General features: G+C 53.2%; 3 protein-coding genes and 1 pseudogene across 8 annotated transcripts; 2 read left to right on the top strand and 2 right to left on the bottom strand.

Annotated features, from left to right (window-relative positions):
• Window positions 1-856: 856 nt before the first annotated feature.
• Window positions 857-1,772, top strand: LOC100413963 (uncharacterized; annotated as a pseudogene).
• Window positions 1,773-10,430: 8,658 nt separating this feature from the next.
• GRK1 (G protein-coupled receptor kinase 1) lies at window positions 10,431-30,263 on the bottom strand. Its single transcript, XM_035294823.3, has 7 exons — window positions 29,393-30,263; window positions 27,358-27,485; window positions 25,614-25,771; window positions 23,790-23,873; window positions 17,158-17,282; window positions 15,514-15,715; window positions 10,431-14,091 (listed from the first exon to the last, which is right to left on the bottom strand). The coding sequence occupies exons 1-7, from the start codon at window positions 30,089-30,091 to the stop codon at window positions 13,796-13,798; spliced, it is 1,692 nt and encodes a 563-aa protein (XP_035150714.1). The 5' UTR covers window positions 30,092-30,263; the 3' UTR covers window positions 10,431-13,795.
• Window positions 30,264-39,299: 9,036 nt separating this feature from the next.
• ATP4B (ATPase H+/K+ transporting subunit beta) lies at window positions 39,300-48,611 on the top strand. The gene is made up of 7 exons (XM_035294819.3): window positions 39,300-39,442; window positions 42,592-42,720; window positions 43,998-44,111; window positions 44,204-44,403; window positions 45,695-45,751; window positions 46,714-46,815; window positions 47,926-48,611. The coding sequence occupies exons 1-7, from the start codon at window positions 39,331-39,333 to the stop codon at window positions 48,085-48,087; spliced, it is 876 nt and encodes a 291-aa protein (XP_035150710.1). The 5' UTR covers window positions 39,300-39,330; the 3' UTR covers window positions 48,088-48,611.
• Window positions 48,612-56,875: 8,264 nt separating this feature from the next.
• Window positions 56,876-119,612, bottom strand: TFDP1 (transcription factor Dp-1). Of its 6 annotated transcripts, none has more exons than XM_035294795.3 (12): window positions 119,580-119,612; window positions 118,469-118,544; window positions 85,138-85,204; window positions 73,815-73,921; window positions 66,060-66,181; window positions 64,788-64,953; window positions 64,168-64,311; window positions 63,621-63,689; window positions 62,149-62,300; window positions 61,587-61,753; window positions 60,382-60,460; window positions 56,876-58,203 (listed from the first exon to the last, which is right to left on the bottom strand). In XM_035294795.3, the coding sequence occupies exons 2-12, from the start codon at window positions 118,478-118,480 to the stop codon at window positions 58,056-58,058; spliced, it is 1,233 nt and encodes a 410-aa protein (XP_035150686.1). In that variant the 5' UTR covers window positions 118,481-118,544; window positions 119,580-119,612; the 3' UTR covers window positions 56,876-58,055. The 6 variants fall into 6 exon arrangements, with proteins under 6 accessions (XP_035150686.1, XP_035150679.1, XP_035150696.1 ...); XM_035294788.3 differs by having other exon boundaries at window positions 119,160-119,598; XM_035294805.3 differs by having other exon boundaries at window positions 119,422-119,598.
• Between the last annotated feature and the right edge of the window lie 3,622 nt (window positions 119,613-123,234).

Here is a 123,234-nt window from a genome sequence, read left to right as displayed (position 1 = left end):
CCTACACATAGAAAGCATCTCCACAGGGAGCTGTCTCAACAGCATGACCATAGAAATCAGTCCTCAGGACCCTGGAACCAGCACCAGGAATGCCAGCCCTGGTTCTCTGAGACGGCAGCATCCCTCCCACATCTGCAACAAGGGGCCACGCAAGGGAGCAGAGACAGGGGAGTTACAGAGCACTCGGCTTCCCCACAAGGACCCGCTCAGGTAAGAGCAGCCGGCATCAAGTTGGAGGATTCACGTGTGTAGTCACCACACAAAGACACAGACATATGCACGCACAGACACACACACATACACACGTGCACACATATGCACACACACTACACAGAGATGCAGATATATGCACACAGACACACGTACAGACATATGCACACATCACAGACACAGACATATGCACACACAGACACATGCACACATAGGCACACAGCACACAGAGATACAGACATATGCACAGACACATATGCACATACACACACGCACACATGCACACAAACCACAGACACAGAAATACACACATACAGACACACATGCATACATATGCACACACACCACACAGACACAAACACACATCACACATACGCACACACACCAGACATATGCACACACGTGCACACGTGCACATACACCACACAGACAGACATATAGACACATGCACACACATGCACACACACCAGAGACACAGACATATGTACACATGCACGCACCCACATACACACACATGCACACACACCACACAGAGACACAGATGCACACACACAGGTGCACACACACACAGACACACACATTCACAAACACAAAAACGCATGTGTGCAGAGACACTTTCTGCACTCATTGAATGTGGGTTTTGTTCATGAAGATCCGCTGGCCCTCCTCGCACTTTGAACGAGTCTTTCACTCATGCGCGATTTTGAGCCATCACACGCTGGTCATTTGGAGAATTATTGGGAAGCTGTCAAGCTCACAGTGAGAGAAATGAGTTTTCCAAAATTCCTCTAGTCACTTGCAAGCTCAATGTTCTGTCATTGGTGCGGGATGCTGCCAGCTGCTTTCCTTGGAGGGTGGGCGGACCCGTTTGCTTCCAGGAAAACATCCGCCGAGCATCCAAGCCTGGGTAAGCCGTGCCAGCAGCTGTTGGTTTCATGGAAACTGGTGTTGCGTGAACAAAGAAGCTCCGCTCAGCTTGGCCGCCAGATGCCCACATGGCATGCACAAAGCATGTGTGCAAATCTCCAGCTCCATCGCAAGGAACATCACTGCCAAATGCTGCGGGCGATGGTGGCAAGAGGCCTCACGAGCCCAAAGCCACCTTGATCCGGGCCCAGCACTCACAGGCACCCCACCATCAGTTCATGCCATCACCGCAAATGTCAACACAGAGAAAAAGGCAAGGGGCTCAACATGACCATGCTGGTCTTGGGGACCCCCTGAAAATACCCCAAGGACCACACGTGGAGAACTGCTGTCCTGTGGAAGAAATGATGCCAGAGTTTCAACAAATGCACGGCCCGAAGAGTCTGGGCAGATAAACAAGATGCCGGATGCGGCCCTGCTGGGTCCTGGTTCAAACAAGTCAACCAATAATAGATGGGTGGAGGCCCCAAGAAAACCCCGGGAACACCTGGGAGCTGGAGGGAGGCACACGGGCCTGCGCCTCAGGGCATGCTCTGCCCGCTCCACCCCACAACACTCAGGAAGCGCCTTAGCGGCCCCCCAAGGGTGCAGGGAGTCAGCCGCCCTGTTCCTGGGTGATGAGGTCCCTGGTGCACAGACCTGCACAGATCTGGTTGGGAGAGGCCGCTCCAGCCTCTGGGCGATCTCGGGGTAAGGCCAGGAAGTGGCGCTTCCCACAATCTCAGCAAGGGCCCAGTCCCACCAGCAGCTACACAGCCCAGGGCATGGAAGCTGTCGATGGCAAACACGGGGCTCGACTCCCCCAGATCCCCTCTGTCATGTGGACAGCGCAGCTGCAGAGTCTACCCACACTGATGGCGGCAGCTAACCCCGAGGAGCGCAGTGCTGGGGACAGTGGGCCAGGTGGGCAGAGAGCCCCATGTGTGTCGGCCTGTGAGGGGCGCCCGAGGCTGGCATGGGGGCAGGCGAGGCGGCCGTGCCTTGTGGGTGCTTGGTCTGCAGGACTGGGCCCAGGGTAGGCTCAGCCTCCCAGCCCCGCACCAAACACTGGTGGTGCCCCGGCCCTGTGGCAAGACCCTGACCCCACATACGTCCTCAGAAACCTCCCCAGGCAACAGTGTGGCCAATAAGACCCCTGAGATGGCACCAGCTCCACTGAGGCTTGTGAAGTTCCCACTGCCCACCCCCACGCCCTTCCTCCTCCACCTGCCCTGTGCTCTGGAGTGGCCCAGAGCCTGCCCCGTGGGCACCTGCAGAGTCAGGCATCAGCAGGAGATGAAGAGGTATAGGAAGGTGAGGTGTGCTCATCCCAGACCTCCCTATGAGGTCCCTGCGGCCTGGCTGAGCTCCCCCCAGTGACAGCCCCCTCCACTGCTCCCCAGGAAGCTGCTTTCCTCAGACGGATGTGGGGACAGCCCTGTCCCTGGGTTCTCAAGCCTGGGACAGCACAGGGCCCAAATGCAAACCAACACCCGCCCTTTCTCAAGTCTCTCCCCACAAGTCTAAGGACGGGGATGGCTGAGCGAGGTGTCTTCAGGTGCTCCTGTGGCCGTGCGAGCATCGCAGCCACTCACACACCTGGAGGGCAGGGCCCGCTGCCTGCCCAGGCCTCACGGTGTGGCCCCTGGAGGAGCTGGAGTGAGCATTTTCGCATCTAAACACATCCAGACTCCAAGATGGCACAGTAAAAGTACAGCACCAGGATCTTACCAGGGAAACACGGTTAGCGCTAAAGGGTGGCCTTTACTCATCGTTCCTCAGTCCCTTGCTTGAGGGGTGCTTGGCTGAGTGCAGACTCCCCCACACTCAGGATCTCGCCCCGGACCCCAGCACTGGGCCTGCAACGAAGACAGTGACTTTGCAGATGGGAGTAGGGTCAGGGCCTTGAGGTGGGGGCTGATCTGGGACTGTCTGAGTGGCAAAGGGATGTGATCATGGGGTCCCCAAGGGGAGGGAGGCAGAGGGAAGTTTGACCCCAGGCAACACTAAAGCCACGTGGTGGCAGGGTGGTGGTGGGGCAGTGTCTGGACAGCGTTGGGGAGGCGGGGGTGACAGTGGCGGGGAGGCCACAGGAAAGCATTGGGGAGGTGGCAGGGTCGTAAGCCAGGGGTGTCGGCTGGCTCTTGTCTGAGCCAGGAGAGGCAGGAAGGCTTCCCAGGACCTCCAGAGGGAGTGTGGGCCTGCTCACAGCTCCATCTTAGCCCATGAGCCCCGTCTTTGACTCACACCCCGGAGCTGTAAGAGGACAATCGTGTGTGTTAGGCTTCCATGCACAACAGTACCCTGAGGGTTCCAGCGTCCTGGACACCTCCATGCTGGGTGTGCAAGGATCTTCCAGTGGCTGCTGTGCTACAATTGCTTAAGGGAATCACGTCCAGATCCCTGATTTCCAGATGCAATCTCTCCCACAGTAGATCTGGCTGTGGACAGGGCCCTGGCTCCACTGCGTCCCCTTCCCACCTGACTGTCACCAAGAGGGGCCAACCCCACCCCAGCCTAGCCTTCCTGGGGCACAGCTCTCCCTGTGTGACCCTCAGACCCCAAACACAGAAGCAGCCACAGAGCACAGGGCAAGGCCGGGCTCCAGGTGAGAATCATGGCCTCTGTGCCTGCCCCAGAGATTCATGCAGGGCCCAGCCTTCTCCTCATCCATGCCCAGTGGCCAGGGCAGGTGGACCCAGAGGGAGGGTCGACAATGGACGCCTCCCCACGTTGTAACAGTTCTGACAGAAGCCCGACCCATTCCACCAGCTGCTTTGAAAATAAGGACTGGCTCCCAGCCAGGTCACCCCCATCTGTTTGGTGAACTCCAGCCAGGCCTTGCCCAGGCACCATGTTCAAACTCACCACAGCCTTGTGTCGGGGGCCATCACCACTGCCGTGCCAGATGAGGACACCAATGCTCCAGGCAGCAGCGTGAGCAGCCCAGGGTCACACAGCTAGCAGCGGCAGAGACGGGGCCAGACCCAGCACCCACCAAGCTCACACACAGCCTGTGCACCTGAGACCTAGATGGAAGGACCTCATCTGCAGATCCTCCGTCCCATGGTAAATGCACTAAAGGGCACATGTTGTGCTGCTGCATCTCCAGAAGGGATACTCTTCCCAGCCACACCAAAAGCATTTCAGATGCAAACCTGACATGGTCACATTTTTGAAAAACTCTTTGAGGGCTACACGAGCAAAACGTGTTGAGAGCAGGGACCTCAGGCCTTCGCGTCAGAAATGGAAACCGAAGCCCTCCCTGAGCAATCTCAGCACTGTTGTGGCCCAGAGCAGACCCCCAAAGCCCGTGTGCTTAACGGCAGGGCAGGGACGCTGGCCAGGGTCTGGCGCCACTGGAACCCCTCCCGTGCCAGGGCCCAAGCCGGTGGCCCGCGGCGCCTCTCCTGCCACCAGATCAGCTCCGCAGGGGTAATCACCGGGGATCAGTATATTTTTTAAATGTAACTGACTTTAGCTCTTCAAAAGGCAGTGAGGAGGTGAGGAACTCTGTCTTCCGCCAGACTGAAGGTAATTAGAGAGATGGGATAAATGGTTACTGACTGTGGGGAGAATTCCTCAAAACCACTAGAAGAAATGCCTGCCGTCCTTCCTCATTCCAAACTCCTTCCTGCTTAGAGGAGAACGTTTAAAGTGCCCATGTGCCCTGAGGCTTCCTACCGTGACTTCCTTTTCATGAACACGGGTCCTGTACACCAGAGGGCATCGGAGTAAGACAGGCCTCAGTCCATTGAGAAGTTCATTTGCCAAGGTTAAGGGCACGCCTGGGAGGCAGGTCTGGGCCTTTCTCCAAGAAGATTTTGAAGATTTCAAGATTTTAAAGGGGATACGCTGGCTTGAAGGGAAAGAGGGAAGGTTTGGTTGTGTGACTGAGCCCCCATGTTGCAGGAGAGAGGAACAGGCAGGACAACAGTGGCTGATGCTTTCGTCTTGGGCTCAGAAAGTCGGACTTGCATGAGGCGGGGGGAGACACTGAACCTCCGCTGGGAACACAAGGAAAGGCGCTCGCTGCAGGCGGGGCTTCCGGCTTTACCTGTTTCCTTTGGCATGAATTCAGGCCCCCAGATTTTATTTCCCTTTCACACCTCCACTGTTGCCCAAGAAACCACAGAGATTCCTACAAGTTTCCCACACCCTTCACAAGCTTCGAGCAAATCAGGGTCTGGGAGACTGGACGGACGTGGATGGAGTGCGTGCTGTACACCTCACACTGTGGCCGCCACGTTCACGTCCTGCCTCACCCCACCCTTGCACACTGTGGCTGCCATGTTCATGTCTGCCTCACCCCACCCTTGCCATATGGTGTCCATTTCCCAGATGACCAAACTGAGGCGTGCAGAATTCAGTAACTTTTTTCAGTGTCAAGTAGCTGGCTCATGGGAGAAACAAGATGTAGCCCAGCTGAGTCTGATTCTAACCCTAACCACATCTTCCAGAGGGAGAGCATACTCCTACCTGCACCTACGCTTTCAGGTTAATCTTTCACTCAGTCTACACACATGTGCTGAGTTTCCTCATCTCAGGAATGGATTGAGATTAGTCAGGCCGTTCCGCCCTTTAACAACCTACAGTTGAAGTAGGAAGCAAGAGACACAGAACCATCAGTGATGACACAAAGCAGGCAGCAGTGACTGCCCCGCTGGAGAGTTAACGGGAAGCCCAGGATGTGTCCAGCCCACATGCAGACCAGGAGCTCACTGACCCATCAGCACTTCAGGCAGGTGGGTCTCATGTGAGGGGCCCCAGGGGCTGCTAAGGACCGGATACTCAGGATTCTGGCCTGAGCCCACACACACAACAGTCTCTGGAAAGGTGGATATTGGGAACTCCCCAGGTGGTTCTCTTAGCAGCCAGGCCTGGGGTGGGGAGAGGAGCAATGGGTGAGCTGCTCCCTGTGGGGTCCACAGTGGTTCCAGGCAGAGGCTGCGTTGTTAGGCCTTGGAGGGTGGCACTGAGCGGGCAGGATTCCAGGAGGCTTTGGGGTAAACCCTAGCCCAGCCCTAAACCTGGCCCTGGCAACACCTCAGCACAGCCCCTCTTCCTCCTGCAGCCCACAGTAGATTCTACAGCACAAGCACCAGGGAGATGCCCCGTCCTAGAACCCATCCAGCACCCACCACGAGCGACAGGAGGGGCAGGCCCAGCCCCAGACACCAGGGCACGGGGCCTCTCCTCCCACCCCACCCCCGTCTGCCTGCCAACCTCATGGGCCTCTCCCACAGACACAGGCTCCCACACACAGGTATACACATGCTCACCCATGCGCCAAACGGGGACACACGTGCACACACACACAGGAACCGGCCTGGGCCCAGGCTGTGCAGTGTCGTGGTGGCTGGAGTGGGTGGGGCTAAGACATGGGCCATTGGTCCACACTTGCCCCTGTGTCCACTGCAGGGCTCTGGCAGCCTTTCACGGCCACAGAGAGGGTGGGCATCCTGTGTGGCCAGGTGCTCGTACCCCTGGGTCTGCGGCGAGGCCTGGCCGGGGAGCCACCGAGATCACCTGCCCCGGCTCTGCTGCCACCTCTCAATCCCATCCTCCCCAGGGAAGCCATTCCTGTTTTTCCATCTGGGCCTGTGAATCCCCTTCTTTCCCTCCAGGTTTAGGCTTTGGAGAAACCAAGAATAAAGACCTGCCAGGAGCTCCCACACGGGCCCCTCCCTGGAGCCCCAGATTCCACCGGCCCCCACTTGAATGGGGGAGAAAGTAGAGGAAGAACTTACAAGCAGTGTCCAGAACAACAGCAGGATGATTCCAGACTCACGGGATTAGGTCCCCCAGGGTGGGCAATTAACCCTGATTCCACCAGGGGAGAGGTGCCTGCCCCACCACGCAGCCCTGGGCGGGGAAGGAGCTGCTGGGCCTGCGAGGGAATGGGCCTCCCCGGTGCTCTATGAGTCAAAAGCTGTGACTTTTTTGCATGAAAGGGGGACAGCAGGAACTGGGGGTGGAGGTGGCCCTAGCACTACTGAGTTCAAAAGAAGCTCCTTGAGATCAGGGACCTTCGCCCCAGTTCTTCCTTCCTCGGATGGAGTCAGCTCACGGGAGGCACCCCCTGAACAAAAGCTGCGGGAAGACCCTACCTGCCAAACTCCCAAACCCTGACCAGCAGCTGCCAGGCTAGGGCCATGGGGATGCCTGGTCCTCTCCTGCCTGTGCCCACCACGGCCCCTGCCTGGGGGATAGGACACAGGACACCCACTGGACCCACAGGGGCCCGACTGCTGGGAATAACTGTCGGCCTGAGCAGCTGTGCGTCAACAAGACTCAGACAATGACGTGGCTCTATGAAGGTGGCAATTCCATGAACTGGGGAGCCTAGTCCCTCCGTCTGTTCAGAGCCGTGGCATCCTGGCCCCAGCACGGATGGGAGTCACCTTGGAGGCACCTGTGTGTGTGTGTGTCCTGGCTCTCAGCTCTCAGGGATCAGTAGCGCTGGCAGCAAAACATGACCCTTCCTGTAACCAAATATCCCACGAAACAGAGCAGGGGATGAATAATGTAAGTCAGGCCCCAAGAGAGCAGGAGGGGCCGCCCCGCCTGTCTGCAGGCTGTGGGGTGACGGCAGGAAGGAGACAGGAGGTGCCCTCAGGGACATGAATTTTTTAAAACTGAAAACACTCCTTGGGCTTTGCCAGAAGGCCTCTGTCACCGTGTGACCTGGGACCGCTCCAGGGCTCTCAGCAGGAAAGACAGAATTACACCCCACGGGAAACCTGAAGCCCCCCCCCACCCCGCCCAGCCTTGGACTGGGCAACGGTGGCTCATCCAGTGCCTCCTGACCAAGGTGAAATTTCTCTCAAGTGCAGAGCGAAGCAGCCTCGGCATCGCCCCACTGAAGGGAGGGAGCCGCGCCTTTGCTGCTGTGAAACCAGACCGGCTGGACGGTTCGCCTCCAGCACACAATGCTTATTGGATACCCACAGCCTGGCCCCGGTGGCCACGGGACTCCCAGGAACCACAGGACGGGACAAGAGCTGAGGCTCAGCCAGTCACCCCTGCAAGGCCAGCGGGAGAACCCCAGGGCCCAGAGCTGAGGCTCCCCGAGCCATCCCACCCAGGCCAGCAGGAGAACCCCAGGTTCATCGCCCCTCACACTGTCGTCCTCAAACCCCTGCACGCTGCCGCGCCCTTGGTAACATTCAGCCTTCAGCCCATTTGCCTCGGAAATGAAAAGGTTGAACTTGGAAGAACATTTCACTACTGTAATTGGAGGACTGGGGTTTGGTTCTTTAAAAATCAAATCAAGCCTTCCCATCTTCATTTTAAATTGCCTGACAGAACCCAAAGTCAGTCTCATATTTATTTTTAATTTCATGTTATGAAATTGAGGCTTTCTCTCCCAACTGCTCTTCCATTGACTGGCATAATGCCTGTAATCTGTACGTTTTATTTGCAATCGAGGCCTGTTTAGGTGCCTAAACATTCACAGAGGGGCCAACACCCATTCTAAAACAAAACCCAACGGACCCCAGAGACAGCACAGCGTTTCCAGGACTCAGTGTGGCGGAGCTCATGCCAAGGTAATCACACACTCAGCAAACCCGTGACTGCAGACAGGAAAAAAGAAAGAGCCGCCCTGTGACGATGTAATAATAATTGAGTGAAGGAATGAATAAGTGCTGACCTGCAGCCCACGTCCGACGATCAGACCTGGCCCTGAATGTCCCGCAAGACGTCTCAGGCACGGCCCCCCAGACGCCAGCTGGCCCCATAGAGCATCCACACTGAGCCCCATGGCCTCTCCTGGGAAGCCCTGGCCCTCCTGGGAGGGGCCGTGGCAAGAGTTTGCCCCTGCTTTTCTCCAGATTGCTTTCATCTGAAGAACGCCCTCTCCCCAGCCACCCTGTCGACTGGTTCTGGAGAGACTTGGGCTGGCGTCACAGCTTCTCCAGGCCTCACTACCACATCCCATCCGAGGGGCTTCTGCCCAGAGCGTCCGGCTGCCCTGAAGTGCAAAGTCAGGGTGGTGAGAAGGCAGGGTGCTGGGGCTACTGCAGCCCCAAATCTCTAACCTCAGGTTTGCCTGGCATTTAGCAGAGCTGCCCCTGAATCATATCTCAGCTGCTGCCATGACAGCTCTGCCTCTGTAAGTGACAATTCATCACAGTTTTGAAATAGCCTCACAAAATCACATTTTTTTTGTAATTCTGAAGCTTTTCCCTCGAATTCCAAAAGCATAAACTGCATGAATGTGATATAGAAGTGTTACTAGAGAAAGCAGATGATCAGAATAAATAGGTAAATAATCCCAGTGCTGCCGAGAAAATTGTTTTCTAAATTCTAAGAGGTCTTAAAGCCTAGGAATTAGCCCTGAAAACTAGATGGGTAGTTAAAATGTGGAAGGAAAGGAAGATTAAATTGAGGTCATTAATTAGCTCATGCTGGTTAAATTTACAATGTCGGCAAAGAGAAAGCTTTAAAATAACACATTATTTAAAAAATGCCAGTATAGCAGTATAGTCATTAGAGAAAAATGTCAACTATGTGGAGAATGTTAAGATTCTATTTCAAAGAATGATTTATTTTAATGTATATGATTGTATCTAGACTATGGACATGATTTTTTTTTTTTTTGCTGCTTTTAAAAGTAAAAGATTTTTGGAGTGGGAAAAAAAGAAACAGTCGCAATGAAAATTATAATTGGTTTTCATTATCAGCAGATATTCTAATCCCAAGTAGGATAAAGTAGATCCACACCTAGGCACATTGCATCAAACAGTGAAGGCTGAAGATGGAGGAAAAAATCTGGAAAATAGCAAGAGAAACCCACTCATTCAGCTGAGGAGTGGGAGCATGACTGATGGCCAACTTGCCCTCAGAAACAAACGGCATCCCAGGCGGGGAGCCACAGGTTCAGTGCTGAGATCTCTCTGAGCTGCCAAGTAAGCATACAATACCCAGCTGAACTATCCTTCAGAACCGAAGGCAAATGAAGAAATTCCAAAATAGACAACAACTGAGATCATCTATTTCCAGTAGACAAGAAACACTAAAGGGAAATCCCCCAGGCTAGAATCCCGCAGCTGGAATGAAACGAGCAGGTGCCCAGGGAGGGACATGGAGGGTGCTAACACAGGGGCTTAGAAGGCTGAGGGCTGGTGTTCTCAGGACCTGGGACTGGGGCCCTCTTGCTCAGCTTGCCCTGGCCCCACAGAGGGTAACTGGAATCCACAGGAAGAAATAAAAGACACTGGAAATGGTGAATGTGTGGGTGAACGCCAGACAGATAGATGGAATTGTTTCTCTTTTCTTCTCTTAATTTACTTACAAGACGGAAGACTGTATTCAGGCAGCAGCTTCGTGGGCTTGGGGTGCATTTCAAGGCCCATCAGAAAATTTTATTGTTTTCTGTAATTACAAGAACATCATCAAGATGAATATGAACACAGGGCTGCAAAGTATCCACACAACAGCCCCAGTTCTTCAGAGGCCTCCACGCGCCTCACGCTAGGGCTTCACATTGACCCTGACACCTCTGTGTCTTATGCAAGGCCCTCTTTATCCGACGATTTGTACAAGGCCTTGCACGTGGATGAACAGCTTTGTGGGGAAGAATGGAAAACATTATAAATTGGATTTATGACAAATATCAGGTCATATGAGGACACAGCCTGTGAGGAAATGTTTGCCCCCTGAATCGAGCAGGTGTGGACTGAGTGCCCAGCACTACCAGAGTGCACATGGGACATGAGAGGTGCATGCAGGTCTAGCCGTTTCTCCTCCAGTGGAAGCAACCAGAAGCAGAGAGAAAGCAGGCAGTTCCTGTGGGACAGCCCTGAGCCAGTGTGAGCAGCGGGTGAAGCTGCCGCATGTTCACTATAACAAGGACACGTGAGCCAGTGCAGACACCTGGGACTCAGCCCTGGACAACAGTGCTTACCTCTGCCAGCCGTGTGGAGATGAAAATGAAGGCATGCCGCATGTGTGTCTGTGTGCATCAGTGTGTGTGTGCACGTGTGCATGTGTGTGCATCGCTGTGTGTGTGCATAGGTGTATGTGTGCATGTGTGTGCATTGGTGTGTGTGTGCGTGTGCATTGGCGTGTGTATGCATTGCTCTGTGTATGTGTGCATGTGTGTACATCAGTGTGTGTGCATTGCTGTGTGTGCATCAGTGTGTGTGCATTGCTGTGTGTGCATGTGTGTGCACATGTGCACATTGGCATGTGTGTGCATTGCTCTGTGTATGTGCACGTGTGTGCATCAGTGCACGTGTGCATTGCTGTGTGTATCTGTGCACATGTGTGCATCATGATGTGCATCAGTGTGTGTGCACCAGTGTGCATGTGTGCATCAGTGTGTGTGTACTTCTGTGTGTACATGTGCATATGTGTGCCTCACTGTGTGTGTGCATTGGTGTGTGTGTGCATGGAGGCTGAGGCTGGCCACGGAGAGCATGGCTGCCCTGCAGGCAGGTGGGCATGAGACACGTGCACCGCCACCATCAGACACTGCAGCCCCGCAGGAAGGAGGCACTGAAGCTCATCGCATGTGGAATTGTGAAAGTCATGAGGCCCCACACACTGAGCCCCGTGGGAGGCTGGTGCTGCTCACAGGGCAGGCGTGCAGCTGCCTGGGTGGGGAGCATCAGGCAGGGGCCCCGGGCAGGGCCGGCAGTTTCCTAGCTCTGGAACCAGGCGGGCCCCCCCCCACCCGTGTCTCCGCAAGATCATTTACTCAGCATTCGTGATGTGTTTTCTCCATGGGACATGAAGCTTTAGAAGTTTTTCAAAATAAAGTGACAGTAGGGCTTTCGAATGCCTTGTATGAATACATGGGGCCAGTGCGAGTTTCATCAAGGGGTGAAAACACCACTCAACTGACCCAAGAGGCAGCAGAAGCCAAAAACGAAGCTGCTTTCGTGGTTTCATCCCAACAGGTGCCTGTGCAGTGGAGCCACTGCTGATGCTACAGGTAAATATACCAGCTGAACAGGCCGGCCAGAGTTCACAAACAGAAAATGGTGGAACATCCCATTAAACCCGAATTTCAGAAAAATGAATATTTTCTAGGACAATATGTCCCAAACACTGCATGGGATAGACTTATGCTAAAAAGTGATTCCTCATTTATCTGAAAATCAAATTTCTCGGGATGTCCTGCATCGTGTCTGGCAACCAGCCCTAAGACAGGCAGAGGGTCTTGCTGAGGACCGGGGGGGCCGCGGGGCTCGTCTCGGGCACTGGGATCAGGCTCCCCTACACTGCTGTGACTGTTCACAGCCCCTCCAAGTCCTCTGATCCCAGTAACGGCGGACGAGATTGCTCACCCATCCAGGGTCATAGGAATGCAATGCAGGTTAAGTGGGTTTAAAAAATCAGAAACGGAGTCCTTCATGTTCCAGAGTGTAGTGAAGTGAGATTTATAACCATTACCTAATCAATGTATAACCTTCTAGAAAACGAAACAGGAGGACTGGGCATAGTGGCTCATGCCTGTAATTCTAGCACTTTGGGAGGCTGAGGCAGATGGATCACCTGAGGTCAGGAGTTCAAGACCAGCCTGGCCAACATGGTGAAACCCTGTCTCTACTAAAAATACAAAAATTAGCAGGGCATGGTGGCGTGCACCTGTAATCCCAGCTACTTGGGAGGCTGAGGCAGGAGAATCGCTTGAATCTAGAAGGCAGAGGTTGCAGTGAGCTGAGATCACATCACTGCCTTCCAGCCTGGGTGACAGAGCAAGACTCCATCTCAAAATAAAAAAGGAAAACAAAACAGGAAGGGGAAAGAGCAGGCACAGAAACCCATTCCCACGGGCCTCCCACGGGCCTCCCCCGGGCCTGCTCAGGTGCACCTGGATGGACAGATTTAGGTCAAGAAGCACCAGTCACGCCACCGCTCCTCCCGAACACCCAGGTCTCAGAAACATCAGACGCTCAGAGGCCAGGTTTATCGTGCAGTCGAGGTTTGCTTCCCAAGGACAGTCTCCAGGCGCAGGAGGCGCCTCCACAGGACACATCAAAGTCTCCACAAAACCAGCCCACTTGGAGCTCTGCTGGCATCTGTGGGAGATGTCCTCCTAACCCTGGGGTGCGGCTGACCTGGTATCTGTGGGAAGACACGCTCCTCACCCAACAGCATGGCCGACTTGGGATCTGTGGGAAGTTGTACTTCTCACCCTGAGGGCAGGAGCCTGCACAGAGAGACCCGGCGGAGGCTGCGGTCTGCCCCTCCCCAGTGGGGCTCGGGGCTGCAGCCAGGGGTCACCAACCCCTGACCTGGCCACAGCACACCTCCTGCTGAGGAACATGGCTCCCTCTGGGAAGCCGATGGCAAAGGTCTTGGGAGGCCCAAGCCAAGTCTCCGTCCTGACCGCACGGTCGTTCGCTCACTGGTGCTGGAGGCTCCCTGAGAGTTTGCAGATTTTTGGCTTATTTATTCTGGAGAGCAGCTTAGGTCTTGTTAGTAAAATGGAGCAGAATGAGTGGACTATTCATTCCGGGGCTCACAGCACCAGGGTGGGCGTCGGGTGGCTTTGCAAGCTGATTCACACTTTCTCCTCCTTGGGCGGCAAGGAGCCAGCATGATGGGGACCTGGGTGGAGCTGCGTGTCCCCTCGCTGGCAGACCCCAGGCTGGCACCACGGAGGCAGGCAGCCCCCACCGAGCCCTGCGGGTCCTTTTCCTCCACGTGGGCTCTGGAGCGTCGCCTAGGAAACCAGACACATCCCTGACTTGGAGGAGGAGCTGGAGTCCCTGGAGATGCCCTTCATGTCATCTGGCATCTGACCGTCCGAGCGCCACACGTTCAGCTCACCGAAGATGCCCGTCTCAATCATCTCCTCCTGCCAAGGGATGGGGCAGTTGCCAGTGGCAAATTCCTGAAAGAACTCTGTGTCTGTTTTGTCAAAGGCCACACCTTTGACGGTGGAAAAGGCACCCACGTCCTGAATGTCCTTTGCGTAGACGGTTTTGGAGTCTGGGATGAAAGGGGGTATCAGCATCCCTGTGGGAGACAAAAAACACAGGCGAAAGGCACGTCGCGCAGGGTAGGAAGTGCCGTTTCGCCAAAAAGCCTCCCCCAGCAGCTCCGAGATGCACAGAGGCCTGGGGCCACTCTTCCCTGGGGAAGTGTCTCAGCAGCTGACAGAGAAAACCCAGTGTGCCTGGAAGGCCTTGGGTTCCCCTGAGACCACGCAGTTGGGGCGTGAGTAGCTGGAAGAGGCCCCAGGTCCCACGGCCCATTTTGGAGGCTTCTTGTGAAAGGAGCCAGCACACCCGTCTGCCTCCTCGGGAGCCTCCGGTAAAGCCTTGTCACAAAGCGGTCTCCTCCCCCAGTACCCCTTCCCTGGGACCCCGTCCCCACCGGGGCTTCCCCTGCCCACTCTGAAGACCCTGGACACCAGGCACTCGAGCACACGCTCCAGTGAACTTGGCAGCTCCCTCCCAAACCAGCATCCCTCCCTGACGCACCCCGGCCCCCGATGGGCAGACACAGAGTGGGCCATAGACATCCCCAGCGGGCGGGTGGACCTCTCCTCTCAGTGCACTGACCCTGACCCGGCCGGCCCATGCTGGCCACCAGACGGCCTCTGCGGCAGCCTCAGGACCATCTGCCAACGCTGGTGAACACAGCCGCCACGTGCTTCCTCCTCTCAGTTCCTCCTCAGCCTCACCACTCTGGGCTCAAACCCTTCTGTGGCTTAGACTTCCTTATGGGGCAGGCCTGGCCCCTCCTTGCCCTGTAACCCTTGGAGCCCCTTGGGTTCCCTGGCCACAGCCATCCTTGCCTCGCTGGGCCTGCCTAGGGCACTGTCTGGCAGTCACTGCTGCAGCCCTTGATTCACGGAAGCAACTTCTCCTTCAGAGCATCTGCTCCCTACTCACCCATGGCCCTGTCCTCACCTGAGTCAGCTACACTGTGCACGTGGCCTACCCCTTCCACCTGATCACAGGGTCCTAGAGGGCACAGCTGTGTCTCAGACACACTAGTGCATGAACAGAGGCACACATGCACACGCACACACACACATGCACACACATACAAAATATCTTGCACATCAACTAAGCATGTGCTGCTGGGTGGGGACTTTCTCCTCGGTCGCCAGCCTGAGCCACCAGACTCCATGTGATCTCGGGCTCCCTTCAGTACTGGGGCACATGGCAGAAGGTTTGGGTCTTGAGGCCACAGTGCAGCCAGTGTGTTTCCTGCCTCCCATCGCCCTCCAGCCTGATGCCAGCTCCATCGGCTTGTCCTGGGGCTAGGAGGATGAGTGGAGGACTGGGGGCCTTGCTGGGGGCAGAGGTAAAGCCTCAGGGGTCTCAGGCACTCCTCCCTGACGACTCTCGCACTCTGGACCGGGCAGACCCCCGAGGGCCATGCAACACAGACCCCTGCCCTCCCCGGGGCTGACGCGTCCAGCAGTACCGGCCTCCAGCTGCCTCCAGTTAATGTCCTTAAAGAGGGGGTGGGCACGGAGCCTGTCGCAGGTCTCGTCTTGGAACCCCAGGCGCTTCTCCGGGTCCTTCTCTAGCAACGCCTGGCAGAAGTCCTTGCTGGCCTGGCTGAACTTGTCAGGGTACTTCACAGGTTCCTCGAGGATCCGCTGTTTCAGCTCCTTGTTCTCCACCTGCAGGGACACGCGTCACCTCAGGCCTGCTGGACCCCCTCCTCTTGGGTGGTCAGACCAGACCACAGCTCCTCCCATGCAGGTGGGGGACCTGGGAGGCCTTGTGTCCTTCCCCAGCACAGCAGCGCTTGAGGCTCCAGTCTCAGGAATGGAATCCAAAATGCGAAGCTCCCAGGAGCCACATGTGAGTGCCGTGCATTTTGGGAACTCTGGCTGACCCACCCCTGGCACAGCCACACCCACAGAGGGAAGCAGCATCGACAGGAAACCGAAGGCTGGCATGGGCCCAGCCAAGAAGCAGCCTCCGTTTTCACTCCGCTCTGGTGGACAGAAGGCCGCAGTGCCTCTGTCGTCTTCAGGAGCTCCGCTGAGGTCTCCCTTCCACACCACAGAGGCCCTGCCAGCGGGCACAGTGTGAAAGGCACTGCTCAGCCCCCAAGGCCCCCGGGTCAGGCCATCGATGCCCCTCCCACACACGTCCCCTTGCCCTGGCAGCCCACCCCTGCACCACGTCCCACAGACACAGAGTGACCACTGGCATGTGAGTGTCCTGAAACCACTCTGCTCTAAAAGGGGCCACACGTCCAGGGAGATCAGGAGAGAGAGGGGTGGGCAGGGCCCAGGTGGTGTGGAGGTGGGCAGGGAAGGGCCGCACCTCAAGGCAGGCCAATGGGACTCTGAGACGGCGCCTCCTGGCTCTGTTGGCCACTCCCTTGGTCAAATGAAAGGCAGCCGCAGCCCTGAGCTCTGAGTCCCTCTCCCAGAGAAAAAGCCAGCTTTGCTCCACTTGTCTCGAATAGGGGACTGGCACCTCCCAATGTTTGCGATTCTGGTGGCCTGGGAGCCGGGGGCACCCCGGGAGGCACTCAGAGGAGACCTGGCTGCCCCCTAGGTGTCCACACTCCCGGACATTCAGAGCAGTTGGCCCCATAGTGGGCAGCGGGTTCTTGGCATCTGAGGAGAAGGGGAGCCAGTTCTTCTGCAACCGCGAGGGATGAGACCTACCACCATGTTCCCAAGAGCCCGGGCCTCAGCAGTGTCTAGAGAGTCAGGCCCCACCCCATGAAGGTTTGCCCCCTCCCCAGGGTCCAGGGCCACGGTGCGATAAGTCACCCTCCCTCCTCTGGCCCGCAAGGAGGCACCAACCCCAGCAGGGCCCTCAGAGGCTGAGTGGTGGCGTGCTCTGCAGTGGGAGGGTCTGCTCGCTCTGGGGCACAGGGTGACTTGGAGTCCCGCAGCCCCTCCCCCTGCAGGCCTTGGGAGCATCACCCATCAAGACAGAACAGCATCACCCAGGAGTGAGACCCCAGGATGTGAGTCTGTGCCCCCTCCCAGGCCCCACAGAACAACTCCCAGGCCAACCCCAGTAACAGACCCCATCGCTGCCCCATCCCCAATGAGAGCCAGGGCAGCTGCAGAGACACCTGCGGGCCACCTCCTACCTTCTCTCCACGCGCTCGGAAGGGTCCTCTGGCTGCAATCATCTCATACAAGGTGACCCCCAGGGCAAAGTAGTCCACGGAGAAGTCGTACTCCTCACCCCGCAGGAGCTCGGGGGCCATGAAACCTGCCAGTAAGGGACATTGAGGGTTCAGAGGCGGCCAGGTCCCTGGCGGGTGCTTGTCCCGGCCATCTCAGAACTGATGCTCCCAGGATACGTCCCCCAGGACCCCAGCACTCTCCATATTTGGGGCCAGAAAGTCTTCTGTTGCTGGGCTGCCCTGAGCGTTACCAGCACCCCAGGTTCTGCCCACTGGGTGACAGCAGCACCCACCCCAGGCTGTAACAACCAAAAATGCTTCATGCCCACTACAGGTGCGGTGCACAGGGTGAGGCTTGTGGGTTGTGGCCACACGGAGGCAGCCTTCCTGGACTCTTACTCAGGAGAGTCCAACATCACTATCTTCTGAATTTTCCTCTCTAGCTGGTCAGATTATGCAAAGGCAGGTCCTCCATATTCTCAGAACCAAGTTGGAGAAAAGGTCTGGGGGAACCAGCCACTGGTTTCTCCCTTCCTGAGCTGCTGGCCTATTCCCCAGTTGTCCAGTGTCCCAGGAGAGCTCTGGGTGTGTCCTCTCCAGAGAGGCAGCCCTAGTCTGCTGCCAGGAAGGCTCTTAGCTGAAGGGACTGTTGGGATGGAGGGACGGCTCTGGGTGCAGCTGTGAGGACCATCTCAGAATGGAAGGACAGCTCTGGGTGCAGCTATGTGGACCATCTCAGGATGGAGGGATGGCTCTGGGAGTAGCTGTGAGGACCATCTCGGGATGGAGGGACGGCTCTGGGAGCAGCTGTGAGGACCCTCTCAGGATGGAGGGACGGCTCTGGGTGCAGCTGTGAGGACCCTCTCAGGATGGAGGGACGGCTCTGGGTGCAGCTGTGAGGACCCTCTCAGGATGGAGGGACGGCTCTGGGTGCAGCTGTGAGGATCCTCTCAGGATGGAGGGACGGTTCTTGGTGCAGCTATGGGGACCATCTCAGGATGGAGGGACGGCTCTGGGTGCAGCTGTGAGGACCATCTCAGGATGGAGGGACGGCTCTGGGTGCAGCTGTGAGGACCATCTCGGGATGGAGGGATGGCTCTGGGAGCAGCTGTGAGGACCATCTCAGCATGAAGGGATGGCTCTGGGTGCAGCTGTGAGGACCATCTCAGGATGGAGGGATAGCTCTGGGTGCAGCTGTGAGGACCATCTCGGGATGGAGGGATGGCTCTGGGTGCAGCTGTGAGGACCATCTCGGGATGGAGGGATGGCTCTGGGTGCAGCTGTGAGGACCATCTCGGGATGGAGGGACGGCTCTGGGAGCAGCTGTAAGGACCATCTCAGGATGGAGGGACAGCTCTGGGAGCAGCTGTGAGGACCATCTCGGGATGGAGGGACGACTCTGGGCGCAGCTATGGGGACCATCTCAGGATGGAGGGACGGCTCTGGGTGCAGCTGTGAGGACCATCTCAGGATGGAGGGATAGCTCTGAGTGCAGCTGTGAGGACCATCTCGGGATGGAGGGATGGCTCTGAGAGCAGCTGTGAGGACCATCTCGGGATGGAGGGATGGCTCTGGGTGCAGCTATGGGGACCATCTCAGGATGGAGGGACGGCTCTGGGTGCAGCTGTGAGGACCATCTCGGGATGGAGGGACAACTCTGGGTGCAGCTATGGGGACCATCTCAGGATGGAGGGACAGCTCTGGGTGCAGCTGTGAGGACCATCTCAGGATGGAGGGACGGCTCTGGGCGCGGCTCTGGGGACCATCTCAGGATGGAGGGACAGCTCTGGGTGCAGCTATGGGGACCATCTCGGGACGGAGGGATGGCTCTGGGTGCAGGAGGACCATCTTGGGATGGAGGGATGGCTCTGGGCGCAGCTTCTCTCACTCAGTCATTCATCTACCAAGACGACCTTTGCACAGACACCAGGGTGCCAGGCACTGTCAGTTCCGTGCCACTGAGGGCTCCGGCAGAAGCATAGCCTTCTGCTTCCTGTGTGGCCGCTGGCTCCCCTCACCCGTCGGTCCTCCAGCAGTTGTGACACTGCTGCTCATGCTCTCCCTTCACTGCCCCATCCCAGGACTTCAGGAGGGAAAGCAAATGTCATGTGTGTTCAGCCACCAACTTTGTTCACAGAGTCTCTGAGTTCCCAACACTTACTCAATTCCAGACACTTTCCACTCCCCGCCCTGTGCTCTGGTTCCACCAGCTGCTCAGGGACCGAAGGGGCCTCAGCCTTGCTCATGCACCTGTTGGGGTCTTATTAACATTGAGGCAGTTCTTGGGGGTCAGGACTTCCACACCCACAAGCATCCCTGCTCTAGGTTCGTGCCTGGAAGCCAGGTCAGGCTCACACGCATCTAGTTTGCTGAAGCCAAGTTCTCTCCCTAGTCCCACAGTCTCACCATGAGTCCTCTGCACCCTAAAAGGCGCCTCCCATCACCGCGGCCTAAGCCACGCACCTCCCGAGCCCTTCCCCAGCTGCTCCTCACAGAGAAGATGGAATCCAGTGTGGGCTGCAGCCTCCAGGACCCCGCAGTGCTCAGGCTGGCACGGGGTCCTCTCCTCTCCTCACCACCTCTGCATGAGGCTTGCACACCTGCTTGGCCTTGTCCACCTCTTATGGCTCCCTGCAGACCCTGCCAGCCAGGCTGTGACCTCCCCGACCCTTTCACTGCCTCCAGAGCATCCCTCCTTCATAGGGATGAGGTTCAAGACCATAGCCACATGCTGAGGCTTCCCTCTCCTTGTAAGCAAGTTTCCCCTCCAGAGCAGAAACCACGGATCCTGCCTACCTCAGCTCAGCGGCTTCCCTGGTCCAGCCCTGGGCCTGCTCCACTGAGCTGGGGCATCTCTGAGCGATGGCCACAGACTCTCCGGGCCCTGCCACGATGCTGCCATGGTGATGAGCACAGCACTTGTTCTAGCCTGCCCTGAGTGCTGGGCACAGCGGCTCACCATGGGTACTCATGCCCAGCCCACGGACAGGGATGTGCAGAAACTTGTCCAAGGCCACAGCCCAGAGCTCAGTCCACAGTCCACAGCTCATAGCCCAGGCCACAGTCCACAGTCCACAGCCCACAACCCAGGCCACAGGCCACAGCCCACTGCCCATAGTCAACAACCCAAAGCCATGGCCCATAGCCTACAGCCCATAGCCCACAGCCCACAGGCCACTGCCCATAGGCTACAGCCCACAGCCCACTGCCCATAGGCCACAACCCACAGTCCCCAGGCCACAGCCCAGAGACCACTGACTACAGGCCACAGCCCACAGCCCACTGCCCACAGCGCACAACCCACAGCCCACAACTCACAGGCCATGGGCCTTCTCCCTGAGCACTCTGCCCTCATCTCCAGTGGCCACAGCCACGAGCTCCAGGCCCTCACTCCAGATGCAGCTACATGCTCACCAGACAGGGTCCTTGGCAGATGTCTACTCTGGTGAGTCAGACTCCAGGAGAAGTTCAGGCGCCTGCCTGCCGCCCCCGTGAGCCAGCTCCGTGTGGCACATAGGGCATACATGAGCCATGTCAGTTCCCCAGCTGCCACCAAAGTGAGGCCAGCCAGGCACACAGTGGTGGGCAGGCCAGTCCGACAGCCCATGACTGACGTCCTTGCACTGGGCAGGGGCCGCAGGCTGGGGCATGGGGGCTTCTGGGGCTGGTCAGTTTCAACATTTCTGAGTCAAGGTCCAGCACACAGTCCAATGACCTGACTGACATCCAGAAACCAGGCACGGGCTGCAGGCTGGGGTTTGGGGGCTCCTGGGGATGGTCAGTTTTGACACTTCTGAGTCAAGGTCCTTCCTGGCCCTTCATTGTGCCCCAGGGCCAGGCTGATGTGGCCACAGAATCCTTTTTCCCCAGAAATGTCGTAGGAACCATCTTCCACACACAGCTGCAGACCCTGACTATGCCCAGCTAGTCCGGGACATCGGAATTCTGCCCAGACTTCAGGGAGGAACTGCTGACACGATCACAGCCTCCAGACAACCCAGAGCTGCTCACACGATCAAAACATCCAGACAACCCAGAGCTCCTTACACGATCACAACAACCAGACAACCCAGAGCTGCTCACACAATCACAACAACCAGACAACCTAGAGCTGCTCAGACGATCACAACATCCAGACAACCCAGAGCTGCTCACACGATCTCGGCCTCCAGACCAACCCAGAGCCTTTCCAGCTCCAAAGTGCATGAGCAGGGCCCACCAGACCACAGGGCTCCCTCGGCTCCTGGGCCAAGCAGCCCCCAGCCCTCCTGGCCTGACCCCCACCATGCAGCCAGACGGCGTCTGCTTGTGCCCCAGGTCTCCCGAGGGACCTGCAGCCACGAAGCAGCCAATAAATATTACAGCAAGCATGAGGGAGCCAGCTCCATCTGCTCTGTTCACAAATTCTCCTGCCCCTCAGCACTTCCTGCCCCGGGTGGAGACTGAGGACTGTGCAGTGACGGCCTTGCCCTGCTTCTGCCCTGGGCTGCACAGCACTGGCAAGGGGGACTGGTCACAGCCTGAGCCCTGAGCCCGGCCTGGCAGCACTGGGTGACAGAGACATGCTGGGAGGTCCTTTGTGCACCTGGCACTCCGAGGAACATGCACCAGTGAAGGCGTGGAGCCCCCTGGTGGTCAGCTGGGCCCTCACACTCACATTCAAAGCTAGGACCTTTGCATCTGTGACGTTAACCCTTCACGTCCTGACCTCAGGGGCCACCTGGATCTCCCCAAAATGTGTGAGGGGGCTTCCACCCACGCACTCAAACCCAGGCTTGGCAAGGGTCCCAAAGACCCCAGGGGCACAGTGCCCACCCAGAGAGGCTTGGATCATCTCATGAAAAGCAGGTGCCACCCAAGGCTTCCAGCCGTGGGATCCCCAGGATGAGCCACCTTCCAGAAAGCTCTCAGACCTTCCACCACTGGGTGACTTGCACAGAGCCCTAATACAAACAGGTACACAGGTACACACAGGCACACACGGGCACACTAGCACACACAGACATGTGCACTCAGTGGCTACTGAACCCTACTTCCAGACTGCCACACAGCTGTGCCGGGTGGATGTGGCACTGCCCTTCCTCAGAACTTTAGGAAAACAGTCCTTAGCCCTCATCCCTTCAGGGAAGAGATGCACCTTCCCCTGAGTCCAGCTGCGGCGAGGATGGCCCTGCCATGGCCACGGCACAAACACGCCCCGTGCCTAAGCACCAGCATGGAAGGACCGAATCACCACCGCACACAAACCCCATCAGGTGACAGCACCGCCTCCCCAAAGCCAGAGCAATCATGGGGAAGGGACACTTTCTAGAAATCCCAGCAGAAGTGAGCCCCAACACGCGGACCCTCAAGACTGCGGAGGAGAGAGGAGGCACTGAGATTCAGAGTGCGGCTGCTGTACGCAGGTGCTGGGCACGTGGCGCGCGAGGTCTCCTCAGCAAGGCTGTCCGCCCAGTGCCAGCAGGAGGCCCAGAGGTCAAGTAAAGCACACAGGCCACATGCCAGCAGGTGCTAGGCCCGGGACACAGACCCCACTCTGCTTGGCTGTGGGGTCCCCTCACCTCTGCAGCTGCTGCGAGCCTCCCTGCCTGGGGGGAGGTGAGAGGAGATGAGTGAGATGGGATGGGGGAGGCAGCAGGATGCACCGTGCATGTGCACTCACACATAGGCACATGGACACACGTGTGCAAAGAGACCCAGGCATGCACACACAGGTGCACAGGCACACACACACATGCACACAGACACGTGTATGCACAGAGACGCAGGCATGCATACACAGGCACATAGACACACACACATGCACATAGGCACACAGACACACATGCACACAAACACACACGTGTGCACAGAGACACAGGCACACACGTGTGCACAGAGACACACACACATGTGCACAGATGCAGTTATGCACACACATGTGTGCACAGGACACGGGAATGCACACACAGCACACATGCACGCTGTAAATGGAAAATATCTTGGTGCCCAAAATCACTAAACAAAAGGGAAAAGTCCAGCAGGGAACTGCTTATGGCAAACCTGCCTCCCATTCTGCTCACAGGCTCTGCTCACTGAGATAAACGCTTATTTGATTGCCTCCTTTGGAGAGACTAATCGGAAACTCAGAAGAATGCAAACATTCGTCTCTTATCTACCTGGGACCTGGAAGCCCACCCCACTCCCCGGTTTTGAGTTGTCCCGACTTTGCCTCGAGTTGGGCTTCCTTGCTAGACGGAGCCAATGGTCATCTTACGTATGCTGATTGACATCTCATGTCTCCGTAAAATGTACGAAACCAAACTGTGCTGTGAGCACCCTGGGCACACGGGCGTGCATCCTCAACCTTGGCAAAATACACTTTCCAAATTAACTGAGACCTGTCTCTGATTTTCAGGGTCCACAACGCTCACATACACATAATGCACAACCACAGACACATGCATACAGACACCCTCAGGCACAGGCACACACAGATGCCACGTGCACACACAAATATATGCACAAACTCACATGCGTGCGCGGTGTACACCGGCACACACGTACATGGGGATGCATGCACCGAGCCTCGCCAGCGGAGCTCAGACCCTTACCTGGGGTCCCTGCATAGCCCTTGGTCTTGCTCTGCCCCTCCAGCAGCTCCACGGCCAGCCCAAGGTCAGAGATCCGGACATTGCCTGAGAGGCAGACACAGCAGAGTCACCCCTGGCTGCACAGGACAGGTGCCGGCGGGCCCAGAGCCACCCTTGCACAAACACGCACATGCACACATGACACACACCACACAGACACACACACCATACAGATCACACAGACCACACCACACAAACCACACACCACACCACACATATCACACACCATACACCACACAGATCATACCACACACAAACCACAGACACCACATAGACACACACACCACACACACCACACACACCACACACATCACAACACACACACCACAGACACCACACACCACACAGATCACACCACACACAAACCACAGACACCACACAGACCACATCACACACACCACAGACGCCACACACACCACACTCCACGGACACCATACACCATACAGACCACACCACACACTACACACACATCACACACCACACAGACCACACACATCACACCACACACACCACAGACACCACACACCATGCAGATCACACCACACACAAACCACAGACACCACACACCACACAGATCACAACACACACACCACAGACACCACACAGACCACACCACACTCCATGGACACCATACACCACACAGACCACAACACACACACCACAGACACTATACACCACACAGACCACAACACACACACCACAGACACCACACACCACACAGATCACACCACACACACCACACACCACACAGACCACACCACACAAACCACAGACATCACACAGACACACAAACCACGCAGATCATACCATACACAAACCACATACACCACACACCACACACACCACACAGACCACACCACATACACATCACACAGACCACACACCATACAGATCATACCACACACAAACCACAGACACCACACAGACATGTACACCACACACACCACACACAAACCACAGACACTACACACCACGGACACCACACAAACACACATACCACATACTACACACACCACACAGATCACACCACACACCCCACACCCCACATACCACACATATTACACCACACACAAAACACAGATACCACACAGACCCCACCACACACCACACACATCCACACACACCACACACACACACACACCACACACAAACCACGGACACCACACAGACCACACCACAGATACCACACACACACACAAACCACGGACACCACACAGACCACATCACACATACCACAGACACCACACACACACAACACACACGCAGACACGCCCCACAAGCCACATACACATACACATACACAGCACATGTCGCGCCCACGACAGCAGCTCCCTGGCTGACGGCAGCGGGCGCAGGGTATAGGGAAGGGGCTGGCCAAGCTGCAGCTGGGCTGCTGGGTACAGGTGTTGCCCACTGAGTTCCTCTCGTCGCCCTCTGCTCCCCGCGCTCTCTCAGGCCCCTCGCGTGCGTCTGGCGCTTGCCTGACCTGCCAGTGTCGGGAGCCTAAACCCTCGTGTTTATTTCTGAGATGTGTCCCTCTGTGACGCTCATCCCAGCAGAAGGCACAGGGTGGCACAGTGAGGACAGGGCATAACAGACGCCATTTCCGGCAGGTTCTGCACTGCAGGCCCCTGTGCTCACCCCTGTGACTTGGTGTCCATGACATCCCCCACCCTAGCCATGCAACCGCTGCCCTCGTGAGGTTCATGCAGAGCCCTCCAGGGAAGCCGCGCCCGCCCTTCCTCAGAGCCCATCCCCCCCAGCCACAGGCACGGTGGCACCTACCGTCGTTGTCCAGCAGGACGTTCTCGGGCTTGAGGTCACGGTAGACGATCCTCCGCTGGTGCAGATGCTCCAGGCCACAGATGATCTGTCCCGTGTAGAAGATGGCGCGCGGCTCGGGGAAGCCAGGGTTCTCCTCGTTCACATTGTAGATGTGGTACCTGGGGGCAGACAGGCGGGCGCCGTGCGCCCAGGGTTTAATGGGGAGTGACATCAGGGAAAGACAGAGTGGGAGCCTCAGAACCACGGCTCGGCCAGCATTCTGGTCGTTTTGAGGCCTGGCCCCCGCACACCGGGGCCACGGTGGCTGGCGGCCTTAGCACCTCAGGACCCTGAACTACAACTGCTAATGGGGAGAAAGGGCTGTCCCTGTGTGTCTCCGGTCCCCGGCTGCCCAGCCCTGGACGCAGGTGCTGGGAAACAGCCCAAGCCATCTCAGGAAGGGGCTGGGACGAGGTGGGACGCAGCTCCACAGGCCCGAGCTCCTCGGACGTATGAAGGATTTGCAGGAAGATTTTTCTTCTCAGCCTCTTCCTTACCCCGAAACACATCAGTTTTATGTTTTCCACTGACAGGTTCTGCAGAGAAGCAAAACCTAACAAGCAAAACCCTGGGCACCCCTGTGACTCCCCTTCCCAGCGTCCCCTCCCCTCTGCCTGGGCACCCCTGTGTCTGCTTCACAGTGCCCTCTCCCCTCCGCCTGAGCACCCCTGTGACTCCCCTTCCCAGGGCCCTCTCCCCTCCCCTCCACCTGGGCACACCTGTGCCTGCTTTGCAGTGCCACCTCTCCTCCCCTCCACCTGGGCACCCCTGTGACTCCCCTTCCCAGGGCCCTCTCCCCTCCCCTCCACCTGGGCACCCCTGTGACTCCCCTTCCCAGGGCCCTCTCCCCTCCCCTCCTCTCTCTAGGTGCCTTGTGTGGTGACTTAGTCTGGACTCACATTCCTCATCTGAACAATGGGGCTGCCAGCCTCACCTGGAGTAGTTTCCTTGGAAATTAAAAGCAGGTGAGAATGGGGCACAGTGCTGCCAACCACAGCCATGGCCCAGCCCCCCCTTACAGGTACCAGACACTCTGGGTATTTCACACACGTTGTCTGAATCTTCCAACAATCTTTGAACATAAGTATTATCTCTCCCCACCGTACAGACCAGAAAACAGAGCAAGCAGTGGCCAAGGGCCAGGTACCAAGCAGGTCTCTGCCCCACTGCGAGCCTGAGATCTGATCTCCCACCCGGGCCTGGGGCCTGCCTCAGAGGCAGATCTGGGGCCAGGACTTTGTGGAGGCAGTGGCACCTCCTCTCTGCCAGGGCACAGCAAAGCCACGGCCCCCAATTGGTCTTGTCTCCAGCTCCGGCGTCAGCCCTACGAGTGGGTGCTGGTGAAGTCCATCTTCATTTACCCTCCTGGTGCAAGGCCCCCAGCCCTGCAGAGGCCCCCCCACTGCATCATTTGTCCCCTGAGGCACCACCTGCCCCCCACACACCAGGGTGCACACAGGATGTGCCCTGACTGGCAGGTTGGGCACCTCCCGGGCTCCTGCACTGACGTGGGTCCGAGGTGCATTGTTTCAGGGACCAGCGCCTGCAGACAGTGAGAAGGGGACTGTGATGGGGGCAAGGCTTTCCCTTGAGGGCAGGGCTTGGCTGCCATGGCTCTGCACATGGGAAGCAGCCCCATCAGACCCTGGAAACCCTGACACAGTGGGAAAGCAGGTCCCCTGGCACCTTCCTGACCAGCCCTTACCTGAGGTCGCCTCCGTTCATGATGGTCATCACTAGACAGAGGTCGGCTTTGGTTTCAAATGCGTATGCCAGAGACACGATGAACCTGTTGTGCACCTTCATCAGAATCTTCTTCTCCACCATAGCACCCTGAAAAGTGAGATGTTGCATCAGTGCTGGCTTTGAACAGGAAAGGGGCCAGGGCATCGCAGAGACCGTGTGCACACGGCCATGCCCACTGCACCCACAGCCACTAAACAGAGTTGCAAACACACTTTAAATGCAGCTTTCACAAAGCAATTGCAAAGGACTTCAAAACATGCCCGCACCCCTATATCAGAAAATCACACATGTGAAATCCTTCACATACAGGGGCTTCTGGCCTTCTGGGCCAGCCTCCGGCAAGGTGAGGCTCGAGCCCAAGGCTGAGCAACACGGATGAGGACGCCAGCAGCCTGGCCTGCCCAGCAGTCCTGCAGCCACAGCCCCCTCTCGTCCTGGCCCCGGGGGCTGGGCTCACAGCCCAGCGCCTCCCAAACCTCCTCACGACTCTGCTTTATTTTGTCTGTGAGACCTCACGATGCTCCAACTTACAGGTTGATGCTCAACCTATAAGTGTGTGGGTCAGGACAGCACACCCCTCTTTGAAGAAGGAATTGCGGCTAGAGGAGGAGGCCCCTCTGTCTGCACTTCATGGGGAGGTGTTCAGTTGGTCTCAGTATGAAGTTCAGTCAGGTGACCGAAGTCAGGAGAAGAGGCTAATTGTTGGGTTAAACTGACAGGTAGATGTGAATGGCATGGTGTGAGAATCAGATGTCAAGAAAGCTCATTTTTAGAATCACTGCTACAAGCACACGGCACGGCTACTCCCCCTGAGTTCCACGGTGAGAACACCCAGGTGTTCCGGGGCCTCTGCCCAGCGCCACGAGCACCTGATATTTTGCCTTCACTCAGGGCTGAGGGCCTGCAGAGCCAGGGTGCACAGCAGCTGCTGCTTTGCCCTGAGAGCTTCCCGTGCCCTCAACATGGCTGCGCGGTAGGAGAGAGGCCAGGAGCCTCGTGGAGCCGAAGTGCAGGGGGCTGGCTCAGGAGATCACATCCACGCCCGGCACGGCCACTGCATCTTGCCCTTAAGACCTGTAAGCAGCTTCTGCTGATCCTGGCCCAGATGCACAGTCTGACGCCAGCGGGGCAGAGCGGATGAAACTCAGCACCACCGGCATGCCTGTCACTCACTCCCACCCCAGAGAACAGCCACACTCGGGGAAACAGTCCCTGCACCTGGCATCACACCAGGCTCCGTCCGTCTCACACAAACGAGTCATCAGAGCGAGGCTGCCTCCGCCTCCATCCTGCCTCAGTTCCTCCTGCATTCTCTGCTATGATCAGAGCCAGGGACAGAAAGTCTTCCGCAGTCAGGACAAAGAATCCGGAGACCCCCGCCGTCCACAGCCTCCTCTGCGAGGCCCTCTTTCCATCTATTCTGTGACTGGTGAAAAACTGACAACTGAACGTGACACATCCCCACCCAAAAACGTGGAAGCCACTCTCCAAGGGAGACGGATGCTAACTGCCTGTGAGCGCATGGTCACAGGGATCCCAGTGTCGAGGCTGGCGTGCCTTAGGCACCAGCTGCTGAGGGCGACCTGGGGGCCCTCTCCACCCTGCTCCCACCCCTGCCAGCTGGGCCGTGCGGCTCACCTGGTAGCCCTTCCTCCTCCGGCCGCTGAGGGCGACCTGGGCCCTCTCCACCCTGCGCCCACCCCTGCCAGCTAGGCCATGCGGCTCACCCGGTAGCCCTTCCTCCTCCGGCCGCTGAGGGCGACCTGGGCCCTCTCCACCCTGCTCCCACCCCTGCCAGCTGGGCCGTGCGTCTCACCTGGTAGCCCTTCCTCCTCGGGCCGCTGAGGACGACCTGGGCCCTCTCCACCCTGCTCCCACCCCTGCCAGCTGGGCCGTGCGGCTCACCTGGTAGCCCTTCCTCCTCCGGTCGCTGAGGGCGACCTGGGCCCTCTCCACCCTGCTCCCACCCATGCCAGCTGGGCCGTGCGGCTCACCTGGTAGCCCTTCCTCTTCTTCAGCCGCTTTTTGTTCAGCTTCTTGCAGGCGTACAGCTTGCCGGTGGCCTTCATCTGGCAGGCCGACACCTCCCCGAAGCCGCCTTTCCCCAGGACCCTGAAGTCCAGGAACCAGTCCTCCCCCATGGGCTGGGCTTCCAGCCACTTCCACTGCAGGAACCTCAGGAAGTGCAGGCTGTCCAGGTACTCCTGGAAGGGGGCTTGGCTCAGGTGTGCCAGGGTGGCCTGTAGCACAGGCTGGAAGAGCCTGTCTTGGCTCTCCACAGACCCTTCCTTACACTTGGTCACCGACCCCTCATCCAGGAAGCTGCAGAAGAGCTTGGCCTGAGGGTCCAGGTACTGGGCCAGTATGGTCTTGGCCTTCTGCGGCCGGAGGTCGTTGTCCACTGTGTCGTAGTCCTCGATGTCTTTCCAGAGCTCCAGGGCCGGCAGGTGCTTCTCCCCCGACTGCAGGAACTGCCAGAAGAGCTTCTTGCCGATGGGCTGCTGCACGCACACGCTCTCGAACTCCAGGCTGAGGCTGCTGCGGAGGGACTCACACTTGGACAGCGGGGGCAGCTTGAGCTTGGCCAGGTACTTCTTGTCCCGGGAGGACTGGGAGCTGCTCCCGTCAAAGCTGCCTCGGGCGGCGATGAACGCAGAGTTGGCCACCACAGTCTCCAGGGACCCGAAATCCATCCCGGAGCTGGCTTCCTGCCCGCCTCAGGCGTGAGGGCCCATTGGCCGAGGCCAAGCCTGCGGCACTCACAGCCAGAGCAGGCCTGACTGCTCCCCTTGGCCTGTGGCCCGCCCCTGCCCTTGCTGGACGAGGGAGATGCCCTGGCCGTGCCAAGGGTGCCTGGGGACCACTGGGGAGCCCCTGGGAGCCCAGAGCTGACACTGCACCAGGCTAAATCCCAGTTGGGGTCACTGAGGACGCTTAGGAGAGGCAAGAAGGTGCTAGAAAAAGACAATCCCCTGAGCCGCTTGGAATCCGATTAGACATTCTGCCCAGCCCCTTCCTCCGAGGGGCCGCGTGGCTTTTCCCCTGAGAACAAACAACCCCCAGGCTTCTGGGGCCCCGGGCTGGAGAGGCACTCAAAGCTGTGTTCTGAACTGCCGCAGCCACTCCCAAGGGGCCGGACAGGAGAGTGTGGTACGAGAAGAAACCTTAATTTATGAAGGCTGTTTTCCCTGCTCTATTTCATTTTTATTTTTAAGAAAATAGCAAGTGAGAAGAAAACCACCTGATAATAGGAATTTAGAGAGGAAACAAGCCCACAGTGAAAAGCTTCCTGGGGGGAACAGCTTTCTGTGGGGACACCAGCTCTTATGGAGGGTTCAACTCCCGTCACTTTTCTTCTACTCACCTGGCATTTGCAGGCAAGGCAGTATTGCCCAGAGATAGTTGCAGGTGACACCAGCACCAGGGAGCAGAAGATCCCCAGAGCTACACCAAACCAAGGCTCCACTCAGAAGGGCACATGTGGAATACAGCTGGGGCACACCCGGGACACAGCTGGGGTACAGCTGGAATCCACCCAAGACACACCTGGGACACAGCTGGGGAAACACCTGGGCACACCTGAGACAGCTGGAGCACACCTGGGGCACACCTGGGACACACCTGGAGTACATCTGAGGAACACCTGAAATACCTAAAATGCAGCTGGAGCACACTTGGGACCCACCCAGGACACACCTGGGGCAGCTGGGGCACACCTGGGACATACCTGGGGCACACCTGGGGCATACCTGGGCACACCTGAGATAGCTGAGACTGCTGGGGCACACCTGGGGCACATCTGGGGACAGCTGGGACACACTTGAGACACCTGGGCACACCTGGGACACACCTGTGACACACCTGAGAGCTGGGGCACACCTGGAATCCACCTGGGACACACCTGGAACACAGCTGGGGAACACCTGGGGCACACTTGAGACAGCTGGAGCACACCTGGGCCATGCCTGAAACACCTAAAATGCAGCTGAGGCACAGTTGGAATCCACCTAGGACACACCTGGGGCAGCTGGGGCACACCTGAAACACATCTGAGGCATACCTAGGACACACCTGGGGCACATCTGGGGCACATCTGGGGGACAGCTGGAACACACCTGAGACATCTGGGAGACAACTGGGACCCACCTGGGGCACATCTGGGACAGACAGGGACAGCTGGGACACACCTGAGACACCCCTGGGACATACCTGGGGGACAGCTGGGACACACCTGGGATGCACCTGGGGGACAGGTAGGACATACCCGAGACACTTGTGGCACACCTGGGACACACCTGTGACACACCTGCAGATGGTCGCACCAATAGGAGTGTCAGCTTCATGAGGGCATGGCCCTGCCTGTCTTATTCCAGCACACAGTAGGTACTACATAAGGTTTGGAGAAGAATGAGGAGATGTGAGCAGGGTGTTGGGTCCAACTCACACAGAGAAAAAGCAAAGGATCCCAGAAAGGAAGAATGGCAGAGCGAGCAGAAGTTGAGACCGCCAGCCCACCATGTTCGACAAAGGAGAAAAGGCACCTGTGGGAGGGCACCAGGGCTGCACCTGGGTGCAGGGTCCTCTGTAGCAACCAAAGAGGCTGAGGCGAGGTCCCTATGGCCTCCAGAGAGCTTTGGCAGGTGGATCATGAGTAAATATTTGAGCTGAGTGATATCCCAGGAGCCCTGCAGGGGCCCAGCCCTGCCCTTCACAGCGGTGACCTTGGTGACCTTGGGCTGATCACTTTAACTCCTTCCTGCCTGCTCACCCATCAGGGCAACTGCAGAGCTTTGTGAAGTGAAGTCGCCTCTGCTGATGTCTCCCTGCCTGTCCTGGGCCACACCTCAAACATCTACGGACACAGATTGCCCAGAGACTTTGCTAGAATAAAGACTCTGCTTCAAGAGGCCAAGATCGTGCACCTGTAAAGAAGTCCGCAGGTGATGCGGATGCTGCGGAGATGCAGGGTCTGAGGAGGACAGTTTCCCATTGGATTGGAGGCTGTTCCACGTGTGGTCATGTTGAGAAGCATTTGGTTAAACCAGGTTAAATATGTTAAACAAGCAAAGTTAAAAATATGTTAAATATGCCCATCACAGAGCTTACTTAGTGATTTCAGGGTGAACGTGGCTCTCAAAAAAGAAGTACACAGTTTCCCAAATTCATTTGGCTCTGGAAATCCCTTTCTAATTAAACTATTTTGTGATAATTATAGATTTACATGCAGTGTTAAAAAACAATCCAGAGAGGTCCTTCACTCCGTTTCCCGTAGTGATGGCATCTTGCCAAGTAACGAGGATACTGACATCCATACGGTCTAGACGAAGGCTGCCTCCATCCATGAGACCCTCCTGGGCCCCTCACAAATGGCACCCATGTTCCTCCAGCCTGTCCTTCTCAACACCCGGCAACCACCCCTTCTCCAGGAACGCTGTATGAATGGAGTCAGACAGGATGTGGCCTTTTAGGGTCCGAATCTTTCACTCAGCACAGTCGTCCACGGGAACACCCACACCTGGGTGTGTCAGCCACTCCCTCCTCACCTCCGAGTTGTGCTCCGCGGAAGAGGCGCCGCAGCCTGTTTCCGTTCACCGGCTGCAGGACGCCTGGGTCTTTTCCCGTGTTTAGCTATCGTGAATGAAGCTGCTGTGGACATCGGTGTAGCCTCTGTGTGGACACACGTTTCTATTTCTCTGGGATAAATGCTGGGTCACACAGTAATTGCACATTTAGTTTTGAAGACACCTGCAAGCTCTTTTCTGGAGTGGCCAAGCCATTTCCCGTTCCCACCAGCGAGGGCGAGCAGCTCCCTCCTCAGGGTCCTCCCCAGGGTTTAGCGCTGCCACCCTCCCGGCAGGTGTGGGGTATTTCCATAAGGTTTTAATTCACATTTCCCTAACGGTAGACGAACGCCTTTGCTCGTGCTGACGGCCATCTGTGCGTGCTCTTGGGTGACAGGTCTCTTCATGTCTTCTGACTGTGTCACAACTGGATTCTTTGCTTTCCTGTCACGAGACTTGAGATTCTGTCGATACCACATACGACTCCTTTGTCAGACACACGGCTTTCGAATATCCTCTCCCAGTGATAGCTTGTCTCTGCCTCCTTTCTATATGGGCTTTCACAGGGCAGAAGTTTTAAATTTTGTGGAATATAAATATTATGGATCGTGTTTTTGATGTTGTCTAGCCCTGGAACTTGAAGATTTTCTCCCATCTTTTTCCTAAAAGCTTTATAGTTTTACAATTTACATTTACGTTCATATCCACGCTGAGTTAATTTTTGTATAAGGTTTAAGAGGTCGAGACTCCTTTTCCTCCCCCTTTGGCCAATGGACATCCAATTGCTTCAGCACCATTTGTTGAAACGGCCATTTTTCCTTCATCGAATTCCTTTTGCGCTTTTCTCAGAAGTCAGTTGCTCATATCGTGCGGGTCCCACCTCTGAGTTCTCTCTTCTGTCCCATTGATCTGTGTGTCTCCCTCTGACCACACAATCTTGATTACTGTAGATACATAATAAGCTTTGAGATTGGGTAGACTGAGTCCTCCCACTTTATTCTTGTTTTTCAAAAAACCCTATGTTCAAAATATGCAAGAAAATATTTACTTATTTCAGTTCCTTTGCTTTTCTATATAAACTTTAAAATAATCTTGTATATATCTACCAAAAACACCATGCTTGGATTTTGATAGAAATCATGTTACACCCATACATCAACTCGGTGAGATTCATCTCTCCGCTGTCTTCCTAGCTATAAACATGGTGTGCGTCTCTGTTTATTCAATCTCTAATTTCTTTCATCAATACTACATGGGTTTCAGCATGCAAATCCTGTACATGCTTTGTTAGATTAACACCTAAATATTCCTCTTGGTTTTGAGCAATCATAAATGGCATTGTGGTTTTTGTGTGTGTGTTTTTGAGATGGAGTTTTGCTCTTTTTGCCCAGGCTGGAGTGCAGTGGTGCAATCTTGGCTCACTGCAACCTCTGCCCTCCAGGTTCAAGCGATTCTCCTGCCTCGGCCTCCTGAGTAACTGGGATTACAGGCATGTGCCACCATGCCCCAGCTGATTTTGTATTTTTAGTAGATATGGGGTTTCTCCATGTTGGTCAGGTTGGTCTCAAACTCCTGACCTCAAGTGATTCTCCCACCTCAGCCTCCCAAAGTGCTGGGATTACAGGCATGAGCCACTGTGCCCAGCCTGGCATTGTGTTTTTAATTTTCATATCCATATGCCTATTGCTAGTATATAGATGTACAGTGAATTTTCACACCTTCATGTCATATCCCGAGACCTTGTTAAACTCACTTATGAACTGTAGTTTTGTTATGGATTCTTTGAGATTTCCTACATATGCACTCATGTTATCTGCAGATAAAGACAGTTTTATTTCTTCCTTTCTGACATTCATGCTTTTTATTTCCTCTTCTTGTTCATTGCTCTAGCTAGAACTTCCAGTGCAATGTTGGATAAGAATGAGAGAGCCCTCTTCCCAGTCTTGGGGTAAAACAGTTCCATCTTTCACCATCAGGCTTACTGTTAGCCGTGGGTGTTTTCCAACGTTTTTAATCAAGTTGAGTAGGCTTCCTTCTACTCCCGGTTTGCTGAGAGCTTTTGACACATGGAAGTTAAATTTCATCAAAATCCCTTTTCTTCATTGATTAATATGATTGTGTGTTGTTTTTTTTTCTTTCAGCCTGTTAATGTGGTGGATCACACTGATGGAGTTTCAAATACTGAGCCAGCCTTGCATTCCTGGAATACATCCCACTTGGTCAAGGCATTTGCTTTTTTTTTGAGACAGAGTTTCACTCTTGTTACCCAGGCTGGAGTGCAATGGCGTGATCTCGGCTCACCGCAACCTCCCCCTCCTGGGTTCAGGCAATTCTGCCTCAGCCTCCTGAGTAGCTGGGAGTACAGGAACGCACCACCATGCCCAGCTAATTTTTTGTATTTTTGGTAGAGACAGGGTTTCACCATGTTGACCAGGACGGTCTCGATCTCTTAACCTCGTGATCCACCCGCCTCGGCCTCCCAAAGTGCTGGGATTACAGGCATAAGGCACCGCACCCGGCTGGCATTTGCTTTTTATACTTTGTTGGATTCAATTTACCAATATTTTGTTTGTAGTTTTTGCATCTATATTTATGAGGGATATTGATCTGTAGTTTTCTTTTTTGTACTATCCTTGTCTAATTTTGGTATAAAGGTAACACTAGTCTTATGAGTTGGGAAACAGTTCCTCTTCTATTTTCCAAAAGATGGTGAGAAATTAGTGTTAATTCTTTATTAAACATTTGGTATAATCATCCCTTGAAATCATCCAGGCCTAGAGATTTCTTTATTGAAGATTTAAAATTATGAACTCAGTTTTCTTAATAGTTACAGGCTATTTACATTACCTATTTGAAATTGGGTGAATTGTGATTTTTGACGAAGTAGCCCATTATCTAAGTTGTAAGGTTTACGCATGTAGAATTGCATGTAGTATTTCCTTCCTTATCTTTTTGATGTTTGCAGGGTCTGTAGTGACAGCCCCTATTTTATTCCTGCTGTCAGTCATCTCAGACGCCTCTCTAGCTACAAGCTTATTAATTTTATTGATCTTTTCAAAGAACCAGTCCTCTCGATTGCTTTTCCGTTTTCGAGTTCACCGGTTTTGGTTCTTATCTGTTGATTTCTTTCTTCTGCTTGTTTTCGTTGTTTGCTCACCTTTGCTTTGTTTCATTTGCTTTTCTTTTTTTTTTTTTTCCTAGGTTTGTGAGATGAGAGCTTAGGTTTTTTGAGACTTTTCCTCTTTTCCAAAATATGCATTTTTAGTGCTATAAATTTTCCTCTTAATACTGTTTTAGCTATGTCCCATGAGTTTTGATATATTTTTTAAATTTCCCTTGAAACTTCCTTTTTGATTCATGAGTTATTAGAAGTATGTTTTTCAGCTTTCCTATTTGGAGGAGGTTTTCCTGTTATCTTCGTTAAATATCTAATTTGATTCAGTTGTGACTGGAGAACACACTCTGTATGATTTAAATTATTTAAATTTGCCAAGACTTCCTTTATGGCTCAAGATATGGCCTGTCTTGATATGTATTTCATGGGGACTTAAAGAGAAAGTGTATTCTCTGTTGAGGAGTCTAGAATGTCAACGACATCCTGTTGGTTGATGATGCCGAGTTCCTCTATATCCATGTTAATTTTGTTTAGTTGTTCTATCAATTGTTAAGAGAGAAGTGTCGAGATCTCCAACTACGATTGTGGATTTGTTTATTGCTACTTTTGGTTTGCAGCTTTCTAATTTTTGTTTCAGGATTGTTTGTAATTGCTATTCAAGCATTTTTATCATGGCTGCTTTAAGATTTTTCTCAGCTAATTCTAACATCTCTGTTGCCTTGGTGTTGCATATATTGTCTTCTTTAATTCATTTTTTAGAATTTTTCTTTTTTTAAAGTAGAGATGCCCAGGCTGGTCTGGAACTCTGTTCTGAAAGGATCTCGCCTCAGCCTCCCAAAGCTCAGAGACAAGGCATAAGCCATCATACCCAGCCTGTGCTGTCATTTAAAAATCTTCCTTGTTCTTTGTGTGATGAGTGGTTATCTACTGAAACCTGAATGTTTTCTTATTATTTAATCCTTCTCTGTTTACTGGCTTTCTCTGACCCCACTTCAGCAGCAAAAGGGAGAGGCTTCTCCTTGTCACCATCATGTAGGGTTAGAAGTCTAGGTTTCCCACTGGGAACCTTCGGGTGGGCTCCTGAGGACTGCTGGATGGGTGGGTAGGAGTCCTGGCTCTCCACTTGGTCTTCACTGACACCACAGTTGGGAATGGCCTTGTCACGGTGTGGTGGTCACAGTCCTGACTATCCACTAGGCTGTGTCTGACATCACTCAGGTGGGGGAAGAGAGGGTGACAAGTGACCACCAGAAGGGGGTGCGATTCAGGGCTCCCCTCATTGTCTGGCACCTAATTTTTATGGAGCACCTAGTTCTATGTTCTCATAGCATGCTGTGGGAAAACTGCCCTCTACCAAGGTCTCTGGCCCTCCTCCCCACACGTATGTGTCCAGAAGAAGGTCATTCTGATAACATGTGTACAGTTCAGCACATGCACCTGCTTCTGGAGATTCAGAGACTACATTAGGAAGACTAAATGCAAAGATGTTTAGAAGGAATTCACACCGTGTTCATTTCAGGAGCAACTGTACGCTTCACAGACAGCAGGTGCTGCATACAGGTGTCGTCTGACCCCTGGCGCTCTGGGGTCCCAGGGCCACGGGCTGTGAACAATTAGAGTGGGGTCTACTGCCAGATCCTGTGTTTTCATTGCCCTAAAATTCCAAAGTCAAAATGGGTCAGATGTTAAAGAAAACGTGTAGGGTGAGCCCATTGAGAAACTGTGGCCGGGCACAGTGGCTCATGCCTGTAATCCTAGCCCTTTGAGAGGCCGAGGTGGGAGGATCACTTGAACTCAGGAGTTCTAAACCAGTCTGGGCAACATAGGGACACCCCCATCTCTACGAAAAAAATTAATAAAAATAAGAAATTAGAAAAAGGAAAAAAGTTATAGAAATGCAGGCTAAAATGATGTCATTCCACTGGAATTTTAGGGTGATTACTTTGCAAACTCTAAATTATCTTAAAAAATTAAAGCAGCATAATGCCTAGAGGGCTTTTCTTTCTTCTAAGAAACGAATTTGGTTACATAGGTCCCTGAGAAGAACGGCCTAGAGGTGACAGTGTGGGAAACCCTGCGTGTCATTCTGGACGCACAAGCCTCCTCATTTCAGTTGACTTCGATTCATATTTGTCAAAACACCCCTGTCATGTTCCATTCACCCCTGCGTTCCCGTCAACCGCCTGCAGAGGTGCTTGGGGCAGCCAGCGGGCGGCCATGGCATTCACCACCCAAGACCCCTGTCTGCAACAGCAAAGCCTCTGAGCCGGGATTCTGCAGGACCACCTGCCAGTGCTCCACATCCTGTGCTCCGCCCCCAGGGCGAGGGGCTCAGGCAGAATCTCTGGGCAGAAGTGGGCAGTGATGACTTCACGGCCCCTGCCCTGGTCCTGTGACCCCGATACACTGCCCAGACCCCCAGTGACCCCAATGTGCTGCCCAGGCTGAGCACCCCCCACCTGGACCCCTGCCTTACTTCCTCCCACCAGGATTGTTAGAAATGAGGTCTGCCCACCTGCACCTTCACCCAGGGCTCACGGAGCTGAATCTGCATTCAACAGATGCTCAGGGCTCCTGGGAACTTCATTTCAGGGACCTCTAGATTTAGGAGTTTATGTTTATGAATTCCTCCATAGACAAAAAAATATCCTAAAGGGCCCTCAGTACCCGAGCCCTCTGGGGATCTCAGAGGACATTGCTGCTCTGGGTGAATCTGGGGGGCCGAGGAGCCCCCAGGACCCCTGCATTTCCTGCCAACTCAGCTCTAGCTGCCAGGCTCACCCTTCCACTGGGTGACCCAGAATCGGGGCGGCCACGGCTGGGAGCCTACAAAGCCGGTGGCCCCTCACTCTCCTGCCTCACACCCTCCCAGGCCAGGGAGGCAGCCCCAGCTGGCTCAGCCCAAGGTCGAGGACACAGTGGGTCCAGGCCGCCCTGCTCCAACCTTGATCTCCCTCCTCAAGGAGAGGAGGGAAGGGGCAGGGCCTGTGAGTGCTGCCCACTGGGAATGCACCCTTGCCACTATCAGAGCAGGCAAAGCCGTAGCCAAGGGCACCCCAAGAGCAGCAGGGTGTGGAACGCAGTCCTGGCAACCCCTGGTGTTTGGGGGGGCGATGGCCAGCGCTGATAACTCGGCTCCGGAGCTCCCCCTGGGATCAGTTGCCCACGATGCCTTTGACCTCCAGCAGGGGAAACTATAAAGCCCAGAGGAGGGCGTCTGGCCTCAGTCTGGACGTAGGGGGTGCAGGGAGGCACGATGGCAGCGCTGCAGGAGAAGAAGACGTGCAGCCAGCGCATGCAGGAGTTCCAGCACTACTGCTGGAACCCGGACACAGGGCAGATGCTGGGCCGCACGCTGTCCCGGTGGGGTAGGTGCTGGGGGCGGCAGGTGGGCTGGGTGCACGGAGGGGCTGCTCTGAGAACGCCGCCTCCAGGTGAGCTCAGGAGGAGGGGAGCAGAGGGCCCCTGACAGTGAGACCCAGACGCTCCTGCCCAGACAGCATGGACGGGCTTCGGGCAGGGCCTCACTTGCCTCCCCGGGAAAGTGAGGGTCCCCAGAGCATGTCGAAGGCTGAGTTGACCTGGCACCTGACTGCAGAACGCCACCCGTGAAGGATGTCCACAGACTGGCCCCACATTTCAGCCATATGTCTGAGAACAGCATTTTAAAAGTGTATTTTCTAAACTGAATCATTTTTAAAAGAACGTAAAGGTGGCAACGGCAACTCCTTGGTCTCACAGATTCACCCACTGACCTGAATCAGGGGCTTTCCCAAGACGCAGCGGCAGCCCCTTTCTGGGACACCGCTGGCGTCCAGACGCGGAGGGGAGGTGCGACCCGGCCTGGCTCAGCCTGCAGCACCTGTGCCTTGGGCGAGGTCCACCCTGCAGGGTCCTGTCCCCGTGACTGTGCAGAGGCAATGGCAACCTGGCCCTCTTGGGAGGAAAGCAGATGCCTGGGCCTCTAAGGCCGCACAAGCGGTGGAGGCGTCCGCACCTACATCAGGGCTGCCAAACCCATTCCAGGAAACGCCCTCACCCCTCACGGGAGAGTCTGAGGGAAGCACATCCCCACCTCCCTGAGGACCCCGAGCCTCAGGACACAGCTGCACTGGCCAGCCAGGCATCACTCCCAGCTCTCAGAGAAGGCTGGGCCCTCCTCTGTCCCCATGGTGCCCATCTCTGGGGGTCCTGGCACTGAGGTGTGAATGCAGAGCTCCAGGCCCGCCCCACCTGTGTGCGCAGCTGTGTGTGCAGCTGAGATGTGCTGGGAACACACTTGACACATTGCCAAGCCTCCCACACACACTGCAGCCCTGGTGGGTCCTCGGTCTCAAAGGGCACCAGAGCCAGCTGGAGCCATGGCACATTTAAAGTCGAACAAATACCCCGTTCCTGGAGAGGAAGGGATCAGAGGCGGAGGGGCCTCCTGGAGAGGAAGGGACCTGGGGAGGGGCCTCCTGGGCCAGGGGCAGGGCTGGGGGCTGTTGGCCATGCCACAGAAGACTCATCTTTCGGGCCTTTCTAGATGCTGAGATTCCCCCGTGCCGCCTCCTGGCTGCAGGGCCACAGAGAACCTTCCAGAATGGTCTTACTGCCCAGCTGGTGGACGTGGCCTCCATTCGGGGATGAGAAAGTCTTAGGCCCCCAGGAAAACATAATTCAAGGGAAATGACAAAAGCGAAAGGAATAGGACACATTATTCTTACAGAAGCGGGATGTGGTAGAGGCAAAGTGAGCTGGCGGGAATGAGGCTCCCACTCACCTCCCAACCGTTGCCCTGTGCACTGCCGCGCGCCCTGAACACCACAGTGCAAGCGGGGGCCCAGGAAGAGCAGGAGGCACAGCCCACCCAAGCCTGGGCCCAGCCTGGCCAACCTCGGCTCCTACCTGGGAGGCAGGGGCGAGCCGCCTGGTGGGTCTGAGACTCGCCATGGAGTGGGTCAGCAGCCGCCGGGGAGACGTGCACTGCCCACGTCACCACCGTGCACCATGGGCCCCAAGGTAGACCCACAGGACCCGCAGTGGGGGACAGAGACTCCTTCTTTCACAAGCATAGGTCCCTGGGGGCAGGTGGCCACGTCAAATAAAAGGCATGTCAGGAGTGACCTGGGGACACTGAGGCACACACCTGCAGGGTCGGTGCCAGGCATGATCCAGCAAGAGAATGGAACCCTCCACTACTACCACAGCTGGCCCCGTGCTGCTGAGCCAGAAACCCAAAACCGGAACCTGAAGCCAAGGTGCTGGTGGCCACACGCCCACGCCACACGAGAACGCCGTCGCCAGGGACGGCCGCAGGAAAAGGAAGGACTTGGAGTGGATGCCACACGAGAACGTTGTGGCCAGGGACGCCCACGGGGAAAGGAGGGACTCGGAGTGGACACCACACGAGAACACCGTAGCCAGAGATGGCTGCGGGGAAAGGAGGGACTCGGAGTGAATACTGGGTGAGCAAGACCCAGGCCTGAGCCAAGTGCTGGACCCTGGCTTAGGGAGAAGAGACCCGGCTCAGAGACCTGCACTGTCCCAACTCACAGGAGAGACCCGGCCAGAAGAGGACACCCCGTCCACAGGCCACAGCCTCCCGTCACGGCTCAGGGCTCCGGCCTCTTGGTCCCAGGCTCCCTTGCTTCTCTCTGAGTTGGCCCTGGCCTTTGGCTGTTTTGGGTCACTGGAGAATGACTCACTAACATCACCAGAGAGGAGGAGGAGACCCAGTTCATCACACCTTCCCGGAAGAGAAAAGCTGCAGCGAGCACAAAGCCATCTTCCTCCCAGTGGTGTCTCCCTGAAAACGCCCTAAAAACACCTGCTGTGATCCACACAAGCTAATTTCCAGAGATGGAGACAGCATCCAGGCAGCCACCCATGTCCAGGAGCTGGCAGTGGCTTCCATTTGTTCTGACTCTGAGGGAGACACTCACACAGGACAGTCTTAGAAGCAGAGGAGATGAAGCCACACTCTGAGCGGCCAGTGCCCACGGACACCCCTGCTGCTGAGCGGAGCCATCTCCCAGGGCCTCCCTTCCGCCCTTTCTCCTCCTGATGTCCTTGTGGAAACAGGGCTGGCCCTGCACTTCGAAGCTACACTACCGGTCACCATGGGCAGGACGGCACCTCTGCCTCAGTTTCCCTTCCTGTGATGGGGAAACCATAACTTCCCCCTCAGAGGGTCCTCAGTTCCTGCTGGAGCTGGGATGGGGGCACATCCTCAGCCACATCTCAAACAGCAGCTGGAGCGAAGGCAGCCGGGTGCAAGGGCCCTGGGTGGCAGGATTCTGCATGTGCGGACGTCCAGACGGGCAAAGCCAGAGGCAGAACGCAGCCAGTGGTGCAGGCCTGGGAGGGGAACACAGTGATTGTTCGTGGGGGCAGGGTTTCTGTTTTGGGGGCTGAGAATGTTCTGGAATTAGGTAGGGGAGATGGTTGCGCCTCATCACGGATGTGCTGAAGGCCACTGAACTGTGCTCGTTAAAATGGCTGACGTGAATTTTGCACCCACCTTGTGTCACAGTGTGGATCAGCCTGTACTACGTGGCGTTCTACGTTGTGATGACCGGGCTCTTCGCCCTGTGCCTCTACGTGCTGATGCAGACGGTTGACCCGTACACACCGGACTACCAAGACCAGCTACAGTCACCAGGTAAGCTCGGGGGATGCCACATCCCGAAGACCCAGATGCCCCCATGCTGTGTCAGGCTGGGCTGCCCCCTCTGGGGCTCTCAAGATGCTCAGGGGGACCTGTGCTCCCCCAGAAATGAAGCCCAGAGAAGCCAGCCCGGCAGCCCCAGGGTGGGCCACATCCCCCAACAGGTGCCCCTGAGGGTGGCCTCCCGGCCCACGAAGTGGCCCCTCAGCTTCTTTCCATGAGAAAAATGAACCCAAATTACACCCGACTTTGGCTTTAGTTTTAATTATGAAACAGAGGGTTTGGTTATAGAGACAAAGTTTCCCATCCACTTCCTGTGCTTGTATACGCACATGGAACGTTTCTGCAAGGACGCACGGGAAAGGAGCACGCCCAGCAGGAAAAGAGGCCTGCCGGTCAGCGACACATCAGCAGGGCGCGAGGACAGAGGAACAGGCGCCTCAGTCAGTGGCGGCCGCAGGGCAGACATGCCGGTCCATGTGCAGAGCAAGTGCAGACCCGCCTTTTCCCTTAGGCCCCGAGGAGGGTTTTCATTTTAAACTGTGTCTAGATGTTACTCTACGACATCCATAGAAACAGCCGCACCTAGCCTCAAATGCAAAGCCCGCTGCATCCACAGGGTACCTGCTAAGCAAACTGCAGGCTTCACACAAAGAAACCTTGTTTATGGAAAGAATGAGGTGAGTTGACATGAAAGAGGCTCCCAGTCGCACGGGAAACAGAAAGGCAAGTGGCGTGTGGGAGGCAGGCGGGTCCTGAGGACCTGCAGCAGACGCACGTTTTTGCATAAACGGGAAGGTGTTCGAGGATGTGCCCTTGACGGTTTGGTGCATCCTGGTGTTCAGTTTGACAATTAACATGTTGTTAGACCGCTTATGCTCTTAACCAGAACCACTGAAGATTGTTTTAATGCGTGTTCAATCTTACGTAGAAACCCAGCTGCAGCCTCCCAATTAGTCGTCAGCTGTCAGAGCAGGCACCCGGTGAGACCCGGCCACTCCCTGACAGTAGCCGGCCAGGTTCCATATCCCAGGCGGAGCCTGGGCAATATCCAGCAGGACACCTGGGCCACATGCTGACCGTGTTGTCCTGGGGGTCCTGCTTTCCTGTGCTGCAGACAAGCGTACTCCACTGAGGCTCCTCAGCAGCCGGAAAGACCTGGATCCCAGCCCTGGGCCACAGCCTCTGGCATATCCTCAGCCACTTCAGAGCCAATGGCTTGGGTGTGGTGAGCATTCGGAGACACTACACCCAGAGTTCTCTCTCTCCAGGGGTAACCTTAAGGCCAGATGTTTATGGGGAGAAAGGCCTGGAAATCGTCTACAACGTCTCTGATAACAGAACCTGGGCAGACCTCACACACATTCTCCACACCTTCCTAGCAGGTAAGGTGTGAAATGGCTCGAGGCCTTCCCGGGGGGCAGCCGGGCGTTGGGGCCAGGGCAGGGCAGCGCTGACAGGTGCATCTGTCCCGCAGGCTACTCTCCAGCAGCCCAGGAGGACAGCATCAACTGCACCTCCGACCAGTACTTCTTCCAGGAGCGTTTCCTTGCTCCAAACCACACCAAGTTCTCCTGCAAGTTCACGGCAGACATGCTACAGAACTGCTCGGGCCTGGCAGACCCCGACTTCGGCTTTGAAGAAGGAAAGCCATGTTTTATTATTAAAATTAACAGGGTGAGTACTGAGGGCCTCCGTGCACCCCTCCAACAGTGCGGTCACAGTCTCTCACTCACACCCACCACGAGGAGCACACGTGTCCCGTCCGGGGCTGGTCCAAGCAGGGACGAGGACTCCGGCCTCACCACCCTGTACCTTGGTTTGGCACACACCCATCCTGTTTGACTCTTAGATACAAATTTAAAACCACTTATCAGACACCAGCACATAGCCAGCCCTCTGGAACATGTGGAACAGCTCGATTGGGGGTCTCTGCAAGGCCAGGGCCCCTTCAGAGTGGCCAGAGACACCAGGGCCGGGTAAAGGGGCCTCAGGTTCTAGAGCCAGGGCTGAGAGGGGTTTGGCACCTTCTAAAGCAGTCTTCCAACATGGAACCAGGAGACTCTTGGGGTGTGGGGAGGTGACCCCTGGCAGAGGGCTTAGGGCCACCACTCCATAGACTAACCAGCAGCTCTGCACTGGGCCTCTGGGCAGCTGCGCTGTTCCTTTTCCAATGAAGAGGCTGTACACTTGTGCCCACCACACCTCACAGGCCCCTTTGTCAGCTGGGGTCTCAGCATGGCCGGCATGGAGGGGCTATGACGGGGGTCCCAGCTCATGCAGCTGCCCTCCTCAGAGCATGGGAAGGGATGGCTGGAGCTGGAGAAGCCCAGGGATGAGGTATGGGGAAGGGGGCTGGAGACCCGAGTGGGCCAGAGAGGTTTCCAGAAGAGCTGCGCAGAGCAGGAGGTGGACCCAGTCCTGCAGTGAGGCAGGCCGGCCTGGACACAGTTCAAGGGCTAAGACCACCCCCCCCAGATCTGCCACCTGCCAGCTGCCACCTGCAGTCTGGGCCAAGTGGCCTGGTGATGGGTGGGTGGGGGGAGGCTTGTGGCTCCAAATGATGAGTTAGTGACACCCATGGAGATTCCTCCAAGGGAAGCCACAAACCAGACAAAGGCCCTTCTCAGCCCCAGCTCCATAGGCAGGCACCGCGACACCTCACATGGGAAGCCCTTCTCAGCCGCAGCTCCACAGGCAGGCACCGCTGTACCTCACATGGGAAGCCCTTCTCAGCCGCAGCTCCATAGGCAGGCACCGCTGCACCCCACATGGGAAGCCCTTCTCAGCCGCAGCTCCATAGGCAGGCACCGCTGCACCTCACATGGGAAGCCCTTCTCAGCCGCAGCTCCATAGGCTGGCACCGCTGCACCTCACATGGGAAGCCCTTCTCAGCCGCAGCTCCATAGGCAGGCACCGCTGCACCTCACATGGGAAGGGGGGACACACTCACGCTTTTCCCTTCTAGATCGTCAAGTTCCTCCCAAGCAATGGCTCGGCCCCCAGAGTGGACTGCGCCTTCCTGGTGAGTACAGCTGCTCAGCGGGCAGGGGTACCCCAGGAAAGGAGCTTGTCAGGGTCATGCTGGTCCACACTGGGCACAGCCCGCCTGGAGAGATCCAGGAGTGTCGGCTATCGGCCCAGTTAACCAGGTGCAAACATCACCACGGTAAGTTCCACCACGGGGGGGTAAAAGCCAGCAAGGAAAACGTTGCTTTTTCCTTACTGCTTCGCTTCCAGAAGCATCTGGGCAGCACATCAGCAGCCTGGCCGTGTGTACTTCTCCCAGTTCTGTTCTTTTTATTTGCTTTACAAAAAGATGCCATCTTGCCAGCAGCTCCAGCTGTTTAACCGTGTTTAGTATTCAGACTGCTAAGAGTTGGCACTGATCTCAGGCTAATTCCAGGCGTTTTTCAAAACTGCTTTTTAAGTCAACATTTTTTTTTAACTAAATTTTTTAAATTAAATGTTTTCTAAGGTTTGCTTCCACCATCACACCCAAAGGCAAAGGTTTCACGGCGTGGTCCCATCACTGCATGGAGCCTCCCACCGGGCTTCCGCGGGAACCTCACTCCCTCCAAGCCTCCACTCGTGGTCTGGGCGGCAGGGGTGTGCTTGTCCCACTCACACCAACTCGCAACCCAGTTTGGCAAACCAGCACTTGCCACTTCACAGTGGCCATTCCCGAGTGTAGACAAGCCAGCAAATTCCCAGCTTCACCCACCTAGGTCATCCTTCCAAGACTTCAAGTTGCTAGAAGCACAAGCTGGAGGGGTCACCGGGCATTCTGTGTGCTAACAAATTGCATCCTTGCTGAGATCGCAGCACTGATTATGAAGATTGCATCAAATTTACGCTCATTATGCCATAAAGTGCTAATGCCAGCACTTACATGGCACACGTGTGCACACACGCACACACACGCAGGCACACAGACACGGGCACACGCCAGCTCCCCTGACTCAGGCAGTGGCCTCTCCTCCCCAGGACCAGCCCCAGGAGCTCGGCCAGCCGCTGCAGGTCGCGTACTACCCTCCCAACGGCACCTTCAGTCTGCACTACTTCCCTTACTACGGGAAGAAAGCCCAGGTAGGCTCCTTCCTCCCACGCTTCCCTCACCACACTTAGTGAAAGGAAAGCAATAGCGCCTTCGCATACAAAGATGAAACAGGTGTGATTTAGCCAGTCCTGACTGCGGAACGGTCTGTGTGTTTCCCAAGCCCTGGTTCTTGCATCTACCTGGAAACATTCCTCTCAAGCAACATGAAAATAGCAACTCTCACTCTTCTACTTTTTTGTTTTTTTGAGACAGGGTCTCCCTCTGTCACCCAGGGTGCAGTGTAGCGGTGCAATCTTAGCTCACTACAGCCTCAACCTCCTGGGCTCAAGCAATCCTCCCACCTCAGCCTCCTGAGAAGCTGGGACCACAGGCACACATCACCGTGCCCAGCTAATTTTTGTATTTTTTGTAGAGAAAGGGTTTCAGTATTTCCCCAGGCTGGTCTCAAACTCATGGGCTCAAGCAATCACCCTGCCTCAGCCTCCCAAGTGCTGGGATTACAGGCGTGAGCCACTGCAGCTAGACTAATTTTTCTACGTTCCAGATCCTTTTTTTTTTTTTTTTTTTTTTTTTTTGAGATGGAGTTTCGCTCTTGTTACCCAGGCTGGAGTGCAATGGCGCGATCTCAGCTCACCGCAACTTCTGCCTCCTGGGTTCAGGCAATTCTCCCACCTCAGCCTCCCAAGTAGCTGGGATTACAGGCACGCACCACCATGCCCAGCTAATTTTTTGTATTTTTAGTAGAGACGGGGTTTCACCATGTTGACCAGGATGGTCTCGATCTCTTGACCTCGTGATCCACCCGCCTTGGCCTTCCAATCCCAGATCCTTTTAAACAACTGCATATCCACTTCAAAGCTTTTCCTCCATGCCAAATGCTTTTCCTATTTCATTTTTATGTTAATCATCATAATAGATTGAAGCTGAACTTACTCTTGGTATTGTCTGTGCCCTCCAGACCGTTCCTCTCCATTTTCAAGCAGGGAGGTGTTATCTCAGCACATTCCAGGGCATGACCAGTCTCACCCGAAGGAGCTGCTCTCTGTACCAGCCTGACTGTTGGCACTTTCCTTGCTTAGTTTCTCTCCTTAACCTCAGAGATTTCTGAGACACCTCTCCTTTCCGCACTCCCACTTCAGCCCCACTACAGCAACCCTCTGGTGGCAGCAAAGCTCCTCAACATCCCCAGGAACGCTCAGGTGGCCATCGTGTGCAAGGTCATGGCGGAGCACGTGACCTTTGACAACCCCCATGACCCGTATGAAGGGAAAGTGGAGTTCAAACTCAAGATTGAGAAGTGAACAGGGCGCAGGGGTCCTGGGCCCAGCCTGCGGGGTCGCTCACGGATGGCCTCCCTGCTGAACCATCCCAAAAGCGGGGTCGCTCACAGATGCCCTCCCTGCCGAACCATCCCAAAAACGATGTAGAGCAGCGACGGTGTTGTCAGTGTGGGAACTCCAGACAAGCACCTACATGCGAAGGGCCTGCCTGCGAGTATCCGTTCTTCCTCACTGAATTCTTACCGTTTTTAGATGGAATTTGCTGCTCTAAGAATGTCCAGCTAACACGGGAACGCCAAGGCAGCAACCAGCTGATTAAGCAGATCGTAAATCAGTTCGCCTTTTCCTATGTAGACGTTCACTTTCTTACTATAATTTATTTTCTATACTTCAATATGAACCGCCCCCACATTAATATAAAAACCACTGATACACTGATGTGAAACACGGCTTCCACTAGTGACATTCTGAGTTCTTGCTTTTAAAATTGCAATTCCTACGTTGTAAAATAAAACATATTAAAGTTAATGTATGTAAAAGAAAAATGTGTTTCCTGATAATGGGAGAAAAATTAACTAAAAAACAAATCCTTCCTTAAAAATCTCCTTCTGAAAGTCTCAGTTCCACGTCAGGGAAATTACAAAAACCGTGTTGGAGTGGAGCTGTCACCTGAGGGCACTCGTAGCTCCAGGAGGCAGACAGTGGGGAGCGAGGGCGCCATCAGCCTGACGGAGTTTAAAACCCAACTAGTTACAAACACTTCTCATTCACCAAGGACAAGTCTCTCCTCCAAATATAAATATAAATGTTAAGTTAGCAACTCTAATCCTCTTAAAAAACTGAAATGAGAACACTCTCCCAAAGAAGCCAACGTGCCCTTGCTGAGGGCCACGGGCTTCCCACCCAGACAGCTGTGTGAGGGCCGGGTCCCAATTTCATCACCAAAGGCCACGGGCTTCCCACCCAGACGGCAGTGTGAGGGCCGGGTCCCAATTTCACACGCACAGTAGTGTGGCTATTAGTGCCCAAAGGGCCCAAGCACAAGCGACTGGCACATCGAAATCCAACACTCCAACAGACACAGAAAGTCCATGAAAAATGGCCTCTGAGGAAAGACTAAAAGCCTTGCAGATGTGTTGTCAGGTTAACTAAATCAATGCTGATGGAAGACGCTGTACCAAACATCTTCCATCGCCTACTCCATCAATAAAAACTGTCCACAAATGTCTTGGTGCAGATTGAGTTTACGTCACGGACGCGTGGCCACACGCACGGTCTGTGCTTCCAGAACAGAGGGCAGCTTGTGCGCTGGTGATGCCGCTGGCTGGCACTCAAGCTGGAGACGAGGCGGAAGCATGGCTGCAACGGGACGTCTGAGATGGGGAGGTGGCCAGGGGTCGCGACACCAGCCCGGAAGACACAGTGCACTTCGGTTCACTCCCCGGTGCCTGCGGGAGGGGCAGGAGCCTGTGGAATCGGCTCCTGAGCCCAGGCCCATCCATCACGCTGGGCAGTGAAGATTCACAGAAAAAGAAGGAAATCTGGGGCTATGCACCAACGACTGAAGCCTGAGTTGTATTTTGCCTTTGAGAAGTCAGTGCAGAGTTCTTTCAGAAACCCGGGAAGAAGTGCTTGACTCGCCCGAGGGCAGCTTGGGAAAGGACAGCTGTGCCAGCCAGGTTGGCTGCAAGCCCAGGGTCCTCGAGGGCAGTGGCTCAACTCACCAGGGACACGGGAGGAAGCTGAACGGGAGGTGGCCATGCTCCCAACCAGGAGTAAAACAGTGCTGCCAGGCACAGAAATGAAGTGGGCAGTGACACCAGAACATTCCAATGAATGCAGCCCTCCACTGTATTAAGAACAGGCAGGCTGACGTGTGGGAGACCTGGGTCACCTCGGAAAGGTCATGCCATGCTGACGGTCAGAGGTCATAGTGAGGCTACCTCAAAGTGATGGTGGAGCCAGAGGGTTCATCCCACCAGACCCTCAAAGTCAACCCAGCTGGAACCCAACACGCCCGCCGCATTCTCACGGCCACCCAGAGCCACCATCTCCAGGCCCTCACAGAACCCTGGCCTCTGCCTCCCTCCCCAGGCTCTCCATGGACACTGGGCCCCATTCTTTCTTTAGGGGCAGGGTCTCTCTACGCTGCCCAGGCTGGCCTTGAACTGGACTCCAGCAATCCTGCCCACAGGGGCGCCCCCGTGCCTGGTCAGAGCCCCTTCCTCATGAAGCCAGGGGCTGCTCCCACCCCTACTCCTTCCGAATCAGCATCCCCGAGTTTCAACCCCTTCCAAGGCTGGGAAGGAACACAGGCACAGGAAGCTCGCCACGGAAGCCACCACACACATGCAGGTGCTGGCTGCACATGCGCCCACACGAAGCACTCTGAGGCACGGCTGCCCGCTGTGCTATGTAAGCTCCACAACTCTCACGATGCTTATGGTAATTCAAGATTAGGAAAAAAGAACTCATTTCCACCTCCCGCAAAAACGACTCTTCTAAAACTAGTCTTGTATGGGAACTTTCAGTGATTTATTTAGCCAACTCGAAGCACTTAGCTCTCTTCCATACTCTGCGTGTCCTTCCAATTTTTCACTGTGGCAAAATACACATAAAATTTACCGTCTGAACCATTTTTAAGTGCGTGGTTCGGTGGTGCTGGGCACGTTCACAGGGTGCTGTAGGCGCCACCACTCCAGACCACTGAATCCTTCCAAAGGGAAGGGCCCTCCCCACTCAACATTCACTCCCCACCCCTCTCCCTCAGCTCCTGGCAACATTCAACTTCCTGTCTCCATGATTCGACGACTCTAAGTACCTCACATAAGCAAGTATTTGTCTTTTCATTTCTGGTATATTTCACTTAGTATAAAGTCCTCAAGGGCATCCATGTTGTGGTGTGACAGGATTTCCTTTCAACGAATAAGATTCTGCTGTCCGTACACACCATACTTTGCTTGCCCACGCAGCCACAGATGGACACTTCAGGTGCCTCACTTGCGTAGCTATCCTGCAGTGGTGCATGTGGATGTGGGTGTACAAACGTCTCTGGATAAACACACTGAGCAGAACTGCCGTCCATGGGGCAATTCTCTTTTCTGTGAAGAACAGCCATTTGGTTTTCCATAGCAGCTGCACCTCTTCACATCCCACCAACAGGGTCCAGGGCTCTGATTTCTCCATATCCCCATCAGTGCTTATTTTCTATTTCATAGTTTAATCTATGTTGCCTTCATGACAGTGATATTGAGCCCCTTTTCACCTTTTTATAAGCCAGTCATAGATTTTTCTTTGGAGAAATGCCTATCAGATTGTCATTGAGTTTTAACAGTTCTCCATATATTCTGGATATTAATCCCCTACCAGATACAGGGGTTGCTTCTCCCATTCTGTGGGCTGTCTTTCTACTCTGCTGACATTGTCTTCTGACGCAAGAAAGGTTTAGATTTTCATAAAGTCCACATTGTTGATTTTTGCCTGTGCCTTTGGCGTCACTTCCAAAAAAATCACCGCCCAATCTAATGCCTTCCTGAAGCTTCTGCTGTTTTCTTCTTCTGTTTTTTCAGACAGTCTCACTCTGTCACCCAGGCTGGAGCGCAATGGTGCCATCTCAGCTCACTGCAACCTTCACTTTCTGGGTTAAGCAATTCTCCTGCCTCAGCCTCCCAAGTAGCTGGGACTACAGGTGCATGCAATCTTGTCAGCTCGTTTTTTGTATTTTTGGCAGAGACAGGGTTTCCCCTTTTACAATTGCCCACATATTTATCTTTCCTAAGACCTTGATTTCTTCATTTGGCTTCAAGCATGTTGGCCAGGCTGGTCTCAAACGCCTGACCTCAAGTGATCCACCCACCTTGGCCCCCACAAAGTGCTGGGACTACAGGAGTGAGCCACCACACCAGGCCGCTCCATATCTTCTTGTAAGAGTTTGACAGTCTTAAGCTTTATATTCTGAAAAGACTGCCCTTTCCCTGTTGCATGGTCTTGGCTCCCTTGTCAAAAATCACTCGACCAAATATGTGAGGATCTTTGTGGCTGGGCTCTCTATTCTATTCCTTTAGTCTGTAGGTCTTTCATTAGAGATCTGTGGTTTTGAAACCAGAAGTATGAGTCCTCTGGCTTTGTTCTTCAAGATTGTAGGGGCTATTTGAGGTCACTTGCGATTCCGTATGAATTTTAGGATTTTTTTATTTCTAAAAAACTAATCACTGGGACTTTGACAGGGATTGCATTTAATCTACAGATTAAGCTGGGTAGTGTTAACATCTCAACAATATCGTGTTCTAATACATAACCGTGGGGTGCATTTCCATTTGTTCATTTCTCTTAACAATGTCTTGTCATTTTCATTGTATAAGTCTTTCACCTCCTTGACCAAGTTAATTCCTAAGTATTTTGTTATTTTGATGCTATTGTAAATGGAATTATTTTCTTAATTTCCTTTTCAGATTTTCATTGTTAGTGTACAGAAACACAAGTGATTTTCCTGTTTACTTTACATCCAGTAACTTTTGTTAGTTCTAATACCTTTTTAGTGGATTCTTTCAGATTTCCTGCATACAATTTCACATCATCAACAAATGGACATGGTTTCACTTCTTCCCTTCAAATATGAATGCCTTGTATTTCTTTTTCTCACATAACTGCTTCGCTAGTAACTTCCAGTACTATGTTGAATAGAAAAGGCCAGGGTGTGCGTCTCCGCCTTGTTCCTGACCTTAGAGGAAAAGCTTTCAGTCTTTCACCTTGATGATCTTTCTCTTTGAGGTTTTCATATATGGCATTAACTATATTGAAGTAGTTTCCTTCTATTTCTAGTTTGTTCTTTTTGTCATAAAAGGATGCTGAATTTTATGAAATACTTTTTCTACATCAATTGAGATGACTACACCTGAACACAGTGGCTCACACCTGTAATCCAAGCACTTTGGGGGGCCAAAGTGGGACGATCACTTGAGCCAGGAGTTCAAAACCAGCCTGGGCAACACAGAGACCCTGTCTGTGCAAAAATGAATAAATTAATTAATTAATTAATTAACCTGGCACCTGTCATTCCAGCTACTTGAGGGCATAAGGTAGAAGCTGGAGCCCAGCAAGTTCCAGGCTGCAGTGAGGCATGATCACGCCACTGTACTCCACCCTGGGTGAAAAAGCAAGATCCCATCCCTAATAAAAAAAAGCTTTTAATAAAATATTGAGATGTTCATTTTTTTCATTGTTTATTTACTATGATTAACTTTCTTATGTCAAAACATATTTGCATTCCAAAAATAAATTCCATGAGGTCATGGTGTATAATCTTCTAAATACGCTGCTCGTATTTACATTGTATGATCTTGTAAAAATGCTGCCAGTATTTTGTTGAGGATTTCTACATCAGTGCTCCTCAGGCATGTAGGTATTCTGTACTTGTGGTGCCTTTGGCTTCCATATCGGGGTATTAATGGTGGCCTCACAGAATTAATCAGAACATGTTCTCATCTCTTCAGTTTTCTGGAAAAACTTGAGGACTGGTAGTTATTCTTCAAATGTTTGTTAGGGTTCACCAGGGAAGCCACTAGGTCCAGAGTGAGATTTTAAAGGACTGATTAAATCTCCTTACTAGTCAAAGGTCTATTCAGACTTTTACTTATTTTGATTAAATCTGGGTAGGTTTTGTTTCTAGGAATTTGTCCATTTCATCTAGGTTTTTTAATTTGACATACAATTGTTCCTATTATTCTCTCATAATCCTTATTTCTGTAGGGCCAATAGAAATGTTCCCATTTTCATTTCTGATTTTAGTAATGTAAATCTTTCTTAGTAGACCTAACTAGAAGTTTGCCGCTTTTATTCATCTAAGCACTTTTTGGTTTCTTGATCTCCTCCATTGCTTTTCTGTTCTCTAATCTTGGCTCTGGTCTAATTTTTATTAAGTTTTCTTCCTTCTACTCACTCAGTTTAGTTTGATTTTTCTAGTGCCTGAACTTGTAAAGTTAGGCCGTTGATTCTGAGATCTTTCTTGCTTCTTAATGTGAGTGTTTATAGCTATAAATCTGTTATCACTGCTTTCCCCGCATCTCCTAAGTGGGTTTCCTCCAAGTATTTTGTAATCTTCCCTTTGGTTTCTTCTTTCATTGTTTAGGAGTGCATTGGTTAATTTCCATAGTTTTGTCAATTTTCCAGTTTTGTTATTGATTTCTAACTTCATCTCCTGTGGTCTGAAAAGATACTTGTCATGTTATCTATCTTGTTAAATCTATTGAGACTGAATTTGTGTCTAGGAAAATGTCCCAGGGAAATCTGAGAAGGGAGTGTATGCCGTTGTTGGGGGGTGTTCTGTATATTCACGTCTGAGATCCAGTTGACTTGTTGTATACTCGATTTCCTGACTCTTCTGTCTGGTTGAGAGTGCTGCAGTGAAATCTCCAACTATGATTAAAGAGCTATTTCTCACTTGAATTCTGTGTTTTTGCTTCATGTGTCTTGATGGTCTGTCACTAGGGTGTCTAAATGTTTTTATGTTCTCACTGTATTGAAGCTTAATTTATTAAGATATAATGTCCTTTGTCTTTTGTAATTTTTAAAATTCAGTCTATTTTGTCTGGTATTACTGCTCTCTTCTCAAGACTATATATATAGAACATCTTTTTCCCATGCTTTCACTTCAACCTATTTGATCTCTGCACCTAAACTGAGTACTTGGAAGACAAAATGTAGGTTGATCACATGCTTTTATCCACTCTGTCTTTTGACTGGAGAATTTAATCCATTTACATTTAAAACAATTACTGATAAGGACTTGTTATTTTGCATATAATATGTGCAAAATATTTGGCATATATTTTTCCATATGCCCTATAGCTTTTTAGCTCTTTTTGCCTCTCATTTCTTGCATCACTGTCTTAAGTTTGCTTCTTGTAGCTAATGTTTACATTCATTTCCCATTTCCTTTTCTGTAAATTCTATGGTGATCTTCTCTGTGATGGTTGCATTTACCATCCTAAAGTTGTAACACTTTAATCTGAATTTGTACCAGCTTACCTTCAATTGCACAAACAATTCTCCTTTAAAGCTGGGTTCCCAACTCTTTAGGTTGCTGATATCACAAAATTACCTCTTAGTATATTCTGTGTTCAAAAACAAATACTTCTTTTAAATGCATTAGTATCCTAAATCATGTAAAAAAAACAAAAAGTGGAGTTACAACCTATTCTTACAACACTAGCTTTTACATTGCCCACACATTTACCTTTACTGAGATCTGCATTTCTTCATTTGGCTTCAAGCTGCTGTCTACTGTCCTTTCATTTCACTCCGCAGGACCCCCTTAAGCATTTTTGCAGGGTTAAGTCTAGTGGCAGCACACTTCCTCAGCTTTTATTTATCCGGGTATGTCTTAATTTTTCCCTCACTTTTGAAGGACAGTTTTGTCAGCTGTAGGATTCTTGGTACACAGTTTATTTTTTTCGTTTAGCAGTTTGAATATACTGGCCCACTGCTTTGTAGTCTCCAGTTTTTGATGAAAACTCTGTCGATAATTTTATTGGGAGCCCCTTGTATGTGATGAGTTGCTCCTCCCCTGCTGCGTTCAACATCCTCTCTGTCTTTCAAAAGCTTAATAATAACATGTCTCGATGTGGATCTCTGAGTTCATCTTACTTGGAGTTCATGGGACATCTTGGATGTTTATATTCATGTCTTTTATTAAACTTGGTGTATTTTCAACCATTATTATCTTCAAATATTCTCTCTGCACCTTTCTTTCTCTTCTCCTTCACAGACCCCACAACACGTGCACTGGTCAGCCTGATGGTGTCCCGCAGGCCTCTTAGGCTCTTATCATCCTCTTGACTTTCTGGACATGTTCATTGACTTCCTTGAGCATCTTTAAAACAGTTGGTAAAAAGTATTTGTCTAGTGTATCTGCCAACAGATCCTTTTCAAGGACAGTCTGCTTTTATTTTTTCCCCTCTAAATGGGCCATACTTTGCTATTTCTTGGTATGCCTTGTCACATTTTTGGTGACAACCAGACATCTAAATCTACCACTGTAGTAAAACTCTGAAAAGAGGTCTCCTGTTCCCCTGGATTTGCCATTTTTGTTATTGCTTTGTTTATTGTGTTTTTAATAGCTCTAGGCTGTACCTGTGCCATGGTTCAGCCTGAGATGTAAACATAAGGTCTTCTCAGGCCGTTTCTGAGCCTCTCCCTGGGCAGCCCCATAGGCACAGCTATTTTTGTACGTCCTAGTCTTCAATGTCTGGCTCCCAGAAGGAGAAGGAGAAAAATGAAGGAACAGGGGTAGGGTAGAAAGCTGAAATTGACCAAAATTAACTGCCATATGCTCCCTTGTAAGCTTTAAGCCTTTGGTAGATTCCGTAGTTACAGAACAGCTGCATCCAGCAGATCCTGCCTGGGAGTAGACGTCAGATTCCTGGCTTCCTTATTCCACCATCTTCCCAGAAGCCTCCCAATCTTATTCTTGTTCTGGAAGTCAAACTTTTACATTTTTAAGTCTCAATTTTCATCGTGAAAAAAAGCCAAGGAACTTGGCTTATCTTTCTCTGCACCACAGGCACCAAAAAAGGTGCCTCCTCCTTTCCTTATATCCAAGACCTCCACCCTTGGCCACTCTCCATCTTCAGGGTGGGCTCCCGGAAGATGTGCTTCTGACCAAAATTTGGTCGGGGGGTGTGCCCACAGGGACCACCAGGACGCACTGTGTCTGGGCCTAATAACAACCTACTTTCTCACTCAAGTATAAAGTAAGACCAACAAGACAGACAAATTTCTAGACAATAATCCTGAATTAGAGAAACACAGCTTGTTCAAAATGCCCATGCGCGTTTTATTAATAAAAACTAACAGTGCCAAGTTAAACAAGTCAAACAATTAAAGTCTCTTTATATTCCATAAAATATTACAGAAAAGTTTATTTGTGTTTCAATAAAAAGACTATCATTTCAGAACAGGCAGCTAACAGCAACTGTGCAGTTAATGGGTTTTGTGAATAAACTTTAAAAGAGACTACTGCCTGTCCTTAAATTCCTTTTCCTTTTTATAAAAAAAGAACTATTAAAAATGATTGACAAATTTTGAGTTAAAAAATTGTTAAAACATTCTCTATATTTAATTTCAATTTTATAATAGATTACAGGAAGATGCTTATGAAACAAATACAACATTTGTTTCAGTACATGTTTTTAAATGATAGACTTATAAGTATGTAAACAACTATATAATAAAAGGTTTCCAAATGCTGCCTGTAAGAAATCAGGCAAATTTTACCATAAGCAATAAACCATTCCAAGCCTTCCAGACAGTCTCCATAGCCGCACCAGCGTGGCAATAAGCCCTAACCAAACAAACAAAAGCACTTTGCAATTTGTTGCTGCAAATAGGGAGAGAAAAGAGTTGATAAGCTTGATGGAATCACAACAGTCAATATAATTTAAGGGAAAATAAAGTCAATAAGGTTGATGAAGTTTATTGTTTAGAAAGTCGAATTCTGCTGTTTGCTTGGGGCTCTGGACACAGTACCACTGACCAAATGGAACAATCCACAGAGTCCTGCTATCCACCAGCGGGGGTGCCGTCCAGACTCACGGCAAATAAATGGCACCAGGTGCTCACCATCCACCACAGGAGGGTGTTTTATTTTCATGGATGTGGATGAAATATAATTTCTTCAGCAGACTCAGCAAAAACTGTTCAGGGGCGAAACTGAACTCTGCACTTAGAGAAAACCAGAAAAATGAAAACACAAAATCCTAAAAAGTAAATAAACGCTCTGCATCAGCACACTGGTATCAAAACACACATCCACAGCACGTCCTAATCCTACGGTAAACAACCCTTGCTTATCAGAGGTGCATATCTAAATTCAATAGCTTACCAATATCTTCTTGGGAGTAGGCCAAAAGGAAACAGAAAACCCACATTAAAAAAAAAAGTTTCTTTTCCCTAAACGTTTTCCTGAAGCTGAATTTGAAGTGGGGAGGACGTCAGTCATCCTCGTCATTCTCATTGAAGTCATCGTCATCCTCGTCATCCTCCCCGACGTAGGACACTGGGGTCTCCACCCTGGAGCCACTGTACTGAGACCCGTTGGAGCTTGTGGCCAGCATCCCATCTGCACCGTTGGTCAGGTCACTGCAAGGCAGGAGGCGGATGAGGCAGTCAGTGCAGAGCAGTCCACTCGGCCTCCCCTCACCTCAGGGCCTGCGGCTGAAGGACAGGCTGCGCCGAACAGGTGTCAGTTTTGTCAGTCACACACACAGAACTGGGAGGTCATGAGTGTCTGCACTACAGCACGCCAGCACTCTGGCACTCACTCCATCCCCGTCTGGTTCTCCTCGGACCCTGTCTCCTGGAATCCACAATGCCAGAAATAGGAGGCTGAGCAGAGCCACAAGCTCCCTCTCCCTCACTCATCATTCCATCAGGAGCAGTGCCCAGAGGCAATGAACTGAAAAACTGTTAGATCCCTCCCTCCAGGACTTTCACTCATAACCAGCAACAGGAAAAAAAGAGAGCCTGGGGCAGGACAGGATGTAGTCCAGAGCACGGCTAGAATCTAGCAGCATGGACTGGGAACCCAGAGGGTTTGCAGCACCACAAAAACCTACCACTAATCACAGCTCACAATGTTCCAAGATTTAAAAATGTTTTCCAACTGCATAAAAATATATGCATATATTTTAATATATTTTAATAGTATTTATTAACTACAATGAAAATGAGTCAATATGCCTTTGATGAAGTGATTCTGTATCTTAGAAACACGTCAGAAATGGTGAGAAATTCAGCCGCAAAGCTGCTCACTGTAGTTTTCCTGATAACTGGGAACTGCCTAGATGTCCTTTCATGAGGTACTTTCATAAAATGTCCCATCATGCCACTTTGAAAATTGGTATTTCATAAGAAATGGTAGTAGCTTTGTTTCCATTGTTATGAAAAACTGACAAGTCTGAGAATCACATCCATGAAAAGGATTATCTGATGATGAAAGTCCTAAAAACACCCACATTTCACCTCATGGAAGAACCAGTGTTAAACATGTTTACAGACTGACCCCTACACATTCACACACAGCTGAAGAGAAAGAGAACCGGCCTCGGTCAAAACCTTGTTACCAGGCACTGTGACAAGTCCCTTCTTCTATCACCACTTCACTGATCCTTGCCACAGATCAACGACTCATCACCAGTCTCACCTTACAGGTGAGGCCAAGACTGGAAGAGACTGGCTTTGTAACCCCAGAGCTGGCCAGGAAGCTACATGCACCCCTGACACACTTGTCACATCTCACGGCCACAGCACATTCCAACACAGGCTCATGCGCACTGCAACTCACTACGTCGTGCCCTGTTATCTGGACCCACAGGTTACTAAGTTCTTAGATTTCCAATTAAAGATTTTATGAACACTTAGGATTAATATAAAGTAATACTACATATTGTATCACAATGCAATATAAAAGTCAATAAAATCTTTGTTTTGTTAATATCTGTTGTAAAAGCTATATTTCTCTTTGAAGCACCAAGATAAATACCTAGGGACATCATTCTACCCTATGGGATGGCAGGTCAAAGATTAAATACGAATTTATTTAAATAAAGGCCCTTTAATAGCACAGAAATAATATATATAAATACAATAAAATGTAAGGTGAAAATGCATGGAAGAAAACATGTGCGTTCTGACCACAGATGTGTTCTGAAAAGAAAGTGCACTGTGACCACAAACGTATTCTGAAAAATACATGCACTGTGACCACAAACATGTTCGGAAAATACGTGCGCTGTGACCACAGATGCATTCTGAAAAATATGTGCACTGTGACTGCTCTGAAAAATACGTGGACTGTAACTGCAGATGCGTTCTGAAAAATATGTGTGCTGTGATTACAGATGCGTTCTGAAAAATACATGCGCCATGACTACAAATGCGTTCTGAAATACAAATGCACTGTGACCGCAGACGTGTTCTGAAAAATAGGAGAAAAAAACTAGAAATACTTGCTGTTATTTGGGCTGCCCGGGACAGAAGGATTTGGGTGGTTTTCATTCCTACTTACTTTTTAGGTGATACTTTAACAAAAAAAAAAACAACCACCACGTATTACTTTTAGTTTTTAGTGAGGAGAAACCAACTAGGAAAAGCAGCTCTCCACACAGGGAAAGCCGGTGGGGCCACTGCCTGGGAAGACAAGCACGTCGGAGCAGCCTCAGACCTGATGGCCACATCTGAGACGTCCACCCTGCCTTGGCCCCTGGGCCCCACAGGAGGCCCAGACAATGCTTCTCCCACACCCTCAACCGCTGTCACCTGGCGGAGAACCTCGTGCCGTTAGATGTGGAACCTGCTGTCGTGATGAACACACCTCCAACAGTTCCCTGAGCCATTTCTGAAAAAGGAAAGAAAATGAAGCAAATGGTCACGAAACAGAAACAACACAAGACACACAGACAACCCGCAGTGCCGCAGGATGGACAGCTGGGGAAGCTTCCAGACATCCTTCACTTGTCCAGGATTTTCTGCACTGTGCCACAGAGGACATCCCGCTGTGCAGTCACATAGCCTGTCTTCCCTAAAAAGGCATGAACAGCCTTGCAATACCTGCACACACTGACTTACAAACAGCACATGTGTGCTGCTGTGTCAGTATCATACCCATCATGAAAGAGAATGATCAAGGAACAAGCTGAAACCCTCTTCCTACAGCCCATCCTGGCAGCTCCATGAAGCACACGACAGAGGGCGGGTCAGGGCCCAGCCCACATGGGCAGCCAGACCCCACTCTCAGCTGATGATATGGACCAGCCAGATTTTCACAAGATCTGGGATGGTTTAGGAGCTCAGGGAGGAATCTCTGACCCTCTCAGGGAGTAAGTCCACACCCAAAGTTTAGGCTGACAAGAAAAGGATTGGCAGATACAGCACCTTCACAATTTCTCACCTTAAAGCCACCCTATCTAGGCTGGGACCCTACGGCCCCACGGAAAGAATTCACCAGAATCAGAAAAAAGTCCCTTCAACAAAAGCTCCTGTGCTCCCGGCCCTCCAGAGCAGGCTGCCAATGATGCTGAAATGCTTTTTCTTGGTCACTTTGCCCTAGTGACCAATCAGCTACTGTCAGTGGGGGGAGGGAGGATCAGCAATCCAACTGCACTCCTCAAAGAATCTCAGCTTCTCCTATTTCTGGGCCTACTTGAAGGGTAAAATCCTGACTTAGCACCTCCTCACACAAGCCATATGGGAAATCCACATAAGCCTCCTGCAGACTCAAGGCCCTGTATCCAGCAAGTGAGGGCATTGGCTGGACCCCGCCCCAGCCGCAACCCCACACCCATGCCCCTCACAGCCCCTCTGTCATTGCTCCTGGCCCTCCGTACTTGGGCCCAATCTCGGCAAGACACACCCCGAGCCAGGAGGGGAGGGAGCTATCCAAGGCTGGGCCCATTCCTCACACCGGGTTATCTAGGAATGGAGTTATCTGGTTAGCCACATCGGGTTATCTGGGAACCGCTGACCTGTCACGTATGGCTCCAGAGCCTTTGGGACCAGACTTCTGGCCATTTTAAGGTCTTCGGCAGAGCAGCTCCCGGACTCCAGCCCGCACGCCATGCCCATCCGCTTTAGCACTTCTATGTCATCGTGGATTTCAAATGTGTTATCAAAATTAAACAGATATTCGAATCTGAAGGGGAAAGGCACAGTCAGAAAGACAGGGTCTCCCCGCAGAGGCAGTGCATGCTGGGGTAGAGCCAGGACAGCTGACCTGCTGCCCGCCACACACAGCCTTCAGGATCCCAGTCCTCGGCATCTCCTCACAGAATTTATAAACTCAGAAGTAAATGAGATAAGAAGCAAATCAAGGCCCATTCTCTCCAGGAGGACACGCCCTAAGGCACGCGCTCCTGGGACACAGACTTTCCACCAGCTGCCCGGCAGCTGCCTCCCGCCACCCCATGATGGACAGCTACCCCAGCAATTTGTGCAACATTTAAACTTGTCCTAGGGACAATCCCAACAGGGTCAGCTCCCTCAAAAAGACACGCACAGTCTGGAAACGTCTGCCTACCCACAACCTACTTGTCGTTGGAGATGCTACAGTCAATGACAGTCTTCTTGCTGGTGTTGACGATGATGAAGGGCAGGTGGATGACCGAGTTGGGTGGCGGCGGCCGGCTGGCCTGCTGCTCTGCATGCCGGTTTCTCTGCACCAGGTTCTTGAAGGCAATTTGCTAAATAAAGAGGAGCCAGGTGGCACATGGCGGCACAAGAACGCAGACCCTGTGCTCAAGGGGTCCTCACAGCCCTCCCTGTGCCCACACAACAGCGATGAGTTGCCTTGGACATTTGAAAGGCCAGCACCGGCCGCTAGGTGCTGACCCCTGCAACCCCTGGAGAAATGCAGTCAGGAAATGGCATCCTGAGGGGAGAACTGAGCGAGAGCAGGTGCACAGCCATCTGTGCCTGGGATAAAAGCATCCTCTGTGACAAGGGTGCTCAACTGAACACCAGTCTTGGAAGTCGATTCCCTGCTGTCCGTGAACTCTGAGACCACCCACACAGTGGCACCAATGGGGTGACAGCCTTGGAAGGGGTGCTGTGCTGAGGACTTTGCCCACTCCGGAAGGTGGAACACGAAAGGGCCCGTGTGCTGCAGAGGTGCTTCTCGGGGAGAATGGGCCCTGCAAGGCTGAACCTAGGGCCAGGCCGTCAGGGCCCCAAACCAAGTGTTCCACTTGGAAAGAGCTTCCCTGCTTTAATGTAGAGCCAGGAGAATCCCTTCCACTCCCGGCCACCTTGGATCTCACCCCGCTTGGCAGGCACTAGGACACTGGCAGGCAGAACCGTCCCTCCTGACAGTCCCCACAGCCCCCAAGGAGCTCCCACCCACGAGCCTCCATCACCACGGCCGCCACACCGTCCCCTCTGGGAGGGCTTAAGCATACCTCTGTTAGGGCAGCAGCCAGCTCTACAACGAGCACCTTGCATCCAACCCCCTCCACGCCAGACACGGAGCCCCCAGGGGTACCCCCTACCCTCAGCAATCAATGGGAGGTAGGGGAGGCCAGCTCCAGAGCCCTGACCAGCACTGTCAAGACCCAGGTGCGCAGTGCCCACCACAGTTTTGGAGGCCTCGCCTGGGCCTGGGCCTTGGGTTAAGCACCTCTGAGGGGATTTTCCAAATGTTGCTTTTGCATGAAGTCATCCCTCCAACTGTGTTTTGCCTGTTTAGACACTGTGACACGGGATACGCACATATACACACATGCATACATGCACATATGCACACACACGTACAGGCACATGTACACAGGCACACACGCAGGCAGACACAGGCACAGACGCATGCATATGCACAACCTCGCTCTGGGAACCAGGCCCACGTTGCCACACCCATGAGATGAACTCAAGGATGTTCATGAAATTTACATTCAGAATCTTAAAGCAGTCATTTGATTTACCACACAGGAGTGTAACCCAAGCTGGTACACTGCTGTTATAAAACTAAGTGAGTAAAATAAAAATTACCCACCTCCAAAGTATTCTCTTACCTGTAGAATAAGTTCTTGAAGTTGAGACTGTTTCTGTTTTATTCTTTCAAGTCTCCTCTGTCTTTCCACCTTCAAAAACAAACCACCCAAGCAGAGAATCATCACAATTGTTCCCTACAGCGTTTAAAATAAAACCCATATCCTCGCAGTGTTACCTATGTTTACCTTGAATTTAATCGAAGGGATATGGACAAATCTAGACATAGCAGGTGCTACGAGATACAGGTGAGTTTTTCTTTGATTGTAAACTATACCTTCTCCCCTCTCATTTCTTGGATTTAACTATGTTATCTAAAAGGAAAAAAAAAATCCTCCAAACAAGGATTCAGAATTAACCTACAGTCGAGTTTAACACACTCTAGTGGGCCTGGGCCAGCCACGCTCCCTCCCAACAGCCGAGACTGAGAAACGCAGGGAGACATCTGTCTACATGACCGTCTGCCAGCCAGACACAAAGAGCACAAGCACACGGAGCCCAGACCCGACTGAGTGACCAATGACAAAAACATCTACACAGACCAGAAGGGAAATGAAGGCTGAAGGGCACCTCTAAGTTCTGACATTCCTGAGCCGAGTTGGTGGGCAGACCAATCCACTTGATCTCCTTCTTCTCCTTGGAGATGATGTTCATAGCCATCAGCACGTTTAAGGCATCGTAGACGCGCCGTCTTATGTTCTTCTGGTCATAAGCCTGGGGATGACAGGGAGTGGTTTCCAAATGATCCAAAAGAGCCTGTGGATCCCACCTGAAACTGTAGGCCATGTGCACTGGCTCAAAGGGGCACCCCGCTCATGGAGCTGTCACCGCAACATGTCCTCGGGGAGTGCTCCCACCCTACAGATGATGCAGGCCGAGACAGGGCTGTGCGAAGCCCGAGTGTGTGCCAGGACGGGAGCTGGGGTCTGTCGAGGGTGGAACCCAGCGGGTGAGGAAGGCGTTACTGCATTTCTGGGCAGGGGAAGCTGGTGGAAGAGCAGAATCAGCCCACCTGCTCACTCACTGGAGATGACACAGCATCCTGCCAGCAAATGGGGTGGGAAAAATTCTTTCATGTTGTACTTGGAATTTTCTGCATGTTTTTAACTGTTCCCAATTTTAAAAGGGTGAAACATGCCACACTGTCGGGTTCGGCTACTCAGCCTCTCGAGCCCCCAGCACACACTTACTGACTCGTTTGGTAAGATGTGGTTGTCAGCAGCGCTGAACTCTGCAACCAGCTCGTCCGCCACTTCGTTGTAGGATGTGGTCCCTTTCCTCTGCACCTTCTCGCAGACCTTCATGGAGAAATGCCGCAGGCCCTTGCCATTCTTCTCTCCTTTCCTGTTGCGCTTCCTTCAAAATACAAAGGAAAAAAGAAGCGACCGTCAGCACTCTTGAGCATCAGCAGAATCGAGGAATGCTTGTACCTGAGAGCTCCAATGAGCTGCACAAAAGGGGGCCACGTCCCACAGGTGCAGCAGATCCAACACGTGAGCAGGCCAGGACCCCCAGCCGAGCCCCCAGGCCCAGTGCTTCTGCAGGTCAGAAGGTGAGTGTCTCCCCGGCAGGCTGCACCTCCATCCTTCGAAGTGTCGGGAAAAACAGGAGGCGTTCCCAGGGCCTGAATCAGTGTGTGGGAGGCATGTCAGTACACCAAGCACCACTTTTCTAAAGAGGGCAACTGGCAACAGGAACGATGGGACGTCTCGGTGTAAATTGGGGAATTTTTAGGACAAATTTCAGCAGGCTATAATCTCATACAGCTGTGATGGCCGCCTGACAACAGGTGCAAACTACTAAGTGTGCTTCAGGTCAGGGGACAACCCAACTGCGTACACTCTGGTCAGTCCCCACATCGAAGGAAAGGCCTCTCAAGGTTTGGTTCCTAACTGGTGAAGCTTTAGGCGCTGAGACAGGCATACTTTTGTAGCCGCGTGTGTTTGTGTGTGTGTGTGTGTGTGTGTGTGTGTGTTGTGTGTTTTAAGGAAAGACAGAGCTCGTCAGATTTTGCTTTAGTGGAAGGAGCAGCTCTGGTGGGACCACCCGCGGGGGCCATAACTCCCGGGGCCGTAGAGGCTGAATTCAGAGTCAGAGGCTGAAATCCGTCCCATGTGCTCCCAGCGCAGACGAGGAAAAGTCTCAAGTCCTGCAGCGAGAACAAGGCCAGCTTCTACCTGTCTTGGTCAAGAGCTGCCAGCCCCTCAAAGAGCACCCACTCACTATACCAGACACCAAGTGGGGTGGGCGGTGCCCAGCCTGACTTCTCTATGACCAAGGCAGTGCGCCTTGGCCGCACACCTGTGCAGGGCAGGATGATGGGTGGGTATGATTCGGAGGCTGACATCAATGCGCGTGGGAGCCCCATCGCACAACTATGTGACACGCGTGGCCCAGGAGAACGTGGAGCTGCGAACCGCAAGCAATCCTACAACTCTAAGGGTCCAGAGGGAAGTGCTCACCCGGCAGACCAAGGTGAGGAGTCGGAAGGCTGGTTCTGAGAGGCAAAGTGAGTGCTGGGGGTGTGTGGGCTTCCTACCACGAGGGTGTTTGATGCTGCTGGTCTCTGAGGCGTACCAATTACCTACAGTCAAAAAAGACAATTCAGTCAGTCAGTCCCCTCCCACACGGCGAGGGTGCCACGCCCACCATCTGCTCGCCATCCGCAGCCACTGCTGAATTCCATTAACCGCAGTGAGCAGGAAAGACGCCCGGGGGTGGGCGCATCCTACACAGTGACGGCACCACCACGCCTGTTCTGAACATGGCTCACCTTCCTCTCATCAGCCACAGGCATCTTCTCCAATTAGACACAAGCAACAAGTAACTTTGGATGACCCAAGCAAGCCAAGAACAGGACAGGGCAGAGCGTGACCCCCAAACCACACACAAAGGGCTAACGGTGGAGGTGAACAAGGGGGCGGATCAGATTTCCATACAGGGCCCCTCGGCACGTTTCTATTTTTCCCTTCACCCTCTTTTACTTCTTTTTAATGATATGGATGAGGATGAAACTGTACCCTTCCACGGTACTAAAAAGAGGCCTGAAACCAAAAACTGCTCTCAAAAGACAAAAGCACAGACAAAGTGACAGCAGCTGCTCCCCCAGCCAGCAGGGTGACAGCCACATGGTGAAAACCATCGTATGGTCACGACCAGGTAGCCAGGGTTACCTGGTAACCCTGCGCCCTGGAGCCCTGTCAGGGGGAGCCCACACCCACAACAGCATGAGGCAAGAAGGGAGGGTGACCAGCACTGAGAGCAGGAGGCGAGGGAGTCCATGCGCCCATGGGGCTCACACACCTGGGCCCCTCTGGGGGGAACCAGAGGCAACGCCAGTGTGGACGCTGACCCACCCACCCCACCCCACAGCACACCTGAGATGGCAACAACTGTCTCTTCCTTAAGGAAATTGCTGGCTGGTTTGACTTTTAGCAAAGTCTTATCACTTTAGTTCCATCATGGATGTTCAAGTGTTCATACCTGGGGACACGCAGACATTCCCTCGTGGGGGCAAATAAAACTGACTTTTCAGAGATCTTGTTGCATGACTTTATCTAAACTGGAAACACTATTTCTCAGGAAATGTTAAGTCATTCAATCCACAACAAATCAAAGTGCCTCAGCAATTAAACTGCTTGTGTGGACATGCAGTTTCTGTTACAGGGATTGGAGCTGGACACCTGTATGCTGGGGGAGGCCTCATGTGGCCAACATCCTGAGCTGCTCTAAGCTGGTGCCCTCCCCAGCTCCCCTTCTTAGAGGGATAAATGCATCACCCGCGGGGGCCCTGGCAGCAGCTGATGGGGACACTTTCCAATTATCCCTAGGCCAGATCACCTGTCAGCTTGTGAGAAGAAAAACATTTCAACAGGACTGATCTTTTCATCGACACTCATGTCTCTGATGATGAGAGACTCATCAGAGTGTGACCTTCTGTGGATCACCCCATCAGCAAGCCGTGAAATCAAGCTAGTGAATTTTCTGCAAAATGAAACAACAGAAAAGACCAGTCTCCTGGTGCGGGTGGATGTCCTGGGAAACTTGTTTGTTCAGTACGTGTGTGCGTGCTGCTGGGGCACTGGGCTACACAGGAGATTTAAACAGCCGACAACATGACCCTGCAGCCCGTGTTGCTAGCTGAGCGCACTGGCCCTGCACAGCTTCCTGCGCTGAGTTCAGGGGATGCCATTCTCCGAGAGTTGATGTGAGACTGAGAACCTGCCAGCTCCACGCTGGGCAGCTCTGGCTGGCTCTGTGCATACCACACGCACAGGCAGAGGGGCTGGAGAAGTCTGCACACAATTCTAACCCACCTCATGGGTTCAACTCCCTTTCCTGGCAATCCCAGGACCACAAGAGGCTCTGGATCTTGGCCCCAAGACAGATGCAATCACCGTGGCGCTGTCCTCCACTCGGGAGCAAACCGACTCACAAACAGCAGCTCTGACTTACAATGGGGAACATCCCAATAAACCCATGTGAGCCGAAAATACCCTAAGTCAGCTGGGCACGGTGGCTCACCCCTGTAATCCAGCACTTTGGGAGGCCAAGGCAGGCGGATCATGAGATCAAGAGATCGAGACTATTGTGGTCAACATGGTGAAACCCTGTCTCTACTGAAATATAAAAATTAGCTGGGCGTGGTGGTGCATCCTGTAGTCCCAGCTACTCAGGAGGCTGAGGCAGGAGAATCACTTGAACCCAGAAGGCGGAGGTTGCAGTGCAGTGAACCCAGAAGGCAGAGGTTGCAGTGAGCCGAGATTGTACCACTGCACTCCAGCCTGGCAACAGTTTTTTGTCTCAAAACATAAAAAAAAAAAAAAAAAAGAAAAGAAAAGAAAAAAATAAGAAAATACCCTAAGTTGAAATGTATGACCATCCACCTCTGCTACCGAACTGACGGCTTAGCCAGCCTACCTTACACATGCTCAGATCACGCACGTTAGCCCAGTCAGGCAGAAGCATCTTGCACAAAGCCCACTCTAGTCAAGTGTGGGTATCTCATGATACTCACTGAATACTGCACTCAAAGTGAAAAACAGGATGGTCACATGTGCACTGGAAGCAGTTTCCACCAAATGTGAGTTGCTTTCGGACCATCTTAGAGTCAAAAAATTGCAGGTCAAACCCACTGTAAGTAGGGAAGAAGAAAAAGCCAGAGGGCAGGCACACACCAGGCATCCAAGGATGTTCACCAACAACCTTTCCTGAAGACAGGACTCCACCTGGAGCACCCCGAGACTGCACTGCCGGTGCACTGGGAACGTGTCGCTACAGAGGCGAGGCCTTGCAGGAAGCTCTCCACACTCTCCTGCTTTAACTGCTCCCTGTGGAAGGCGCCGTGGCATCAGACCCGCACAGGGCTGGGCAAGGGTGCCTGCGCCTTCCCCTGCGTGCCCCATGTGGCAGGTCCCCTCTCTGCCTCTCCGCAGCACTGTCCCTACTCCTCATCCATCACCTGCTGCTCACCAGCCCTGTGAGCCAAGTCAACATCGCCGGGGCGGCCTGGAGCCAGCCCTCCCAGGAATGGGACGCAGTGGCTTCACTCCCGGACCTGGTGCAGGTATATTCGTTTCCTACCTGGTGCACGGGAAGCTGGCTGAACTTGGGCCAGCCGCCTGTGCCACAGGACGCCTTCCAGCCTCCATTCAACAGACATGGAGCAGGCTCCAAGCCTCACTTCCCTACACCAGGAGACGCACTCAACAGCCACAGGAGCCACAGCAATGCGCTAAAGCCCTGGAGGGCATGTGTAAGCAGAAGCACAGGGAAAACAGGAACCAAGGAGGTGCCAGAGGGTGGACAGGACAGTGCCAGGAAGGACAGTTCAGAGCTAGGCCCCTAGAAAAGGAAAGGAGGTTTCGGAGGTAGTGGCCACACTAACTGGTGCACTGGGCAGAGACCCTGGACAGGGGAAGTGGCCATAGCACCCTGAGGAGTGCTGCCCAGAGCTGGGAGGTGGCGGGTCTCACTCCAAACAGGCATTTCCAGGAGATCCAGGAGCCCTCTGGGAGCAAGAGGCAGGCAAGGGCTGCAAGGTGACAGGTACACCCACTCCTCATCCCTCAGATTTAACAGCGGCTTCTCCAAAGGATGGGCTCCACCCTCATGACTCCCCTATCCGCCTCCCGTGGGGGAGCAGGGGAAGTGATCCGGGCATTGCACGCCACAAGGGGTCTCTCTTCCTACTGTGCTCATGGCTGGAATCCAAGCTGCGCTTCAGAGGTCAATGACATGGCTTCAAACAAGGCATTTGACCCTAAAGCTTGTGGAGCTTCCACGCCAGCAGTCGTCAGAAAACAGAGCACGAGGTGTTAAGCCTAGCCTATCACAGCAGACGACCTGCTGGGGGTCCGCCTTTCCTGGGGCCAGCCCTCCTCCTCCAGGAGCCCCCCACCTCATCGGCTCCTCAGGGAGCCTTGGAGCTTTAAGGCAGCGGTCCCCAACCTTTTGGTACCAGGGACCAGTTTCATGGAAGACAGTTTTTCCACAGACCAGGGTGGGTGTGGTTTTGGGAAGAAACTGCTCCACTTCAGATCATCAGGCATTAGATTCCCACAAGCAATGCATGGCCTGGATCCTACACACGAACTCCACGGTGGGGTTCGTGCCTTTATGAGAATCCTGATTTGACAGAAGGTGGGACTCAGGCGGTCACGTTCGCCGCTCACCTCCAGCATGCACCCGTCACAGTGGGTTCATGCACCTATGAGAATCTAACACCACCGCTGATCCAACAGGAGGCAGGGCTCAGCAGTCATGCACTGCCATGCTCTATCGCCCGATGTGCGGCCGGTTCCTAACAGGCTCAGGGGCTGGGGACTCCTGATTTAAGGCATCCCTTCTGCCCTACGAACACGCTTTTCGCACCTTCCTTTCACACAGTCTAAAAACGGATTACAATGTCTCGGTGTAGCGTGGCCCCACTCAGACACAGAATCCTAGAGATGGACCAAGGTTAACTGCAGTGCTCCAAGAGCCACGGCCAGCAGCACAGCTGCAAAGGAAGGGCCACAGGCCTGGGTGTGGGGGCTGCTTCTCGCCAGGGGCTCACAGGCTGCTGCTCCTGCCAGCTGAGCACATCTGTCCCACACACTCTTCTGTGCATGTGCTAAGCTCTGCAGCGCCACAGGCTTCACAAGCATTTGCACCTCAAAAGACCCTGACCTTGACGGGTGCTGTGCCTGCTGACTGGTGAAGGTCAGAGATCTAATGACCCCTACCACTTTCACTCACATGTCAGACTGAACCCAATCCCTCGAGCCAGAATGAGTCTGTCCCATTTTTTGTAAACCTGTGGCATATAAAACGGTTTAAGAGACATTTGCCGTCTGTCAGCTTTAATTCCCATCACTGGGATTTTGCAAAGTGTAAAACAGCAATGACAGGCTCCACCCAAACAGGTGAATTTAAATCAGGAACTTGACTTTCAATGACGAAGTTTAAAGCACGTCAGTAAGATCATCTTCCATTCATTTTCCTCCCATGCATCGTACCGGCAGTAAGGACAGAAGTGGTGCTACAATTATTCACCAAGATAAACTCACCGATAAAATCCAACTTAACAATCAAACTAATTATAAAGCAAAACCAGGGCCGGGCGCGGTGGCTCAAGCCTGTAATCCCAGCACTTTGGGAGGCCGAGGCGGGTGGATCACGAGGTCAAGAGATCGAGACCATCCTGGTCAACATGGTGAAACCCCGTCTCTACTAAAAATACAAAAAATTAGCTGGGCATGGTGGTATGTGCCTGTAGTCCCAGCTACTCAGGAGGCTGAGGCAGGAGAATTGCCTGAACCCAGGAGGCGGAGGTTACGGTGAGCCGAGATCGCGCCATTGCACTCCAGCCTGGGTAACAAGAGCGAAACTCTGTCTCAAAAAAAAAAAAAAAAAAAAAAAGCAAAACCAAAACTGAATTTAAGCTTTTATCAAAATGGCATTTACTGAGAAGCTGTGATCAGCTGTATAACATGGTAGGGCTTTCACAAACCGCCCCTTTCAATGGCCACAAAACTTCTGCAGAGCAAGGTTTTGTCAACTTTCACTGGCAGAAAAGGGGCCACAAGAGCTGCCTGGGATCTGGAAGTGCTCACTCAGGACAGCTGCGCGCGGCACACACGGGGGCAGGGGGCTCGGCGAAGCGGAGTCCCATGCAGGTCCCAAGGCTGCGACTCACAAGCCACTCTCTCTTAAAACTCACATCCTAAGATCTGTTAAAGAACAGAGAATTTCAAGTGTATTTAAATAAACGGAAATAGCAGGAATGCATATCAAGTAAAGACTGAAGTACGAAAATGACCAAAACACCCCTGGTGTGTGCTCATCATTCTCTGAAGAAAACAGGATTAGACCACAGGGAGACGCCCTCGACAGCAAACAGCTCAGTACAGAGCTTCCCAATGGGACTGTACCCTCGACAGCAAACAGCTCAGTACAGAGCTACCCAATGGGACTGTACCCTCGACAGCAAACAGCTCAGTACAGAGCTACCCAATGGGACTGTACCCTCGACAGCAAACAGCTCAGTACAGAGCTACCCAATGGGACTGTACCCTCGACAGCACAACAGCTCAGTACAGAGCTGCCCAATGGGACTGTACCCTCGACAGCAAACAGCTCAGTACAGAGCTGTCCAATGGGACTGTACCCAATAGGACTGTACCCTCGACAGCAAACAGCTCAGTACAGAGCTACCCAATGGGACTGTACCCTCGAGAGCACAACAGCTCAGTACAGAGCTACCCAATGGGACTGTACCCTCGAGAGCAAACAGCTCAGTACAGAGCTACCCAATGGGACTGTACCCTCGACAGCACAACAGCTCAATACAGAGCTGCCCAATGGGACTGTACCCTCGACAGCAAACAGCTCAGTACAGAGCTGCCCAATGGGACTGTACCCTCGACAGCACAACAGCTCAGTACAGAGCTACCCAATGGGACTGTACCCTTGACAGCACAACAGCTCAGTACAGAGCTGCCCAATGGGACTGTACCCTCGACAGCAAACAGCTCAGTACAGAGCTGCCCAATGGGACTGTACCCAATGGGACTGTACCTTCGACAGCAAACAGCTCGGTACAGAGCTGCCCAATGGGACTGTACCCTCGACAGCAAACAGCTCAGTACAGAGCTGCCCAATGGGACTGTACCCTTGACAGCACAACAGCTCAGGACAGAGCTACCCAATGGGACTGTACCCTCGACGGCAAACAGCTCAGTACAGAGCTGCCCAATGGAACTGGGACACCGAGGACGCCTGGGGACACCTGAGGGACAGGAGCAGACAGGTTCTCATCCCACCTGGGGGTGTTAGATCCTTGTAGGAAGACAGGACCACAGCATGGGCGGAGCAGGGTGAGGGGTGCAATGGATCAGGAGGCCGGGGTGCAAGAGGCGCTATGTCCCCACAGCCCAGGGCCGGCGGGAGCAGGGCCTCAGCACCATCACAGGACCAGGAAGGAGCCTCAGGCCCCATAAACCAGTCCCCAAGGAAGGACTGGAAGCCCGTCCTAGCCTTGGGGTGGCAGTGTCCCGCGCCAACAGCTCCACTCACAGCCAAACCTGCCCACCCGGTGCCTGGGGCCCCATTTCTGGTGAGGTGAGGCTGCAGGATTCTCGGATTGGCTCCCACCATCGAGGATGCAGAGGGCGGACAAGAGACAGGAAACAGCATTGTCAGAAGCAGCATCAGCTACCAGCAGCGGCCTGGGGAAGGGGGATGCACCACCTCCCGATGCCCAAGCGCTCCTCTCCTGTGTGCGGCGAGGCAGCAGCATCTGCTATCACTGCCCCAGGGCCAACGCACGGCTACGGCCAGGGCCCTACCCCTCCCTGGCTTCCAGTGTTGCCAGGAGGGCCAGGGCCAATATTTGGCCTCAGCACTTCAGAAGCCCTTGTTAGATAAGAGCTATGAGCTCTGACACAAAGAGGAAGCTGCCTCTGGCCGGGGCCGCGACCCCATCCACCTCCCGCCAGTTACTGGAAGGATGGTATGGGCACGCAGGAGTGCAGGGGGCGCCATCACCTCTCCCACAACAGCACAAGGGCAGCTGCAGAGGGCCGTGGAAAACTGAGCACTGGCCGTGAGCTCCCTGATGAAGGGAAGGCCCACGCTGCCACCAGAGCCCAAATCCAATCACGCCTGGGAACGCCCCCAGCCACGCTCATGCAGTCCCGACCCCACCCAACTGTCCACTCCTGTGGGTGCCTTACCACTTGCTGGGCAATGTTGACATTGGACTGTCCAAAGGTTTTTGGCAAGAGCTGCTTCCCAAGTGGGTTGACAGTGGAGGGGTGAACGGCCACGAGGGACACCACACCTGCAACACAAGGACACCAGGTCAGAGGCAAGACTCCTTTTCCAAATTCAGGCTAAAAGTAGCCGTTCTAGCAAGACAGCGCTTCGAATCAGAGACACTGAGCTTTCCCCACTTTTACTGTCTCAAATCCATGGCTCAAGAGCAAACACCTCCACGGAGCCTATTTCTCAATTAAAACCGTAAGTGGGGGCATGCTGACACAGCCCAGGGGACACAGGCTGAACATCCACTGCTCAGGCCTTGGCAACATCTGCTACAGAACGTGCTGGTGGCACCATGGCCTGGAAAAGTCTGATTCTGACAATTATGGAGCAGAATTCCAAAACTAGAGTTAATTTTTATCCCAATATTTCTCTATATGGCTGCAAAATTAGTTTGGAAATCTAATAATCCACTTTCCTCAGAAAGGAGAGCCACAGTTGTTCCTAGAAAGGAGTGTGCCTTCCATGGAGGCTGCGCCTCTAAACACACAGTGCCCTTACAAAGGAAGTGGGGAATGCCTCTGCAGGAGACGTGAATCCTCTCTCCTCCAACAGCGGTACGCAAAAGGTCCAAGGGACGCGGCAGTGGGTGAGAGTCACGCAGCATTCACACAATAAATAGTAAAATGAAGTGTAATGATAAAATTCCAAAAAATGGCATCACCGAGCGGAGAGAACAGAGGAACCCATAAACCAGATGGTAGTGAGCACCCTGGGAAATGAGGTGGTCAGCGCAGCCCAGGAGTGGCGTCAGGGCGCCACACGGAGGTAGGTAGCGGACAGCCCCCCATTTGAAAATACACAGTACCCTCAGGTGAAGAACAAGACAGACTCTCGGGTCATGACAACATCAGGTGAGGAGAACTCCCTGATCTCGTCATACCTCGGGCCTCTAAAAATGCCCAGTCTCCCAAGACAGCCGCCCGTCTGGAGCTGCAGGGCCCTGGACCTCCTCACAGGCATCTCCCTCCATTCCCACCAGTCAGCAACAAAATGACTTACAGAAAATTGGTGAGACTCTGTAACACGTTGCCTTTGCGATCTTAAGTTTCATTCTGGGGCCCTTTACAACTCATGCATTTTAAAAACATCTACTGCTTTTTATGCATTTCTTTAGGATATATTAAATAATGAATTTTGCTGCTAAATAAGAACACTTGATAATTTCTCTTAATGTCCCAAGTTGACCAAGACAGATCATGAGGAAGTTATTAAAAAGACATTTGCCTTTTGATTCAAGCAGATTAAATGTCCGTTTTTACCAAGCAGTATCAACACATATTTAAAATTCTTTTCTGCTTTGGAATAATTTTCTTTCAAAAACAAAGATGTATATACTAAGAAAAGCAAATATTTACTTTTTAATTGTTTTATATATGTGAAGGATATTTCTATTTTAGAATATTCAATTGAAAAATAAAGACTATATTCAAAATGTACAAGTGATGATTTGATACACATATACACTGTGTAATGCTTACCATTTTAAAAGCAAATATAATGTTCTACTATGCAGGGAATTATTTAAAATACACAACTAAACATCACTTTTCAGATCCACATACAGATAAGGAAACAGTAAGTTTTCAAGAACATTAAGTTGATTCCTTATAAAGACAACACCTTTTAAAATCTGCAAACGATTCTCTAATTTCAATAAATGAGAAGAACGAAACAGACCTCTCTGTTCACAAAAGCCAGTGGCACATATCACTCTCCCCATCAGCAGCCCAGGAGGCTCTTTCCGTCCTGTATGGCCTGGCCCAGCCCGGCCCGGCAACATTGCCTGCCCACCAGCACCACAGGTACCATATGCTCTGGGGTCTCGGTCTGGGGCTCCCCTTTCCTGCCCTAGTGGGGAGGGTGGGTAGGACTCGGGCGTTCAGGTGGTGGGGGCGCTGTGAGACAGAGGTGCAGCTGAAACCCTCAGGGCAGCTGGCCTGCCCTCCGTCTGTTCTGTCCACAGGCCAGCCAGCAGGCCTGCCTACACCATCTGTCCTTCCAACCAGGTCTCTCCCTCTGGGCCCCAGGCCAGCACCATGAGGCTGGGGTGTGTTGCTAAGGGTTTTCACAGCTAGCAAGGGGGAGAAACACACAGAGGGAAGAGGGTCCCTCCTCCGATACCCAGGGCAAGATGAGCAAATTCACAGACATCCAAAGCCCCTGAGCGTCCCCACTCATTTCTGCTGTCCACCTAGAGTCTGAGCCCCAACACCAGCTGCAGATAAAGGGTTTTGGAGCTCAAGGCCTTGCCAAGAACAGAGGGCCCCTCCCAGCCTAGACATGAACCAAAAGAGGATCTCTGAGTGGCACACCAACATCAACCCAGCAGCACCCCTGGGTCACGGAAAGAGTCTCTACAGTACAGAGGGGCAGGGTATGTGCATCAGTAACAAGGAGAAGAAAGAAATCCCAAGGCTGACAAACCACCAGAACAGCATTTCAGAAGGGCCTTGAGATAGAAGCTGAGCTCACACCACCCACCCGGTCACAGCAAGCAGCAAGGCCCTCCCTGAATACATCTCGGACCCACACCCAGTAGTACAGGCTAGAAAGGGCAGTGATCTGGGGACCAGAACAGGGTATGTGGGCTTCTTTTATTTTTTGAGATGGAGACCTGCTCTGTCCATCCAGGCTGGAGTGCAGCAGTGGCGTGATCTTGGTTCACTGCAACCTACACCTCCCGGGTTCAAGCAATGCTCCTGTCTCAGCCTCCCGGAAGCTGAGATGACAGGCGCCCACCACCACTCCCAGCTAATTTGTGTATTTTTAGTAGAGACAGGGTTTCACCATGTTGGCCAGGCTGGTCTCCAACTCCTGACCTCAGGTGATCTGCCCACCTCAGCCTCCCAAAGTGCTGGGATTACAGGCGTGAGCCACTGCACCCGGCCAGGCTTCTTATTTCTATTCACTGAGAAACTTCAAATACAAACAATAACATGACAATGTGATTCCAGTACACCTAAAATTCACTGTTATCAACACACCTGCTTCAAGTTTCCTAGAGACATAAGTAGTAGAGATAAAATTACAGTCCCCAAGATCCACAGCCACCCCTCGACTCTGCCCTGCCTACAACTCCCAGGGCCCGTGGGGATGCACTCACTTCATTTTTAATAGTTTTCCAGGGTATGCTGAACCTAAGGACATAAGGACTGTTTTTACGTGCCTCTGAAATGTAGAAAAATATCATACGGCTCACAGTCTACAATTCTGCCAACACTGTTTTTTCAGACTTACTTACCCATACATATCTGGCTGATGTCTTAAATGTTACTATGCTACTCCACTATAATAAAGTGGTTCTATGAGCACAGACGCCATGGGAAAATGCTGTTTGTTACCACTGAACCACAGCTGTTTCTCTCAGCACACCTGCCTCCAGGGAAGCCTGGGTCCCAGCGGCCGCTGTGTCGGAGTCCACCCAGCTCCGCAAGTGGACGTTCCAGTCCAAACATACCAGTGTCAGCCGGGCTGCCGCTCCCTGCTGCTTTTTTGCCCATCTCAGGGTAGAGCGTCACTTCACTTAGTTGTTGTTTTGTTTCTCTGAGATAGGGTCTCACTCTGTCACCAAGGCTGGAGTATAGGTGCAATCTCAGCTCACTGCAACCTCCATCTCCAGGGTTCAAGGGATCCTCCCATCTCAGCCTCCCAAGTAGCTAATACTACAGGCTCGCATCACCACACCTGGCTAACTTTTGTACTTCTGTAGAGACGGTGTCGCCACATCGCCCAGACTGGTCTTGACTACTGAGTTCAAGCAATCCACCCACCTTGGCCTCTCAAAGTACCGGGATTACAGGTGTGAGCCACCACACCCAATCAATCATTTAGTTTTAATGTGGCAATACAAGTAGAGTGTCCCACACATTCTCTTGATAAAACTGCCACGTACAATCGATGCATGGGAGGGAGGAGGACTAACATTTCAGGGACAAGCTGGGTCACATTAAGGCAAGGCCTATAAGCCAACTCAATAGAAATGATATTGTTTCAGCCGGGTGCAGTGGCTCACGCCTGTAATCCCAGCACTTTGGGAGGCCGAGGCGGGTGGATCACGAGGTCAAGAGATCGAGACCATCCTGGTCAACAAGGTGAAACCCCATCTCTACTAAAAATACAAAAATTAGCTGGGCATGGTGGTGCGCGCCTGTAGTCCCAGCTACTCAGGAGGCTGAGGCAGGAGAATTGCTTGAACCCAGAAGGCGGAGGTTGCGGTGAGCCGAGATCATGCCATTGCACTCCAGCCTGGGTAACAACAGCAAAACTCCGTCTCAAAAAAAAAAAGAAATGATACTGTTTCAACTGTAAAATGCACTACATAGCCTTTTTCAAAGGAACTATTTAAAAACATTTTATATACAGCATTTTAAATGGAGAATTCCTTTCTTGGAGAGAAAATTAGTTAAGAATGCATATGATCTGAGTTGCTATAATCCATTAACAGAAAAAGGAGTCTAAATGTAATATTCACATTTTTATCATTACTAACCGTATTCTATTAATATCTATAGAGTTTAAGACAAATTATGAAACCATGAAGTTTTATATTTTCTGAAAAACAATCGTTATCATCTTCAGATGTCTAAGAGGTATTATTTTGCCCACCGTGCTGGAGATATTCTGTGTGCTTATCTGGCCAAGCACAGCCCTCTGCAGGTGAGTGGCTCCGTGGCCAGCTGGCAAGCAGCATTTGTGCACATCTGACTGGCCGCAACAGAACGTTCTTCTCTGTTGTCAGCACTCAGGAGGAAGCTCCTGCCTAAGGGACCACAGCCAGGCACCCGCCCCATGGAGACATTGTTCTCCCCAGACTCCACTGAGACTCAGAAGACCCAGGCTCCTGGGACACAGGTTGAGGCAGCCCCCACACAAAAGCTGTTCTCTGGCAGTTACCAGAGGCCCCAGCTGCACAAACCACACACCTACTGTGCCTGATGTGGCCATGCCCCTCAGCAGGACACGCTCCTCAGAACACATGGGTGCTACTCCAAGTTCACAGCACAGCCCAGGACCCTCCCACAAACCTCTCTGGACAAACACACAGGGCTCTAGAAAGCTGCCCTGCAGCTCCACGGAGCAGCACCGTATCCAAAAGCCATCAGCTCACACCTGGGAACAAGGCTTACACCATGGAATTGTCACTACTGGACTAAAAACAAATGCTGGGGTTTTTTGAGACGGCATCTTGCTCTGTCACCAGGCTGGAGTGCAGTGGCGTGATCCCGGCTCACCGCAACCTCTGCCTCCTGGGTTCAGGCAATTCTCCTGCCTCGGCCTCCCGAGTAGATGGGATTACAGGCACACACCACCATGCCCAGCTAATTTTTGTATTTTTAGTAGAGACGGGGTTTTACAGTGTTGGCCAGGATGGTCTCGATCTCCTGACCTCGTGATCCACCCGCCTCTGCCTCCCAAAGTGCTAGGATTACAGGCGTGAGCCACCGCGCCTGGCCCAATGCTGGGTTTTTTAATGCCCTTCAGATGAAAAATGGAGAAACAGGAAGAGAGACATAGTGATGGCCTCTCCTGACAGCTTTGTAGGAGGCTGGCAGTTTGCAAAGGCCAACCAGAAGTGACACCCTACCTTCCCATAACCCCCTCCTAAGAGTTGTACAAAGACCAGAATGAATTCACCCACAGTCCACGTGTGTGCGTGGGGTGAGGGGCACAGTTCTCAAGCAACAGTCACCACGCATCAGGAACGATGTAAGCAACACTAAGCTTCCGACCACACATCATTGCTAAATTTCCTCCTCCCCTTAGAACCCTAAAGATGACAGACATGAGACTGAAGCAGAAGGAGAGTAAAGACCAACAAAGGGGGATGCTCCTTAGAAAGCAGTCATTCTGGGCTAAGAGAAAACATACACATAATCAACTGCCCACATGTGCTGGGCACTCTCAGATGAGCAGCAACTGAGGGACCCAGGCCCAGCTCCCACAGACAGCGTGAGCCTGCACCGCACACAGCCACGGCCTGTGTCTGAGCACTCTCCGTGGATTCACTATGTTACAAATCATGAGCATGCTACAAGAAAAGGACAGCAAATAAAAAAAGGCAGCAAAACTCATCTTCAGTGACTGAAGACAGGAGCCACCACAGGGCACGGAGGGTACGCCAGACACTCCACGCACAAGCTACAAAAGCATACGCTCAAATTTACACTTACACATTTACTCATTTATTTATTTATATATATTTTTTGAGACAGAGTCTCACTCTGTCACCCAGGCTGCAGTGCAAAGGTGTAATCTCGGCTCACTACAACCTCCACCTCCTGGATTCAAGCGATTCTCCCGCCTCAGTCTCCCGAATAGCTGGGATTATAGGCACGCACCCACTAATTTGTATATTTTTAGTGGAGAGGGGGTTTCGCCATGCTGGCTAGGCTGCTCTCGAACCCCTGACCTCAAGTAATCTGCCTGCCTCGGCTTTCTGAAGTGCTGGGATTACAGGTGTGAGTTCCATGTCTAGCCTACTCATTTGAGACAGGGTCTGGCTCTGTCACTCAAGGTTGGAGTGCAGTGGCACAATCACAGCTCACTGTAGCCTCAACCTCCCAGGCTCAAGTGATCCTCCTGCCTCAGCCTCCCGAGTAGCTGAGACTATCTAGAGGTATGCGTCACCATGCTTGGCTACCTTTTTTCTATTTTTTGTAGAGATGGGGTCTCACTTTGTTGCCCAAGCTGTCTTAAACTCCTACCTCAAGCAATCCTCCCACTGCACTGGGATTTCTGGCATGAGCCCCTGTACCTGGGCACCTACACTTTCGGGAACAGGGTGGACAGATTCTCAGTAAGCCTGGATCACCCCTGCATACAGGAGGTGCAGAAGCAGCCTGAGATGGTGATGGACAGACACACTTCCGGGCCACCTGTGGCTAAGATGGAGAAGGACGGCACACTTCCGGGCCACCTGTGGCCTCATGCTGGGCTCCCTGAGGACAAGGTACAGGTTGGGCAGGACTGCACACATCAGAGAGGAGGGTGCCAGCAGCCCTGGGACTAGGTCACCCTGGGACGGGGCAGGGTGGACCAGGCAAAGCGAGAGGACAGTTCCTATCAGCACTGCAGGGCCACAGACGTGATGCAGATGAGAGCCCACCTAAGTCCCAGAAAGCCTAAAAACCCAACACCACCAAACACTGGTGAGGACATGAAATCGCCAGACACACAGTGTGTGTGCAAATGTTCCCACCAGCACTGTGCTCTCAGGAAACAATCATGGGCAACCCAGTGACAACTAATATGGCCCACATAAAATTTATCATCTAAACCTCCACATTGGGAGTTTTATTGGACTCCCGTCCCTGGGGAACCGGTGGATGCAAAATGTCTCCAGTTTGGTGCGTTTCTCTGGGAGGAAAGCAGCTTTCTGAGCCTGGAAGGGTGTGACGGTGAGTTCTATGTGTCAGTCTGACGGTGCTCTATCTATTCAGCCAGAGGCTGGCTGAGGACTTGCCGCAGAGCTCCTGGAAGAGGAGCCATTAAGCAAAGGGGACCACGGTCGATGCAGGTGGGCCTCATCTAACCTGTTGAAGGCTTTTAGTCCATTTTCCCAGAAAAGAAATTCATTACCAACCGCCCTGCAGGCTCCACCCTGACAGCCCCACTATGGCTACGCTGAGTCCTGCAGTGAGTCCCCACCCAGGTTCCCCATCCTCTCCTGGGCTCACCATCCCCCACCCACCCAGTATCCCATTCCCACCCAGGATCCCCATCCCCCACCGGCTGTTTCTCTAGAGAACACTGACAAACACGGTGGACCTGGACATGGCCCCCCACAGCAGCAGGAAGAGACACAGTGGCCCTGGGAGGCTATGACATGGAGTGGAGTTGGGAGGACCAGAGCCAAGGACCCACAAGGAGCCTCAGCCAGGCTCATCCCCTCTACTCTCCCCCGATCCACTCCCACCTGGACAGCTCCTGTCCTTCCTCGAGATCTGACTCAAGGGAAACCTCTATAGCCCTTGAAGTGCTGTCAACCAGGCCCTGGGCTCCCAGGGCTCAAACAGAGGAAGGCAGAGCCTTGCTTACTTGAACCACAGAGGAAAGCTCAGAAGGCACCCACGACGGCTCCACCTAAGGGGGCCAAAGACCCTGCCTGGACCGCCCCACGTCCTTTCAAACTAGAACCAAGGGGACCCTCCCCTTTTGGGGAGGTGAGGACTGCACACACACACACACACACACACACTCACAGAAGTCACTAAACTCGTGCACACACACACAACTCACTCATATGCACAACTCATTCAACTCATGCACACAACTCAACTTGCACACACTTATGCACGCAATTCACAACACCATGCACACACCTCACAACTCACATACACTCACATGCACACAACTCAACTCACAACTCACATGGACACAACCTGCACACACACAACTCATGCACTCACATCTCACGCACACAACACACACGACTCACCTCACACTGACACACACATTCACACAACTCACAAAATGAATGCACAACTGACTCAACTCATGAACTCATGCACACTCACAATACACAGACTCCACACGCACACTAGCACAATCCACATATATGACTCACATGCACACAAACTCATATGCATACACACACGCAAACTCACAGGTACACTCAAACATGCATATACAACATGCACACAACACATAAGTCATGCATACTCAGACATGCATGGACACTCCTCACATGCACAACACAGCAACATGCACACTCCTCACATACACATGCATGCACACTCATGCACACACTAACACTCCTCACATGCACACTCTGACACATGTACTCCTCACACGAACTCATGCAGACAAACACACACATGTAAGCACCAACAAACTGCTCTATTTGTTAAACAGAATTCTCTGGAACCAACACCAGAAGTGAACACTGGTGCTCACCCGCATGAGCAAAAGAGGAAAAAAGGAAACCTCTCTGCACCTTTTCATAATTCAAAATTTTAAAACATGAACGTGTCACTGATTCAAAAGCAAATTTAACCACGTGTGGTGGAATCAACACCAGGTGAGGGCCGGTGATCCCAGGGGCAGAGCTGACCATCCCAGGGCTCACCTGGGGCAGATGGGAAGGCCAGGGCATGTGGGGCGAGCAGAGGGGAAACACACTACTCTCCTGGGCCAGATGGAAACCAGAACATGTTCAGCTCTGCCACGAATGCCAGAATATGTTTCCTGCTGACCCCTGCAATCCAACTCTTCAGCTCAATTAAACCTGTTACAGACTTGTAAGAATGGAACAGGAGACAGCGCACATGGTAAGAAAGCCTACTGCATGTAGCCTAACGAGAAATCTGGACTCCACACCACAGAGACACACCTCACCGTTTCCAAGCAAATAAAACAGTGAACTTGTCATCGTTACTTGTGCTTCATCACTCGCAAAGAAAATGGCATGCCTGCAACTTGTGCAAACTTTTAAGTGTTCCATTAGTTGCACTAAAACTGTATTTCTCTCAAGCAATCTGTGAATGCTACAAATGATCAAGATAAAAGCTCAAATAATGCTAAAAGGTCTCCGTAGATTTGATCCCTCTCCCGAGAAAAGTGGCAGGGAAGGACTGGCTTCAGTGGAAGAGCAGGGTCAGGGCCAGCTCCCACCGCCTCCCTATGGCAGGGCCCAGAACACCTGAGCCTGGGGGCAGCAGGAGGCTGGGGACGGTGCACGCTGGCTCAGGTCACAGGCCAAGTCCTCTCCAGGAAGAGACTATAGCAGGACCTAGGGAGGGGCCCCAAGGAGGCACCTGGAGCTGGCTCCATGGCACGTGGGGGTGGGAGGCAGATGGTACCACATGGGCACCCACACCAGCACTGAACAGAAATGGATGGCCGGCAGGGCCACACCTCAGAAGAGGGCTGGGGGCCTGGTCACCATGCTCCCACGCCTCAGAGCCACAGCAAGCACCAAAAGGTCACTTACGGCAGCCAGGAGCGGTGACTCACGCCTGTAATCCCAGCACTTTGGGAGGCCGAGGCGGGTGGATCACGAGGTCAAGAGATCAAGACCATCCTGGTCAACATGGTGAAACCCCATTTTTACTAAAAATACAAAAATTAGCTGGGCATGGTGGCACGTGCCTGTAATCCCAGCTACTCAGGAGGCTGAGGCAGGAGAATTGCCTGAACCCAGGAGGCGGAGATTGCGGTGAGCCGAGATCACGCCATTGCACTCCAGCCTGGATAGCAAGAGCAAAACTCCGTCTCACAAAAAAAAAAAAGGTCACTTACAAGGGTCTCACTGTTAAAAGTAAAAAAAGCTAATTTTGTATATGAGAATAATTAGAAAAATTCAAAGTAAAGCTTAAAAAGAACCTAAAATGGTAAAGCATCCAGGCCTCTGGGCTCCTTCCTGGACTGACGCAACCATGTGGGTGTCACAGCCAGAGCGCTCAATGGGCCTGCTGTGCTCTGCAGGGACACACCTCTTGGGACACAGCACGCTCTTCCACAAGCTTGTCTCCTAGCAATATCTCAACAACCACACCGAACTGCCCGGCACACACTCCCACCTCCACACAGCGCAGCCTCACACGGGGCCAAGCATCGCACGCCAAAGCTTCTCAATGGCGCACCTGACCCAGCACAGTTAAGGAGGTTACTTGGGAAGTAACCAGGTGAGCACACACACCTTCACGAATGTAAACCACAGTGCCACTCCAACGTGTAAAATGAAAACTCTGCCAACCGTGGGACCCTGGAAGAGGTGGCTTCAACCTCTCCAGCTGACTTCCTCCCCTGGATTCCTCAAGAAAAGAAAAACGGCTCTTCCTCAAGAGCTATTAGAATATGCACACACAGCATGAGACATGGCAAGTGCCCGCTTCACGGCACCATGGCAGGCCCTTCTTTCCTCAGCAGCACAGGCGAGGCTGGCCTCTGGAAGAGCCGCCCACACCACTGCTGAGACCTCATTATCTCCGGATGGAGGGAAAACAAATCATCTGTATTTCTTTACATCATCCTACCTTTTCTAAACTCTTGCAAACAGTATACAGACCTTAGAATTCAAAATCAACAAAGCTACTGGTGTGCATGTGCAGGCTGTGCTCTAAATGTCAGAGGGCCCCTACGCCCACCCTCACAGGTTCCCACAGCACAAAGGTGCCCACAAGAGAGACACCATCGTTAGCAAGAGGCTTCGACGTCAATAGACATGTGACGCTTCAACGCATTCAGCAACACAAGTACGTGTCAAGAACATGTGAGAACAGGCGCCCTTACCTTTTCCGGGACTAAGGTTCTGGTCTATGAAGACCTTGAGTTCTCCGTTGGCTTCAATTAGACCGGCCTGCAGAAAACAATAAAACAATAATAAATACAACATCTAAAAGGGCTATGAAGCTAGGGGTGTTTAAATCCACCCTCAAGGGTTCTATCAAATAACATCATAAAAAGGCAGAAGAGCCATAGTTAAGCAAGCAACTCCAGCAACAACCGGGAGAACACCAGGTCCAGACAAGGAACGCTGCTATATCACAACACCTGCAGAGCCAAAATGGCACCATCCACCAAGAATTGGCCATGACTTACAGAACCTACACAGTCTTGAAATATCAAAATTTTTATAAGGAAAATGCTCACAATAAATGTCAAGTGAAACGTAGCACAGGTAAGAGTACAGCCATACAGCAGGAGCACAAGTGTGACGACACAGCCACACAGCAGAAGCACACATGTTACGGTACAGCCACACGGCAAGAGCACACATGTGACAGTACAGCCACACAGCAGGAGCACACACGTGACGGTACAGGCACACGGCAGGAGCACACGCATGACGATACAGCCACACGGCAGGTGCACATACATGACGGTACAGCCACATGGCAGGAGCACACGCATGATGGTACAGCCATGTGGCAGGAGCACATGTGATGGTACAGCCACACGGCAGGAGCACACGCATGATGGTACAGCCATGCGGCAGGAGCACACATGTGACGGTACAGCCACACGGCAGGAGCACACGCATGATGGTACAGCCACGTGGCAGGAGCACACATGTGATGGTACAGCCACACGGCAGGAGCACACACATGACACATGTAATGGGACAGGCACACACACCACGGGAGCACATGTGTAACAGTACAGCCACACAGCAAGACACATTAAAGATTCCTATCAGAACTATCAACCTCATCCTGCTTCTCCAGAAAAGCCATGAAATCTTTTATCCTCTTCCTAGTGGCATCATCAGTCCCCTGAGGCGGGGCTCTGCGAAGGAAACGGTATCCCAAGAGGAGGCCTTGGAGGGGTGGCTTCTGGGAGTGGCGTGCTGGCAGCATGCGCACGGCAGCCTGAGCGCGGGCACACACAGGAGCAGCACGTTTCAGCACCAGGGTCCAGGAAGGGCACACACCTCAGGCAGTGAGGGCTAGGAGGTGGTGATGGGACATACTGCCTTCGCTGAGAGTCAAGGCACCTGAATGCACCCTTCCATAGACAACCCCATGGTGCCACCCAGATAACAGTCAGGAGCCACACAGGGGAGACAGCCCAGGTACAAGTCAGGCAGCCAAGACTCAACACCCAGCAAGAAGACCACTGGGGCAATTTCCTGGGTGTCTTCAAAACTCCACTTCCCTACAGAAGATGAGGAAAGCCAGGGCTGCCCGTAAGCTCCTGACGATGACGGCAAGTTCACATCCAAGGAGGTAGAAGAAGACAGTAACAACTGCCACTCAAACCGGGTCCAGCCGCACTTTATGAGCCTGGCCATGCAGCAGGCACTGTCCCAGCCCTGGCTGTGGGACTCACCGGGAGGTGGGTGGGCAGCCCAGTGACCACCTGCGAACACAGCCAGGTGAGACAGGATGTGTGGGAGGGGCTGCGGGGAGGCTCCATCAGACTGGCCAGAGCAAGGTGCTGGGATCTAGGCTCCACCACACCCAGGGGCCCCAAAACTGCCTGTGATGCAATCTCAAGGGAAAGAGCCATGGAGCAAGAACTGGGCGACACGTAGAAGGCACCTCTGAGGCCACCATGCCTGACATAGCACCAGCACAGCCCCGCAGAGGGCTACATTGGCACAAACGCACCACACCAGGAGAAGCATGACCCTGAAGGCCGGCGTGAGTGGCTCTGGGCTGGCACCCATTAGTGTGTTACAGGTGTGACAGGATGCTACACATCCTGGTCGCCATGACGGCACTACCATGCAGGCCAGGTTGGTAAGGCTAAGTCGTTAAGCCTGGGAAAGAAAGGCAGGAGGGTAAGGCCAGCTAGGAAAAGGCAAATGGGTCCAGACAGGAGGCTGAGCCAGGTACGTATGGCCAAGTGGCTACGGCAGGCTAGAACTGCTAGGAGATTACGGCCAAGTCACTGCAGCAAAGTAAGGTCAGGTGACGATGATCAAGGAGGTTAAATCAGACTGGGTAAGCCTGAGAAGTTAAACACAGGTGGTCAGCCAGGAGAGAACAGCCAGGTGCATCAGGCCAGGAGGTTAAGGCCAGGAACTTAAAGCCAGGAGGTTAAGTTGGTAGGTGAGGCCAGGGCTGGTCAAGCCTGAGCCCAGCTCGAGCATCTGTGTAGGATGCCCTGGCCTTGCGTGTGTGGAGCCGGAGGAGGCCCTGCTGGAGGTATGACAGAGCAAGTCCCAGCTGTGGAGGATGACCACCCTCCCACCGGCACAGCCAGGGCCATGCCCAGGTCCCCCGCATGGTGTCTGCGCCAGCCCTGCCCTGCGACCACCGTGGTTTGGGCTCTGAAGCCATTTTGCCACTGCTGCACCTGTTTATCATCCTCCTTCACCAGGATGAGCAAATGAGCACCTACGAAGAAGCGCGGGGCCAGGGACTGGCGCTGGGCACGGGCTGCCTGAGGGCGCAGAAGCTTTCTGTTGGCAGGGGCAGCCCGATGGACGAGTGGGGGCTGCCCCTCCCCATGGCTTCAGGGCCTGTGAGAGACTCCCAAGAACAGAGGCTGCCTGCAGCCTCCACAGAATGCAGGCAAGTCAGGCCTCAACACTGGAGCCCTGCCTAAGGCTACCGCGCCCTCAGACACGGGCCTGGCCCAGCTGCTGCAAGGCTTCTGTAAAGCTCCACTGCTGCTCACAGAAACCTTCCTCACATGTACCAACACAGGCCCTGTGAGAACACAAACTGCCCCTGCCCAGAGGATACCTTGGCAGCCATGGCGGCTGCAGCACAGGCGGCCTGGATGTTTCGCTCTGCCCCCATGGACTCAGTGGTCAGCCCTGGCTGGGACAGGGCTCAGCAATCCCTGAATAGACCCCTCCCAGGAAACACAAGTCCAGGAGACCACACCCCTGCCCTGCCCCCCACCCCGCCCCATTGCATCACCACCACCCATCAGCACAGCATCTGCTCCCGGGCAATGCTTCTTCCTCCACAGCAGCTGCCCAGGGAGTTAACAGGCCAGGCTGTGGAGCCAAGCAGCCCTTCCAGGAAGTCTGAGACAGGGTGAAGGGGCTGGTCTTTCTCCGCCAGCCTCAATGTTACGACATACAGCTCTGCTGTAACTGTGCGGCACGCGGACCACACAGTGACGAGAGCCGGTGAGGAGAGGAGAGAACAAGACCAACGTTTGGGTGAGTGTCGCACTGCTGACACAGCGTGGCAACGTCTGTGGTTCCTGTATCTGCCACAAGCATCATTTCAATCCAGGAAAAACCCTTTCATTCCTCTTTCTTATGCAACTCATGCTTCTGAAAGTAGAAATGGCAGCAGCACTTCAAAATCCACGGCCTCAGTCTGCTGGTCCCACCGGCCATGTGCCCAGGTGCCACCAGATCCCTGGCAAGTGCCTTCAGCTCACAGCTGGCCCCTTTCCTCAGCTTTCTCCTGGAAAAGCTCTGGACCCAGGAGGACGGGAGGTGAATGACACCCTGCCCTGTCTCAGCAGCAGCAGCAGCAGCGCTGACGCCACCACCTGCACGGCTCTGCCGGGAGCTGGGAGCCGTCTTCCCTGCGGGGTGTTTATCGGCATCCTCAGCCTTCATCCTGGGTGGGACGACCAGAACCATCTCTGGACACTGCAAAGCCACCCTCAGCTAAGAACCACGAATTCAGAGGCATGACTTCCAGGCCGCAGGGCCTCTGAAGCAGACCTCTCCAGAGATGGAGGATGAGTACACATACACCTGGCTACAGGGTCAACCTTAATTTCCAACTAGGACCATGAGGCTGTTAAGACAGGAAATCTGACCGAAAAAGGAAACTACGCCGTGGGTTCCTGCGGCTGCCTCTAAGTGCCTATCTTAGTGGGATGTGCTTACCCTACACTGAGTTTGACAAACACTGAAAATATTTCATAATACGTGTGTCAAAATCACAAGGGAAATGCAAACTCTCCTTTCCATAAAGGAAATCAGAAAACAAAACCACCACCTAGACTGCCTCTGTTCACAATCATCTGAAGAACAGTCATACAAACGTTCTACAAACCAGCTGTGGACGAGGGTGAACTGGGAGACAGGAGCGGGCGCTGGCAGCTGACAGTGGGGCTGCGGCACACGGCCTCAAGGAAGGCTCTGCAGCATCATCACATGTGGCCATCCTAATCCTGCGTGGGAGGGCATTCGGGAGGTGACTGGGCCATGAGGGCACAGCCTCCTGGATGAAATTTATGCCCTGATAAAAGGGACTCCCTCGCCCCTTCCACCAGGTGAGGGCACAAGAAGATGCTATTTACAAGCTAAGCTCGACTCTAAGCAGTCAACACTGTGCCGCCTTCCAACGGGCTCCCCTGCACACACTCACCACATCGCCTTCCCGCAGGTTTCCCTGCACACACCACCACACCGCCTTCCTACAGGTTTCCCTGCACACACTCACCACCACACCGCCTTCCCGCAGGTTTCCCTGCACACACCACCATGCCGCCTTCCCACAGCTTTCCCTGCACACACTCACCACCACACCGCATTCCTACAGGTTTCCCTGCACACACTCACCACCACACCGCCTTCCCGCAGGTTTCCCTGAACACACCACCATGCCGCCTTGCTACAGGTTTCCCTGCACACACCACCACACCGCCTTCCTACAGGTTTCCCTGCACACACCACCACACCACCTTCCTACAGGTTTCCCTGCACACACCACCACACCACCTTCCCGCAGGTTTCCCTGCACACACCCCCATGCCGCCTTCCTACAGGTTTCCCTGCACACACCACCACGCCACCTTCCTACAGGTTTCCCTGCACACACCACACCGCCTTCCTACAGATTTCCCTGCACACACCACCACAGCACCTTCCCGCAGGTTTCCCTGCACACACCACCATGCCGCCTTCCTACAGGTTTCCCTGCACACACTCACCACGTTCCCGCAGGGTTCCCTGCACACACACCACCTTCCCACAGGTTTCCCTGCACACACCACACCACCTTCCCACAGGTTCCCCTGCACACACCACACCGCCTTCCCACAGGTTTCCCTGCACACACCATACCGCCTTCCCACAGGTTTCCCTGCACACACCACACCGCCTTCCTACAGGTTTCCCTGCACACACACCACCTTCCCACAGGTTTCCCTGCACACACCACACTGCCTTCCCACAGGTTTCCCTGCACACACCACACCGCCTTCCCACAGGTTTCCCTGCACACACCACACCGCCTTCCTACAGGTTTCCCTGCACACACTCACCACACCACCTTCCCACAGGTTTCCCTGCACACACCACACCGCCTTCCCACAGGTTTCCCTGCACACACTCACCACACCGCCTTCCCACAGGTTTCCCTGCACACACCACACCACCTTCCCGCAGGTTTCCCTGCACACACCACCATGCCGCCTTCCTACAGGTTTCCCTGCACACACTCATCACCACACCGCCTTCCCGCAGGTTTCCCTGCACACACTCACCACACCACCTTCCCACAGGTTTCCCTGCACACACCACACCGCCTTCCCACAGGTTTCCCTGCACACACTCACCACACCGCCTTCCCACAGGTTTCCCTGCACACACCACACCACCTTCCCGCAGGTTTCCCTGCACACACCACCATGCCGCCTTCCTACAGGTTTCCCTGCACACACTCACCACGTTCCTGCAGGTTTCCCTGCACACACCACACCACCTTCCCACAGGTTTCCCTGCACACACCACACCGCCTTCCTACAGGTTTCCCTGCACACACTCACCACCACGTCGCCGTCTGACAGGTTTCCCTGCACACACTCATCACCACACCGCCTTCCTGCAGGTTTCCCTGCACACACTCATCACCACACCGCCTTCCCGCAGGTTTCCCTGCACACACCACACCACCTTCCTACAGGTTTCCCTGCACACACTCATCACCACACCGCCTTCCTACAGGTTTCCCTGCACACACTCATCACCACACCGCCTTCCTACAGGTTTCCCTGCACACACTCACCACACCACCTTCCCACAGGTTTCCCTGTACACACCACACCGCCTTCCTACAGGTTTCCCTGCACACACTCACCACACCGCCTTCCCACAGGTTTCCCTGCACACACCACACCACCTTCCCACAGGTTTCCCTGCACACACCACCATGCCGCCTTCCTACAAGTTTCCCTGCACACACTCACCACGTTCCCCTGCAGGTTTCCCTGCACACACTCACCACCACGTCGCCTTCTGACAGGTTTCCCTGCACACACTCATCACCACACCGCCTTCCTGCAGGTTTCTCTGCACACACTCATCACCACACCGCCTTCCCGCAAGTTTCCCTGCACACACCACACCACCTTCCTACAGGTTTCCCTGCACACACTCATCACCACACCGCCTTCCTACAGGTTTCCCTGCACACACTCATCACCACACCGCCTTCCTACAGGTTTCCCTGCACACACTCATCACCACACCGCCTTCCTGCAGGTTTCCCTGCACACACTCATCACCACACCGCCTTCCCGCAGGTTTCCCTGCACACACACCGCCTTCCCACAGGTTTCCCTGCACACACTCACCACACCGCCTTCCTACAGGTTTCCCTGCACACACCACACCGCCTTCCCACAGGTTTCCCTGCACACACCACACCGCCTTCCTACAGGTTTCCCTGCACACACTCACCACACCACCTTCCCACAGGTTTCCCTGCACACACCACACCGCCTTCCCGCAGGTTTCCCTGCACACACCACACCACCTTCCTACAGGTTTCCCTGCACACACTCATCACCACACCACCTTCCGACAGGTTTCCCTGCACACACTCATCACCACACCGCCTTCCTACAGGTTTCCCTGCACACACTCACCACCACACCGCCTTCCCGCAGGTTTCCCTGCACACACCACACTGCCTTCCTACAGGTTTCCCTGCACACACTCACCACCACACCACCTTCCGACAGGTTTCCCTGCACACACCACACCACCTTCCCACAGGTTTCCCTGCACACACCACACCGCCTTCTGACAGGATCCCCTTCACACACTCACCACCACACCACCATTTCCTCCCTGAACTGACTTTTGTGATCCCCAGGCGGATGGAAACAAGGGGTGGCTTCTGAAGGTAGGTCACTCCCTGCCCCCTTGGGAAAGTTGGTGCCATGGTGTGAGGATGCTCAAGCAGCCCTGAGGTGGTCCTGGTGCTGAGGGCTCATGCTGACACTACTGCATGGGTGAGACATCTTGGAGGCGGACTCCCAGACCTTGGCCTTGATGCCCACAGAGCTGGGCAACATCTTAACTGCATCTGCCTGAGACTCCAGGACAGAAGCACCCAACTGAGCCACTTCCAAACTCCTGGCACACAGCCACTGTGTGGGATAAAAGAGCTTACTGTTGTCTTAAGCCACTAAACGTGTCTGCTTCACAGCCACAGATAACTAATACAGCAGTTACAGAGTTTTCTCTAGAACATCTAGAAAAGAAAAGGGATTCTTTTCATCAACCAGGTAGTCAGTGAATTTACTCTGAAGGGATCCTAAACCCTGAGTAAACTTAGTTCCACATGGAAAGCTCACTGGCACCATCGCCTGAAGAACAGGATCCCACTCGGCATGCCCTCACAGTCAGCATCGGCCTTTCAAAGCCACGCTCACTCTCTGACACCCACCCCTTCCTGGAAGGTAACCCCCAATGACAGGGAAGAATCTTATGGAGACCCCCTTGGCTGACAACAGGGAAGAGCTGAAAGAACTAAGTGCAGCAGCTTCCCTGAAAAAGACTACTATGCCATGATTTCATTCCCATTTGCCATCAAATACGATGCCCCGCTGAGGCTCTGTGCAGCCATGAGGAAGCTCAGCCAGACACGCCCCGGTCCAAAACCTACAAGCTTGCAGTTCATGACTCACTGCTATCCACCTTTACAAAGACCACAATCTCCCAACATGGGCTCCAACTCACTCCCAGGACAGAGCCCATGCAGAGCAGTAAACTTGCAGGCCTTCAGCCTCCACTCCTGCCCGAGGCAACAGCACTAGATCCCTGGTGTAACGTGTGAATATTTAAAACCCAGTATGTGGGGTAACTGCCCGTCCTAGCTGGCCCGGAACTAAGAGGGGCTCCTAGGACACAGACCTTCCAGGGCTCCTGCCAGGCAGGTCCCAGGCTGGCTGTAAAGCCTGGCTGCTAGGCAGGACCTTAGTTAACAGGACACCGGCCAGGTTCTGTCCACTCAGTGTTCACGTCAACAAGATGCACAAGGGGTGCATGCTGGCCTGCTGGGCCCCACATGCCCCACAGCAAAGTGGCCTTGGCACCCAAGTCCCCACTCCTCAGGCCAGGAGCCAGCTGTGGCTTTGCTAGCTCCCATCTCAAAGCCAGCACCTTACTGGGAAACCCCATGTGAGTCACACAGGATCTGCAGCCACAGCCTCCCGTGTCCTGCCCTTATAAGCGTGGGTATGAGTGTGGGTCTCCACTGACACTTCAGAACTAAGACCCAGTTATAGCCTCTGGGGTTTCTTAATATGAAGTCATTCTTCTCGGTTGATATTTAGTAGATACTACAAAACCACAATTACCGGCTTGAGAATGTAAGGAGCTGCAGGAAAGACCCTCGTGTGGGTCCTCCTCACATTTACTTCCTACAGGTTTCCTCATGGGCTGTGACCCACAGGAGCTCAGTAACAAGCATCAAAACACAAATGGTTTCATTTGCTTTTTTTTTCTTTTTGAGACAGGCTCTTACTCTGTCACCCAGACTGGAGTGCAGTGGTATGATCTCAGCTCACTGTAGCCTCTACCTTCCAGGCTCAAGCCACTATCCCACCTCAGCCTCCAGAGCAGCTGGGACAACAGGCATACACTCCATACTTGACGAATTTTTTTATTTTTAGCAGAGACAAGGTCTCATTACATTGCCCAGGCTGGTCTCAAACTCCTGGGCTCAAGCAGGAGTGAGCCACCATGTGGGTCTGGCCCAGCTTCATGTTTTTAACATATTGCTGAAACTGATATTGTTTTGTTTTTGTTTTTGTTTTTTTGAGATGGCATCTCACCCTGTTGCCAGGCTGGAGTGCAGTGGCGCAATCTCGGCTCACTGCAACCTCTGCCTCCTGGGTACAAGCCATTCTCCTGCCTCAGCCTCCCGAGAAGCTGGGACTAAAGGGTCATGCTATCACGCCCAGCTAATTCTTGTATTTTTAGTAGAGACGGGGTTTCACCATACTGGCCAGGATGGTCTCGATCTCTTGACCTCATCATCTACCCACCTCAACCTCCCAAAGTGCTGGGATTGCAGGCGTGAGCCACCATGCCCGGCTGAAATTGCTATTAATTTAAGATTTGCGCACTGGACTTACTTTCCTGTAAAATCTTTATACTTAAGTTGCAGCCCTACCTCCCAGTAAGGACACCTCAAGGTGCTAAACACATTAACATATAAGCCAACAGCAAAGGTGCTCCTTAGCTAAAGCTAACCTTGATTTCTATTAGAAAAACTATATTCAACTACATTTGTGTTTGTAGTTAACAGAGATTACAGTTGATTAGTCTGTTCTTACGTTAGATAAAATCGTACGGAGTAGCACCAATAACAGCAAAACACATGTTCCCAAAACACACCATGCTGCTAGAAAAAGCTGAACCAACTGAAAATGAGAACTATAAAAGATGACATCTCACCAGTGCCCATTTTGTGACAGGGTCTATGAATGTGACTTTTCCGTGCCAGGCCTAAAAGGGGAACTATCACTGCCATCATCTTTAAAACACACAGGTGACCATGTTTGTCACAACCTGGCGCTGCACTCGCCTGGGGGAGGCACTGCCCAGGCTCTCATTACGTCCCTCCCCACTGGCCAGCACCCCACCAGGGTAAGTCCTGGGGGCTACTCCCCTGGGACACACAAGCCCTGGAGACACAGGAGGATATGGCGGCGTGAAGAAGAATGTCCCTTACACTCAAAAGCCTGTGATGGGGTCAGCACAGGGCGCACAGCAGCCAGATGGGGCGCACACCTGGCCTAGACCCCACGCTGTCTCACCCCTCCATGCCCCGCTCTTCTCTGCACTTTCTAATACTGAACAATTTACCATTTTCCACTGCTGATGGCTCCCCACTAGAGTGTAAACCAGGCTTGTCCAACCCATAGCCCACAGGCTGAGTGTGGCCCAGGACAGCTTTGAATATAGTCCAACACAAATTTGTAAATTTGTAAGTTTTTTTTTTTCCAGCTCACATATGGTTAGTGTTATTCTATTTTGTGTGGCCCAAGACAATTCTTCTTCTTCCATTGTGGCCCAGAAAAACCAAAAGATTCAACACCCCTGGCATAAACTGTGAAGCAGGAATTCTGCCTGGTAAGATAACAGCCCAACAGGGGTCCTGCAGTCCCAACATAAAGGTTTACAAGCCCAAGGAAGGGCTGGAGAGAGGGTGCCGGGGCCAACACTTCTCGGGGGTACCCAGCAAATGATTCGGGCTTGAGGGTACCCAGCAAATGATTCGGGCTCGAGGGTCATCCAGTCTCTGTCACAGCCACTCAACTCTGCTGCTACGGCAGGAAAGCAGCCAGAGATTATCTGTAGGCAAAGCATCATGGCTGCGCTCCAACAAAACTTTACTCACAAAAACAGGCAGCGTTTGCCACCAAAACACTGGGACTCAGGTCAGAAGTCAGAAAATACCAAGATGGTGGCCAACAGAGGGACGGAGCAGACAGCTTTTAAAAAGTGTAACAACAGCATGAAAACCCAAACACAACACCACACAGAATAGGAAAGCCACAACCAGCGTCACTTGCAGAGATTCGCCAGGCACACTAGAAGAGTCCACAGCGGTGCCCACCAGAGACAAGACCACAGACGCAGACATCAGGAGTCAGCGGATGCCAGCAACCTCCCTGCCCCAGGGAGGCCTGAGCAACCACAGCCAGCACCAGGGTGACCAGTTAGGGGTGGGGCACCGGTGAGGAGCCCCAGAGCACCAACACGGCCTGATGGCACCTGGGAAGAAAAAGGCCAAATGCGCCCTTACTAGCCCTTGTGAAAGTCATTAATTATTGCATCAACAGCTTCCCTTGGTATCAGCAAAAAACAGGTAGAAAAGATAAAAATTAAGTTCCCTTCACAATGACCATAAAAGTGTTGAGAAATAATCTTAATTTCAAAAGTAAGCAGAGCTGAGAAGAAAGGATCTAGCAGGCCGGGCGTGGTGGCTTATGCCTGTAATCCTAGCACTTTGAGAGGCCAAGGAGGGGTGGGCAGCCTGAGTTCAGGAGGTCGAGACCAGTCTGGAGAACACGATGAAACCCCATCCCTACTAAAAAAATATAAGAAATTAGCTGGGTGTGGCAGCGTGTGCCTGCAATTCTAGCTACTCGGGAAGCCGAGACAGGAAAATTACTTGAACCCGGGAGGCAGAGGTTGCGGTGAGCCAAGATTGCGCCATTACACTCCTATCTGGGCAACAGAGCAAGACTCCATCTCAAAAACAATAAAAATAAAAAAAATAAGGAAAAAAAAAAAGAGAGAAAGTGACCCAGCTGCACTGAGGGTTCCTCCTGAGGACTGGAGTAGTCTGCGCCAGACCCCAGGGCAGAAAACACTGGCACTCCACATGACACTGCGTCATGAATGCAAGAGACCTGGGAAAGAGGCTGCTGTATAAACAGCAGCCGGGGTCGGTCATCTGCTACCAGAGCCCTCCTGGCCCCAGCATGGGACTCCTGTGGAGAACTCCTCCGCCCACTCCTCCCTTGAGTCCTGCGGGGGAAGTCCTCCACCCACTCCTCCCTTGAGTCCTTGGGTGAAGTCCTCCGCCTGCTCCTCCCTTGAGTCCTGTGGAGAAGTCCTCCGTCTCCGCCCCTTCCCTTTCGGCTGTTGCGTTGCCCACCACAAACAGCCAGCACCTTCTGCCCATGTGGCCACAGGCCCTTCCTCTCGTACTGGGACCCCAGCCTGGAGCTCCCAGGAGCCCTCCTAGGCCCTGGAGAGCACACCTGGAACAAATGCAACCCAGAGCTCAGGGATGACCTCCGGCGGCCCCAGCCACCCGCTTCCGGTACCCCAGCCCTGCAGGGCCTCCTGTGTCAGCTGCTTTGCCCTGCCCAGCCTGGCAAGGGTGAGGGAAGCCTCAAGACACCAAACTCTGACCTTGCTGGCTCACCCTGAGGAAGCCACCAGCGAGCTGCCATATGCAGGGACCCATGCAGCAAAGCGCAAGAATGGCCTCCCTAACAGCCCACAAGGAGGGGGTCCCACTAGCAGGCAGGTGAGTTAATTTGAAAGTGTCCTGCCCGGAGCCACTCAGGGCACTGCAGGCTGGGGCCGCCCAGGACAGGCTGGACAGGGGCATGGGCTCCTAACAGACACTGGGAGGCGACAGACGCTGCTGGTTCAAGTTGCTAAGTCCAGGCAACGCTGGGTGACCACCAGCCCCGGCCCTTCTCAGCTACGGAAGCCAACATAGCCCCACCTATGGGAAGAGGACATGGTGCCACCACAGACCAGGGGTACAGCAGAAAAGAACCTCGTGTCTGGAGAAGACCTGGGGCAGCGCAAAGGCTCATCCACAAACACGGTCCAAGTGAGCAAAAGCATCAGTTGGGAAGAGCAGGACAGGAGCTGCTTTGTCTGGAAATGGCAGGACAGGAGCCTCAGGTCAAGCCTGCTACAGAAAACGATTACAGAAGAAATGTGTTTAAATCTATTGAATCTGTCTAACCTGATCAGATAACCTGTGACAAAGGCAGGCAGGGCTAGCACTGAGACCCTCGCCCCCAGGAGGAAGGCTCCAGGCAAAGCCCCTCTGCTGGGGCTAGGACCCCTAAGGGCCACACCTTGAAAAGAGACCTGGAAATTCAGAGCTGGACCCTCACCCAACAGGAAGCCCAGACACCAAGACCTGAGGGACCAGACATCGCCACCTGCAGTGCAGCTGCTGAGAAGGGCCCTGTACTTCCTCCATGGCTTCCAATATAAACGCCCAACAGGCCACGGGACAATTCCCAAGCAGACAAGAGAGCAAGTCTGGACCAAAAACCAAGAGCATGGAGCCAGAGCCACAGGACAAATTCACCAGAGGAACTGATCGGATGCTCAAGAAATTAAAGCTCAGGTTTGAAAGCCAAAACAAAGTTCCAAAACAGAAAATACAATAACTGCACATTAGACACAGTGAGATAAACTATCCAGTTTGGAGCACAGGTAACAGTAAGAGACAAACACAATGACGTTAAAAGGCCTCAGAAATGTACAATTTGCACCCAAGGAAAGAGAAAAAGGCAGTGAAAGTCTCATCAAAAGGAGCCATTAAAAAAATTAAATTGGCTGCACAGCAAAAGAAACAATCATAAGAGTGAATCAGCAACCAAGAGAATGGGAAAAAATTTTTGCAATCTACCCATCTGACAAAGGACTTATATACAGAATCTACAAAGAACTAAAACAGATTTACAAGAAAAAAACAAGCCCATTCAAAAGTGGGCGAAGGACATGAACAGACACTTTACAAAAGAAGACATATATGAGGCCAATGAACATATGAAAAAATGCTCATCATCACTGGTCATTAGAGAAATGCAAATCAAAATCACACTGAGATACCATCTCACCCCAGTTAGAATGGCAATCATTAAAAAATCTGAAGACAACAGATACTGCAGAGAATGTGGAAAATAGCAACACTTTTACACTGTTGGTGGGAGGGTAAATTAGTTAAACCATTGTGGAAGACAGTATGGTAATTCCTCAAGGACCTAGAAATAGAAATTCCATTTGACCCAGCAATCCCATTACTGGGTAAATATCCAAAGGATTATAAATCGTTCCATTATAAAGACACGTGCACACGTATGTTCTCTGCAACACTGTTTACAATAGCAAAGACTTGGAACTAACCCAAATGCCCATTGATGATAGACTGGACAGGGAAAATGTGGCACATATACACCATGGAATACTACGCAGCCATAAAAAACGATGAGTTTGTGTCCTTTGTAGGGACATGGATGAACCTGGAAACCATCATTCTCAGCAAACTGACACAAGAACAGAAAATCAAACACCACATGTTCTCACTCATAAGCGGGTGCTGAACAAGGAGAACACATGGACATAGGGAGGGGAGCATCACACACTGGGGTCTGTAGGGGGAACTAGGGGAGGGACAGTGGGAGGTGGAGAGTTGGGGAGGGAAAACATGGGGAGAAATGTCAGATATAGGTGATGGGGAGGAAGACAGCAAACCACATTGCAATGTATGTACCTATACAACAATCTTGCCTGTTCTTCACATGTACACCAAAACCTAAAATGCAATAAAATATATATTTTAAAAAATCAGCTGGGTGCAGCAGCTCAGGTTTGTAATCCCAGCACTTTGGGAGGCTAAGGCAGGCAGATCACTTGAGGCCAGAAGTTCATGACCGGCCTGGCCAACAGGGAGAAACCCCATCTCTACCAAAAATACAAAAATTAGCCAGGTATGGTGGTATGTGCCTGTAGTCCCAGCTATTTGGAAGGCTGAGGCAGGAGAATAGCTTGAACCCAGGAGGCGGAGGTGCAGTGATCACACCATTGCACTCCAGCCTGGGTGACAGAGGGAGACCTGTTATCTCAAAAAATAATAATAATTTTAAAAACCAAGAGAGGACAGGCCTGCAACATGCAGATCCAGGCCAGGACCATGCCCAGAACAGAGAAGCAGCACTGTAAGTTAGAACAGAGAGACAAGCAGCCAAACCCCTGAGGATGGACTGGAGATGTCACTCAGCATCCAGACAGAGAGGCCCTTCTATGGGCCAGAGGCAGGGGAGATACACAGCACCCCTGGGTGCCAGGAATGCAGGTGGAGGCCACAGGTACCCGGCAGCACCCCAGGAGCCACCGCTCCCTCCTGCCCAATGGCTGTGGGCGCAAGCCCCGATGGGTCGGCCCCCAGCTGGGCAACCCAAAGGGCCAAAGACCATGCAAGATGTTCACAGCTATCAATGGTCATAACTGTAACTGCCAAAACTGGGACATGGTGAACATCTGTTCTTGAGAATGCATCCACAGTGGTAACCTTAGCACAAGGCACTGCAACTGGCAACAGAGCTGACTTCTCACCACTGGACTCCAGAACAGGAGGAGAATCATGGCAAGGTGGAAGAGTGGGGGTGGGAGGGTGCTGCCCCAAGGGGTGTGTGGGAGGTTCCTAGATAGCTGTGTTGCCACCTGCAATATTTAAAATCATTTAGCTGTATACTTCACATCTGTGTGTTTTACAGCTGTGCACTTCACACCTGTTTTACAGCTGTAGTTCACACCTGTGCTTTATAGCTGTACAGTTCACACCTGTTTTACAGCTGTGCACTTAACACCTGTTTTACAGCTGTACAGTTCACACCTGTGTTTTACAGCTGTACACTTCACACGTGTTTTAGAGCTATATACTTCACACCTGTGTTTTACAGCTGTACAGTTCACACCTGTTTTACAGCTCTACAGTTCACACCTGTGCTTTACAGCTGTACACTTCACACCTGTGTTTTACAGCTGTACACTTCACACGTGTGTTTTAGAGCTATATACTTCACATCTGTTTTACAGCTGTAAAGTCCAGGCAAAAGTCGTCATGGCCAGTTGATTCTGCCAGCCTGAAGGGCCCCCACACACAAGTCTACGGACCAGGGTCTAGAGGTGATGAGTCCCTGCGGATGAGGGTGGGGCCTAATGTCACCCTAAGAAAGAGTCAGAGGAACCCGGAGTACCCAAGAGGGCAGAGGGACAGTGGCCACAGAGCCACAATGTGAACCGTGCAGGGACAGAGAACGCCTCCTCCTGGCCCCACATGACTTAAAATGACCAGGAAAGTGGGCCACATACTCCACCCAAGTGGGCAACACAAACCCCAGGTCCTCAGGGAAAAGCCCAGAGCCATCAGGCAGGGGAAGCTGAGGAGCAAGGAGGTAAGTTCACACACAATGCGAGTCCCAAGAGGAGTAGGTTAGGAAGGTGGGGCTGTGCTTCAGGGGGCACCAGAACCTCCAGGAAACCAGTGAATTCTGAATGAAACCAGCAAGGATGAAGGGTGGGGCCCATCCACTCACAAGTGGACACCAGGAAGGCAGGTGCATCACCAACGTCAGTGGAGGCCACACTGCCTTCCTCTCCTCCAAGACTGGCAAAACCCCCTTTCACACCGAATGGGATTCAACACCTTGGCCCCCTCCCCTCCAGCCCCAGCATCGGGAGCTCTGAGTGGCACTTCCACGCAAACCCCTCCAGGCAGCCCAAGTGTCCATGTCCATCAAATGCGGAAGCATTCACGCCACCACGCCACTGCACCCTCCCCAGATCGCTGTCCCATCAGTGGAGGTCAGCATCTCTCTCCCAGGAGAGGCTGCTCTAATCTATAATCAGAGCGACTTTCAGCCACCACTCTAAAGCCTGCTTTTCCAGCAGAGAAACACCAAATGATGCTCTAGTCTACAACAGGCACAAATGCAAAACTGCCTGGAAAACCTACACGTCAGTTCCACAGCCATCAAACACGTGCTTGCGCCCTGCCTCCTGCTGTCTTTGGGGTAGCTTTGCACCGGTATGAACTGGCAGACGGGGTTTTCCAGGGCTGTGGCTGTGGGGAGTGAGGGACCAGATGGGGACTCGGTCAGGCACCAGCAAGTGGCTCCCAACACAGTTGGATTCCGAACCCTTATTGATGGATGACTCACCTGAAATGCCAGCGGCTCCACTACCCTTTCCTTACCAAGTCATTGCTGTGTCTGAACATCGCATGCCCGCTGCCCTCCTGGAAGCCAGTCTGCAAGGAGGCCTGCTGCCTCAGGGACTCCACCTCTCCCATTTCTGGCCACCCCCTTGATCACTCTAAACAGTGCCCAGGGCAAGCCAGGAACCCTCTGTGCAATGCTGGGGCAGGGGCAGAGGCAGGGACCACAAGGTCCCCAAGGTGCCTGGCTGTTGGCTCCTGAGCTCAGAGCCCTCACACTGGGCCCGTAGCAATGGCCATCCGTCCAGCTCTGATCAGATCAGCCCCTCATGGCTAGGAGTGGTCTTACCTGGGCCCGCGCCTGTACGGTGATCCTAATTTCACAAAAGCCTTATGTTCACTCATTTCAATCCGTCCAAGTTCGTCCGGAACAGGACAAGCAACTGACGCCATCCTTTCTCTCTCACTGCCCTGGTGGGAGGGCAGCCAGCCACCCACATGAGACAGGACAGCACATGGAGGTCAGGAGTTCCCACAGGAGGATGCAGCACTAGCAAGTCCCAGCCGTGCAAATCCCTGGGACCCCTGCCCCACACAGCTTCCTCCACGACACATCACACAGGTCCCAGAGGGAAAACACTCCGCAGGGAAACGCAGCACCTGCTGCCCGACAGCACAACGGAGTCCAGGCCTGAGGCCTCAGGGAGGAGCCACCCCCACAGCCCTCACCCAAGTATACTGCCAGCCCATGGGAGGTGGAGGCCATCCTCTGTTCATCTATTTATTTATCAGCTAACTTTAAAAATAACAGTATGTTAATCTAACCTCTCTTCTCTTTTTACATTATACTCTTTTCCTTCTTACAAAGAATTTAAATTTCCATTTTAACAAAAACCAAGTGACCCAAGGACAGAGTGAGCCACCAGCACTCTCAGAAACCCTCCTCCAGGGTAGCCTGGGGTCAATACGGAGCAGCAACCCTGGCCAGACAACAGGTGTCCAGGGGCCTCAGGCGCCCACCTGACCACAGCGCTGGGCAGGCAGCAGAGCCGCAGCAAACTCAGGGGCAGGGCTGGACACCCATTCACGAGGATGCACTGTAAGGCAAGCTCAGGACAGGCCGGGGTGAGGGGAATGCACAGCCTTCTCACCAGCAGCCTTTCTAACTCAAAAGTGAGCAAAACAGGGCTCCAGGGAACAAATGGCCAAAAACCAGGAAGCAGGACTTCCAGGATCACAGTCCCCATGTGATAAATCTCACTGGAACCATGGGCTGGGATGGGGGACAGATGCTGAGTACATGGACTGGCGTCAAGATCAACCTTGATGCTGACCACCTTCACCCACTTCCACCCCAGACAGGATTTGGTCCGGCCACTGCAACAGGACCTGCTTTTCCATTTATTAGAGAAAAAAGAGGTTAAGTCCAGGCAAAAGTCGTCATGGCCAGTTGACTCCGCTGGCCTGAAGGGCCCCCACACACAAGTCTACGGACCAGGGTTTCCAGCTCTGCAGCCGCACACCCCATGAGGCTGTCAAATGTGTGGCTCCTGCTCCCCAACCTGGCCGCACTGGGGGAGGGGACACGCCGGGTCTCATGAAGCAAGGGTAACCTGTCATCCCCAGCCAGCTCCACTCAGGCTACCTGTACAACACCAAGGCAGACATCTGTCCCTCACGCTGCATCGTTTCAGACAAGGCGTCTATGCTTAACAATGATTCCACAAGTCCAAGAAAGCCCTAAAGCAGGAATGGTCTCTAAGAGTCAATAACCAGGTAAAAGGTATGACTTCAAATGGGATCCTCAAACTCAGGCATGGAAACAGAGTCAGAGGCTGAACTCCCACCAGAGCCATCTCCCTCTTCATCCTGCCTCCCGCAAAATATAATCAAGGTTCTATCGACAGTAGTGACATGAGATATTTTAACTCAAACCCTGATTTCTCTGAAAGGCAAAAGAAATAGCAGAGTCTAAAATAAGTTCCATACAAATTACTCTGAGCCATTAATACTTTCAAGGAGAGGAAGCAAATGACTACACAGCAGCTGAAAAACCTGATGGCTGAAAAACCTCACACTGCTCTGAAGGCAACCGGGCAGTAAGTCTCAAAGACCAGCATGTGCACTCACAGACATGCACAGAATAACACAGGCAATTTCACCGCCAGGAGTTATCCTAAGGCTCACTGTGCATTTGTGCAACTTTGAGAAGATTTAACTGGAAACCACTGGAATCTCCAAACACAGAAAAGTGGGTAACTACTGAACACATCCATGCAGCGGGAAGAGCTCTCCTAACTCCACCGCCTCTTCCATAAAGCACCAGGCCGACAGGACTCTCTCAGCCCGTCTGTCTCAGACTCAGCCTTGTTCATTCCAGACACCCCTCTATGCCAGCAGCACTGTTACCAGAATTCTGGGAAAACCACAAACAACCCAGGAGTCTGCATTCCATGTCCCAAGATGTCTTTCATGTTCTCCACTCAATCTACAGAAATCAAAACCTGGTACCATGGGTGTGGCTCGAAGGGGTGGCCCACTCTCGAAGAACGGGCATTCAGTCCAGAGCCAAGAGATTTGGGGACCAGATGCACATTTGTCTGAATGTAAAATGTGTTCGTGCATTTTTTAAAATTATTTCACTTTTTCACTAACTGACCATCTATGACTCCCCAACATACCAGATAAATGTACAGCTGCTAAAAACATGGTAGAAAAGAATAACTGACCAGGAAAAACACTGACAATATACTGATGTGAAAAGATTAGAATCAGAAGGCACAATACGCTCCCATCTTGGAAAAGCTGCCTTTATTACACATGGCTAAACAGAAACCCAACAGGCATATGCTACGAGATCCTAACAATTCATCGCACCAATGAATGCCATTTCATTTTCTTATTTTCGCTTTCCTAGAATTTTTCCAAATTTTCTGTAACTAAGAGTACTCTTAGAAATATTACTTCAACTTTTATTTATTAAGTCATACTTTTTTATTGTGGAAAGTCTACTTAATGGATACAATTAAAAAGCAACTACAACAGAAAAGCCGGCTGGTGCAGCACCCAGCACACACATGTCACTCGGTAACACAAGGATTCCGTGTCCACTGGGAATGCGCGGCAGCTACAGCCCAAGCCTGGGCACAACTGAGAACCAGCACACAGGACCTGTCACCTGGGCAGGGCTGAGGACCAGCACACAGGACATCTGTCACCTGGGCAGGGCTGAGAACTAGCACACAGGACACCTGTCACCTGGGCAGGGCTGAGAACTAGCACACCAGACACCTGTCACCTGGGCAGGGCTGAGAACCTGTGCACACCACACCTATCATCTGGGCACAGATGAGGACCAGTGCACATCACACCTACCACCTGGGCAGAGCTGAGGACCTGACATAGCACAACTGTCACCTGGGCATGGATGGAGGGTAGAGTTGAGGACCTGCAGACACCACATCTTTCACCTGGGCAGGGCTGAGGACCCACGCACACCACACCTGTTGCCTGGGCAAGGATGAGGACCAGCGCACACACTTGTCACCTGGGCAGGGCTGAGGACCTGTGCACACCACACCTGTCACCTGGGCAGGGCTGAGGACCTGTGCACACACCTGTCACCTGGGCAGAGCTGAGGACCCATGCACACCACACATATCACTTAGGCACAGATGAAGACCTACGCACACCACACCTGTCACCTGGGCAGGGCTGAGGGCCTGTACACACCACACCTGTCACCTGGGCAGGGCTGAGGGCCCGTGCACATATCTGTCACCTAGGCACAGATGAGGACCTATGCACACCACACCTGTCACCTGGGCAGGGCTGAGGACCCGTACACAGCACACCTGTCACCTGGGCAGGGCTGAGGACCCGCACACACCACACCTGTCACCTGGGCAGGGCTGAGGACCTGTACACACCACACCTGTCACCTGGGCAGGGCTGAGGACCCGCACACACCACACTTGTCACCTGGGCAAGGCTGAGGGCCCAAGAACACCACACCTGTCACCTGGGCATGGATGAGGAACAGCACACACCACCTCTGTCACCTGGGCAGGGCTGAAGACCTGTGCACACCACACCTGTCACCTGGGCAGAAGGGGAGGGCCAGGGACAGGTTGGGCTGGCAATGCTGGATTCTGGGCTGACCCATTCAGGTTTCTGATCCCCTCCTGCTTCCCCGTCCATCTGAGTGGATCACACGGTCTCTTTTCCTCAGACCCCAATGATGGGATGTTACTGAACAGGAGACCAGGGTGCACAGGGTAAGCACCTGTGTTAAGATACTGTATCTCACAGCCACAGAGGACACACAAGGGTTTCATTCATCAGACCAGAATCCCTTAGAAACTGGACCATGTGAAAACAGGATTCACGGCTGGATATAGTGGCTCATGCCTGTAATCCCAGCACATTGGGAGGCTGAGGTGGGTGGATCACCTGAGGTGGATCACCTGAGGTCAAGAGTTCGAGACCAGACTGACCAACATGGAGAAACCTCGTCTCCACTAAAAATATGCCAGGCATAGTGGTACATGCCTGTAATCCCAGCTACTCAGGAGGCTGAAGCAAGAGAATCGCTTGAACCCAGGAGGCAGAGGTTGCAGTGAGCCGAGATCATGCCATTGCATTTCAGCCTGGGCAACAAGATTGAAACTCTGTCTCAAAAAAAAAAAAATAGGACTCACATAACAGACAAAAGACTTTGACAGGAAGAAACAGATACAACTCTTCATCCTTGAGTCTCAAAATTACCTGCAGCACATGTGAATAGAGCCTATAAACTGTGCGACAACTTAAAAGCCATCGTCAGCATCTGCACAGGCGCCCTGAAGCTGAGTCAGGATGCTGTGGAATCTCAGCCATCCGGTAAATATGTAGAAACAGTGGTCACTTTTCCAGGCCTGCGCTACGCACAAAGATACAGAAAGCAGTGTGTGGCCAGCACCCAAACAACCAGAATCATTTACGTAAGAAACGCCCTGGGGTGGGGGGGGGGGTGAGGGATCATCTAATTCAACCAATGCTGACACCCGCCCTTCCGCCGGTAGATCCATCCCTATGTGTAGTTTAAGCCACCCACTGCAGCCAGGCCTCCACTCTGAACAAAACTTAAGAAATCTAGCCCCTTATGGCAAACAGCAGAAAGCCACACTGTAAGTCAAGCTAAACATCAACTGCAAATCTGGATTTTCTAATTGTTCTACAACAAAATTTTTTTAATGAAAATATCAAGAGTGAAAAGTTTTCAACATCCCCTAAAGAGCACCTAACAGTTCTACTGCAAGTCAAGCTGGGCATCAAAGGTGATGTTTCTAATTCTTATACGGTGAACTCCAGAGATTTATTCCAAATACCAGAAGTAAAGAGCTAACAAAGAGCTGATTATGTAAGAAAAATACCCTTTTTACCTTTTGAATTTTATGCCAGATGTTCCCATAATACCTCTTTTAAAGCAAGATGCCAGGGCCGGGTGCGGTGGCTCAAGCCTATAATCCCAGCACGTTGGGAGGCCAAGGCAGGTGGATCATGAGGTCAAGAGATCGAGACCATCCTGGTCAACACAGTGAAACCCCGTCTCTACTAAAAATACAAAAAAAATTAGCTGGGCATGGTGGCACATGCCTGTAGTGCCAGCTACTTGGGAGGCTGAGGCAGGAGAATTGCTTGAACCCAGGAGACGGAGGTTGTGGTGAGCCGAGATCGCACCATTGCACTCCAGCCTGGGCAACAAGAGTGAAACTCCATCTCAAAAAAAAAAAAAAAAAGCAAGATGCCCTAACTTTTCTTTCTTTTTTTTTTTTTTTTTTTTTGAGACAAAGTCTTGCTCTGTTGCTCAGGCTGGAGTGCAATGGTGTGATCTCAGCTCACTGCAACCTCCACCTCCCGGGTTCAAGCAATTCTCCTGCCTCAGCCTCCCAAGTAGCTGGGATTACAGGCTCCCACCACCACGCCCAACTAATTAGTATATGTTTAGTAGAAACAGCGTTTCACGTTGGCCAGGTTGGTCTCCAACTCCTAACTTCAAGTCATCTGCCCGCCTTGGCCTCCCAAAGTGCTGAGATTATGGCGTGAGCCACCGTGCACGGCTGGGGCAAAACTTTTAATTAACCTATTATTTTCTAATTTTTCTGTATCCTTTCAGAGTTTCTCTAACTTCATCCTATGTAGAAAAAACAATAATCCTAGCTGGGCTCAGTGGCTCACGCCTGTAATCTCATCACTTTGGGAGGCCGTGGTGGGCAGATCACCCGAGGTTGGGAGTTCAAGACTAGCCTGGCCAAAATGGAGAAATCCTGTCTCTATTAAAAATACAAAAAAATTAGCCGGTGTGGTGGTGCATGGCTGTAATACCAGCCACTCGGGAGGCTGAAGCAGGAGAATCGCTTGAACCTGGGAGGCAGAGGTTGCAGTGAGCTGAGATCTTGTCATTGCACTCAAGCCTGGGCAACAAGAGCAAAACTCTGTCTCAAAAGTAATAACAATAATCCTGAAATATGAAAAGACTGTTGTAAAAACAAGCACGTCATCCTAGATTTTTTCAACACTTCAACCTGAGGGGGCTAAACTGACAACCTTCTGAACCTCGCATGTAAAGCTGTTTCTTTATGCAGAGAAAAGGCAGCCTGAGTGGCTGAATCCTGCCCCCAGAACTCACTTCTTCAAACACTGAAGGAAACGGCACTTTGTTGCTGCATCAGATTCACCTCCTCAGGCCCGAGTGTCATCGTCCAGGTCTGTAAATGGACACCTAGTGGGTAGACCCTTAGAGACCCTCACTGGTCCCCTCTTGGCATTAGCGAGGCCTTGTGACAGCATCACTCAAACGCCTCCATGGTGGGACCCACTCATTTGGTTCCCAGCTCTCAATTTCAGGATCTCCACATAAACTGACAGGACACAAAGAGGCACCACAGGACGGCTTTCACAACCAATGCTATGAATGCCGGGCAGTGACGGCCACAGCCACGTTCTCTGCACAGGGAGCTGACCAGGTCCAAGTCCCTGCACAGTCCAAGAGCAGGTTCAGATTCCCTGCATCTTTTTACCTACGAACAGCAGGAGGAGCTTGGAGAGGCAAACAGGACCCCAGAAACAGCCCCACATGGGCTACACCCCAATGTCTCACAACAAAAGCATCCCTGTCATGTTTGATGAATTCATCATCTACCTGCCTTCCCTCTCACAAACCTTCATGACACTGGACAACCGTGTGTGAGTAAAGGATCTTCTGAGGTGGGGAGAGGAGAAGCACAACCCTGCCTGATCCCACCAAGGGTCACGCTGCCTGGGCAGGCAGGAAACGTGGCTCCAGGCCCAGAAGCCAGTGCCAGGCCACACTCCCTCACCCGAGGGCCCTGCCAGCCCAGCTCTAGAACAGCCTAGACCCCTGCAGCAGGAGTGACCCATGCCTATGGCCTGCCCAACTCCACAGGAGGCGCAAGAGCACCTTCCAAGACTAAATCTGAGACGGTTCCCAAGCAGCAGCCATACCTGTAATGGGAGCCCACAGACCTCGGGTCACAGGCTGGGTCACAAGCACGCTGCTCGGGAGCACTGGGGTAGATCAGCCTCTCTGGGCCCTGAAGGGGAGGGCCTGAGATGTTTCAAGGGCAGTTCAGAAACTCAAAAGAATCTGTATGGACCTCGCAAGGCGTCTCCAAATATAAGACAAGACTGCACCCCAGGCGGTCACAGACTGGGTGGGCCAGCCATGGCAGCAGTCCCCACAGTAAGGAAATGTGCCAGTGCAGCCCATCATCTTCGTAACAGATTTCTGTAAGTGACCCAGGTCATGCCAGCCACTCACTCACCACCACCACTCACTCCGGCCAGGCAAGACCAGGCCTCAGGTTCCTTGCACGAGCCAAGTGGCCGTCTAGCAGCTGACTTCTGTTCTCCATATTCTCCCAATCATCAGAGGATAAAGAAATATTCCACCTGAATTTACCGATTTAATTTAAATAAATAAAATAAAAAACAAGTACCTGGGCAAGAGAGCAGAAATCTAATCCTTCTCACCATTTCTCCAGCTGGCCCCACTGAGGGAACATGAAAGGCACCTACTTTCCTGGCACTTTCCTTCTCCTGTGACTGTACATCACCGACTCCAGAACCACCACTCACTCTCCACCCACTCCACCTCCACCACTCACTCTCCACCCAATCCACCACCACCACTCACTCTCCACCCACTCCACCACCACTCACTCACTCACCACCCATTCCACCACCACCACTCACTCACTCTCCACCCATTCTACCACCACCACTCACTCACTCTCCACCCACTCCACCACCACCACTCACTCACTCTCCACCCACTCCACCACCGCCACTCACTCTCCACCCATTCCACCACCACCAGTCACTCACTCTCCACCCACTCCACCACCACTCACTCACTCACTCTCCACCCACTCCACCACCTCCATTCACTCACTCTCCACCCACTCCACCACCACCACTCACTCTTTCTCCACCCACTCCACCATCACCACCGCCACTCACTCTCCACCCACTCCACCACCACCACTCACTCACTCTCCACCCACTCCACCACCACTCACTCACTCTCCACCCACTCCACCACCACCACTCACTCACTCTCCACCCACTCCACCACCGCCACTCACTCTCCACCCATTCCACCACCACCAGTCACTCACTCTCCACCCACTCCACCACCACTCACTCACTCACTCTCCACCCACTCCACCACCTCCATTCACTCACTCTCCACCCACTCCACCACCACCACTCTTTCTCCACCCACTCCACCATCACCACCGCCACTCACTCTCCACCCACTCCACCACCACCACTCACTCACTCTCCACCCACTCCACCACCACTCACTCACTCTCCACCCACTCCACCACCACCACTCACTCTCCACCCACTCCACCATCACCACCGCCACTCACTCTCTACCCACTCCACCACCACCAATCACTCACTCTCCACCCACTCCACCACCACCACTCACTCTCCACCCACTCCACCACCACCACTCACTCACTCTCCACCCATTCCCCCACCGCCATTCACTCACTCTCCACCCATTCTACCACCACCACTCACTCACTCTCCACCCACTCCACCACCACCACTCACTCACGCTCCACCCATTCCACCACCGCCATTCACTCACTCTCCACCCATTCTACCACCACCACTCACTCACTCTCCACCCACTCCACCACCACCACTCACTCACTCTCCACCCACTCCACCACCACCACTCACTCTCTCTCCACCCACTCCACCATCACCACCGCCACTCACTCTCCACCCACTCCACCACCACCACTCACTCACTCTCCACCCACTCCACCACCACCACTCACTCTCCACCCACTCCACCACCACCACTCACTCACTCTCCACCCACTCCACCACCGCCACTCACTCTCCACCCATTCCACCACCACCAGTCACTCACTCTCCACCCACTCCACCACCACTCACTCACTCACTCTCCACCCACTCCACCACCTCCATTCACTCACTCTCCACCCACTCCACCACCACCACTCTTTCTCCACCCACTCCACCATCACCACCGCCACTCACTCTCCACCCACTCCACCACCACCACTCACTCACTCTCCACCCACTCCACCACCACTCACTCACTCTCCACCCACTCCACCACCACCACTCACTCTCCACCCACTCCACCATCACCACCGCCACTCACTCTCTACCCACTCCACCACCACCAATCACTCACTCTCCACCCACTCCACCACCACCACTCACTCTCCACCCACTCCACCACCACCACTCACTCACTCTCCACCCATTCCCCCACCGCCATTCACTCACTCTCCACCCATTCTACCACCACCACTCACTCACTCTCCACCCACTCCACCACCACCACTCACTCACGCTCCACCCATTCCACCACCGCCATTCACTCACTCTCCACCCATTCTACCACCACCACTCACTCACTCTCCACCCACTCCACCACCACCACTCACTCACTCTCCACCCACTCCACCACCACCACTCACTCACTCTCCACCCACTCCACCACCACCACTCACTCTCTCTCCACCCACTCCACCATCACCACCGCCACTCACTCTCCACCCACTCCACCACCACCACTCACTCACTCTCCACCCACTCCACCACCACCACTCACTCTCCACCCACTCCACCACCACCACTCACTCACTCTCCACCCACTCCACCACCACCACTCACTCACTCTCCACCCACTCCACCACCGCCACTCACTCTCCACCCATTCCAACACCACCACCACTCACTCTCCACCCACTCCACCACCACCACTGCCACTCACTCTCCACCCACTCCACCACCACCACTCACTCACTCTCCACCCATTCCAGCACCGCCACTCACTCTCCACCCACTCCACCACCACCACTCACTCACTCTCCACCCATTCCACCACCACTCACTCACTCTCCACCCACTCCACCACCACCACTCACTCTCCACCCACTCCACCACCACCACTCACTCTCCACCCATTCCACCACCACCACTCTCTCCACCCACTCCACCACCACCACCACTCACTCTCCACCCACTCCACCACCACCACTCACTCTCCACCCATTCCACCACCACCACTCACTCTCCACCCACTCCACCACAACCACCACTCTCCACCCACTCCACCACGACCACCACTCACTCACTCTCCACCCACTCCACCACCACCACTCACTCTCCACCCATTCCACCACCACCACTCACTCTCCACCCACTCCACCACGACCACCACTCACTCTCCACCCACTCCACCACCACCACCGCCACTCTCTCCACCCACTCCACGACCACCACTCACTCACTCCACCCACTCCACCACCACCACTCACTCTCCACCCACTCCACCACCACCACTCACTCACTCTCCACCCACTCCACCACCAACACTCACTCACTCTCCACCCACTCCACCACCACCACTCACTCACTCTCCACCCATTCCACCACCACCACTCACTCTCTACCCACTCCACCACCACCACTCACTCACTCTCCACCCACTCCACCACCACCACTCACTCACTCTCCACCCACTCCACCACCACCTCACTCACTCTCCACCCACTCCACCACCACCACTCACTCTCCACCCACTCCACCACCACCACTCACTCACTCTCCACCCACTCCACCACCACCACTCACTCTCTACCCATTCCACCACCACCACTCACTCTCCACCCACTCCACCACCACCACTCACTCTCCACCCATTCCACCACCACCACTCACTCTCCACCCACTCCACCACGACCACCTCTCTCTCCACCCACTCCACCACGACCACCACTCACTCACTCTCCACCCACTCCACCACCACCACTCACTCTCCACCCATTCCACCACCACCACTCACTCTCCACCCACTCCACCACGACCACCACTCACTCTCCACCCACTCCACCACCACCACCGCCACTCTCTCCACCCATTCCACGACCACCACTCACTCACTCCACCCACTCCACCACTCACTCACTCTCCACCCACTCCACCACCACCACTCACTCTCCACCCATTCCACCACCACCACTCACTCTCCACCCACTCCACCACGACCACCACTCACTCTCCACCCACTCCACCACCACCACCGCCACTCTCTCCACCCATTCCACGACCACCACTCACTCACTCCACCCACTCCACCACCACCACTCACTCTCCACCCACTCCACCACCACCACTCACTCACTCTCCACCCACTCCACCACCACCACTCACTCACTCTCCACCCATTCCACCACCACCACTCACTCTCTACCCACTCCACCACCACCACTCACTCACTCTCCACCCACTCCACCACCACCACTCACTCACTCTCCACCCACTCCACCACCACCTCATTCACTCTCCACCCAATCCACCACCACCACTCACTCTCCACCCACTCCACCACCACCACTCACTCACTCTCCACCCACTCCACCACCACCACTCACTCACTCTCCACCCACTCCACCACCATCACTCACTCACTCTCCACCCACTCCACCACCACCACTCACTCACTCTCCACCCACTCCACCACCACCACTCACTCACTCTCCACCCACTCCACCACCACCACTCACTCACTCTCCACCCACTCCACCACCACCACTCACTCACTCTGCACCCACTCCACCACTACCACTCACTCACTCTCCACCCACTTCACCTCCACCACTCACTCTCCACCCACTCCACCACCACCACTCACTCACTCTCCACCCACTCCACCACCACCACTCACTCTCTACCCATTCCACCACCACCACTCACTCTCCACCCACTCCACCACGACCACCACTCACTCACTCTCCACCCACTCCACCACCACCACTCACTCACTCACTCTCCACCCATTCCACCACCACCACTCACTCACTCTCCACCCACTCCACCACCACCACTCACTCACTCTCCACCCACTCCACCACCACCACCGCCACTCACTCTCCACCCACTCCACGACCACCACTCACTCACTCTCCACCCACTCCACCACCACCACTCACTCTCCACCCACTCCACCACCACCACTCACTCACTCTCCACCCACTCCACCACCACCACTCACTCTCCACCCACTCCACCACCACCACTCACTCACTCTCCACCCACTCCACCACCACCACTCACTCACTCTCCACCCACTCCACCACCACCACTCACTCTCCACCCACTCCACCACCACCACCACTCACTCTCCACCCACTCCACCAGCACCACCACTCACTCACTCTCCACCCACTCCACCACCACCACTGCCACTCACTCTCCACCCACTCCACCACCACCACTCACTCACTCTCCACCCACTCCAGCACCGCCACTCACTCTCCACCCACTCCACCACCACCACTCACTCTCCACCCATTCCACCACCACCACTCACTCTCCACCCATTCCACCACCACCACTCACTCTCCACCCATTCCACCACCACCACCACTCACTCACTCTCCACCCACTCCACCACCACCACTCACTCTCCACCCATTCCACCACCACCACTCACTCTCCACCCATTCCACCACCACCACTCACTCTCCACCCATTCCACCACCACCACCACTCACTCACTCTCCACCCACTCCACCACCACCACTCACTCTCCACCCATTCCACCACCACCACTCACTCTCCACCCACTCCACCACCACCACCAATCACTCACTCTCCACCCACTCCACCACCACCACCGCCACTCACTCTCCACCCACTCCACCACCACCACTCACTCACTCTCCACCCACTCCAGCACCGCCACTCACTCTCCACCCACTCCAGCACCGCCCCTCACTCTCCACCCACTCCAGCACCGCCACTCACTCTCCACCCACTCCACCACCGCCACTCACTCTCCACCCACTCCAGCACCGCCACTCACTCTCCACCCACTCCAGCACCGCCACTCACTCTCCACCCACTCCACCACCGCCACTCACTCTCCACCCACTCCACCACCGCCACTCACTCTCCACCCACTCCAGCACTGCCACTTACTCTCCACCCATTCCACCACCGCCACTCGCTCTCCACTCAATCCACCACCGCCACTCACTCTCCACCCACTCCACCACCACTCACTCGCTCTCCACCCAATCCACCACCACCACCGACTCTCCACCTACTGCACGATCAATGATCACTCTCCTCACTGCTCCAGTCATTTCCTACACACACTACAAACCTCTCAAAGTACCTCTCTCCTCATGTGTAGCTCCTTGCCATGCAGACCTTCACACCTTGCCTGTCAAATGCTGTTCAAAGACGACACCCCCAGAGGACTGACCTCATCCTCTTCTTTCTGCCCCTTACTCACAAGGAGCCATTTCCCATCTGCTTGTCTCCCTGTGCCCTACTTGAGGTTGGAAGCTCCTGGGTTGTTTTTCTCATCTTCTCTCCAGAACCTTCCAGTCACAGGCCTTGGGTATCCTGGTTTCTCCTCCTCCATGGTGACCACCAGGGCCTAGCTCCAGTTCCCTGCATCCCATGGCTGCTTATGGCCCTTCACAGAGGCCCCAGGGCTCTTAGAAGCTGGAGGTCTGCCTCCTTAAACCCAAGTGTCACAGCTTCCCCCAAGCATAAGGTCTTTTGTTGTACACCTGTGGTTTCACCGAAGTAGCAGTGCTTTGAAAACCTAACCGGTGGGCTGGATGTGGTGGCTCATGCCTGTAATCCCAGCACTTTGGGAGGCTGAGGTGGGTGTATCACCTGAGGTCAGGAGTTCAAGACCAGCCTGACCTACATGATGACACCGCATCTCTACTTAAAATACAAAAAATTAGCTGGGCATGATGGTGGGCATCTGTAATCCCAGCTACTCGGGAGGCTGACGGGGAGAACAGCTTGAACCCAAGAGGTGAGGTTGTAGTGAGCAGAGGTCACACCATCGCACTCCAGCCTGAGCAACAACAGTGAAACTCCATCTCAAAACAAACAAAAGAAAAGCTAACTGGTGATCTACGTACCCTTGTGCAAAAGATGCCAACATCATCTTTCCAAAACTGGAATGTCACGCCACTACTTAAAAAAGAGTTAGCTAGGCTGGGCATGGTGGCTCACACCTGTAATCCCAGCACTTTGGGAGGCCAAGGCAGGTGGATCATTGAGGTAAGGAGTTTGAGACCAGCCTGGTGAAACCCTGTCTCTACTAAAAATACAAAACAATTTGCCAGGCATGGTGGGACACACCTGTAATCCTGGCTTCTCGGGAGGCTGAGGCAGAAGGATTGTTGCCCAGGAGGCAGAGGTTGCAGTGAGCCAAAATTGCGCCACTGCACTCCAGCTTGGGAAACAGAGTGAAACTGTTGTAAAAAAGAAAAAAAAAAAAAAGCTAGAGAAAACATCAAATTCATTGACTTGCCCACAACCTCCCTTTCCAGTCAGACACAGCACTCCTGACCACTCCCAGGCTTTGAACAGGGAAGGAGACCTCGCCATCTGTAGAATCCTACTCTCCTCCCAGCGCCAGCCCCCAACTCAGATCACAACCCTCGAGGGTTAGGTGAGCCTCCACCCCGTGCCTATGCAGTCCTTGACAAACCTTGCATCTCAGATGCCCACACTGGATGGAGCATTCAGGGTCCTGCAGAACCTAAACACCTTTCTGTACGCTCTCCACCCCCAGCCTTACGATACATGTTGCTCACAGACAGTGCCAATGAAATCAAGGGGGGATGAAAAGAGGGCCCTGGAGACACCATCCATTACATAGCAAAGTGTGTTTGAGAACCATTTCAGGAAACCACACAGGAAACCACACAACACCAGAAGCGTGCTCTAACCAAGGTCCTAGGCCCAGCTCCTCACCATGAGGAGTCGTAATGAACATGGCTGCAGAACGTGGAGCACATGCCTACATCTGGATTTGGAGTGCGTGCATACACAAGGTCAGGGCATGGTACAAGCACAGTGGAGAGGATACAAGTGACTCCAAAAAGCCACACTGGGTTTACCTGGGTGTTCATACACATTCTCTAAAGCAGACCCCAGTGCTTAAAGCCAGGGACACTGTGTTACATGTGTGGTGATTGGTCAAGGAGGGCAGGTGCCCCACAAGATCCTGCAGGGACCACTGAAACATCTGCGCCCATGGAGGGCGCTACACTCTGGATGCATTTTCGCTGTATCTCAGGCAGAGGTAGCACATGTGGCCTGTTTCCAGCTCTGCATGGTAAGTAGGTAAACACATCAACAGTCCCTTTCACTCACAGTTACAGAGCGATGTGATGCGTGGTGGAAAACACTAACAAATCCAGCTGTTTCAGTGACTGACATTATAAAGCATGGTAAATAACTGCATGACAATAAAACCGACTACATTTCTGGCCTTAAAAGCCCCTTTCCCCACACAAGTTTAAAAAATTATTCAAAATATTCTATAGTTTCATGACAAATATAAAACAGGCTACCATTTTTTACCAGATTTCATAAATCACCACATCTCATCCTTCTGAGAAAGTGGTCACAACAAGTGCTTAGCACTTGGTCCACCCAAGTGGAATTAACTTCCTCTGCAGGAAGACAGGTGCCAGCAGGTGGCTACATCCTGAGCCCTGGCCTCACCCCTCATAGCATGTAGAAGCCTCCCAAGAAATGGGGAATTCGCTGTGGGGATGCAATGCCCTCCACCTCATTTAACTAAGGAGTTTATTCAAAATTATTAACAGTCGTTAAAGATAAGCAAAAAGTCGAAGGCACTACCCAATTGCACAGTGTGGTATCCAAGACCACAACTAGCCGGTGGTGAGCACAGCTTCAGAGATCAGATCCTTCCATCTTTCACCTTCATCCCGCTTCAGACGCTTTAAAAGTCTGAAAATAAACACTACTGTAGCTTATGTGTTATCATTCTGAAATAAAGGCAGCAAACTACAAAGAATTTAGTGCGAAGCAAACATTCGTGTGGAGCATGAAGCAAACATACTTACATCTTTTGCCATGTTACCAGATCCGGGAAATCAATGCTATAAATGTTCACCCTCCCAGAGAAGAAAAATGATTTTTCTGGTAAAAAAAAAAAAAAAAAAGGGAAAACGAGAAATAAGTAAGAATGAAAAAGAAGTTTAAAAAAATAACACATCTCAAAGAAAACGTGGACCTTCCTTCCCAAAGGCGCCCTCCATCCTGGGAGCAGAGCTGGCCAAACAACTCCCACACTCGATTTTAAGTCACCTGGCCAGTCGGAAATGCCCCCTATGGAAAAGTGGCCCTGGGGCCCGCATGGTCACCACCACGACCCCCAGGTCCCCGACGGCCCGCCCAACGGCCGAGGGTGGGGCCGAGCCCCGCCAGCCAGGGCGCAGCGCCTCCCTCCCGCCGCTGCAGTGGGGGCGGGGGCCCGCCACCCACCTGGGGGCAGCCCCGGGGTCCCGGCGCAACGTGCAGGCTCGCGGCGTCCACCCAGACCCCGGCGGCGCCCGCCCGGCTGACCGGTAACTCTGACAGGTGGGCTTCCGGGGTCCGCGCCGCGCGCCTGTCACTAGGCCTCGGGCCGCCTCCGCACGAGGCGCCTCCCGCGCGCGCCGGAACCGGGTCCCCGCGGGCCGCCGTGGGGCGGCCTCCCTCCCCCGCCCTGCGCGCTCCGGCCGACCCTGCCCCCGGCTCCGGCCCCGGTCCCACCTCTGGCGCGGGGCACGGGCGCTGCTGTCGGCCGGGAGGGCAGGACCCAGGGACCCCAGTCCCGCGGTCACCTGGGGAGCCCCAACCAGCGCCGAGCACGCGGGGTCTCCGGGGCACAGGAGCGCGCGGGGCGCGGGAGGGCGCGGGTCGGGGCCGCGCGGCGACTATACACAGCGAGGGCACGGGATGGGACGGCCGGGGGTCCCGCTCGCGCCCCTGGCCCCCGCCCGCGTCTCTCGCGGCATCCCCTGCCCGCCCGCACCTGGCTGCCCGGTCTGACCGCGCGGGCGCGGGCGCAGGGAGGGCGCGGCGCGGGGCGCCGGGCGGCGCGGGGAGGCGCGGGCGGGGGCCAGACCGGGCGGTCCCGGCCGTGGCGGGGTCCCTGCCCTGGGCCGAGTGGCGCCGGGACGCGGGGCTCACCCTGGCCGAGCGTCGGGCCGGCGTGACGTGCGCGCGGCGCGGTGACGTGGGCGGCGGCGGGCCCGCTCCGCACAGCGCGCCTGCGCGCCTTTTCGCGCCTTCGGTGCCCTCCTCCTCCTCCTCTGCGGCTGCTCTTGTCTCCCGCTCCTCCCGCCAGTGCAGCGCGCCCTGGGGGAGCGGGGAGGGGCTGTGCGCGCGTGTCCGTGTGTGCGCGTGCGCGTGCGGCGATGGAGCCGGGGCCTGCGCTGAAACAGGCCGTGCGCGCGCGCGGCGTGCGCTCGGAGGCCAAGGGGCCGCGTTTGTGAGCGCCTGTGACGTTGTGTGTCTGGCGAAAGAGGTGAACGGCTATGTGCAAGAGTGTGTGTGTGCACGTGGGAGAGCGGGGACTGGTTTGTGCACGAGTGTGCATGAGTGTACACTATTGTGTGTGCACTTGGGGCAGCAGGTGGGGGCCGGGTGTCAGGTGTGTGTGCACGAGTGTGTGTGGTGGGGGAGCAGGGGCTGGTGTGTGCACTGGGAAGAGCGGGGTCGGGTGTATGCGTGCCTGTAGGTACGGAGGGTATGCGCTTGTGTTCGCGAATGTGTGTGCACATAAAGGGCCGACTGTGTGTGGGGCTGTGCATGTATGGAGAGCAGGTGTGTGCACAGACGTGTGTATGTGGACACACCGAGGAGAGGAGGTGTGTGTGTGTGCGTGGCACAGAGGCCGCTGCCTCTGCTGGACCCAGTAGGGCCTCCAAGCTCATGCCCAGCCTCCGCCCAGATTCCCAACAATTCTGAGCATCCTGGGTGCTCGCTGGAGGGGGCCTGGCCCGGGACTCGGGAGGGAAAGCAGGGAAAGGAAAACTGCAGAAACAGTTCCATTGCATTGTGAGCCTGGTGGTCCCCAAGCCCTGGAGACTTTATCCACCCTGTATGGCCCCACCCTAGCACCGCAGCCAAGGGCAGGCGAGGCCAGAGAAGAGTCCGAAGTTCAGGTCCACAGCAGGTGGCAGAGCCTGGTGTGTACCGAATGTGGTGAACATCTGCAGAGCACTGGAGGAGCCCGGAGCCTAATGAATATCCACGGAGGACGGGAGGAGCTGACCAAAGGCCTGTCTGCCTGTGCCACATACTATTACAGGGAAGCCCACTTTGCATGTTCTATGCTGATTTGGCCACTCCTGCCCCTCAGGCAGGCTGCACCCCCTGTAAGCTGTGGTCACCTGGCTTAAACTGCTTATAAATTAGCACACGTTTTTTGAAGACTACCAGAAACGCTCATTTCCTTCGGGCTGGTTCACACAAATAGGTAGTTAGAGAACACTGATAGTCCTGAAATGGCCCTGTCTTCCTAGTTCCATTCCTTCTCTCGCAGGAACTCTGTGTGTCCCTAAATTTCAATATTGGAGCTTTGATGGCGACAGTGACACCCTCCTGGCTTCAGGGGACTTCTTGAGACCTGGGGGCTCTGGTTAGGAGGATACACATGTAGGGTCCAAGATTGGAGTCTTAAACCTCTTCCTGGCCAGCACTGTGGCTCATGCCTATAATCCCAACTCTTTGGGAGGTCAGGAGTTCAAGACCAGACTGGCCAACATGGTGAAACCCCATCTCTACTAAAAAAAAAAAATACAACAATTAGCTGGGCATGGTGGCTGGTGCCTGTAATCCCAGCTACTTAGGAGGCTGCGGTAGGAGAATAGGAGAATTGCTTGAACCGGGACCCAGGAGGTGGAGGTTGCAGTGAGCCAAGATCACGCCACTGCACTCCAGTCTGGGCTACAGAGTGAGACTCCATCTCAAAAAAAAAAAAAAACTTCCCCACAAATTCAGGATTTTTATAATTCAGCAATGTTTATATTGTTGATAACTAACATTATTCAAATAAATTTCTGCACGAAAATCACTGTCCTGAGATACTGAACGCGCGCAAGGTGCTGCAGCAGTGAACGTTCATGTGGGGCTTAAGAAAAGGGTAAAAAGTTACTCCCTTTTGCCTCCCCATAGCCACATATTCCATAGAAAGCCCTCATTTCTGTTAGCAAAAGTTAACAGAATTCCCTCTAAAATTTTTGGTTGATGATCCAAATATTTTTAGCCACTGCCTTGCCTTGTAGCCTCTCAATTGGGTTGCTGAAATGCAAACTTCCTAAGCCCATAACCCTCAGAATTTATCCAAGCCTTTGGCCTCCCTTTATGTCTGGAGCTTGGGCTGTTGAGGAGACCAGGTTCTTTTAATGATATACTCATTCAGGTGTTGATTTGCACCACATTCCAGAGGCTGGGTTCAGCCCTATGGCTGGGGCCAACTGTCTTGCTTTGTGCATGCGGGCACCAAATTCAGCTACCGTCCCAAATATTACATGGAAATGGCCCATGCTGTTTTACTAGATGTGAACGTGTCCTTCCCAGGAAAAGTCTTCATCTCCCGAAAGCTCTGTGTCTGCTCCAGAGTCTCCAAAGTCTCCCTGCCAATTCCACACTCCCATTAAACTGTCCTCCCTTTCAGAGAGAGAGAACTTTCTAATCCTGTTTTAATTTTAAATCTGCTCATTACATATTCAGGTTGTCTTTTGTTTCCCTCCTCAATGACATTGATGTTTTCTCCAAGCATGCCCTATTTTCTGCCTTCCATCACCAAGACAAGAGACCTTCAGTGGGAGGACAAGGAGGGGATAAGGACTCATGGAATTTATGGGGAGAGTTAAAAGAGTGATATTCCTGGATATGGGTAAATGGCATTTTCTTGATGTTTGGTAAAATGTCGATAAAGGTGTCTCTAGAGTGTATCGTAAAATACAGGGACATCTGTGTGTTTTCCCAGCCTCCTGGCCTGTCCTGCGTAGCTCTCCTTTGCTCTGCAGGCCACCACTCCTAAGCTCCCACACCCCCCAGACACAAAGACATTTTCCCCTCTCTCCTACTCTTTCCTGCATTATTACTCCTTTTTGAAATGCTCAGTCAGATCCCAAGTTCTCCCTCTCAGAAGGAAGGTCACTTGTGGTCCTGCCGAATTACTGTGCTATAATGTTATTTCTGTCTTAAAGACTGTCACATTCATTTGTAGTCTGAAGCCACAGTTGTTTCAAAATCACCCCTTGGATCTGACAAATTCTAGAGGATCGTATCACCAAATTTATGAAAGTCGAATTTACCCAAATTTACCAGTTTTGCCTACTCCTTAGACGTGTTCCCGTGCTTTGATCTGGAATCATCTCTGGCTTTTGCGATGAGAGACCCCTTGGCACCTTGGCCACTGACTACACAATTCTCCTGAAGTGTCCCTGCCCTGCAGCTTGCTTCACTCTGGCTAAGATGATGGCAAGTGATGTGCTTCTGTGGAGTCCCATGATTTCAGGTGGAAAGATCCATGGTTTCCTGGCATTCTCTCCTCCCCCCACAGCACCCATTTATCATCAGCCCAAGGTGAAGCCAGCACCAGGAGCCTATAGAATAATTTGAGAAATGTGGCCTCACGTGCAATTGAGTACCTTTGGGCATTTCTCTGCTGCCTGCCCACCCCTCTTATGGATTCACCAGGAGGATCTTCGCTGTCCACTGCACACTCGAAAGCTTAGCTGAAGGGGCGTCAATCACTGTGAATAGTGATCTTAACCTCGGTGATGTGCAAATTCCTTTAACTGAGAAATAAGTGGATGAAAATACGGTTTGT

Source organism: Callithrix jacchus, chromosome 1 (assembly GCF_049354715.1).
Source record: "Callithrix jacchus isolate 240 chromosome 1, calJac240_pri, whole genome shotgun sequence".
Lineage (NCBI taxonomy): Eukaryota > Metazoa > Chordata > Mammalia > Primates > Cebidae > Callithrix > Callithrix jacchus.
This window is presented reverse-complemented; position numbering and strand designations above follow the sequence as displayed.

Excerpts from the sequence above, each read along its gene's own strand:
- GRK1 (XM_035294823.3), bottom strand. The coding sequence starts at position 30,091 with ATGGATTTCGGGTCCCTGGAGACTGTGGTGGCCAACTCTGCGTTCATC. Across the intron at positions 17,283-23,789 it reads GGGCTATGCAGGGACCCCAG|GTTTCATGGCCCCCGAGCTC; the intron begins GTAAGGGTCTGA and ends CCTTACTGGCAG. Across the intron at positions 15,716-17,157 it reads TCCGAGCGCGTGGAGAGAAG|GTGGAGAACAAGGAGCTGAA; the intron begins GTAGGAGGTGGC and ends GTGTCCCTGCAG.
- ATP4B (XM_035294819.3), top strand. The coding sequence starts at position 39,331 with ATGGCAGCGCTGCAGGAGAAGAAGACGTGCAGCCAGCGCATGCAGGAG. Across the intron at positions 39,443-42,591 it reads CCGCACGCTGTCCCGGTGGG|TGTGGATCAGCCTGTACTAC; the intron begins GTAGGTGCTGGG and ends CTTGTGTCACAG. Across the intron at positions 44,404-45,694 it reads TTATTATTAAAATTAACAGG|ATCGTCAAGTTCCTCCCAAG; the intron begins GTGAGTACTGAG and ends TTTCCCTTCTAG.
- TFDP1 (XM_035294795.3), bottom strand. Across the intron at positions 64,954-66,059 it reads TCCTCACCTTGGTCTGCCGG|GAAGCGCAACAGGAAAGGAG; the intron begins GTGAGCACTTCC and ends TGTATTTTGAAG. Across the intron at positions 62,301-63,620 it reads TTCAAGAACTTATTCTACAG|CAAATTGCCTTCAAGAACCT; the intron begins GTAAGAGAATAC and ends CTCTTTATTTAG.